The sequence below is a fragment of the Eumetopias jubatus genome, unplaced genomic scaffold (assembly GCF_037043125.1).
Source record: "Eumetopias jubatus isolate StellerSeaLion01/CBP00866 unplaced genomic scaffold, mEumJub1_p1.0 scaffold_8, whole genome shotgun sequence".
In the NCBI taxonomy this organism is placed as follows: domain Eukaryota; kingdom Metazoa; phylum Chordata; class Mammalia; order Carnivora; family Otariidae; genus Eumetopias; species Eumetopias jubatus.
In genome coordinates, this window is record NW_028274814.1 from 85,103,831 (window position 1) to 85,236,453 (window position 132,623).

General features: G+C 50.1%; 9 protein-coding genes, 1 long non-coding RNA gene and 1 pseudogene across 15 annotated transcripts in view; 2 read left to right on the forward strand and 9 right to left on the reverse strand.

Annotated features, from left to right (window-relative positions):
• SDR9C7 (short chain dehydrogenase/reductase family 9C member 7) overlaps positions 1-1,360 on the reverse strand; it is a 7,230-nt gene extending 5,870 nt beyond the window's left edge. Inside the window, exon 1 of the mRNA XM_028110862.2 lies at positions 890-1,360. Within this exon, the coding sequence (XP_027966663.1) occupies positions 890-1,190 (301 nt within the window). The 5' untranslated portion in view covers positions 1,191-1,360. The remainder of the gene's footprint in view (positions 1-889) is intronic.
• Positions 1,361-1,652: 292 nt separating this feature from the next.
• On the reverse strand, positions 1,653-3,099 carry LOC148163776 (transcription factor E2F6 pseudogene; annotated as a pseudogene).
• On the reverse strand, positions 1,653-13,204 carry RDH16 (retinol dehydrogenase 16). 4 transcript variants are annotated; one of them, XM_088025243.1, is made up of 9 exons: positions 13,121-13,204; positions 10,882-11,213; positions 8,784-9,042; positions 7,168-7,331; positions 6,366-6,602; positions 4,882-5,992; positions 4,634-4,738; positions 4,461-4,526; positions 1,653-3,317 (listed from the first exon to the last, which is right to left on the reverse strand). In XM_088025243.1, the coding sequence occupies exons 2-5, from the start codon at positions 11,192-11,194 to the stop codon at positions 6,385-6,387; spliced, it is 954 nt and encodes a 317-aa protein (XP_087881369.1). In that variant the 5' UTR covers positions 11,195-11,213; positions 13,121-13,204; the 3' UTR covers positions 1,653-3,317; positions 4,461-4,526; positions 4,634-4,738; positions 4,882-5,992; positions 6,366-6,384. The 4 variants fall into 4 exon arrangements, with proteins under 4 accessions (XP_087881369.1, XP_087881368.1, XP_027966662.1 ...); XM_088025242.1 differs by having other exon boundaries at positions 4,634-4,741; XM_028110861.2 differs by having other exon boundaries at positions 4,634-4,741; positions 4,882-6,010.
• Positions 13,205-20,462: 7,258 nt separating this feature from the next.
• ACKR5 (atypical chemokine receptor 5) lies at positions 20,463-21,664 on the forward strand. The gene is given in 2 exon segments (XM_028110750.2): positions 20,463-21,581; positions 21,584-21,664. Coding segments are annotated over 2 exon segments (1,200 nt in total).
• Positions 21,665-24,181: 2,517 nt separating this feature from the next.
• On the reverse strand, positions 24,182-31,879 carry ZBTB39 (zinc finger and BTB domain containing 39). The gene is made up of 2 exons (XM_028110982.2): positions 31,788-31,879; positions 24,182-30,292 (listed from the first exon to the last, which is right to left on the reverse strand). Exon 2 carries the CDS (start codon positions 30,246-30,248, stop codon positions 28,125-28,127), a length of 2,124 nt encoding a protein of 707 aa, XP_027966783.1. The 5' UTR covers positions 30,249-30,292; positions 31,788-31,879; the 3' UTR covers positions 24,182-28,124.
• Positions 31,880-37,811: 5,932 nt separating this feature from the next.
• On the reverse strand, positions 37,812-44,462 carry TAC3 (tachykinin precursor 3). The gene is made up of 6 exons (XM_088025623.1): positions 44,349-44,462; positions 41,275-41,383; positions 41,054-41,083; positions 40,506-40,559; positions 40,041-40,115; positions 37,812-37,885 (listed from the first exon to the last, which is right to left on the reverse strand). The coding sequence occupies exons 1-5, from the start codon at positions 44,460-44,462 to the stop codon at positions 40,042-40,044; spliced, it is 381 nt and encodes a 126-aa protein (XP_087881749.1). The 3' UTR covers positions 37,812-37,885; position 40,041.
• Positions 44,463-50,356: 5,894 nt separating this feature from the next.
• On the reverse strand, positions 50,357-68,258 carry MYO1A (myosin IA). The gene is made up of 27 exons (XM_028110872.2): positions 68,145-68,258; positions 67,899-68,014; positions 67,536-67,630; positions 67,240-67,344; positions 66,985-67,031; positions 66,771-66,834; positions 66,248-66,346; positions 64,145-64,248; positions 63,882-64,029; positions 63,295-63,413; positions 63,130-63,216; positions 61,671-61,736; positions 61,401-61,505; positions 58,973-59,035; positions 58,565-58,765; positions 58,170-58,396; positions 57,609-57,809; positions 57,277-57,370; positions 56,680-56,829; positions 56,500-56,568; positions 55,994-56,068; positions 52,914-53,048; positions 52,117-52,223; positions 51,592-51,724; positions 51,322-51,474; positions 51,017-51,144; positions 50,357-50,721 (listed from the first exon to the last, which is right to left on the reverse strand). The coding sequence occupies exons 1-27, from the start codon at positions 68,256-68,258 to the stop codon at positions 50,598-50,600; spliced, it is 3,129 nt and encodes a 1,042-aa protein (XP_027966673.1). The 3' UTR covers positions 50,357-50,597.
• A 5,756-nt stretch (positions 68,259-74,014) lies between these two features.
• Positions 74,015-94,312, reverse strand: NEMP1 (nuclear envelope integral membrane protein 1). Its single transcript, XM_028110953.2, has 9 exons — positions 94,160-94,312; positions 86,530-86,654; positions 85,084-85,303; positions 83,063-83,135; positions 81,923-82,016; positions 81,337-81,451; positions 80,425-80,650; positions 79,464-79,637; positions 74,015-78,548 (listed from the first exon to the last, which is right to left on the reverse strand). The coding sequence occupies exons 1-9, from the start codon at positions 94,281-94,283 to the stop codon at positions 78,371-78,373; spliced, it is 1,329 nt and encodes a 442-aa protein (XP_027966754.1). The 5' UTR covers positions 94,284-94,312; the 3' UTR covers positions 74,015-78,370.
• Positions 94,313-99,280: 4,968 nt separating this feature from the next.
• On the reverse strand, positions 99,281-100,565 carry LOC148163778 (uncharacterized). Its single transcript, XR_015768777.1, has 2 exons — positions 99,695-100,565; positions 99,281-99,606 (listed from the first exon to the last, which is right to left on the reverse strand). It is a non-coding gene; the product is annotated as an uncharacterized LOC148163778 (long non-coding RNA).
• A 1,269-nt stretch (positions 100,566-101,834) lies between these two features.
• Positions 101,835-107,883, forward strand: NAB2 (NGFI-A binding protein 2). Of its 2 annotated transcripts, XM_028110794.2 has the most exons (7): positions 101,837-102,144; positions 103,562-104,435; positions 104,872-105,005; positions 105,337-105,388; positions 105,482-105,614; positions 105,821-106,012; positions 107,010-107,883. In XM_028110794.2, exons 1-7 carry the CDS (start codon positions 102,062-102,064, stop codon positions 107,117-107,119), a joined length of 1,578 nt encoding a protein of 525 aa, XP_027966595.1. In that variant the 5' UTR covers positions 101,837-102,061; the 3' UTR covers positions 107,120-107,883. The 2 variants fall into 2 exon arrangements, with proteins under 2 accessions (XP_027966596.1, XP_027966595.1); XM_028110795.2 differs by lacking the exon at positions 105,821-106,012 and having other exon boundaries at positions 101,835-102,144.
• Positions 107,884-108,410: 527 nt separating this feature from the next.
• STAT6 (signal transducer and activator of transcription 6) lies at positions 108,411-121,546 on the reverse strand. Of its 2 annotated transcripts, none has more exons than XM_088025245.1 (22): positions 121,410-121,546; positions 118,378-118,514; positions 117,826-117,964; positions 117,415-117,498; positions 116,837-116,975; positions 116,658-116,710; positions 116,304-116,452; positions 115,589-115,720; positions 115,276-115,464; positions 114,857-114,944; positions 114,597-114,719; positions 113,886-113,978; positions 113,327-113,533; positions 112,032-112,126; positions 111,800-111,936; positions 111,327-111,473; positions 111,045-111,108; positions 110,830-110,940; positions 110,561-110,644; positions 109,501-109,566; positions 109,281-109,409; positions 108,411-109,190 (listed from the first exon to the last, which is right to left on the reverse strand). In XM_088025245.1, exons 2-22 carry the CDS (start codon positions 118,491-118,493, stop codon positions 109,001-109,003), a joined length of 2,535 nt encoding a protein of 844 aa, XP_087881371.1. In that variant the 5' UTR covers positions 118,494-118,514; positions 121,410-121,546; the 3' UTR covers positions 108,411-109,000. The 2 variants fall into 2 exon arrangements, with proteins under 2 accessions (XP_087881371.1, XP_027966594.1); XM_028110793.2 differs by having other exon boundaries at positions 118,378-118,517.
• Positions 121,547-132,623: the final 11,077 nt, after the last annotated feature.

A 132,623-nucleotide genomic window follows, 5' to 3' on the forward strand; every position in this document is an offset into this window, starting at 1 on the left:
CTCCCCCCCCAGCCCTGCCCTGGAAGTTTTATTCTAGCAAGGGAAAACAGACAATAAATAAGAAAAATAAGTAAAACATATTGTGTATTGGATAGTGGTAAATGCTAAGGAGAGAAATAGAGCAGGGCGTTACTGTTTGGCTCCTCCTGGGTCCCAGGGCTGTCCGGCCCCCACTTGTTGTGGGGCCCCTAGACTAGTGCCCTTAGGAGTCAGGACGTCCCTCAGCCTGCTGTCCCACAACAGAACCACCCCGTTCCTCCTGTTCCTGTGCCCATGCCCTGCGTGCAGGAAGCTTCCCGGGCAGCCCAGCCCAGTCAGCCCACAGTCTCTTTTCCCAAAAGGAGTGGTCACTCTGATGTCAGCACTTAACCTGAGGTCAACCCAGTATCTTCCATGATGTGAGGAAGAGAACACATCTCTCTCTCCCCTGCCTTCTAGCCTGACACAGTCAAGGAGAGCAAACATCCCCACTCAGGGAGTCCAACCTCCTGTTCCCTTTCCCCTCCCCCCAGCCCGATCCCAATAAGAAAAGTGCTTACATTTCTATAGGAGCTGATGGTTAGGACTACCCAAGTCCCAGAAAGGCAACTCCATCTTTAGAGATTTTGTACATACAGAACACATCTTCCTTCTCCCACATCCTATGGCAGTCTCCCCCCACCCCTCTGAGTTTCTGGCAGAGAAAACTTCCTTGGGGAATCACCCCTTCATGTGAATACACCAAACCACACAATGGCTTCCAATCCCACTGAGCCAGAGCCCCAGCCCCCTTCTCTCCATCACCTCTCCCACCGCATCTGAACAACAGTGTCCCTGATCACTGTCAGATGCCTGGGGGAGAAAGAGAGAAGGAGACACCGAGAAAGCCAAAGAATGCAATTTGCCCCACCTTGCTCGCCCACTTGGTCCCTCACCCACTGGGTCGCTGCCTGTATGCTCTCGGTCTTGGTGACATCCAACAGGGTGGTCTGCAGGCGGTAAGAGGTATCCTGCTGAAGCTTCTGGGCCCCCTCCTCAGTGAAGCAAGCAGCCAGCACCCGCATGCCCCGATCGACCAGTTGCCTGGCCAGCAGGTTCCCGAAGCCCGAGTCACAACCCGTGATGAAGACGTACTTGTCTGAGAGGTTGCGAACGAGATTGCAGTTCTTGAACCAGCGATACATAGAGGAGAGATCAGTGATAGCCGCCATAGAGCAGGGGGAAGGTGATGGCCAAGAAGATTGGGCTCAGGGAACAGTGGAAGAGGCTGGTCCTCTGAGCCCCACCTGGCAGTCTGCTGGAACCCACTGAGAAGTGCTCTCCTCTCTTCCACCGCTGGCAACAGATCCAGGGCTCCTGGGTGAGCCACTTTATAATTTCTATAGGTGGATACATCAACACACCAATTAGCCTAGATGCAAGAAATTCAAGTCCAACCTGAAGCTTTGTGACCTCAGACAGTCCTGGTGGCTGCCTCTCGCTCTCCCCCAGCCCTGATGGGTGAAGCTGCCAAGGATGGGAAAGACCTTGTTGGTGATGACGATGCTGAGAGGTGGCTCATCTTGCGTGGTCTGAGCAGTGCAGGTGAGAAAGGAGGACTCAGCCCAGAGAGCCTCCCTGGAAATCCCCACCTCTGGCCTGGGTATCGAAATCATTTGTCATGAGAGCAGACATGTCAATAAACTGAATTTTTATTTTCAAGGGAAAAAATTAAGACATTCATTAAAGTAAAACAAACAAAATTGGTTTTGTGCCCCCCCAAACCCCAAAAGAAATGTTTCAGGTTACTAGCTCTTTGGAATTCTCTGCCCTTAGGTAAATCTCCATTATGAGAGATGAAGAAAAACAAAGGGTCTCTCCGAGGGTAGATGTGCCTCCAAGGTCCTGAGGCCAGAGGCAGCAGGGCCCTCCTGCAGGGAGGCTGTTTCTGAAAATGGAGAGAGGAGAGGCTCCAGGCCTGGGTTCTTGGGAGGTGATACCAATGAAGAGCCCCACTGCACTCCAGGCAGGCCCAGCTCTCCTCACTCAGTGACCAGGCAAATGCACAAAGTTGAGGACATAAGACATATCAGCTCCCCTGGGGCAGGGCCCCCAGTGGGCATTTCCTTCCACCTCTACGACTAGGCACACACTAGGTAATCCGGTGAGCTGAGAAGCCTGGAGGGGGTATGTAACAGTGGAAGGAAGGGATTATGAGTCAACTGACACAGTGGCTAATTGGATGTACAGAGGTAGGGGAGACCAGGAGTCAAGGGGATTCTTTTTGGGGGGGGCACTATTTTTATTTTAAATGCAAACATGGATGTTGGTACATGGTCATGAGGCAGCATTTAACTTGAACAAACAGCATACAAACAAGCAAAAGGCAGTTATTTGTGTACGTCTGAGGTTACACGATTAAATCTTTACTTGCTTTTAAAACTTCTAAAGGTCTGATTTTGTATTTTGAATATATTAATTAAATCCCCAAGCTGACCCTACTATTTAAAATAACCTGCTTTGGAAGGAGAAATTTTTTTAAGAAAAAGACAGAGTTAACAAACAGGGTTGCTGGAGAGGAGGTGGGTGGGGGAATGGGGAAATTGGGGGATGGGCATTAAGGAGGCCCTTGATGTAATGAGCACTGGGTGTTGTATGCAACTGATGAATCACTAAATTCTACCTCTGAAACTAATGATACAGTATAAGTTAATTAAATTGATTTTAAATAAAACATTAAAAAAAAGGACAGAGTTAAAGAATATCTTTCATTTTCTTTGTCATCTGTTAACTCAAACAACTGCTGAGCACAATCCTTAATTAACTCATCCAAAGCATCTTCCATTGCTGATAAGTCAGAAAGTTCCTCCTGCAGCTTCTTCTGTTGGGGCACAGCTCCAGAATTGCTAAGATCAGATCCTATCCATCGAATATGGTTCTTAGACTTTTTTTCAACCAGATCGATTCCATCTAAGACATTGGTGATGTCATACACTCTTCATTTCCGCACTCCCAGTTTTGTGGCAACCTTAAGTCGAGAATACCCCCAGGAGCAGAGCTGACAAGATCCATAGATTTTCGAGTTAAATAAACCAAAGATACATCAAAACGAGGTCTCTTCACTTTTAGAGCTTTTCTCATGGACACATACACACCGCTGCTGACTCATGCTGCCCAGCCGGCGGTCCCTCGCCTTGCACCCGGCGAGCTCTCCCGGCTTCTCCCGCTCCGGCCGGGTGCTGCCCCCAGTGCGCTGGGACCCGGAGGCTGAGCACGAACTGGGCCCGTGGCCTGCTCGGTGGCGCCGCTGCCTAGGTCAGCCCGTGAACGAACACGCCACTGCCCCATGATCTTGGGAGCTACAACACAGATGGGAAGAGAGCAGGGTGACCCACGGCTCTCAGGACTCCAAGTCCGCCATCTTCCCGCATGCGCCAGTCAAGGGGATTCTAACGTATGGGGCTGATAACTGGTAGCACCACAAGTGGCAAGAGAAGTCAGGGGTGAGGACGCTTTGGGTATGGGGAAAGAAGGCAGGAGATAGAGAGTTATGATATGAACATCACTGAGATGAGGTCCAGCCAGATGATGAGGACAGGCCATGAGTTCCCTGGGCAGCTGCAGGAAGGGCCTGGGGCCAAATCTTGGCTCTGAGAAGGGATGACATATGGGAAAAGCAGAAGACCAGAGTCAGAGACTTGGAAAATTCTCAGAGTCAGGACGTGGAGGGGAGGAAATGGGGCAGGAAATGGGGCAAAGATGCCCCAGGAAATGGGGCAAAGAACTCAGAAAAGTTAGGAGGGAAGCTGGTAAAGCAAAAGAAATAAGGAGATGAGACAGAGGAGCCACACCTAGGACCCTCAGATGCAGGGACAGAAGGATGTTGGGGTCTATGGCGGCTCTGGGAATAAACCTCTAGAGACACCATTCCCCCAAGATGAGCCTGGTCACCAGCTCATCCTGAGGGACTGGGGGCCAGCCACCCACACCTTCCCTGTCCAAAGGGTCTGATAGAAATGAAGCCACAAATTTCCTAAGGTGAAGAGACAAGGATGCATCTCTATGCTCCACCATCTACCAAGGTTGGTAAGCTTCAGAATCAAAATAACGCAGGTGTTGCCACAGAAAAGACCAGAGAGCTTGGCCATTCTAGAACAAGGGTGGTGGGAGTGAGAGGTCAGATCATGGGCACACCCCTGGGGTGCAGATCCAAACCCTGTGTGAGAGAGAGGTGGGGAGTGGCGGAGGCAAACCTTACCTACGGCCCACCCAGCCCAAGGCACAACACCTACACTCAGTCTGGAAGGTATGTCCAAACTCTGCCTCCCGTGTAAGTGAACAGGGAAATTTTGTCTAGGGGAAGTCAGACAATGTCACTCAAGGGCTGAGCAGTCCCAGGAGTATCCCAGTCCTTGAGAAGACAGGTGACATCTAGGGGTTGTCTCTGGATTTAGAAAAGGATGATGTGGAACTACCCCAACACAGGACTGGGCCTGACTCACCATTTCATGGGCCTCTCTGCAGACTGATGGTCAAGGCAGTGTTCCCCTGGTTCAAACTCCCAACAGCTACAAAAAGCAGGTTATGCAGTTGGGAATGGGAACCACAGAGAAGGGCTCTTTTCCTAGGGCTAGAAATGCCCCACTCTCAGATGACAAGTCTCCCTGCTGAGTACCTGAGGCTGAAGTGTTGGGCTGGTGGTTGAACACCATTCACACCTCTGTTCATTAATATCTTCAGCAGAGAGGGGCCATCAGCTCCTCCAGGCCATTTCCAGCACCTACTACATGGGTGAGAATGAATGACACAGCAACATCTGACCTCGCTGTTTTCACCAAGAACATTGGTGTCATTCTACAGTATCAGATCCCCCTAAAGGCTCCATAGCCTCGGTTTGAAAGTGAGGGAAGAAAACTAAGATACCTGATGAGGCAGCTCAGTTCTGGTTTGTCCTCAGCCCAGGAATCTGCATCACTCTCTGCAAATGCTTCCTCTGTTCAGTCCATGCTCAGAACATCATCACAATAGTGGAGACAGAGAGAGTCACGGTCTCAGGAAGTGCCGGGTAATTAAGGGAATTCCTGCCTGGCACACAGTAGGTGCTCAACAAAGGTTAGCAGAGAACAAAAGACTGGGGTCCAGAAGTGACTCTTACTCTCCTCCACTGGAGGATGTGGGAAGGGGGATCTGGGCTGGGGAAGTTGGCGATGGCCACAGTTGGGGACATAAATCTAGAGGAGGGGAGAACAGAGGGCTGCAGAGAGGATGCTGCTGAGGGGGCAGGCCTGATGTCCCTGGGAAAGGACTAGGGTCTGCCAGTGCTTCAGCAACTTCTCCTTGTCTGTCCATCCTTGGGTTTCCTGTGACCCCACATTACTTGATAAATCCTGGAAAGGAAACATTAGCCCCCACTTCTGTGGAAGGAAGGGGGTGACCTTGAAATCCCGCCCAGGTTACCCCATTGCTCCCTTGATATCTGTGAAGGCACCTGACTCCTCCTCTCATGGACTCACACCCCACTGCTCCCCAAGGCCACGGTTCCAATCACCAGGCCTAAGTAAACTTTTCAACTTTTATTTTGAGGCAGAAATAATCAATGGACTTCAAGGTTTCAAGACAACTCAACAACTGGTTTCTCTTTCTTTTTCTTCTTTCTTTTTTTCTTTCTTCCTTTTTTTAGGTTTTATTTATTTGACAGAGAGAGAGAGAGCACACAAGTAGGGGGGAGGCACAGAGGGAGAGGGAGAATCAGACTCCCCGCTAAGCAGGGACCCCGATGAGGGGCTTGATCCCAGGACCCTGAAATCATGACCTGAGTTGAAGGGAAGATGCTTAACCGTCTTGAGCCACCGAGGCGCCCCAATAGCTGGTTTCTGTGTCCTCTGTGTCCAATTATAAACATGTCCTTTCAGCCAAGGTCTGTGATTTGGCTCCTCAGGCTAATGGGTCAGGCTGGTTGTCCCCATTCACATCTGTTCTGGCATTAGGTATCTTCAGTGGAGAGGGGCATTAACTCCCCCAGGCTATGTCCATCCTGTGGGAGGGGGACACCCTGAGAAGGGGACAGAGGTAGAGCAGGTGGGGGCTGAGACCTCCCTGCTGCTGACACTCTGCCAAGAGTATGGATTCCTCAAGGTGGCAGGAGGGTCAAAAAACTCAGAACCTTGAGAAGCCATTCAGGGAACAGGGCATGTGTGTGTGCTATTGGGTCCCTGTTCCTCAGCCATGAAACTTGGTTCTTTCCTCCTGATATCTCCAGAATCCTGAGTAATATCCCAGGAAAGCCTGAGGAGGAGGTGGGGAGGAAGGTGAGATGAGTGTCCTTGGTGACATGAGATCCCCCTCTCTCCATCTCTCTCCCCTGCCAAGGCTTCCCCACCCTCACATAGGATACAACTCCCTCCTACCTTGCACCCCAGGCTTGGGTTACAGAGCCTTAATGGGCCTCGGAGAACTCCAGTAGATCATGGTGTCCACCAGCAAGGTGGGCATGTAGCTCATGGGGATGTAGAGGAGCTTAGCATCCCAGCCTGGGGAGTATCGGGTGCGGGGGTGGCAGGCTGTTAGGGCATGTTCCATGCAGTTCGTCACCAAATACAGGTTGTCGCAACATGCTGACTTCAGCTTTTCAGATGATTTCTTGACTGTCCAAAAGGAATGACATAGTCTCACACTCCAATCTTCTTGCTTTGGTATCAACTGAAGAGAAGAGTTTCTAAAAGCACCCCACCTCTCCACTGCTCCCAGGTCATCTCCAGGGGGAATCCATGGATTTCACCGGAGTGTGTCCCACCTCTTACCACAGGAAGGCTCTCCACACTAAGCCCCCTCTGGCTCTATTCCTGGGAATATGTGCTCTGCAGAACCGAGGTCTCTACAAACACCAGACTTCTAAGCACCTGACAACCAGCGGTTCTCACACCAGCTTGCCAGGAATCCACACCTGTCTTCTTCCCCCTCTGGCTTCAGGGTCCTCCCCAAACAACGAGGGCATCGGAGGAAACAGCGGTCCCCAGGTCTGACAAGCCTGGATCTTCCCTGAGGTCACCAGGGACCACATGGGACCACGGGGATGGAACAAAATGTCCCCACTGTGTGGGGGACTCCGAGCCTGCAGGAGGGGCCTGGGTCTGTAGGGGGCGCTAGAGGTGGGCCCAGGGCAGCCACACAAAGGTTTGCTTCCTTCTCCCCAGCCCACAGCTCACTCACCAGACGCCAGGAACTTCTCCCCATAGAGCTCCTTCACCTCCGGGCTGAGCCGGTCCCATGCCTCCTGGGTGGCCCTAGAAATCTTCTCAGGGTTGGTGACATCAGTGTTGAAGTAACCAGGCTCGATCATAGCTACCTTCACTCCAAAGTAGGAGAGCTCCCTCCTGCAAGGCAGACAGGCAGAGGGGCAAGGACTTGGGAGGCCTCGGGGACAAACACGACAAACAAACAAACTTGATATAAACCTAACTCGGGATTGGGGTGGGATCAACTCAAAAGCTTGGGAAGTTTCCAAGAGCAGCGGCCAGGGGGAGAAAATAGTGATGCGGCATAGTCTGTGTATAATGTATGTGTGTGTTTCCCAGTATGGTCCGCGCGCTGCTGAGCCCACATCCTGCCTAGCCTGCTGCAGGACACCGCTCACGCGCTGTCTCTTCCTATTTCCCTTCACATCCAATCCATCTCCAGACTTTGCCCATTTTACCTCCTGCCTCATACCCAGAGCCAACTTCTGCCCTGCAGCTGGTGGGCTCCCCAGAGGCTGATTTGACAAAGTTCCCCTGAGTAAACCCCTTCCACGGGGTCCTGTTGCCAATAGCATGAAGGTTTGCAGCCTGTCCGGTCCCCCACCCCCCACCCCCTACCCCATCTCCACAGCTTGCCCATGCCCACCTGCCCAGCATGACCCCTGTCCAGCCGGGCCTTGTCTGGTAGCCTGGAGGACCGTGCAGCATAGGCCATTATTCACCTTGGGCTTGGACTTGGGCTTGGGCTTGGGCTTCAGTGGTTCCCTCACGCAGGAGACCTTCCCACTCAACTTTGCCAGGTTGCCAAGTTCATTTCTTCAATCCTCAGCTCAGGCCCTTCTCCAGGACCCTCCCCTCATTCCGCTGGCCACCCCCACCACCATGGCTAACTGGCTCGGTCACAACCTTCATGAGAGATGGTCACGACATTTGTGTCTCACTTGTCCCTTTCTCAGCTGTCAGACTTTTTTTTTTTTTAAAGATTTTATTTATTTATTTGAGAGAGAAAGAGAGCATGAGGAGTGGGGAAGGGCAGAAGGAGAGGGAGAAGCAGACTTCTCATTGAGCAGGGAGCCCAACCTGGGACTCAATCCCAGGACCCTGAGATCATGACCTGAGCTGAAGGCAGACACTTAACCTACTGAGCCACCCAGGCACCCCTCAGCTGTCATAATTTTTAGGTCAGACACCTACGTTGTATACTCACAGAAGTGCCGAGAAGTAACTATTGAATGGAGTCAAATGCTGGACCCCCACGTGAAGGGCCCCCTGAAGCTGAATATTATAGGAATTATGGACATGAGCTCTGTAGCCAAATGATCTCAGGTCCAACGCTGCCTCAGACACTTCCCTACTGTGGGCCCTCCCCCAGGGCAGCGATGGGTGAAACCAGTTCTATATGCCTGGGGCCTATTCCAACACCCAGAGCATAGGATGGTGCTTCCCAATGAATGTCTGGCACAAAGCAAGAGAGAAGCATCTCGAAGGAAGAGCCTCTGAGGCTGTGAGGAAACGAACCCCCTAGAAAAATCTCCCCCAGAAGCACAGACGCAGGAGGACTGAGGGAGGGCCTCTGTCCCAGTTCAATACCTGAGGGAGTCCGAGAAGGCCTCGACGCCATACTTGGAGATGCAGTAGCCCCCACCAAAAAGGGACAGCCGGCCCATGACACTGGAGACATTGACCACGCGGCCCCTCGCCTTCCTCACTAGGGACAGCAGGCTCAGCGTCACCTCCAACAACCCCAAGAGATTCACGTCAAGTATCTTCATGAAGTCACGCCTGGTCAGCCACTCATTGGGTGCCGTGGGCACAGAGATGCCAGCATTATTCACCAGGCCCCAGAGTCCTGGGCACAGGGTAAGGAGAGAGCAACATTGTCTGTGTGCCTGTGTGAGACACGGTTGTGGTCCAAGTCACCTTCCAACCCACTTTTTTACAGAACCAACAACAATGCCTACATGGTATAAAGGAAAAGAGCACAGGAAGGAACTAGGGACAAGGCGGCTACAGGGGGCCAGGGTCTGCACGCACACTGAGCTACTGGATGCTCACTGAGCTAGAACGAAACCTCCTTCTCATCTTGCTGCTCCTAGGTGCCTGGCGTGCAGGAGGCAATAAGCCCATTTTTGTGACGAGCATGCCCAGAGTTCCAGATAAGAGCATAGTGTTCACAACTCTCATAGGAAAGAGACGGCGAGAGGTAGACAGGAATGGTTAAGTGATGAAAATGAAGGGGAAACTGGAGAAGAAAAAAGAAAGAGAAAATTTTAAAATAACTGAAAGGGAGAAAAAACATGAAAACGGACTGCCCACACTCCATTGGGAAAGACAGACATGAAATTCCCACATCAGGGTAATCTAGAGAACAGGCCTGTGCTGGGCACCACAGGGCAGGCTTTGCAACAACCTGTGCCGACTCCCAGGGGGTATCTGCTCGGGAAGCCAAGTCCGGCCTTTGTGCTGGAGGACTCCTCCAAAGCTCACCCTGCAGTGAACGTCCGGGGCAGGCTTTGGGGAGGAGGCGACGAAGCCTCATGCCACACACTAGTGCAGACTGCCTCCTTAGCCCCAAGAAGTGTCACCCTCTCCTTCACCCTCCCAAAAGTTCACTCTAGCCCCCTCCTCCTAGGTCCCCAGCCCACTCAGCCTTCAGGAAAGCTCCCCCCAAGAGATGGGGAGAAAAGACACAACAAAGGATTTGAAATAGTCTTCAAGTCAGCAGGTTCTTGTCCTCAGTGACAAGGGGCTGGTGGGGGGGGGGGGGAAGGGGGAGGGACAGGGTTTGACCCTGGGAATACTGGAAAGGGAAGAAGGCCCCCTGTGATACTCATCCCTCCCCTGCTCAGAAACCTTCCTTGGCCTTAAAGAAATGCATGCTCTCTGATCCAATTATTGTATTTTACTTAACATTCCCGAGAACGGAAACAAAGCTTTATTACAGAAATCTTCACTGAGATGTTGTTTATGCCAGCAAAAGTGGAAAACAAACGTCAGGAGACAACGATATAGGATGGCTTCAGTGAATGGTGGTCTCTCAGCATACTTGGACATACAGACATTGAATATTATGTTTGGAAAAGATTTGATGATGAAAATGTTGATCAGAGGATACGTAATAATGTAGAGAGTGACTGACTCTGGAAACTGGGCTTTGGGAAATGTCCTTTTATCTTTATCCTCTCCTACGTTTTCTACGAGTGTGTTTTATACTTTTAATCACAAAAAAAGACATCAGTGATGTCCTCTTTCCCAAAAAGGGCAGGCAGCATAATGGAGGAGAAAGAACAGGACCCCCTCACCCGTATTTGACTAAAAGTCCCTCCAGCTCCTTGAGCCTCAGCGTCCTCGTGAGTCAAGTGGGGCTGATCTTAAAGCCCTACAGAGGGCTGGATGTGAAGGCCCCATCAAGAAACTGTGCACCTGCTGAGATCAGGAGCCTGGGTTGAATGCTGCCCCATCACAAGCCGCGAGGGCCCAACACCTCCTCCAGACTATTGGCCCTAAACTTGGGCTAGGCTCGTCTAACCCTGGGCTCAGACCCTGGCACTACAGGCCTTCTGCTCAGGAAACAACAGAGCTTGAGGCTTTGAAAATCAAAACATCTCGGGTATCTTTCCCTTGCACAGAGAGGTCTCCCTTGCACAGAGAGAAGAAACAGAGACACAAACAGGAATCTGGGCCGTACCTCTGTCCCCCACACGCTCCTTCACCCACTGAGTGGCCGCAGAGATGCTGTCTGTCTTGGTGACGTCCAGGATCACCGTCTCCAGCCTGTCTGACGTCTGGCCTCTCAGCTGCTGGGCCCCCTCCTCCGTCAGACACGCGGCCAGCACCCTCAAGCCTCGCAGGTCCAGCTGCCTGGCCAGTAGGTTCCCGAAGCCCGAGTCACAGCCCGTGATGAAGACGTACTTGTCCTGGAGGTGGCTCACCACCTGCCTCTCCCAGTACCAGCGCAGGAGGTAGTACAGGCCCACGAGGGCCACCACGGACAGCCACATGGTGAGGGGATCACACAAGCTGAAATGAAATGAGTGTGGCCAGTGTTTGGGCAGGACGACTTAAGAACACACAGGGTGTGAGCAGTTGGCCAGCCTCCAGGCTGTCTGACGTAGGGTCCTCAAGTTGTTCCTGGTTGCCATCTTTAGTGAGTCTTATTGATTCGGGGGCCAACTTGCAGGCTCTTTGGTACACTTATACCCTTTCTACTAGATGCCATTGGATTTCACAAAGAATCCTTTGACATGGAGACACTTTTCCCAGTCACCTCTCCTTCCACTCCTCCATTTCCCTCTGCCCACCTACTCCCTCTCTCTCTCTCTCTCACACACACACGCAGGCACACACACTGGAGTCCCCTATGTCCTAGATCTCATGGTTCAGAACTGTCTACTTCGTTCTTGGTCAAGTCTGGAACCCTGGTCTCCCTGACTTACTGGAGATTCTTACAAAGTTGATAGATATGCTGTGAATCAAGATGCACGTGGTTTCAAAACCCAACTCTGCTACCAACCAACTAGCCGTGTGACCTGGGGCTGCCAGCTTACACTCTGGGCCGGGGTCTCCTCCTCGGGCTCAGGGTACACATCACTCCTCAGAAATCTAAGTCACTGTTGGCCTCTCTAGGGGTTAGAAGAAGGCACAGATTCAAAGGTCCCCTCCCGCTGTAGTAGTTCTCTGAGGCAGACAGATGTTCAGGAGCCTGAAGGGGAATCTGACCTCGAAGAGGTGGGGACAAGGGAATGGGGGTAGGCACACGCAGGAGAGAGACCGCCCACTCCCAGTCGCTCCCAGTCACTAGGAGGGTTGGAAGCAAGCACTTTGGCAAAGCGGGTCTCGCTCCGTGGAGATGCGCTGTCCCCAGCCTGGGGGGCCTGCTTGCACTGCCCTCTGCCCTCCCACAGCCAGAATCCAGACCAGACACAGAGTCCAAAGGCAGAAAAGACCGGTTTGCACGGGGGCCAAGGGACGGGGCGTCCTAAACCCCACCGAAGCAGGCAGGGCTGTAAGTCCCCGCACCTGCAAAGGTGTTTGTTCGGTATGTGTCTGGGTGATGGTGGGGAGGAGGCAGGAGCTGCCCCCTCAGCACACAAAAGAAAGGGCTGGGGACCGGACAGAAGAGCTGTGCACAGAGGGGCTTCAGGGTGAGGCAGAGGACACCACTTCGGCAAAAGGAGAGTGGACAGAGCTGGGGCCGGGACAAGACCAGAAGCCAGTTGGACTGCTCTGGGCTTCTCCCTCCCTGTCCACATTTATACAGCTCTGGAAGGTAAGTTAGAATTAGGAGAGGCACTGAGAGGGGCAGAGAGGCTTCCCCGCAGGAACCAGAGGCTCACTTGCCCCCGGCTCTCCCCCAGCAGGTGAAAAAGACAGAAAGGGGCACCGAATAAGGCTTTAGTTGAAACTGTTCTGTGCAAGGAGCCGACGGTAGTCCTGAAAGTGTTTGTCTCTTAAGGTGGGAGGTGGTAGCAGCATGAGCAGGCCTGGTCCTGCTGAAATGAGCCTGTCCCTGCTTCCTGGGGTCACTGTAGGGACCCTCCTACACAGGCTTCCCAAAGGGTCGGGGAGGAAGAAAGCTAGGAGGAAGGAAGGAGCCCAGGAAACTCTCAGGGGTGCAAGGCAACGCACATCCTAACTGGACACCAAACCCCACTAAGGGATCAGACCGTGTTTCTTTACTTGCAAGGAACTGGAGGGTTTCTTCCTCAGTGACTACAAATTCCTTCACCATTAATTTTCAAGGGGCCACGCAGCAGACACATCTCCCAGCCCTCAATGCCTGCTGCTGCACTCTTGCAAATCCTCAAAGCAATGTGACCACTTGCCGGGGGTGCCAGGAGCTTCAGAGTCCGTTTCAGGTGGGAACAATCACAAGAAGTTCAGAGAGGGAGGTAAGAGAAAAGGAGGCTGAGGTGCCCCTCACTTACCTGGGAGCTGTGGGGGCCAGAATGAGAAACCCTGCAGCGGCCCCAGGGGGATGGAGACTCGCTACCGCGAATCTCTGCACTGAGATCCTGCACAGGACGTCTGGACAGTGAGACAGGCGACCTGCGGAGGGCGAGGCAGCTCTGCCAGGCTCCGGGACTGCATCTGTAAGCCAAGTGCGCGGCGGGGCGGAGGCGCGCGCCCCCTCGTGGTGCCCTCTTGGAGGCTCAGCGGGACTACCTCCCAGGAGGCCCCACCCCCACCCACTGCCTCTTCACCCACCATGGCTGTTCTGAAGAGGGGAGCCATAGGCGATGGGAAAGGGAGCTGGAGAGGGCAGGGAGTGAGTACTGATTGTGCAAGCTTGTTTCCAACCCTATAGGTATGCAGCCTCCACCACCCGGAGTAGGAGCCCAAAACTGTGGAGACACAACCCTGCCTTCAGTGTGAGGATCTGGCACATGGATTTCTGCTGAGTGTGTTGCACCTCCTACCACAGGAAGGCTCTCCACACTAAGCCCCCTCTGGCTCTATTCCTGGGAATATGTGCTCTGCAGAACCGAGGTCTCTACAAACACCAGACTTCTAAGCACCTGACAACCAGCGGTTCTCATGCCAGTTTGCCAGGAATCCACGCCTCTCTTCTTCCCCCTCTGGCTTCAGGGTCCTCCCCAAACAACGAGGGCATCGGAGGAAACAGCGGTTCCCAGGTCTGACAAGCCTGGATCTTCCCTGAGGTCACCAGGGACCACATGGGACCACGGGGATGGAACAAAATGTCCCCACTGTGTGGGGGACTCCGAGCCTGCAAGGAGGGGCCTGGGTCTGTAGGAGGCGCTAGAGGTGGGCCCAGGGCAGCCACACAAAGGTTTGCTTCCTTCTCCCCAGCCCACAGCTCACTCACCAGATGCCAGGAACTTCTCCCCATAGAGCTCCTTCACCTCCGGACTGAGCCGGTCCCATGCCTCCTGGGTGGCCCTAGAAATCTTCTCAGGGTTGGTGACATCAGTGTTGAAGTAACCAGGCTCGATCATAGCTACCTTCACTCCAAAGTAGGAGAGCTCCCTCCTGCAAGGCAGACAGGCCAGAGGGGCAAGGACTTGGGAGGCCTCGGGGACAAACATGACAAAGAAGTTTACTGAGACATTATCTATACTGAATGTGATGAATAAAATGTAGGAAACGATTTCACAGCATACCATGAGGTGTTGCTGAAGTGCTGAGAGCAGGACCCAACTCCAGCAATGTCCCCAGCCACCGATGCAAGCCTTCAGGCCAGGTCCCATGTCTCAGCTCCTCCTCCAGAAAGGGAGCCTCCCTAGGCACTCAGCATCAAGAAATCCAGAACTTCTGCTGAGAGAGAAGGCACCATAAAGAGGAATTCTGGGAGGGCAAATCCTCATCAGGGCACATTCTCCCCAAAGCTCCAGAGCTCCAAGGTCTTGAGGTGGGGGGGCAGCAGAGAGAGAGAAGAGGCTCTGCTGATAAGCTGGGTGAGGTGAAGAAAGCTAGTATGACTTCAAGTTCAGGAAAACATCCTGGAAATCTTCCCAGCTAGCAGAAGAGAGGTCTCCCTTGCACAGAGAGAAGCAATGAAGAGACACAAATGAATCTGGGTGGTGCCTCTGTCCCTCACAGGCTCCTTCACCCACTGGGCGGCCGCAGAGATGCTCTGTCTTGGTGACGTCCAGGATCACCGTCTCCAGCCTGGCTGACGTCTGGCCTCTCAGCCAGACTGCTGGGTGGTGCCTGTTTCCCTGGGGGCCTTCCAGTCTCCAGTCTTTCCAAGCCTCCTCATCTTTGCACTAAACTTGCACACCTCCACATACACTCTCTTGCAAAATCATAGGGAGGAAACGGTTGTCCTTCGCCTTGTGGAAGCAAAGATCATTCACCTTCCCTTTCTCAACCCCTCCCCAGGTCATCCCATGAACGGGACTTCGCCCTCACTCAAGAAATGTCCCAGAATTCCAAAGGCTGAGTCACCTCCACGGAAGCGTATGCCATACCCCACTTTTTTTTTATCCTAGCTGCATCCATGAGAGGTGCTTCACGGGCAGTCATTTTTAACATTTTGGACATCATGGACCCTTTTGAGAATCTAAGAAGACTCTAAGCCCCATAAAATGACTTACCACAACATACAGGATTTTAAATATACTTTTTAGGGGGTTCACAGACCACCTAAAGCCATTAGGTGCCAGGAATCCAGCTCAAGAATCCCTGTAATAAGGGTTTACTGAAATACTAGCTTTGGGACTCAGGCAAGTTGTTTAAAATCCCTGTGCCTCACAATATGATAGAAGCCTTGTCCACGGTAGTAGCCACCTCGTTCAGTCATTGTGGGGATTAAATGAGGCACCTGGCGATGTCAAACATCTCACAGTTATGCCTGGTAAATGAGAAGTATTCAATAAATGTTAACTGTTACTCTTACTACTTCTCTTTTGTGGTAGTTCATAGTGGCATTGGGGATGTTCTTGACCTTCTGTGTAAGAAGCACAACACCAGACAACTAAATAAAAGAGGAAGCTGATGTTGATCCAATTCAAAGAAGAATGGCTCATAGTGGTGGGACTAAGGAGAGGTATCTCAAGGTAATTCCACAAGAAGGGATCTCTTCTTCCTCACTCCCAAAAAGTGGGAAAGAGACATGCTTATGCCAAGCACTGTACATATCTCATCTCTTGCATCCCATACAATAACCCTTATCCTCACTTCACATATAAAGAAACTGAGACTCAGAAAGGTAAAGGGGGTGTGCAAAGTCACATGGCTACTAAGTGGGAGAACCAGGTGCAAAGCCAGGTCTGGTCCCCAGACTAGTGTTATTTCCACTGTGTCTCAGTGAAGAGTGAGGAAGCAGGAAAGACCTGAGCAGAATCAAGGACAGGGTCGCTGGACCACCTCCTTCTTTGAGGAGCCTTGGGGAGCTCCTTATCTGGTGCCGTTGGGCAGACGAGTCTGCCTCCCTGGCATGGAGAAGCTGTGGCAGGGCGGCAGAATGACTTCTGTGGCTGGGCTTGGCTTCTGCCCTCAGTGACCTCCTGGAAACTAGGCTGGCGATGGAAATACAATCGTTGTCAAAATCCACAGCCTGGACAGGTCCACAGTCCATCGGCCCTCCACACATGAAGTAGGGTCCTCGGTCACACAGGCCAGGCCAAATGGGGGGATTCCTGGGCCGGCCTGTGCAGCCCCTTCCTCCAGGGTCCAGGCACGAGCCCTTGGCCCCCACCTGACCCTGGGAAGCTGCCTGCTTTTATCTGTGTCTCCAATAACTCCTCCCTGGTACCTTCCTTCCTTTCTGATTGTTGATTACAATGTCTTGTCTACATTTTTTGGAAAAAAAAAGTTGGGGGGGAGTAGGAAGGAGAAAGAGCAAATTTCCAGGAATTGTTTTGCTGCTGCTGGTTTCTGTTACTTGGAGCAAAGCTCTTTGCCCCCCCCAACCCCCGCCCCGCTCAGGCTGGCAAGAAGCCTGGGTCCTGCCCCCTCTGTCTTTCCCTTCCCTCCAATCTCTCTCTTTCCAGCTGCACACCTCCTCCCTCCGAAGAAAAACAGCCACATGAAAACTGCAGAGCTGTCGCTTATTTCTTCCTGAGGGAGCAGCTTTCCCTCTGTGCCTCAGTCAGAAGGCACCACCAGCATTTCCTCCTGCTGCAAATACACATTCAGTGATGTGGGGGCAGGGGACCTGGGGGCAGGTGGAGGTGAGGCTGCAGGGGGTGATGTCTCCACATGAGGGGGAAAAGGTCTGGGGATGAAAGAGTCGGAGACCCAGGAGACGTGAACCACTAAAATGCAGTCTTGAGAGGAATGGAAATGGCAATGAGTCGGAATGTGTAGAGAGAACAGAGACCAGAACTAGGGTCTTCCTGGAGGGTTGGTCTAGTAGAGCCTCCATCTGCATGGGTCAAAGGTACAAGGGAGGAAGTGAGAATTCTCAGAAGGCTCCCTATTGAAAAACGATATCCATAGGATAGAAACTGAGATCCTAAAGAGAGAGAGAGAGTAGAAGAGTCTGGAAAAAAATCGAAGTAAACCACATTTTACATTGTCATAGCTCATCATGACAGATTTCTGATCTAGGGGAGGTCTGATGTGTGAGTAGAAGTGTGACATAATAAGAAAGATATCAGCCCCCAATTCTGAGCTCCTAAATCCCTTAGAAAATTTCCTAGGTAGCTTCAGGATGGGGACTGGTTCCCAGAAAGACCAAGCCTTTATTAGAAGCTTGGAACTTCCAACCTCACCTCCCATCCTCTGGGGATAGGTCAGAGACTAGAGATAAAATTAATAATAGATCATGCCTATGTGTTTCAGCAGCCATAAAAATTCCTAAACTATGAGGATCAGAGAGCTTCTGGGTTGGTGAATATATCTATGTGCCAGGAGGGCACTGTACCCCAACTCTGTGGGTACAAAACTCAGGACCCTTCCCAACCTCACATTATATACCTCTTTATCTGGCTGTTCATTTGTATCCTTTATAATAAACCAGTAAACAAAGTGACTGTTTTCCTGAGTTTTGTGAACCACTCCAGCAAATTATTGAAACTGAGGTGGTGGGATTGTGGGAACTTTGTAACCATGTTGGACAGAAGTGTGGGTACCTTGGGGACCATTACTTGTGACCAGTATCTAAAGTGAAAACAGTCCTGTGGGACTGAGCCCTTAAACCTGGGGAGTCTGACACTAATTTCAGGTTGGTGTCAGAAATGATAGATTTTAGGACACCCACTTGGTGTCCGGGGGGTTGGAAAATTGGTTGGTATCGTGGAAAAACCCCTCATGTTTGGTGTCAGAGGTGTGAGTAGAGAACCAGTTTTTCTATAGGAGGCTTAAGAAAACTGCAAAATTAAAAATATCCCCTCTCATGGAGAAGATTGGTGGTGATGTTTGCACAACAATGTGAGCATACTTATTTTACTCTTTATTTAAGTAATCTCTATGCCCAGCGTGGGGCTCGAATTCATCACACCCCAAGATCAAAGGTTGCATGTTCTACCAACTGAGCCAGGCAGACACCCCTTACTTAATGTTACTGAACTGTATAATTAAAAGTAGCTAAAATGGGGGGCACCTGGGGGGCTCAATTGGGTAAGCATCTGCCTTCAGCTCAGGTCATGATCCCAGGATCCTGGGATCAAGCCCCACGTCGGGCTCCCTGCTCAGCGGGGAGTCTGCTTCCCACTCGTGTTCTCTCTTTCTTTCAAATAAATAAATAAAATCTTTTTAAAAAATAGCTAAAATGGTAAATTTGATGTTACGTTTATTTCACCACAATAAAAAATCAATTAGCAAACTTAAAAAGAATTCCCCTCCTTGAATGGATAAACAAAATGTGGCATAGCCTGCAGTGGAATATTACTCAGCCATAAAAAGTAATGAAGTACAGATATGTGCTAGAGTGTGGATGACAAAGTGAAAAGGAAAACAGACACAAGGGTCACACGCTTATATTCAATATCCGTAACAGGTAAATCCACAGAGACAGAAAGCAGAATGGTTGTTGCCAGGGGCTGGGGGAAGACGGAAATAGGGAATACTTGATGGACATGGGGTTTTCTTTTGGGGTGATGAAAATGTGAGGATCTGCATCGAGGTGGTGGCTACACAACAACGTGAATGTGCTAAATGTCACTGAACTGGACACTTTAGACTGGTTGATACTGGTATGGGACCTTCACTTTGATTAAATAGGCATTCCTAGTCCCCTCTGGCCAGCACACCCTCGGCCCTACAGCCCACAGAACATGGGCCCGGCTCCAGGGGGCTACCATCCGCACTGGGTGGCCTGTGTGAGACAGGTGACCTCTCTGGGCTTAACAGGGGATAAGAAAGCCCATCCTTTTTCCCCACAGGGGAAACCACAGGATATCTCAGGGATCAAATGATTAACTGCGGCGAAAGTGCTCTGAGAAGCCGGAAGCTCTGCTGATACAGGACGACACAAATCCACGGGCTCTGAGTGTTAGCCTAGGGCTTGAAAGGAGAGAGAAGCTTGGTGTCTGCCTGTCTCTCTCTGGGCCACCCTTGGCCACACTTCATGAGAAGTATGAAGCAGGAGGGGAAGGATGCTGTGTTTCCCCTCCCCATCCAGGAAACTCCCTGAAGCTCAACACAGCCCCCTTTCCAGTCCCCACCCCCCCCCCACCGTCTTCCCTCTCTCTCTCCAGATTCTCCCTTCAGAGCCAAAATGCAGGGTGGGTGTGAGCCAGTGGGGAAGGGCAGCATGCCTGAAAGTCTGGCTGATTTTCAGATTGATTTTAGCCTGCCCACCCCCATCCAGTTCTGCTTTAGTAGGAATCAACAGACACGGGAGAGTGGGATTCCAAGCCCACGTAGAGCGGAAAACACATACGTGTGGAAAGCATTTACCACAGGCCTGGCCCTGTGCTAAGCACTTCACCTTGTGGGCTCACTTAATTCTCACAACACCCCTAACAGTAAATAGTATTGTCCCATTTTGCAGAGGAGAGAACTGAGGCGTAAAGAGGTAACTTCACACAGCTAGTGAGTCGAGTCGGGATCTTCACTCTTCCAGCCTGACTCCTCCCTGCCACTGGCACACTGGGTCATCTGCTGTGACTTCCCCTCTATCTGGATTGGGGGAAGGCAGGAAAAACCCTGACCCTCTCCCACAGAGCCGCAGCCAGTGATACTGCTTCCCGGATGAGAAGGACGGCCCTGAAACCCACAGCAAAGCCAGCCCCACGGCCACCATCCCTCCAGTCTCCTTGCGACTCCGCAACAGCCCAGACCCACCGGTCCTCCAAGGCTAGAAGCACTCCTGACACAAACGCAGGTGGGTGTCTCCCTTTCAGGAAAGAAAGGAATCAGGGCGAGAAGACAAACTGGCTTTCATGCATGATCCACAGATGTCCCTGGGGATAAATGAGAGAGGGCTGTGTGTGTGTGTGTGTGTGTGTGTGTCCCTCATCCATAGCCCAAAGGCGAGACAGAGTAAGGCTTCCCATGTGAAAGGGCCAAGGGGTGAAGTGCCAGAAGAGAAATGGAGGTTGGAGGCAGCCTGTGGCCGGAGCTACGGTGGGACCCCCACGGGCTGAGAAGGGGTCTGGTTGGGCACAGTTTGGTTCTCTCGCGCCACTGAGCCCTAACAAAATGTCTCTGCTCGCAGGTCAAGGCCGGCAAGTGAGCTGTGTACTAGTTCTCCACAGTTTGAGTGTTTAAACTCTCTCTCTTGCCTCTTCAGACCCAGAATCCTTTCCCAAAGCCTCCTGGTCCCTGGGGCCCGCTGACTTGAGACATGAGGCTGCTCTCAAGGTCTCCATTCTCTTCCAACCCTCTCTTCTCCCCACTAGGCGTTCGCTGGTCCTAATGTCAGTCAAGGACAACATGGGGCCTGCCCCCACACAAGGCTTCACCACGGCACCTGCCAGTGACTTCGGAGAGATCCACAACTGGAACGAACTGCTCTACTTCTTCAACCACACTTTGCCCGAGTGCCACATGGAGCTCAGAGAGGACACCAAGCAGGTGATCCTCTTTGTCCTCTACCTGGCCATCTTTGTGGTGGGGCTGGTGGAGAACCTCCTGGTGATCTGTGTCAACTGGCGCTGCTTGGGCCGTGCAGGGCTGCTAAACCTCTACATCCTCAACATGGCCATAGCAGACCTGGGCATCGTCCTGTCTCTGCCCGTGTGGATGCTGGAGGTCATGCTGGACTACACCTGGCTCTGGGGCAGCTTCTCCTGCCGCTTCACTCACTACTTCTACTTTGCCAACATGTACAGCAGCATCTTCTTCCTGGTGTGCCTCAGCATCGACCGCTACGTCACCCTCACCAACACGTCGCCCTCCTGGCAGCGCCACCAGCACCGAATGCGGCGGGCCGTGTGTGCGGGAGTCTGGGTCCTCTCGGCCATCATCCCGCTGCCCGAGGTGGTGCACATCCAGCTGGTGGAGAGCTCCGAGCCCATGTGCCTCTTCATGGCGCCCTTTGAAACCTATAGCACGTGGGCCCTGGCGGTGGCCCTGTCCACCACCGTCCTGGGCTTCCTGCTGCCCTTCCCGCTCATGGTGGTCTTCAACGTGCTGACGGCCTGCCGCCTTCGGCAGGCAGGATGGCCTGAGGGCCGACGCCACTGCCTTCTGGTGTGTGCCTATGTCATCATCTTCGCCGTCTGCTGGCTGCCCTACCACGTGACCCTGCTCCTGCTCACACTGCACGGGACCCACATCTCCCTTCACTGCTACCTGGTCCATCTGCTGTACTTCTTCTACGACGTCATTGACTGCTTCGCCATGCTCCACTGTGTTGTCAACCCTCTCCTTTACAACTTTCTCAGCCCGAGATTCCGGGACCAGCTGCTGAGTGCTGTGGTCCATTACCTTCCCAAGGCCCGGGCCAGGGCGGACAGACGTGCTTCCTCGTCTTCGTCCTCCACTCAGCATTCCATCGTCATCACCAAGGAGAGCAGCCAGCCTGCTGCAGCAGGCCCCCAGGACCACCAAGCCTGAACTTTCAGGCGCCAACTACCTCACCCATCTCCGCCCCTCAGTGTCTCCTAGGAGGCTGAGGTAGATCCCACTCTCCATCGGTGAAGTAGAAAGCTGCAGGTGTAGGTGAGAGATTTTGGGGGGAGTAGGGGGAAAGGGTTAAAACGCACACGGTCAATTTTGGGTATGTCTTAAAAAATTGAGATGGGGAGGAGGAAAGGGGCAGGGAGGAGCAGAGAACAGGTCTTTGGTGTTGTACTGTTTGTCTCGGTCCTCAGGACTAAAGAAGACACTCAGGAAAAATGGTGAAATAAATAACAGAGACAGCCATGACTCTGGCTCTTTCCAAAATCCGTACTTCCACTGGGATAGGCTAAAGAAATGCTCAGCAGAAACTTGACACACTCCTTTCAACAATCACTCTGGCCGGAAAGAGTGTGCTCCGCAGGGACCTCACACAACTTTCCTTTTGTGCCTGTGTGCTTGCTGACCCCCCCCCCCGGCCCCCCTGCACGCTGTGCAGGCTCTGAGGACAAGAGGTCAGAGGCCAAGGAACCAGGAGGCCTCAGCAGGACGTTTCCTAGCATCCTCGGTGATATGATAGATGGAGGGGGTGAAGCAGAGGTCTGCTGCCGCCCCCCCCATCCAGGAAGTGGCTCCATTTCCTTGCTGATACGCTCCCCTCATCCATCCCGCTTCCCTCCCCACGAGGCAGAGCAGCCATCCCAGAGTCACCGCTCCTCAGAGCCCACCCGCTCCCGCCTTCAGGTCTAGGACGTTTCCAGACTTCTAGGAAGAGATGCTATCAGACACCCAACCCCATCCATCCCTTTCTCTCTAGATCATGGGAAAATATCAAGGGACACCCACTCTGAGAGCAGACCTTGGGACAGGCAGCGGCAGACACTGCCAGAGGCCATCCCTCAGCCCTTGTCCCCCAACTTCCGATTCCGTCACAGGGCAGAACTCTGGTGTTCTAAGTCGGTCCTCGCCCTTAAACTTCATTCTCCCCGGCCAGGTCTTTTCCTTCATTTTCCTGTCCAGCAACTTTCTTCTATTCACGCTTGTCCTATAAATAGGAAAAGAAGCCTTCTTGTTAACAAGTAGGTCTTCTGGAAAAGACTCATTTATCAGTTTGGGAATCTAGGACCATGTCCATGAAGGAAAAGCCTAAGAACCGGTCCTGCCTCACTAGTTCCAAGTCCTTGGCATCCTAATCCTGCCTGGGCAGAATGAAGGGCTTGTGAACTCCATCCCTGAGAGCCTCTGTCCTGCTCGAGTGCTCAGTATTTCTGGAATGTTTAACTTGGAATAACCATTTACTGACCTGGAGCGCCATCCCCTCTGTTCTTAGAAATCTGAAACTTTATTCATCAGATGCATTAAACACGTGCTCCAACAGTGTATGTACCCGTTTGTTCGGAGCCCAGAGGGAAATGCCCTGACAATCCTGCTCACCGGACCCAAATCTGAAAGGGTCTGAAGTGACAGACAGCTGCTCTGTGGAACAGAGCTGAAGGCTTTTTCAACCAGGAGAGTCCAGGTTGTGACTTGGCGTTGCAGTAAGGGCTTAACCTAACAATACAGAAAGTGCATTAAAAAGACTTTCCTCCTTTGTGCCCACATAAAAACTAAGCCAAAATCTAATGCCCTTATCACTGCCTCTGCTGACTCAGGCTCCAGAAGTTTCCAAAAGGGAACCCAGTGTCACAGCTGTCACATCGTGGGTTACCTCAGAGACCAGCCCCCCAGGAGCTCACTCTTCTCATGGATTTCTCTGGCAACCAGTTATCACCCTGGGCAGCATGCACACCTCCTTGGGGCCCGGGGAGGACAGAGCCCCGGCTATGCTGACTGCAGCAAGGCTGCTCTGCTCAGCATTCACTGAGCACAATGGGCACCACGCCTGGCCTGTGTGCTGAGACCAGATGGACCATATCGCGCCCCAACCTCTGAGGTCTACCTCCTTCTCTGTGCAGGTACATTGGTTAGCAACCCCATGAGACCGTGCCAAACCTCTACCTCCTCCCTGAACCCGCCTCTCTCCTCTCTGACATACCACATCAGTGAATCAGATGGCGCTGGCAGGACAGATCCCCTCAGGGAGGTTTCCCCTGGAAAGGGTGGGTTATTGATTTAATTTGCCACTAAAAACAGGTCAGCAGGTTAACCCCGGGGAATTCCAACTACTGGAAAGGAAACTATGGGGGCGCCTGGGTGGCTCAGTTGGTTAAGCATCTGCCTTTGGCTCAGGTCATGATCCCAGGGTCCTGGGACAGAGCCCCGGGTCGGGCTTGGAGGGGAGCCTGCTTCTCCCTCTGCCTCTCCCTACCCCCGCTCATGCTTGCTCTCCCGCTCTCAAATAAATGAATAAAATCTTTAAAAAAATCTTAAAAATAAAATCTCCCTCTGCCTCTCCCCCAGCTTGTGCTCTCTCTCTCGCTTACTCTCTCTCTCTGAAATAAATAAATAAAACCCTAAAAAAAAAAAAGAAAGGAATCCTGGCATCTGCTGAGCAGAATGCTGCTACTACCAGGTGTTGGGCCCCGATCTTCTGAACTCAAGGGACAGCGTAACCCCAGTCAATAGGAAAAGAATTCCCGTTTCAAATTTCCTTTTTTTATTCTAAATAAAAACCACACTTTGTGCCGAACAATGGAATATAAAAGAATCAGATGTACAACGATTTTAGACATCTACTATTTGGGAAAAGAAGTTTACAAAATATACAAAACTTTACAGCAATAGATAGTAAACACTTAAATATTAGGAGGTCAGTACTTATTAATTTAATGGAAGGAAGTTAGACGTCAACAACTCTTCTTGGTTTCATAAGAGACTTTCGCTAGCGGAGGTGGGAGGGGAGGTTGGACTGGACAGGGAAGGGTGTTAAAGAAACATCGAACTCAAAACAGTTCCATTTTCATTCTGATGTTAAGTTTGACAGTGAGTGATCACAGTGAAATGAATGCTGTGTGCACTGTACTTCCCGACTCACTCAGAGCAGGACTGAGGCCAAAGGATGTGTGGGGACCTCCAGATGGGCAGACTTCTCCACACAGCCCACTCCCACGCCAACAAAATCAGTGTCCACCTAGAAAAGGATTTAAATTCACTTCCAAAGTTGAGTAGTCTCTGGAATAGGGCACAGCAAGAGGCCAGAAGACGAAGAAAATTCATCAGTAGCAAAACTTGACTGGGGAGAAGGTATTTAGGCCCAAAGATTTGTCCTGGAGACAAAGGGGTGCTGATGGATCAGAAGGGAAGACAGTCAAAAAGAACTTTTACCCATTTCCTGGTTCTTAGGGGTCACCGGGTCCCAACCCCCACCTCCGTTCTTTCCACCTAGCCATGAACTATAGAGACTCGCTGGGGTCTTAAAATGTAGGACCAAATACCACAATACAGCAGAGCTTCCCAGTGGGCACTGTGGCATCAGTGAGCCAGCAACGGGTCACAGGAGAAGCGGGAGATGGATCCCCTCCTGTGGCCATAAGCAGCCTCTGCTGTTTATTCCAATGCGCCATACAAGTATTACCTTTTTCCCTTAAGAAACAGGTTGGGAATAGCCTCATGCTTGGTTTAATGCTCTACAGTCGCCACCTTGAAATTCTTCATTTTTAAACAAAGGGGTCTGCAGATTATATAGCTGGTCCTGAGTATAGAACAAGAAAGAGGAGGAAGGGAGGAGAAAAGACATTCAGGGGTCAGACAGAACCTCAGAACAATACAGCAGACTGCTAAACTGGGCTCCAAGGCAGAGGGGGCAACAGAAGGCTGAAAAAAAATTTTTAAAAACTCAAAATAAAATGAATACCTTCAACCAGGTATCCCAGAGTGCCCTTTGCCACAACACAAGAGTTTCAAGTAAAACAGTTCGGAAACGGGGGGGGGGCGGGCTGGAGGCAGAGACAGCAAACATGACTCTAAACGGGGTGGGGGGTGGTCAGGGCAAATACGGGGACAAGCAGAGGAACAGGGTTTGGTCAATAAGCCTCATGAGCTACTGACCCTGCTACATGTCTGACTGCAACCAACCAAGCCACCCCGATCAACCACTTGGCCTCAGGAGGATCAGGGGGTGCAGTTTTTTGTTTAGTGTTTCAGGGGCAAAGGTTCAAGGATTTGCTTTTTGGTTTACTGGCAAAAAAGGGAAAACTTCACAGTTTCAGGTTAAGTATACAGACTACCCAGCATCCATGATGCCCTCCATTAAGGAAAAGGGTTTCTCCAGCACACCGATCCATGCTTGGCCACCTGTATGGGTTCTAGGAAGTACTGCCTCTCTCAAATCTGACCATTCAAAAATCAGTCCTCATCAACAGAATGGGAGGGATCACTCAGCCTTGAAAAGCTTAGCAGATACTTGACGGTGGTCTTTCACACATTTTCCTTCTTAAATTTCCAACGGTCAGTTGTGGGAAAGAAAGGGAGAAGCCAGTCAGGGATGAAAAGTCTCAGCACTGCTTTCCTGACAAGAATGACCTGAGGGAACATGTAGCAAGTTGAGTTTAGATGGCGAAAAATGGCCAGCTGTACAAATCCCTTCATGTAACAGCCAACCCACCAGAGAGCCAGGCACCCCAACTGGGAGGCTTTATCAATTTAGGGCTAGGGAGAGAGGCAGCAAGTCCAACAGGGACGGAGCTTTGGCTTGCCTGTATATCTTAATATAGCTTTCCAAGTTTAGGAAGGATGAGAATATGTGCAAAAAAAGGTCCTTCATTTAACTTGTTCCCCTCAACCCGGTCCCCAGTCTACTCAAGCGCAGGCAGGAAAGGTCTAGGAATTTAATAAGCCCCAACTTTCCAGAACTCACATCCATTACCTAAAGGCTCCCCTGGGCTTATTCCGCAAGAGACTCTCTGGAGAGAAAGAAAAGGACTTGTTTGTTTAAAGGCCTGACACCTTCCCTCATCCTAGCCCCCGTTTCTCAAATCTCTGGGCAGGACTGTCCCCTGGAACACGGCTACTTGCTGGGGAGAAACTCATTTTCCTGAAGTCACTTATCCAAAAGAGATGCTGGGTACTATGTATATAAAAGCAAAAATAAATAAATATCAATGTCCAAAAAGGCTCTGTGAGTTAATTAAAACCACTCGCTTGTGAAACAGCCCAGGGTGCTGCTGAGTCCCACCAGGGGCAGTGTCAGGGCCTAGGGCAGGGACTCCCAGAGCTCGCCTGAGCAGGGTGAGGTAGTATGAGTTTACTGAGGTGCTACCTTGTGAATATGCGAGATCCGAGGGCCCTCTCCCTCAAGCCTTCTTTGGGCAAGAACCCCCTCAAAAGCCACTAAGAACGGAGCCAACTGGCCCCAAGGACATGAGCTGCCCTCCAATTGCGCCCCCTGGTGGCGATGCAATGACAGATCAGGATAAATTCCAGCAGGTCAAAGGTGAGCTGCCAAAGCTCCTGGCCAGTTACCACAAAGTAAACAACAGGTTACCCGACTGGGACAGACAGACCGCACATCCCGCTACACACCACCAGTTACTCGGGTCCCTTCAATCCTGAAGGGCTCACAGTCCATCACTCCGCCACCCCATGGGGTCTTCTCATCTACACCACAGGTCAAACACACTTCTAGGTGGGAGACTGGATGTAAATTAAGGCAAGGCTGCTGCTGTCAGAGACATCCCCACCTCTCCACCAGGACACTCAAGGTCGACGGAGGCAGCCAGGTGACAGATGACTATATCACAGTGGCTCCCTGTCCTCTCTGCCCCACAGGGAAGGCCTACCTGGCCACCTGGGCTACAACTCCATAAAATCGTATTTCTTTGGAATCGAGGAGAAAAGAGAGGCCTCCCTTCCTGTCCATCCGGGCTGCCACTCCTGGCGGCACCATCAGTCGGACACCTCTTCCGACTGGCAAGGATCCATCCCAAAGCTTTCTGACCTACACAGAAAGCTCTGCCCCCAGTTTGGATCTAGCTGCCAAAAGATTCTACTGTCCCATCAGCAGATCAGAGCGTGGAAACAAGCAGGCGCCCCCATCCCATCCGCCTTTTCCCTGCTGAGGGCCGGGCCTGGCACCTGTGGTGAGCTGCCCTGCGGACTAGTCTTTTCTAAGCGACCACATTCCCCAAATCTCTCTCACAGCCGTGTGTCCCAGTTGGCAAGCTGGCAATAATACCCACAGTGAAAACCTCTCTCCACCTCCTCTATTCAGTGAGGCTGTTGGTTGGATTCTTAGCAGCATAAAAACCTATCCGTAAACTAAAACTTGAGAGGCTCGGAAAGGGGATCTAGTCAACACCACCTGCCTGACCAGATCCCAAGACCGGCCTCCGAAGGATCAAAACCGCAGCCCTTTGTGGGCAAGAACAGGGAAGGAGGTAAACATGATAGGGCCGTTGCTTATCGAAAACAGTAACAGCTTGTGTGCTCTTTCTTCTTTTCTCTTCTTTAACCACAAGACAGAACAGAATTCCTAGCAAGGCCAAATTGAAACTTCAGCTGGAGAGGGACCAAGAGCCATTAGAAAAGCAACGTCCTGGCTGCCGCCTGGGGGCTCCCCCTAGCTCTGCTGGGACCCAGTCAGCTGTCTGGGTTCTTTTCTGCCTCTTTGGAATGGATAATGTACATGAAGGTCTGCTCGATGGTGAAGTCGGGCGGGAGGCTGCCTTTGTGCACACCCACGTGCTTGCTCATGAGGTTGAGTGTGGAGCTGTAGTGACCACAGACCGTGCAGCGGTACATGAGGGCCCCCGAGTGTGTCTTCAGGTGGCACTTGATGGTTGAGCGGCCTCGGAAGAACTTGTGGCACACCTTACACTGGTACGGCTTCTCGCCCGTGTGGATCCGCCGGTGGTAGTTGAACTCGCTTGTGTGGGCAAACCTTTTGCCACAGACCTTGCAGCTGTACTTGCTGTTCCCGGGCTGGCCCTGCAGAGCCAGCTCGTCACTCAGGAACTCCTCTGTGGGCAGCTTCCGCTTCTGGAGAGCGGGGTGCTGGGGCCCCAAACCGGGCCGGGCGTCAAGGCCACTGTTGCATCTGTGCTGGCTGACGTGGTAGCGATAGGCGGCCTCCGACTTGAAGCTCTGGCTACACACGTGGCAGCGGAAGAGAGCATCCTCCAGGCTCTGGTGCACAGCCATGTGCTTCTCTAGGAGGTGCCAGTCCACAAAGCTGTTGGCACAGACGGAGCACGAGAAGACCGAAATGCCCAGGTGGGACAGAGTGTGCCACATGAGGCTGCAGAGGTTGAGGTGGCGCTGGTCGCACACGCTGCAGGCCTGGCCCTTCAGGTTCAGATGGTCAAGGATGTGCCCCCGGACTACGTGGAAATCTTTGGCCAGTGCCTTCCCACAGGCAGCGCATTTCAACTCTGTGGAGGCTGCCCCGGAAAACAAACCCAGCTTCCCCGACAGGGGATCGTTGGGGTGGACGATGATGTTGTTCTCAAATATCCCATCCCGTCGGTGGAGGGTCAGCTGCCACTGGGTAAAGAACTTAGTTTCACACATGTCGCAAGAGAAGAGGAAAATGCCAATGTGGGACAGAACATGGGTCACCCGGGAGTTTCGGTCCTGGAAGTGGGTCTCGCAGACCTTGCAGTTGCCCGTCAGCAGGTCCACGTGGTCCCGAGCATGCTGTCGGATCAGTTGAATGTTGGGCTCTAGAACTTTCTTGCACACCTGGCAGGGCATGGCCTTATTCTCTCGGTTGTCATTCTCTCCAAAAGTCAGCTCATCCTCGCTGTCATCACTCAACTCAATCACCTCCTCGGCTGTGCCAATCTCCTCAGTGGGGTCTTCAAACTGCAAGTCATCATCCCCCAGGTCATCCAGCTGGAGCTCATCCATCTGCCCAAAGCCCGGATCTTTGGAGTGGTCGCTATTGCTCAGACAGGAGTTGGTCCCAGTGGTAATGTCAATTGCATGGTCAGGGGGGAAGAAGCTGCTTTTACTGAAGTCTCCATTGCTCTGAACTTTGTACGGCTGGCAGGAGCTTGTGCTGGTTTGGATGCCCATGCTGACGGTGCCTAGGGCCGGCTGAGTCATGATACTAGGAACGGAGGTGAAAGGAGCAGGGGCATCATGGTCTTCCATCTTTGGCGGCAGGGAAGACAGGCTATGATTAGTGTCACCGGTGACATTTCTCTCTTCCTCTTTACAGCTTCCTCCAGCATCACTAGGTAACACATAGTTCCTCTCAGGACCAAAGTGCTCCCCGCCCCCCCGGAGGTCTCCGAGGGGATAGGCGGGCTCTGCTGAGCTACAGCTCTGGGTACCCGAGTGGTTCTCCCCGCTGCTGGCCAGGGGCTTGGCCACAGCAGTGGTCTCCAAGTCAGGAAAGGTGGAGTGACAGGCCCGAAGGAGATCCTCCATGCCCAGGCGCTCGGCTACCTCATAGATGACCCCAACATTGATCAGGTCTGTGAAGAGCTCCGAAGTATAGACAAAGCTCAGAATCTTCTCAAAGTTGGCGGGGGTGATGAAGTCCACCACGTAGGTCCTGGCAGCATCCAGCCCGGTATTCAGAAAGAGGTTCTGGAAGTAGCCGGCCGCGCACGCCAGCACGGCTTTGTGGGCCGGGAAGGAGCGGCTCCCCACCACGATGGTGACATCGCACATGGTCTCTGAGAGCCGGCACTTGTTGAGTTCCTTCAGCAGGTTGTTGGGGTGGTTGGTGCTTTGCAGTTTGATCCTCATGCCCATCTTAGCAGCTCCTATGAAGTTGCCTCTGTATCAGCACGGTTCATCTGTGGGCGGTAAAAGGAAGAGATGGATGGCCAAACACATCCCTGCAAGCGAGGAGCTATGCAGAAGAAAACACTGCCAGTCTGAGTGTTTCCAAGCCCTGGGTGGGGAGCAGGAGCCCATGGACAGGTTGAGCTGCTCCAAGCTGCTGGGGGCAAGGGCAAATGATGGGACAGTGACCTCTCTCCCTGCATATTCCCAAAGACAGAGTTGTCGCAACAAAACCCGAAAGTATTGAGAAAAACCTGATAGGGTCGTCTCTAAGACTCAGAGAGGTGGTAGGCCTGGTTGGACAGAAGTTAGTGCCTTAGAGCCAAGCCAGAGGCAATGTCTCGGACACAATCCTTCACTTCATCACCACACGGTGGGCCCAAATTAATCTCTTAACTTCTTCCCCCAAACAAGCTTTCCTATCTCATTGAGTACATTCACTTCTCTTGCAATGCCAAATGCTATATACGCACTTGAACACAATTAGCAAAGTTCCATTAGCTGCTGAGAGCAAGATAAGTTTGTTCTATCTTTTATTTTCTTATCAAGGCTCTGTCCTTCCAGTCCCTAAATAAACCTCTTGCTCATTCATGAGTTCTGATGTCTCCCTACCTAAGCTATCTGCCTACTCTCTTGTCTTACCATAACCCAGAGCCACCCAGATACTTCTCTGTCACCTTCTCTGTATGCATTGGATGAAGCTAAAACACTCAGGACCTAAAGAAATAAAGCAAACTAGAGTACACTGTAGCATTTACTATTACTTAAATATGTTTTTCTTTTTTAAGCTACCCTTTTTGGGATCTATGCATATGCTGACCAGAACTAAAAGATTTACTTGATGCCCTAAGAAGGCGTCTAATTATATAGGCAAGACTGCTAAAGGCTTGCGGGATCCCACTCCCCCCTTTTCGAGTCCTGCACGCCTAAGGAAGACAAGCGAGCAGCATTCGGCTTCAGTCTCGCCACTCGCCCGGCGCAACGCAGCCCCTTTCTCCACCTCACCACCTTCTACAAACTCCCAACTTTTTCTGGGGTCCAAGAAGCTTCTGCGCATTGTTGGGATACCAATGAAACATCTCCCGGGCCCTGGTGGCCACACACCAGGCTGGGACGCTGGGAAGCCTGAGTGGGGGGTGGGAGGGGGGCTGACTGGGAACTTCCGAGAAGGCACCCCAACAATCCCGTGGTGCCGCAGTCTCCCCTCTGGAGGGTCGAACCCAGGAAGAAGGGCGCTGGATCGGGCTGGGGTGCTCCATCTGGGGGCCACCGAGCACCTCGGTCCCTCCCAAAACGGCGGGGGACTCCCCCGGGGCGTCTCCGGGGGCGCCGGGCCGGACGGGAGCGAAGGGATGGGCGGCGGGACCGGCCGGGGTCGGCGCGCGGCCGGGAATGATGGGTCGGGCCGAAGGGAGCGGGCAGGAGGGAGCCAAGCAAGAGCGAGAGAAAGGCCGGGACCGGGGTCGGGCCTCGGTCAGGGGCGGCCCTCGGCCCGGCCGCGCTTACCCGGCTCCGCGGGGCCCGAGCACCATCGCCGCCGCCGCCTCACACAAAGGCCCCGGCCCGCCGTGCCCGGCCCGACAAGGAGGCGGCGCCGCCGGCCGCGGCCAGACTCTCCATCCGCCGCGCCGCTCGCTGCGCCGGCCCGGGCCGCCCCCACCGCCCGGCCCGCAGCGCCCCCCGCCGTCCCGGAGGAGGCAGCGCCCCCCGCCGCTTGGCCGCAGCGCCCCCAGCCGCCCGGGAGGAGGCAGCGCCCCCCAACGGCGGGGCCGGGGGCCGGGAGCCGGGTGGACCGGGCGGGAGCCCCCTCCCTCTCCGCTCCCAAGACTCTGCCCGCCCCCAGCCTCGGGGGCCGGCCACCGCGCCACTCGGGACCCCCGCCCAGGCCCCACCTCCCATTCCCACGAGGCCCGGGGACCGCCGGCCTGGCCGCGGCGCCAGCAGCTGCGGGGACGTTCCCAACCCCCACAGTCCCGGTTTTTCTGAAGTGCCCCGATCTACCAGGTCGGGGGCCATTCCCTCCTCACCCTGGGACCTGGATAAGTGAAAAGCCCTATCCCCATTCTAAGCTCGCATCCTGTCCTACGTCTGTCCTACGTCTGTCCTACGTCTCAGCGTCCCAGAATCTTCGCAAAACGGCCACTATTGTAGTTTTGCAGAAAAAAGTAAAAATGAAGTAAGATTATTTAACTTGTGAGCGCACTGGGCTGAGAGCTTCCTGAAGACCAGGACTCTGTGGTTCTTGATACTACTCGTGGCAGCGCTCACCGCACACTTCCTGGTCCTTGTGACAGGAGCTTAATAAAGCCTGCTTGTAAAAAAAATAAATAAATAAAGCCTGCTGGAGTGAATGAACAAATGAATAAACAAGTACTTGAGGTCTGGGCCCCTGGTACACACCCTCTGAAGCCCTTCCTCCCACCTTGGTGGCTAAAGGAAAGAATTCACCGGATCCCACTGCACCTTGAGAGCCCAAACCTGTTTCCTGCAGCCTGTCCTCCCTGAAGGGGAGCAGGATTTGCCACCCCAAATACGTCTCTTTGGCATAAGGATTATTTTAGGCTGCTTGGTTTTTGTTTTTGTTTTTTTTTTAAGATTTTATTTATTTATTTGAGAGAGAGAGCACAAGAACGGGGTGAGGGGCAGAGGGAGAAGCAGACTCCCTGCTGAGCAGGGAGCCCGACTGGGGGCTCCATTCCAGGCTCGATCCTGGGACTCTGGGATCATGACCTGAGCCGAAGGCAGATGCTTAACTCACTGAGCCACCCAGGCACCCCTAGCCTGCTTATTTTTAGAAAAACAGACATGGGGCACCTGCGTGGCTCAGTGGTTAAGCGTCTGCCTTCAGCTCAAGTCATGATCCCAGGGTCCTGGGATCGAGCCCCACATCGGGCTCCCTGCTCGGCGGGAAGCCTGCTTCTCCCTCTCGCACTCCCCCTGCTTGTGTTCCCTCTCTCACTGTCTCTCTCTGTCAAATAAATAAATAAAATCTTTAAAAAAAAAAAGAAAAAGAAAAACAGCAGACACAGGAGAAGCTCTGAAAACAGAATAGAAGTTACCTTTATAAAGGAAACCTCTATTTGTAAGGATGTCTCCCTCTCTGTACTAGGAAAAGAAGGATGACCTAAATCTCCAAAAACTCTCATCAATGGAGAAGGCAGGGACTTCAATATGCGTAACAACCATCCCCTTATTTACTGTGCTTGGCCTGAAAACCCCCCTTAACTGGCTCCCACCCCCAATATCTTCTTTTGTCTTTAGCTGGAGATGGTATTTAAGGCGGAGGCTGAGGCCATTTTAGAGAGTTACTCAGTTGTCCTGAGCTTCTCCCATGTATATAGGAAGTATACTTGTTACTAAACTTCTGTTTGTTTTTCTCCTGTTAATCTGTCTTTTACTATAGCGTGGTCACAGCCAAAGAACTTAGAAGGGTAGAGAGGGGGCACCTGGGTGGCTCAGTCAGTTAAGCGTGTGACTCTTGGTTTCGGTTTTGGCTCTGGTCATGATCTCAGAGTTCTGGGATCCAGCCCCACATAGGGCTCCACGCTCATGATCGGGGAGTCTGCTTGAGATTCTCTCTCTCCCTCTCCCTCTACTCCTCCCCCGACTCATGCTCTCTCTCTCTCTCTCTCAAACAAATAAATACATCTAAAAAAAAAAGAAAGAAGAAGTGTAGGGGCGCCTGGGTGGCTCAGTTGGTTCATGCTCAGTGGGAAGACTGCTTCTCCCTCTTCCTCTGCCTGCCGCTCCCCCTGCTTGTGCTCCTTCCCTCTCTCTCTCTCTCTCTCTCTCTGTCAAATTAATTAATTAATTTAAAAAAAGAAGGGTAGAGGGAAAATTATTTTCCCCCCTTGCATTGCCAACTGTTTCTAGAGCTCAATTGTGCTGCTTCTCCCCACGCTTCTCCCTTAGCACTGCAGTGAACCTCCAAATCCTCTCCTCAGATGCTCCCGCCCAAGGATTGTCATCAAACCACAACTACGTGCCCTGCCTGCCACCCCACCAGCACCACGGCCACCAAAGACATTAGAAGTCGTGGTCACTACACTCTCCCTCCTCAATCATAGGAACCCCTCAGGCTCTGGGACCTTTCTATTTCAGCCTCTCTCCCATCACATTCTGTCCACTCCCAGATGATAGAAGGCGGCCAGGCACGAACCCTCAAGGCAGACACACGGTATAGTCCAGTAACTCCTCGATGGATGGATGAATGGGAAGAAGACACGCAGGATATTGCCAACTGATCTAAGACAGTTTGCCTGTTCAGCAACCCTCAGTTAGCTTGATACATTTGGGAGATTGTGAGTCCCTGGTTCCACAACCCCACTAACTGGTGGGAGATTATAGCAAAAGCAAGCATTCCAATCATGTAGTATTTATTAGCCAGGAAATACAAAAACAGCCATATGACCTTTTTGTGGTTTGAGGGGCAGGTGATCTCACTTAGCTGTCTCATGAAAGGGTCATGATACATGTTCCAATGGCAGGCCCAAATCCTCCAGTTGGACAAAGTGACAAGGGTGTCCCGAAGTGGAACCTCACGTAACCGATAGACTCCAAACCTCCAGCATGACTCTGAGACGTCAGGCTGCAAGAGTCGTGGGCCTCTTCAAGCTTCCTAACCAACTGTCTTAATCATCTCTGGAGTGCTGACCCCACTACATGTATTTCATGTGCTAAGAAAACCCCCTAAAGGTGTAGATTAAAGTTTAAATTGTTTATACGTGTGATATGGTGATGTTGTGATTTACAATAAGAAATATATATTTGGTCTTCATCCCCATTTCTGGCAAAGAGCTGCTAAAACTATTGAAACGTCCTAAGTGATGAATATCATAAAAGTGTCCTTCGTTATGTTATTGGGCGGCTTTGGGGCAGCACGTAAGGATGAGGGCTGGAGGTTGAATCAATTGCCAACGGCCAGTGATGTAATCAATCACAACTATGTCATGAAGCCTCCATAAAAAGCCAAAAGGACGGGGTTCCGAGAGTTTTCTGGGTTGATGAACACATGCGGGGTCAGGGAGAGGAGAGTGGTGCACTCAGAGAGAACGTGGACGCTCCACGCCCCTTTGCCTGTGCCTTGCCCTATGCATCCCTTCCATCTGCCTGTTCTGGAGTTGTGTCCTTTTATAATAAACTGGCAATCTAGTAAGTAAACAGGTTTCCTGAGTTCTGTGAGCCACTCTAGCGAATTCATCAAACCTAAGGGGGGAGTCATGGGAACCTCCAGTCTGTAGCCAATCAGAAGTACGGGGAACAACCCGGACTTGAAGTGGCATCTGAAGTGTGAGGGGCAGTCTTGCAAGACTGAGCCCTTACCCTGTGGAGTCTGATCTAATCTCTGGGGAGATAGGGTAACAGCATTGCTTGTTGACGTAGCCAAACCACCCTTCCACACACATTACAATTCGTCTAGAACCTCTAAGACTGAAGTCTTTTTTATTGTTATTATTAACATATAATGTATTATTTGTTTCAGGGGTACAGGCTGTGAAGACTGAATTTTTTTTAAAGTAAATCACCATGCAGGGCTCCTGGGTGGCTCAGTTGTCTGACTTTGGCTCAGGTCCTGGTCTCAAGGCCCTGGGATCAAGGCCCTGCCTTCACATCCTGCTCCTTGCTCAGCGGGAGGTCTGCTTCTCCCTCTCCCTCTTCCTCTTGTGTGCACATGCACACGTGTGCTCTCTCTCTCTCAAATAAATAAAATATTTTAAATAAATAAAGTAAAACGCCATGCAATCCCAGTAACACACACACACACACACACACACACACACACACAAAGCTAAATGGAGAAGGGCCAGAAATTCCGTCAAGGTCTTGTTGGCCAGGTCTCCTTAGGCACCAACCTCTTTACAACACGAAGAGGAGAGCCAGGATTCCTTGACACATTCTTCAAGTACAAAAACAGGAATGCGGCTTAAAATTTGACTTCATTTTTCCTGGAAGCCCCAGGACTGCAATTTTTGTCGGTCCCACCAGAGAGCAACCTTTCTGCATTTATGCTCCTACTTGGCAAAGCACTTGAGTCATCTCAGCCCACACGCCCATCTCCCAAGTCTGAGCAGAACCAACTCTTGAAGCTTTCATGACCCAAATAAATTCCCCAGACTCTGCAAAAGTTACCCCACTTTAAAACCCTCTAGATAGATAATTTTGAAAAGCCAATGTGATGACTCACTGAAGAAAGGCTTGAGTCTCGGGTAAGAACATTCTTTGACCTCTAGCAATAACCCTGACCCAAGGGACACTGAGTTGAGCTTTCTCTCCTCCCCCATCCCCACTGTACAGCTGTGGGTCCAAAGTTGCCCCATGCACGTTCTGGGAAGAGAGAACTTTCACTGGGGTGAAGGACCTGTGGGAAGCCACCTCTGGCTCCATGGTGCTGTCTCTACACTGTATTGGGAGAGTGGAATGTTGACATTGAATCAGGGCAGTTCAGGGGCATGGCCAGGCTCTGCACCCGGCTAAACAAAGGAATCCGAAGATTTCCCAGGCTGTTCCCTTAGGATACAGAACACCCCTTGGGATCCCTGGGCTATGATAGTTGGCACATCAGATAAATAAAAGACACTCACACATCTCATTTCAGTGTCTTACATATTCTGTGGACTGCTAGACCTAGTATGAGCGACATTGTAGAGGAATTTGAAACAAATGTTTTCCCTTTAATGTAACTAAGATGGCCAGTTAACACTGAAGATATTTGCTCCCTTCTTGGTCTGTGCAGTAACTTCCCCATCCATGCCCCATCCTAGCAAGACCAAGTCGTGTTTGCTTGTCCACAGCCCTGCTACACCGTAAACAGTGTATATGGGTCACCATCTCGTTCCATGTCCTGTTAGAGGACCCCTACGTGACATTTGCAGACAGAGAAATGGTACAGCTCTATAGATTCGTCCTCATCTGTGGCTGGGTCCTTGCACAGCCCTGCCTCCCACCCCCCACCCTTCTCTAAATAGAGTCAGATTCAGGGATTGATGTCTCCTAGGCTCATCCACGAAATACAGACAAGCCATTCAGAATAGGTTTTTCCTTTATCTGAAGCTAGTCTGTGAAAGTCTTTGAGTATTAGAAGCCATCTCCCAGATTCATTCATTTATTTTTAAATTACTAAATAAATCTTCCAATACTAATTATATGACTAAGGCACTGTTGGGAAAATCAATATGTGTACAAAATAAAGATGCTTCCATTGATATATGATACATGTATGTGCGCATATCATGTATGTGTGTATGATGTAGCTGGAAGAGTTAAGGAAGAGAATCCCCCAACCCCGCGAGCAATTAAACCAATACAACACTCTAGGTCGTGTGTGAAAATCCTTTATTGTTGAGGAGTAGAAAGAGACGTCTTATTTTTAACAGAGGACACTCCAGAAACCCCAGGGGAATCTATAGTCAATGCCCAAGGGGACTGAGGATGCTCACTCTGCAGCTTCTACATCACGGTGGGGTAGAGGGATGGGGAAGGAGTCAAAGTGCAACAGTGATACAAGGATGGGGGAGAGAAAGGAGAATAGGAGCACATGCAGCTGGGGGTTGGGAGGGGGTGACAGGTGTCTTCACAATGCAGCCCAGGGATCCAGAAGCAGAGTGCTAAGGACCAAAAAAAAAAAAAAATGAAATCATATCTTCTGTCTCATAAAACTCCCACCAACCACCGGCTGGGGAAGCAGGGGTATGTGTGTTTGGGGGGGTATGTAAGGGAGGAAGAAAGAGAATAGAAGTCTTAGCCCTCAGCTTTCTGTGTAGCCTTTGAACTAGAGGACTGGACCCTTCTACCTGCAGGAGAGTGCCCCTTCCCGGTTGCATGTTTACCATGCTACTTAAAGACACTCATAGGCAAGGTCTGTGGTCCATGTAGGAGGATGTAGTGACAGGGTTCCTATCATCCTCGCATCCCCATGAGTCAGGCACGCACACAACCCCATTCAATGTGCCCTGATGCTAATGCTCCCCCAGGCTCACCCATGCCCTCCTCCTCTTTCCAGAAACCTCCCAGAGGAAGCACAGGCCCAGGGATCACTTCCTTTGTTAGCAGATTCACATGAATGAAATAAGATGACCCAATGATCTGTGTTGATCCATCTCGTGTAATCTCCTTTAAATGCCAGCCCCCAGGGACTTTATGTGCTGTTCTCCCTGGCACCTAACAGGTTGAGAATGCTCCATCAGTGGTGAGATTATGAAGGCTGCAATTATGCGACTGGCCCCTCTGAAAGAGCCTGGCTTCACCAGCGAGCATTAAAAGTAGATTTCCACAATGCACTTGTTTCCACCATTTGTATAAAATACTATGGCAAAATTGCACTGTAATTATCTTTATGGCCGATGCATAACGCTGGGGGAGAGTATGTCATCCAGATAAAGCTGCCCGTATAATTATCTGGCGGTCGGCAGGACTGAAATAACCATCTAATGAGAGCAAAATGATACGGTAAGTACCATGTAATCAGCGAGTTATGGTTATTACGGCTCTTTGTGCCCTCTCACCCAACACTGAATGGGGGGCTAGACCTAGTGTCCGGGCCCAGGGAGCCATGCACAGGTGGCTTCATCGAGAGCCATCGAGAACTCTTGCTCCTTTGGTCTCCCCTGAGACCAATGACTGTGGGTAACGGGGACACAGGGAGAGGGGCAGGAGTCTCTCCCTGGTAACATAGGCTTCCCAACCTCTCTCTTTATCTCCCCCCACACTGTCTTTCTTCAGAAGCTAATGCAAAGAAAACCATCCATTGGGCTGCTATTGCTATGTGGGGGAAGATGGGGTTGAGATGGAAGTTTCCATGTTTTGACTAGACGCTTCCCTGGGGACTCTCATACTCGCATACCAAGCGAGAGATCTGTCAGCCCACTCAAGCCCGGGGTCCAGCCCAGACAGCTCTAAAGCAGACGGACCAGAGCCAGCCAGGGGGAACACCACAATAATCATAACACAGCCAACACACAGCACTATACTATGTGCCAGGCACTGTTCCAAACACTACCTAAGCTCCATCCTCAAAACCACAACCGTGCAAAATAATATTATCACCCCCATTTTTCAGATGAGAAACTGAGGCACAGAAGGGTTATGTAACTTGGCCAAGGGGACACAGCCAGTGAGCTGCAGATCCAGGATTCAAACTTGGGCTATGCTCTTAGCCATTATGCTACACAGAGCAACTAAGATAATGGTTTCTAGTTACTCCCCATTAAATTTCAGAGTCCCTTGCGTTTCTTCCTAAATCACCCTTGTGAAGAATTACACACTAGACCCAGTCACCTGAGATTCTGAATGATGAGTGGTTTTTGCCTACCTAGGATGCAGAACACTTCACCTGAGTTGGACGTGGTGCCTGCAATTATCAGATGATGGTCCCTCCATCTTGTATACAGATAATGAGAGAACAGAACCCGAATGACAGAAGTTGACCATCAGAGAAGCCACAGGGGAAACCCCTCATTCCCCATGTCCCACCACCCATGCCTGCTCAAGAGTCAGCCGGGGTCCATGATACTGGGGAAAGAGATGGAAAGTGGGGTATGTGTGCGTGCATGTGTGTGCATGTGTGCACGTGTTCTTACAGACAAGTATGCACCTCTGAGTGATGGTGTGTTTGATCAACAGTGTGCTGGGCACTGACAGTGCATTTTAGGGCAAATTTATGAATATTAATGCCTGTAGCATCAGAGGAAATGCCTCTTTGGCAGCCCCCCCACACACACACACACCGAGTCCCCTCTCCTCTTCCTAACCAACAATCCTTACCTCATTCCACACTGGGGGGATACTTGAGGGTGCCAAAGCTGGGGACATTCTCTTGGTTTACATCAATAGAAGTGTCTGGGGTAAAGTAAACAGTGTAGTTAGGAGGGATTTTTCTGAATGTGACCTTCACCCTGACCCAACAGCAAAGCGCTAGCCATTAAGGGCAGTGTTGGAAGACAGAGTTGGGAAGAAAAGGCACACTGTGTTTGGGAGACGGGGAGGAAGGACAGCCCCCCCGACTCCTTCCCAGCTACAGCAGGACTATCTTATAAAGGTCTCCCCATTGTGTTCCCCGGGAGAGCTGGACTGTGGATCCAACCTGACTGGGTAGAAGGGCCGAAAAACCCTCACTATAGCTAAGAGAAGTCCTGCCTTTCCCTCTGGTGACAAATATGAGGCCCTTGACTTCTGCCATATCTTTGCTAGTACCCTAAACCCTCCCACTGTACCTCCACACACTCCTACCTGGCTGGATGTTCCTCTTGCCCATAAGTCCCACAAAGAAGTCATGCATGTCACCTGTAGAAAAAAGGCCAACATTGCCAACAGTGATCATGGGGGTGGTGGGGGGATGGGGATGCATTCCCCTAGACATGTGTCAAGACTTCTGAATTTGGGTTTCTGGTCTTTGGTTCTTTATCATGCCACAGCTTGACTCCCCAGTTAGCAGGCTGTCCCCTAAGCCTACACTCTCTGCCCACCTCTCCCTCCTCCACATTTCAAGAATTCTCTGCTCCCACAGATGCCTGGCTTAGAATCTTCACAGCCCCCAAGAGATTCTCTTGGTTCCCAGTGACCAGCTGATGGAGGGAGAGTCCATCGTGCTCCTCACACCTGTTTCCTCCTGGTTCCCAGTGACCCCTCACGCCCAGGAAAGTCTGGTTGAGCAGTTATAGCTGGCATATTGTTTGGGCCAGCTGAGATGAGGCCAGCCAGAATAGTCACTGAAACCCATGCCCATGGAACTGTAGCATGTGGTCAGCAGAGACAGGGAGGGAGAAGACGCTACTCACGTTTCTGGAGAAGTGGCGATTCCTTAGGATCTGTGAAAACAAGAACAGTGTGTCAGTGGGGAATGGAATCTGGAAAGTGACAGTCAGAAGAGGTTCAGAGCACAACCCTCAATTATTCACCAAGCCATCTCCAGTCTCCGTCCCACCCGAAGGCTCCTCCCAAGCCTATTTAATCATCAGAATCCTGCCCCCCACCCCCTCTCCCCAGGGCTGCTTCCTACCCACGCTAGCCTTGCTCAGCATTTTGAGCAATCCATCCAGAGAGACTGAGCGGCCATCATAGAGTTTCCGGAGCAAGGACGAGGGCAACTCGTAGAGGTCCGAGTCCTTCTAAGGGACAGAAACAAAGAGGGCTGAGGCAGGAGGCTCAAACCTAATCCACTGGCCCCTCCGCACAAAGGACAGCCTCTTCTCGAGCCCATCACAGCTGAACCTGACATCCTGTATCTTTTGGAATTTCTTCTGGTCTATACTGGAAGAGAAGTGGGTTCTCAAAGTGTGGTCCATGGATCAGGAGCATCACTGCTGGAGACTTGTTAGAAATACAATATCTCACTCTCAGTCCTACCCCAGACCTACTGAGACATCCTGCATTGTAACCAGGCCCCCAGCTGATTGGTATGCATGGCAAGATTTGAGAAGCCCTGGAAAAGGGAGGACCTTGGGCATCCCTGGAGGCAGACGAACTGTCCTGGTTGGCCTGGGACTGAGTGCTTTCCTGGGATGTGGGGTTTTCAGGGCTTAAGCTGGTGGTCCTGGGAACACTGGGACAGTTGGTCACTATATCTCCCAGGCTCAAAGGGGACTGTCTCTCGGGGCTCTCTCCCAACTACTGCCACCTCTCAGTGAGAAGGGCCCTTGGTTCTGTTCTCCTTGGCACGTCAGGGACCAGTTCGCCCCAGGATATGATTGCCCCACTAGGTGAGTGAGCCATGAATTCCAAGAAAGGCCCATCACTCAGAGCAGGTGTCCTCTGTACTCCCTGATGGAGTCACAGACAGGCCTCGGTCCTTGGGATGGGTGTAGGTAGGCAGCCAGTGCTCAGTGGCAATCCTGAAATCCCCCTACCCTGTGCCATGTTTGTGGTGAATGTTTGTCTCCCTATGGTTCCCACAACCTCTCTTTTCTTCTCCATAGGTTTCTGCCTCTGGTTGTCTCTCCCTCTCTCCTTTCTATACTGAATTTGGAATTTTTGGAAGACGGCGTGTTCAGAATGACTCCTCTTCTCCCCTACAAATGAACCCCATTCTGGACCTGATCCCAGGCAGGGGCCCTTCATTGCCTTGGTGATTTTTCTTTTAGCAACTTGGGCACAGCAGATGGTTGGTGGGCACACACCACACAGCCAGTTAATTGCAGGTGCAGAGAGACAATGACAATGATCATGTTTGGGGAGTCTCACCTTGAGTCTCAGCGGCCCCTCTCTCTCTCGACGAGCCCAGATGTCCTTGGGCTGCTGAGCACACACAGAGCACATTCACATGGGATGCACCCCTACACATAACAACCCGGTTGCCTAGGGACACATATATCCTACCCTCGCCTCACCCCAATTTCCCTCTTCCTCACAGACCATCGGGGAGAAGGGGTGGGATGGCAATCTCTCCCTTTCATTGACCAAGAGGTAAACGTCTTGAAGCAAGCTTGTCTTAGACAAATTTTTCCAGGGTGCCTGGGTGGCTCAGTTGGTTGGGCGACTGCCTTCGGCTCGGGTCGTGATCCTGGAGTCCCGGGATCGAGTCCCGCATCGGGCTCCCTGCTCGGCAGGGAGTCTGCTTCTCTCTCTGACCCTCTTGGATCTCGTGTGCGCGCTCTCTCTCTCTCTCTCTCAAATAAATAAATAAAACCCTTTAAAAAAAAAAAAAAGAAAAAGTTTTCCAGGTATTCTGACTATCTCCAATTGGAACTTTTGGCTCCAAACATAGTGTCCAGCCCATATTCGGCACTCCTTGTGTATTTTTTGTATTTTTTAAAAGATTTTATTTTTAAGTAATCTCTACACCCAATGTGGGGCTCGAACTCACAACCCCGAGATTAAGAGTTGCATGCTCTACCGACAGAGTCAGCTGGGCGCCCTGATTTTTTCTATTTTTTTAAGATTTTATTTATTTATTTGACAGAGAGAGAGGGAACACAAGCAGGGGGAGTGGGAGAGGGAGAAGCAGGCTTCCCACTGAGCAGGGAGCCTGACACAGGGCTCGATCACAAGACCCTGGGGATCATGACCTGAGCCGAAGGTTAGGAGCTTAACCGACTGAGCCCCCCAGGTGTACCTATTTTTTCTATTTTTGAAGAGATTCTGGTCTTTTGGATCTGGTATAACGGCCACCACCTGCAAGGCTGCTAGCCTATCGTGCCTTGGGACACGTATGGATGAAGACTGATTTCTCTCTTTGCCCTGCGCATGGCTTCCTAGGCAGCCACTTTTCCCAAATTGTTCAAATATTCTACCCGCCTCTTGTAATGAGATGCTAAACAGATCTGAGCTGGAGAGGGAGTTAGACTTCACACAATGAATTTGTAATAAGTTCCATCAATAATCATCTTAAAAGCATGTGTACTAATGTAATTGCTGTCATTTCAAAACCCTGAAAAGACTTCCTCCCTGCTCTCCCCCTGTACCCCATCACTGACAGCTCCCGTTCTTTTTCATAGAGAAAGTTTGGAAATCTGAGCTCAGTCTGTGTTGTGGGGATTTTGCCCCCTATCCTGAGTAAGCAGAGGCTAAAGTGGGGGCAAGAGAAAGGAAAGAAAGGATTGGGGTCTTAGGAGAACCTAATGTTACTGGGGGTGGATGAGCAGGGGATAATGGAATTTATTTGAATTTTGAAAACAAAATAATATACATAACTGATAGGTAAAATAGCATACAAATGACCATTTGGGAGAGAACTTCCGACTGCATGTCATCCTATCCAGGGGTTGGAGAGGATCTGCCCCCCTGCAAAAGGACAGAAACTGAGCAGGACCACCCTAGCTTACCCCTCCAGGATCCAACCCCCCAAGGCACCGGTCAATCAACCAACCGCACAACATACTAGTAGGGCACTTTTTAGGTACAGGGTTATCAAAGACACTCAGAGGGACCGAGACACTTATGCACATACCTAGAGACAGTGAGAACATGAGACCACCAGAGAGGCAGGGAAACCCACCCTCTGATGGATCACCCAGCTAACTCCCAGTGTGCCCATCCCACCTTCCGCTCAACTGCTGTGGAACAGGCAGAGTGTCGGCTCTTGTGATGTAGCCCAGTGCCCCACCAGGGCGGGCTCAGCTAGACGGGGTGCCTTACCTTGTTGTGGCCCCCACCAGGCACCACCTGCTCCTGTGAGTCCTCACAGACAGCCCCAAAACTGTAAGCCAGGCTGATGGCCAGAATGGCTGCAAACAGCAGGGCCCTCCGCATGGTGCCTAGGAGGGCAGAGAGACAGGACAGAAACCAGGGGAGAAGGATACAACACGCGTGCAGATGCAGGAGACATTCTGTGACCCGCAGCCTGTCTTGACCCTGCTTCCCCAGCCCCCAACTCTCCCATCTAAGCGCTGGTCCGGGGAGAGTATCTCTGGGCAGGATGGCCAGCCCTTGGGCTCAGCATCCCTGCTCCCCCATCACACATCTCCCCACACTGAGCACCTAGCAATGAGCAATGTTGCAATAGTGCCAGACTAGTCCCCACAAGAGGATGATAGATTCGTAGGAAATGCACAGGTCTGCCTTCTTAGCTTAAGGAGGGATCCTGGATTCTAGTTTCCAGCACTAGATAACCCAAGACTTAGGCACAACTTTCTAATATTGGAAGAATCAGTCTGAACCCACGGGCTCCAAACATTACTGGTTCTCAACCCCTATGAGCGCTTTCTGCTTCCCTTTCCCGTACCCTGCTCCGAGATCAAAAGCTGCCACCTCTATTCCCTCCGGTCCCTTATTCCCTCCTAACTCTCGCCTTTGTCCTTTGGTGCCAGCTACAGTCCATCCAACATTCTCCCACTTGTGCCTACCTGTGGAGCAGCCTTGAGCCTAGGGCAGATGGTCTAACAGGATCAGGGAGCTGGCTGGGAGCACTGCCCACTCCCCCACCACAAACACACGCTGGTGGTGCTGCTGCTGCTGCCTCCGCGGAGAGAGAGACAGGGAGTGGAGGGGATCTGAGGATGTGGCAGGAACTCCTGGCCAGCTCCCAGATAAAGGCTCTGGGAGGGTCTGGGGGGCTGGGGGAGGGGCTGTGAATCACCAATCCCAGGGTGGCTGGAGGGGAGGGGGGGGAGGCTGGTGGAGAAAAAGGAGGATATAGGCTGCAGGCGCGCGCATCGCGCACACACACACACACACACACACACACACGCACACACACACACACACCACAAACCTGCAGTGTGTTATCCAGCAGCCCACTTCTCAACAGCCCCTGAGCTGGACACACTAAGGAATGATGTGTATGTTTTGTACCAAAATGTCCATGTTGGACCTAACTCAGTAGGTGTGGTCCCTGAGTCTCCTTCTCCTCATTGTTCACCCACCAGCTCCTTGCCCTTTAAACCTCAGACTCAACTGCCAGGCCAGAAGCATCTCAGGCAGGTGTTTCTCTGGCCCTCCCACACCCCCGGGAACAACCAGTCTCAGGCCCCTGAGCAGTGGGAGGTGAGTCTGGCATCCCTTGCCATCCTCGTTTCTCCCTCTGTCCTCCTAGCTGCAGCTGACCCATCACCTTGGTCCTCAGACCCACTGAGGGTCAGCACTTCTCCCCTGCTATTAATGCAGAAACTTCCAGGGTCTGCCTCCCTCCACCCCCTCACCAGTGCTATTGCCTCTCCCCGCCACCCCACCCGCCACTCCCTCTCGACCCCTGAATCAGCCTGATTTAGTTGCATTCTTCCAGAGTTCTAACTTGTATCCCTCCTGCTAGAATCTCGGGAAGGAGCAACAGAACACGGTGGCCGAGCTGTCACCCCCCCATCCCAGTCCTCTCCCTGGCCCGGCCCAGCCAGCACTGATCTCTTAATTGCTTCTTTTTTCTCACAGTTACATGTTTTCCCCTCTCTAATCGGCTTCCCTGCAGCCAGGCATCTTCTCCCCAGCCTCTCCTTCATTCCCCACTCTATTGAAGGAGCTCATGCTGCTCACATCATATCCAAGGTGGAGCCCCAGGGGAGGGGCAGAGTCAGAGTTGGGATGGAAGGAGAACCAGAGACAGAAGATGCTGCTCAAGGGAATGGGGTGGGGGTGGGGGGGGTTGGGGGGCGGCGGAGTGAAAGCAGCTTCAGAGCCATTTGTCACTCTTAGCATTTCCTATTTTTCAGGGGAGGAAACTGAGGCTCAAAAAGTTCAGTCCTGGGATACCCAACTGGCTCAGTCGGGAGAACATGTGACTCTTGATCTCGGGGCCATGAGTTTGAGCTCCACATTGGGCGTAGAGATTACTTAAAAATAAAAAAATCTTAAAAAAAAAAAAAGTCAATCCTGTGCTCCACGACATACAGCTACTGAAGAAGAGCCACAAATTCGGGGTTGGTTGTTTTTTTTTTTTTTCCACTCCAAACCTCCCCTTCGTTTTACTGCACTGGTATGAACTTTGACCAGTGAGGGAGCAGTTAACTCTCCCAGAGGGAGTGGTGGTCCCGCTCTCTGAGAGCCCCGGAGGTTTGGGACCTTGCACCCTTCTCCATCTGGGCTGTGAGGAGAACCACAGCCGTTGTGTATTTACTACAAAGACTCCCGCTCACCAACGCCTTCCCCAGTCACCCTACTTAAAATGACCACCGTTTCACACTCCATACCCCCCTTCTGTTTCTTCTCTTCATCAGTTATTACATCCCATACACTAAATGTTTCACTTATAGCCTGTCTACCCCACCCCCCACCAGAATGTCTGCATTACAGTGGCAAGGACTTTTGTCTGTTTTGTTTACTATTGGATCCCTAGCTCTGTAGTATTTGGCATATAACAGGTCCTCAATAAAAATTTATTTATACAACAAAAAAAAAGAAGCCTGAGGCTTCCTTCTTGCATTGCAGCCCACAGTGTGGCTCCTCCATAGAGCATCTCAAGTGCTGCTAGGGTCCTGAAATGCTTGTCTCCCACTCCATGCTCCCAACACCCCACCCACCCTGGGACTTGCGCTGTACTGAGAGAAGTCACTCTGCCTGCACATGGACCCACTTTCACCCTTGAGTGAGGGCAGCAGCTGGGTCTCAAGGCCCCTTTATCACGTGAAAGGCTAGTGGGGCCTCATTTAAAGCTTCCCATTATCCAGGTAATTACAGCGCTGTATGGACCAACCATGAGCCAGGACCCAGGGTTAGGAGCCTTTGGTGGGATGAGGGGTAGAAGCTGGAGCCTATTTACTTGGAAATGGCATGGCAGGTTCATGCGTTTGAGAAGCTCAGGCACTGATCCTAATTGGATGCAGCCATCTCCTACCTCTTCTCTTCCCCCTACCAGTCTGGAGAAGGAAGTCCAGGCTAGGCAGGTTGGAGGGAACTGGGGGGGGGGGGGGGAGGAGCAGGAGGAGGAGTGTTAGACCGAGGGCTCAGGACTAAAGCCTCCTGGGTCCAATCTCTGAGGCAGCCTCTCTCCACACCTCCCACCCCTCCATCCCTGCCTCCGTGCCCTGGCACCAGGGAAGCAGGGCTTCAGCAAAGGTCCACCATGAATAATGTCCTTTGATGATGCAGCATCTCACAGAGGATGGCAGGAGCCAAGGATGGGGGGAGCAAGGGCATGGCAGGGAGAACTGATCACTCCTTGATCTCTGGGACTAGCAGAGACTTGAAAGACCTAATGCTAAACTAAGCCAGAGAGGTGAGGAAGGTGGGAGGCTTTGAAGGGTTGGGGCAGGCAGGGATTCATCTTGCCCACATGCCGTGTGCAAATGGCATGTAAAGTGCGTGTTGCAGCTCCAGAGTGCCTAGGTGGTTTTCCCTTTGACACTTTCCGTTTGAGCCACATCCTGGACAGCCATCACTGGCCCAGAGGAGCGGGGTCCCTAGCAGGTCCTCCCTCTGGAGCTCCCTCTCTTTGTTGCTGGGGTGGGCTGGGGATGAGGCCAGGAAAATGTGTGTTGAGAGGAGACGGTGTTTGTCGGCCGTTCCCGGGGCCGACGAGCGTGTGTTGTGCGTGCAAGATGACCCACATATGTCTGCCACATGCACAGCTAGGGTGCAACATGGCGACTTTGCCAACCTTCTGGAGAGGTGCTGCGGGGTTGGGGGGGAGGGGCCGGGCCGTAAAGGACCTGGGGCGGAGACACCAGGAAAGGATGGGAGGGTGGCCGCTTCTGCGTCCTGTACAGTCCTGCAGCCAGGCGACAGCTGGGAGCCGGCCCCCAGCAAAGAGCTAGAGGAGCCCCCAGCAGCCTGCAGAGCAGATGGGCTGGGCCAGGAAGGCCACACTAGAGCTGCTGTGAGCTGAGGTGCTAGAATGGCTCCTCATGGGGGCTAGCGGCCTCCAGGCCGGCTTGTGCCCCTCAGAGAAACCACCCAGACTTCCAGAGTGCTGAGCTGGCTGCGCAGGGAGGCAGCCGAACCGCAGCTTCTCCCGTCCCGATGGAGCCAATTCAAGCCCTATAGCACAGGTGGGGCAACGGAGCCCCCGGAGGCTTCCGGGGGTGAAAACGCACAATCCTCGGCCCCAGAAGAGAAGAGAGGCAGAGTAGGAAACACGGGAGGGAGGGATGGGAGAGTAAAGGAGAGGAACCCTCACGCTTCCTCAGAGCAGCATCAGTCCACATGACTGCTGGAGGGAGGACAGGAGGGGGACAGGGCCTCCAGCCCTCCCCCCGCTCCCCTCCCCAGTCCAGAGAGCTGACAGTGCCTTCAGCCCTGGGGAAGGAAGGCAGGATGGGGAACAGCAGCTGCATATTCTCCTGAAATTGCTTCTGAAAATGACCAGACACTTCACTGGGAAAGTGACGACAATTTGGGCCCTGGGAGCAGGAGATGAGGCGGAGAGCGGGGGCGGTCAGGCTCTGGTAACCACCCACCCTGGCCAGACAGGATCTCCTCGGCCTGATTCTGAGAAGTCAAGGATGGGGGGAGCTGTGGGGGGCGGCGGAAGGCTGACGGGGAGCCTGAGCTCCCCTCACTCAGGACACAGCCCCCCCACCTGCCTGGGAAGCACTCCCTGGGCCTTCTCCCCGCCCGGAGCAGGGTGTGCAGCAACGCAGGCTGGTGCTGGGAGAGCGACATCAAGCTGCAGACAAGAAGAGAAGCAATCGGGTCTCCCGGCGGCATGATTACCTGGGGCCATGAGCTGCCTGCGGATGATAGAAGCTCTGGAAGCTCGAGGTGGAGGGAAACCCCAGCCTCCAGGCCCAGAGAGCTCAGTGGTGGAGACAGGGAAGAGGCAAGGAAGGTAGGGGTGGCGAAAGGAGGGAGAGACCTGCAGAGACAGGAACAGAGGCAGCCATTTGTACGCTCTCACAGAGCACAAATCTACCTTTCACTGCAAACACGGGAGCTGCTTGTTCCCTAAAGTACAGACAGGGGTGGGAGAGGCTGAGACAAGCAGAGTCTATAAGGAAACAGATATTAAGGGAGAGGGGAGATATTCAGAGCGTTATACAAAATATTACATATTGATATTAGAGCCCACAGGAAAGGGGACAACGAGATGGTGTGAAACAGTTGAAAATCAAGAAAAAAATAATGGCGATGACACAAGGGTGGGATGACATAGGGGTGGGAGAGTCTGGATCTGGGAGCCTCCCCCCCCGCCCCCGCCACACACCCTCCGCAAGTGCCACCAGCTGCTGGCCCCAGCTGCGGGGCAGTGATTAGCAAGATAACTGTTGGCAGAAGCCTCGCATCTCTGGTGTACAGAAAGGAAGGGGATGCTGGGGGGCAGATGTGGCAGAGCCCAGTGATGAGCTCGGGGATGGAGGGGGCACTGGAACTCTTGGGTGCAGGGGACCCTGCATTCCCCAGCTCACCTCAGCTCACATGAGCCCGCCAGCCTTGGGCCTCTTTTCAGGCTAAATCTCCAAAGGATCCTAGTTTCTGACAAGACAGGGATCCTCACTTTTTCCCTCCAGGGACACACTTAATGAATCAGCCCGTTGGCCACCTGGGACCTGAGCCCCATCGCTGGCTGCCCTACCCCCACCCCAGTCTCTCCAAACCCCGCCAGAGCTCAGCCGGTCAAGGAGCCCGCAGACAATTTCCCTTCTTTTCCATTCTTATTATCTGCATTTGCTAGCTCCAAGGAGCCTGAGGAGGGGAAAGGGGGCGAGGGCAGTCAAAGTACAAGTCCTGTGAGGGTGGGGGAACAGGGACTCACCCACACTGAGCGAATGTTTGGGAAGTCACTTGTTTTATTAGTGGGCAAAGAGGCTGAGGGTTGGGAGGAAGCTAAGTTCTAAGGGAGAAGGGACTGGAAGAGTTTGGGAGAAGAAAGGTCCTCTTCAAGGGTTCTTCAGTCTCTGAGCCCCATCCCCAGGATCAGAGGGGTTGGACAGGAGATCCTCCCACAAACGCCAGTGGGAGGGGTGGGCACTGGTCCTGGAGAAGAAGCTGTTGTCTCTGCGTTCAGACCCCACCTCCTCACTATACAGTCACTTCCAGGCCACGGCTTCCTTTCTTCTTGAAGCTTAGCTTGCCATTTCTACCACCCTCAGGGCCCTGGATGACCTTGACAGCCACACTGCTCTCCTTGAACCTCACTGAGAAACTGGAGGGGGAACAGACAGAGGGGCAAAACTAGTACCCCCATCCCCTCACCCCTACTCCCATATTTTCATGATGGCTTCCCCTCCCCTTCTTGAAGGAAGCGCATCTCTCCTCCCCTCGCGTCAGAAGACTCAGGGCCCCAGAGAACTTGGGTGGGGAGACTAAGAAGCACCTCCGAGCCTTGCCCTGACAGAGCGTGCTTCACTTTCTGACTACACGAATTTTCCCGGTCACAATGACCAACAGCTTGATCATCTGCCCCCAAGCTGGCCCTCACCCCCAGCTCATGGCCTTACTTCTCAGTCACGGTGACTGGAAGCTGCTTCTGTGTGGCATCCAGCACAGCCCGGTACATTTTGGTTAGCAGTTCAATCACATGTTCGCTGACCAGCAGGAAGTCCCCCTTGGAGCCCACTGATGATATCTTAGGAAGGGGGAAAAAGAGTGAGGATGGAATTCATTTTTCCTCCACAGGAGCAGCCTGAGAGGCATTGAAGGCCCAGAGTGAGAGGTCTGGGCCCCATCACCTCCAGCACCCCCAACCCCGTGATGCCCACCACCTTCTCCAGTCCGAGGGCCTGCACCCAGGGAGCTCTTATACCTCACTCATATGTAAGCTAAAAAGCCCATCCTTGAAGCTGGTGACTGACATCCCGGAAACACTGTCCAGCCCAATGACAGTTTTGGCCTGGGACTTCTTGGTGTCTATGAGAATCACATGCCCCTTGGTCAAGAGAAGAATTCGGGAGGAAGTCTAGGGAGAGAAGAGGAAAGTGTGAGGAAAGGCGAGGATGAACCCCCACCCTTCCAGCTACCAGACCCACGGCTCTGGCACAGGCTCTGGGAAGGAGTTCAGGATGCGGGCCTTCACCTTGCCGTTGCCACGATTGACCTTCTTCACAGTCTCTGCCATTAGAACAGGCCCTTCCGCCCCGCCCTTCAGCTTCTGCAGCTTGGGGTTCCCTTGCAGCCCAATGTAGTCAGCGCGGAATGGGATGGGGACACTGAGGACACACAGGAGGTACGTGGTGGAGACCAGGTTCTTACTGCTGACCCCCAAGGCCCTGGGCCTCCCCACAGTGAGTTCCCCTCTTAGCCCTCCCGTGCCCCTTTCCCCACCCTCCACCATATCCTCTGAGTGGTTCTCAGAGCACGGTCCACGACCGACAGCAGCGTCCCCTGGGGACTTGTTAGAAAGGCAAATTCTTGGGCCCAGAGCCCCAGACCTGCCGAATCAGAAACTCTGAGAAAGGGGTGCAGCAATCCAGGTGTTACCAAGCCTGCCAGGTGGTCCTGATGCACACTCAAGTTTGGGAACCACCGTCCTATCCCACCTGGGGGAATCCTCTCTTTGCTCCTGATGAAACTGACTGCGCGAGGTCTGAAGGGCCCTCACCTCTGGGGGTAGGAAGCCTTCTTGCCCTTGAACAGTTCGCTGGCACAGAGCTTCTCCCTCAGGATCTCTACCTGCTTCGGGGACAGCTGATCCCGGAATTTCTTGCACTGTGAGGGGGAGGCGGAGGGGCTAAGCTCCCGGAGGCAGGGGGCAGGACTGGGGAGGGGGTGGGGAGAACACTGAGAGGTGGAGAAGAGGAGAGACAGCAGATAGAACAGGCTCTAGGCACTTCAGACAGGCCAGGGGCTGCAGGAGCCCTGGGGCCTGAGGGACTTCGGGGAGAGGGATGGAAACAATCAAATGCCAGCCCTAGGAGGGAGGGCTGTATGCCCAGCACACAGCGCAAGGCCTAGTCTAGACAGGTGCTCAATAAGCATTTCCTGAACGGAAGAACACTGCTGAGTGAAATAAGCCAGACATAAAAGGACAAATGTATGATTCTACTTATAGGAGGCCTCTAGCACAAATTCAGAGAAAGTAGAGGATGCATTCCAGGGCCTGGAGGAGTGCGGAACGGGGAGTTACTGCTTCATGTGCCCAGAGTGTCAGTTTGGGATGATGAAACAAAGTATGCAGAGGGACGGTGGTGATGCTCTCACAACAGTGTGAATGTGCTTAATGCCGCCTCACTGTCTACTTTAAAATGGTTAAAATGGCCAATTTTGTTATGTATGCTTTTCCACAATAAAAAAAAAAAAAAATGAAAAACAAAAGTGGAAGAGAGAGGCAGAAGAGGAACATCAGAGGGAGGAGGAGAAAAAGAGAAAGGAGAGGCGCGGCCCCCGGGCCCGCCTCACCTTCCAGTGGTAGAAGAGCTGCCGCAGCTCCTGGTTAGCTGTGTGGAAGCACCTGTAAGGCGCAGCTGGCCACGTTTTGTCCAGGATGTTGGTAGATGGCAAACTGTTCTTCAGCCCCAGCAGGAACTTCTGTGTCTAGATGGGGAAGGGGTGGGATTGGGAGTGGACCGATGAGAAGAAAGTCCTCCCAAGAGGCAAACTCTCCTCCAGATCCTGCCACTAAAAGGGAGGGAGGCCACCCAGAGTGAGAAGCAGCAGGTGGAGCGAGGAGATGGAAGGGAGTCCCCTCCCAGATCTCTTTTGGTGTCAAGTGTAGGCTGGAGGCTGGCCAGTAAGAGTATGAATGGGAGACTGAAGGGAGGGAAGGGTTAGTTCCAAGCAGAGACCTGCTGCCCAGGGTAGTGAGGTGAGAGGAACCAAGGTGAAAACTGGCCTCGAAAGTTCGCTCCTGTAGCTCCCTATTGTCTGGGTTCACAATTGCTTACCGCTGGCTGCCTCTGCAGGGGCCGTCTCCCCTCCTCTCTGATCAGTCAAGCCCAACACCTCCACCTGGCATTCAAAGTCTGCCACATAGAGCCCAACCTCATGCCACAGGATCCCCTGCACTATCCTGGCACACCTCTCAGACAGGACTCCTCCACGTCAGGCCCTCTGCCCAGCCCATGCGTCATCACTCTGTGCCTTAGCCCACCCTGCTCTCAACTCAGCTCCGCCCACTCAGATTCTACCCATCCTTTGAGATGCACCTCCATACCTAAGACTAACAGTAAGTAGATACACTCATCCAACTGCAACGCATGCTCAAATCCTCCTAATGTCCTTTATAAACTTCTAAAAATGTCCTTTTTAGCTTTGCTTTTATTTTTCCTGTTCTAGGATCCAATCAAGTTTCACCCATGGCATCTGTTTAGTGTCTCCCAATCTAGAACAAGGATTCTCAAGTCTTTATATCCCAGGGAGCACCCAGCACCCTGTTTGTGGGGTAGAATTATTGAAGATATAGAAAATGCCTTGATTTTGGGGTACCCAGATGGCTCAGTCGGTTAAGCAGCCAACTCTTGATTTTGGCTCAGGGTCTTGAGATCGAGGCCCACCTTGGGCTCCCCACCCAGCCTAGAGTCTGCTTCAGGATTCTCTCTCTCCTTCTGTCTCTTCCCCACCCCCCTCCGCCTCACTCACTCATGCTCTCTTTTTCTAAAATAAATGAATCTTTAAAAAAAAATGGCTTGATTTTGAGCACTTCTAAGTTTTGGGACTTGTTATGAAAACTTTTTACTAAGACATTAGGTTAGAAAAATTAAAATAGAAAAAGGCAGTGTACTCAGTATATTGCCGTAACTCTCCAGGAACCACCCCAGCTCTTTGATTCTTCCACTACAAAGATCTAGCAGGCTTGTTCTAATCACCTTAGACCCTGGTTTAAGTCCCCACTCCTTGGTCTGGTCTAGTTTGATTTAATTCAATAAATACGCCTAAGCATTTCCCACAATCCCCCATGTTCTAATTGATGTGGAACCTCTGAGGGTTTTCTTTTTTTAATTGTTTGTTTTTTCTAGATCTAGAAAGTCTTGCCTTTCCCCTTCCAGCCCTCCTGCCCCAGGTAGGCCTCCATGGGGGGAGAGGGGACAGTGTGGGGAGACAGTCTTAGGTGGGCGTTAAACTCTGGAGTCAAACAGTTTGTATTCCAGCTCTCTTGCACTTACCACCTGTGGGACCCCTAGCAAGTTATTCAGCCTCTCTGGGCCTACAAAATGCGGGAAAGAAAAGGGTCTACCTGACAGGACTTTGGACGGCATTAGAGTTAATGCATGTAAAGGGCTTAGTGCATAATAAGTGTTCAAAAAATAGGTATTAGCATTAGTTACAGACAAGGCAATAGCAAAATACGGACTCGTCAGAAACACTGGAGGAATCCATGCTGAGTGGCCCCCGTACGCTTGCTTCTGCGGGGGCTGTGATTCACTGAAATATTGGTCTAAACGCAGCAGCTCCTGGAGTGACAGTCAGCAGATGCCTGAGACTATGCAGGTGAAAGAAAAGGTAGAGGAGGGGCCAGTCAGGAGATAAGAGTCAAATCAGATTACTGGCCTCAGGGATGTGGTGAGAAAGCACGTACTCTAGGAGAGCGGCCCTTCTGGAGCCGGTGTGAGGAGACACAGGCCATGGAAGAGGCCTGGGAAGATGGAGCTCCCCTGGGGCGGGAGGAGGCGGGCACAGCGAAGGCTTAGGGAGGCAATAAGGAGGCCCAGGGATCCCACCTCTCCAACCACAGAGGGGAGCTCCAGTGAGTGTGTCTCAGGAGCATAATTTGTAAGAGTCCCAACAACTGTCAAAAATGGAATCAAAAATGGAATGAGTGGAGGTCAGTTCTCCTTTACCCCAGGCCTCTGTCCAAGATGTCCTGTTCTCCCTCCCTTTCTCTGGCCTTTCACAAGGCATCGCTGGTAGTGCTAATCTCTCCCGGTCTGCTTTCCCTCACCCTTCCTCAGAAGCACTATCGCTATTGGATGGACATCTCTGGAAATCACCCTCCTCTGTTTTCCTCTCGCTGGAAGCTGCCCATAGTTTGAATGTCCTGGCTTTTTCCTGCCACCTGGACCCAAGTCCTCCAGAATTAAGATCTTTCCTGAGATTTAGTTTTGGACTCACTTGCTGTGGTTTCAGAAGAGAGATAGGATTCCTCCACCTTCACCCGAACCCTAAAACGGATCTTGGAAGGTTGAGTTAGTTAGCACTGTTGCTAACCATCCGGCCCATGTCTTCCTGAGCCTAATTCACCACAGACCAGTCAGCGGGTGTGCTGGGAGCCCTTCCGGCCACCATGTTGCCTGCAGTGTCCGCTCAGGCCAGAACGCCCTCCCATTCTGCCCCTGGGCCCTGGGACGCTGGAGCCTGCTCCCTGCAGGTTGCTGCCCCACCCCCTTTTATCCCTGGACTTCATTGTCAAGTACCAGCAGATTGAAGAAGCCCTTGGGGGGAAAGCCTTGGGTCACCTCTTCTCAAACCCTTCATCTTCCTTTTCCAACCCTGTCCCTCCCTCCTCAACCCCCCACCTTCCACCCTCGACCCCCACCACTTACTATGCTCTTGTAGATGAAATTTGCCAAGGTGAGGGCAGCCCCTGACCGGAAGTACTTTCGATAATCCTTGCGGGCCTGGCAGGGACAGACGAGAAAGCAGCCAAAGTAAAGATAGACAGTTAGACCTAAAAGATGACAGATCGAGAAGAGGTTCTACTATTTCTCACCCACACAAAGAACACAGTAAGATAAAGAGCTGACACTGTGCTAGAGGGAGCGAGTAAAGGCAGGCAAGTTGGCAGAGAGGAGGGCCCTCCAAGCAGCAAGCAGAGCTCTGTTGCCAGGTCAGAAACACACCCAGACACATGCACACGTCTCCCTAGCATGCGTCCACACTCCCGGACACACACCAGCAGACCCAGAAACACACGCAGACACGCCATCACGCTGCCGGAGGTCCCGCTTTCTGCTACTCTTTCCTCCCCGCTGCCGGCACACTCCGGGAGAAACCACATGGCGGAAGGACCCGGGGGTGGGGAGGAAGCCCCACTGCCCTCCCCCATTACCTTCCACCCTCGCACAAAAGCCTGGATCAGCAATGCTGACGCCTTTATCTTCCCATAACGTTTCTTTTGCTGCAGAAAACAATAGGCCTGTTAGGAAAAAACCCCATTTCCTGAACCACCTCTCCTGCTGCCCGGTCTCCTATTAGAGCGAGGAGGTGGGACTTGGGGGGTAACTGGTACCGCGTTGCCCCGAAACCAGGCAGAGATGACAATCTGGCTCTTGCGCATCAGCTGGTAGTGGGTGCGGCAGCGCCAGCCCCGGTAGGTCTTCTGTATGAGTGTGGCCAGCTGCTGCAGTCTCAGGCGCCGCTGCTCTTCCAGGTGGAACAGCTGTGGAGAGCAGAAGGAGGGGCTGAACGGCTGGCTTGGGGGAACCTGGGTGCCAGGCCTTCCCAGCCAGTGTCATACTCATTCCTTTGTCTTCTCAGCGCCTGCACTCACTCCACGGGCACCTACTGAACTCTAACTCTGTCACGGGCCTGTGCTAGGTTTGGACACTCAGACACGAGTGGCACATGCCCCGGACCCTCAGGAGTCCCGCTCCAGCTAGAGGCACTCAGCATGGGCCGTGCAGGCCCCTAACTGCCAGGGCTCAGGGCAGGGTGGGAGCCCAAGGATTCAGATCCTGGGGATAAAGTCCCTACCGAGAGCAGACTGCCTCACCCACCACCCACCCCCAGTTACAGATGCTCCTCTCTGCCCCAGCCTCTCACTTGTGGGCTCTCCAACCCGTCTACCTCCCACCAGCGCCAAACACAAGTGCCCCCTCCGTCTCACAGTACTGGGGCTTCTGATGAAGATCTTCGTCTTCCCGAAGACCAGCTCCTCTGAGGACAAGCTCAGCTCCTCCACGACCTTCTTGACCCCTTCCCTACAGGAACAGATGGAGAAAGCTGCCCAGGGGTATCCCAGGGAAGGGTCTTCTTTCAACTTTCCTCAACTCCTTCTACGCAGAGAGAAGGGTTCAGGGCTTGCAGACTTCAGAGCCTTTGAAAAGTGAGCTTTCATTTCCCCAAGTATCCACTCACAGAGCTTTGGGGATTTACACGACATTGCTCTCTCCCTGGCCCAGATGGTCCCTGCTCCCCTGTCTCCCCCAGGAGTCTTACCGGTCTCCCCCATTCCAGCGAGGCCATGTGCTCCGGCTCAGTAATCGGTACCTTTCCAGGAAGGGCCCGTACCTCTGGCGGTAGGCATAGCCCGCCCGTCGCACCCGCACATTCTCTAGCAGTCCCAGGTACCGAGTCTGGACGGCCACCAGCTCTGACGAGAACTGACCTTGCTGCTGATGCTCATTGGGCTTTATACACCTTGGGGTGGAGGGGTGCAAGGCACAGGCCTCAGGAGCTTCACCTTTGCAAGTATGACCCATCCTGGTCTCCATAACCCTATTCTGCACATGGCCCCCTGGGTAGAAACATTTCAGAGGAAGTGAACATGCTGGCCTTCCCAGCTTCACTCACTGTAGCATGGTCCCTCTATCAAAGTCTGATGCTCTCCCTGCTACAGGACTCTCAGCAACTCATCTGGCTTTGTTTTTGATGAGGAAAGGGCCTCTGATACCCCTCTTCCAGAGACACCCCCCCCCCGCAAAAGACAAGGTCTATAGTGCACAGACACTGCATGCGCCATCACGTATGCTGCATTTCCCTATGTGCCCGGCATGTCACCTGATGTAGTTGGGGTTTTTGGAATACAGGTTCTTCATGAGTATGGCCACAGAACTCTTGAACTGAGCCCCAGCAGTCGGGGGGCGTTTGAGAGATGCCTGCTTGGGATCTCCCTCAGGGAACAAGGACCGAAGGAGGGGGTGCCGGGCCTTCCACATGGCCTGGGACAAGTCCCAGAAGAGTAGGTCATTGTTCTTATCAATGAAGCTGTTCACGTTGTAAGTCACCTGTAGAGAAACAGCTATTGGTCTGGAGGGCCCATGACCTTGTCCCAACACTTTGTGCTCCCAGTGTCAGCGTGAAGTATTCCCAGATCTCATCTCCCCCCAGTTTCTCCCCCACTGCCTTCCACCCATGCCCAGCCTTGTCTCTACCCTTCAGCCCTGCCATGTCACCTTGCCCGCATAGTGGCAGATACGGAAGCTGCTGAGGCCCATGGTGTGGTCATACTGGTGCTGGGCATTCTGGGTGACTTTGCTCTCATAGTGATTGTGCTTGGAGAAGAGCTGGTTCAGCTTCGCTAGGAAGGTGGTGTCACTGACCACCCCAGGCCGTAGGCACTCCTCGTCCAGCATGGCCAGGATGCCTTGCTGATTCTGGTCAGGGAAACAGGATCAGCCCAACCTAGGCCAAGTCCTCCAATATGTCCACATTCTCACTGCTGCCCCTCTGCCGCTCACCCTTTGTCCTCTTTACCACCCTTACCAAGTGGGGCAGAGGGAGGAGGGCAGGAGAGACAGGACAAAGATATGCAGGCAGTCTGGAAGAGGAAGAAGGTCTCGAGATGAGAGAGGGTAACTCACATGCTCAATGAGGTTGCAGATAATGCCATTATCAAAGTAGTCCACTTTTGTCCATGGTATGCCCTGGCAAGAAGAGATGTGACAGGTCACAGGAGCAGGTCCAAGACCTCATGGGGCTCAGGTTCCCTTTCACCCATCCCACAAAGGACTCAGAAAGCCCTGTAGTTAAGAGGGGGGCTTGCTGTAGTTTCTGTTTAGGTCCCATTCCCTCCAAGGTTGATGGAGAATTTGTGGCGTGGGGGGGCTAGACACATGGGAGGACCCAAAGCAGCTGTGAGGAAGAGGGAGATGCTGCAGAGAGCCCTGTAGGTGCTGCGGGGTGGAGACAGAAGTGTGATATGTTGAGTAAAGGCTGCAAAAGGATTACCCCGCTGTGGGAGTAGGGAAGGATCCCTGAGGATGTGGAAGAGCAAATGGCCACACTGCTCTCACAACGACCTATAAAACCAAAGCACATGAGCCCACCTCATCAAATAGACCTACCTTGATACATCTTCAAAGACCTACATCAGTGCTTCTCAAACTTGCATCACGGTCATCTAGAGGGCTTGGGAAAACAGACTGCTGGGCCCCACCCTCAGGCTTTCTGATGTAGCATGAACTGGACAGAGCCCCCAGGAATCTGCCTTTCTAACACCTTCCTGGGGGATGCTGATGTTACTAGTTTGAGAACCACTAATCTACCTGATACTTTGGGATTGTATGGTTTTTGTTTTTGTTTTTTTAAAGCAAGAATGGGGGCACCTGGGTGGCTCAGTCAGTTAAGCTTCTGACTCTTGGTTTCAGCTCAGGTCCTGATCTCCGGGTCACTGGTTCTGTGCTCAGCATGGAGTCTGCTCAAGATTCTCTCTCCCTCTGCCCTCCCTCCCCCGCACACACATGCATGTGCGCGCTCTCTCTCTCAAATAAATAAATCTTTTTTTAAAAGATTTTATTTATTTATTTGAGAGAGAGAGAAAGCGAGAGCATGAGTAGGGCAGAGGGAGAAGGAGAAGCAGACTCCCTGCGAAGCAGGCAGCCCAACGTGGGGCTCAATCCTAGGACCCTGGGATCATGACCTGAGCCAAAGGCAAACACTCAACTGACTGAGCCCCCCAGGGCACTCCAATAAATAAATCTTTTTTTAAAAAGGCAAGAATGGTAGGGATGAAGACCCAAAGATAATTGTTGCCCACTTTAGGGATAGCTGCAGGCGGATAGCTCCTGGTCCCACCCAGGGGCCAGCCCTCCCAGGCTCAGGCCATTCCCGAGTGTGGGGATGTGGCTAGGGAGCACAAGCCTCTCTCTCTCTTTAGGGATCTTTAGGGAACGCAGAGTGGAATTAAGTAGAGTTGTCCTCCTACTTCATCCCCGATATACCCTCCCTAACTAGTTAGATGAAGTATGATATCCTTACAATTCTATGTAGCTATAAAGATGCTTCTTTATATACCGATATGGAAAGATATCTTATTAACTGATGAAAGCAAAATGTAGAGCAGAGTGTATGCACTGCCACTTGAATAAATTCTGTGGGAAAACGTACTTATAGATTTGCTTGATTACACATAAAAGACCTCTGAAAAGGGCCCCTTCAGTTGCCTCTAGATGGGAGGAGTACTAGGAGGCTGGGAGGGAACGCTTCTTTATATGCTTTTTTAAGCTTTTTGAATTTTGAAGCATGGGAATGTGTTCTCTATTTGATCATTAAATTTTTAAAATAAAAATATACAAAACAACTAAAAAACAAAAACCTTTCCCACACATTGTGACCACATTGCCTGAAATTCTGCCACAGCGGATTCCTGAGGGCTCACAGGCAGCATCCCTGGGAGGGTTTTGATGAGTGAGACTGTCAGCCATTCACACTTTGGGGTGGATTAGCTCAATCAGATAGCTTTTCTAACACCTAGCCATAGAAAACAAGGGTTCTCGCCAAACAGGGGAAGGAGTGTGGAAATGTTGAGCCATGGGGCACTTCTGGGGAGGAAGTCTGGGATGAGGGTGCCACAAAAGGGGACCGTGACATCGGCCAGGGCCCGAGGAGACAAAGAATTCTGAGACGTTAGAGAAGAGCACCAAAAGGGATGTGTGGTAGGGTGACGAGGCTAGGAGAAATGTCCCTTCTAAATCTGGCTCACAGTGCGCTGCAGGATTCACACAGCTGTCCCCCCACCCTCGTGAGGTCTCCCCGCCACACACACACCCTTCCATCGGTCTGCCCCTTCCTTGCATGGCCTGGGGTGGGAGCAGGGGGCTTGGGGGCTGAGAAAAAAGACCAGGGCTTCTTGGGAAGGCTGGACTGTTCACCTGGGCAAGGGAAACTTTTTGTGCTTTGTGTTTGCATCTGGGGACAAGTAAGAGGAAATTGTGATGGAGCAAAAGGACAGATCGGGCATGTGCCCAGAAGCAATTTCCAAGAGGGTAGGCAGGGGAAGTCTGAGCGCACCTCTCTCTCATATTCTTCTTGCTCCTCTTTCAGCGTCATCTCGATGAACACCTGCTGCAGCTTCTCGTTGCAATAGTTGATCACAAACTGCTCAAAGCTATTGTCCTGAGGGAGGGGACCCGGGGCAGAGAAGGGGCAGCTCAGCCCAAGACTCTTCCTGCCTCTCAGCCCTACACCTTCCCTCTCCCAACCCGCCCCCGCCATCGCCTTTGAGCCCACATGCCCCAACCCTAGGGAAGCAGGTGCTGCAGGTGGGTGAAGTTCTCTTACCTCTAGAATTTCAAAGCCATAGATATCCAGGACCCCCATTACCTTCTTCTTCTCCCCAGTGCCCACCTGAAGAGGAGGAAAAGATAAATCTGAGGACAGGCCTCCTCTGCACACCAGGCTAGGCCCTTCTTGGGTGGAGGTGACCGGAGTAGAGGGCAAACAGAACTCGGGTGAGCTTGACCATGCTGGGAAAGAACTGTTGTGATTTTATTCTCCTTCCTCCTCTACACGCTAGAGGACAAGCAGAGGGAGGGAGGGAGAAGGGAGATGCGAACAGATTCCAGGCTGGTGCTCCGAGGGAACAAGGTAGGAAGACATTAAGATCCTCTCAGGAAAATAATCATCTCTTAGATTTATAGAGCATTTTACAAAAAATTCTACGCTCTTCCTTCATTAAGCCTCACAATAACCCTAGAAGGTGTGATTATTCCCATTTTACAGATGAACAAATCAAATTTCAAAAGGGCTAAGCATTTATCCAAACCTAGATTCAAATCCTATTTTCCCCTGCTGCCTTTCAGTAATAGCTTCTGAATTGATGGCATTTTCATGTACAAAAATTTTGAACAATAGCTCCATTTTGATCTAATTCACATTCCATAAAATTTACCCTTTAAAGGTATACAATTCAGTGGGTTTTCTCCAGTATATTCAAAAGGCATATGACTATCACCACTACCTAATTCCAGAGCATTTTCATCATCCCCAAAAGAAATCTTGTACCCATACCCATTAGCAGACACTCCCCCCTTCCCCTCCCCTGACCCCAAGCCCCTGCTAACCATTAATCTACTTCCCATCTCCATGGATTTTCCTATTCCGGACATTTCATATAAATGGAATCATACAAAATGTGGACTTTTGTGTCTGGCTTTTTCCACTTGAATGTTTTCAAGATTTGTCCAAGCTGAGCATGAATCAGTACTTCGTTCCTTCTTATGGCCAAATAATACCCCATTGTATGAATATACCACATTTTGTTTATCCTTTCGTCAACCAAAGGACATGTTGAGTTGTTTCCACTTTTTGGCTAGTATGAATAATGTCTCTCTGAACTTTTGGGTACAGGTTTTTATGTGGACATCTGTTTTCAAATCTCTTGGATATATATCTGGGAGTGGAATTTCTGGTTATATGGTAACCATGTACGTAATTTTATCCAATCCTCACTAAGCCCTGTGAAGCAGGTAGGCATGAATGTCCAGTTTTCCAAATCAGGAAACTGAGGCTCAGAATCTCTGTGAAATGAAAAGGCCACGCAGCTGATAAGTAGGGATCCAGAGAGTCAAACTCAAAAACCAGAGATGTTTCCACAACAACACACTATTGGAAGGAACTGAACCCTACCCTTCATCCTTCTTCCTCTGCTCATCTCAGAACCCAAAGTATGGGGATGGTGACCAGGGCAAGAAAGGTGATGCAGACAGGAAAGAGCTGGGGGAGGAGAGCCATCTCTCACCTTGATACTCTCATTGATTCGATTCACTATCCAGTTGAAAAGGCGGCTGTAGATGTTCTTGGCCAGAGCATCGCGAGCATACTGAGCCTGCAGGGCAGGGCCAGCTGGTTAGGAGGGCAGCCACAGAAGAGTCCCCAAATCAGCCTCCTCCCATAGGGCCCTTACCTGAATGACATTCAGTGCAGTGACCACATTTTCTTTGGCTGTTTTCATGGTCCTTGAGCACAAAGCTTTCTCTAGTTCCTCTGAATTCAAACCTATCATTTCCCCAATCTCCTGAATACCTGGAGTGAGGAGGAAACACAACATGGCCTGAAAGAGGGCTTTCCTCCCGGGGAGGGAGGGCTAAGAAGTGACACTGCTAGGAGACAGGTGTCCCTGGGTCTTGCTGGGGATGTCCTTACAGCCCATCCAGGACATGGCCCAGGAGGAATCTCTGGGGAGGAGGAGAGAGGGAGCTCTGGACACTTTGAATGCATTATCTACTTTAATAGGAGAATCTCCTGAAATTCTTTGTAAAGACTGCACTGAGATTCAGAGAGGTCCCAGAATCTAGGTCTATCAAACTTCATAACCTCATTCCAAAATGTCTCACTGGGAATTCTCCATGAGTGTGTTTGGGGAAGAACTCGGGAATGGGCTGAGTGGGACTGAATCAGAGTGGAGTCAGTTACGCAGGAGATGGTGGAAGAACAGAAATTGTAGTAGGAGATTGGGGAGCAGCTTGGGGGTACCAGCAGGGCGGTGCAGACCTCTCCCATCCCGGATGCCACTTGCTGATGTCCCATTGGCCTGGAACTCGTCTGCCAGCTCCACGTTCCCCAGCTTCAGCACGAGGGCCGTCACCTCGAGCACCTGTTGAATCTCCTCCTCCGAGAAACCAATCACAGTCATTGCACTCTTGAGGAGAGAGCAGAAATCAGAAGCTGAACAGTCGTGCTAGTTCAACACCTCCCTTCTCAAAGCCAAAGCCTGGGCTCAGAGGATGACCTAAGGGCCCACCCCGGGCACCCACCTGTACAGCCTTGAAGTTGGAGGCATCGTCCATGCCGTCAACTCTGGACACTTTCTGGTTTAGGAAGGCATAGCCACTTGTGTCCCGCTCAAGCTTCAGGGCCTCTGGGAGGGCCAGTGTGAGGGAAGAGGGTTAGTACGCAGGCTCTCAGGAGTCCTCTGGCCTTGACTCTCAGAGCCCCTGCCTCAGCTTGGTTTACTCATTAATTCAAAGGAGCCATTTTTGTTTTAGGCTCTTCCCTTGCCTCCTTTATTTGGGGATCATGAATTCCCATGATGATAGACTAAATTTTTAAGCAGTATTTAGGGTTTGGGTGTTCTTAATTGTTGGGTTTCTTTCCAACTCTTATGAAAGAAAAATCTCATTCCACTCCTCATCCCACACTCAGGGTTCTAAACAATGAAAACAAACAAGCAAACTCTCTGTCCTGCTCAGTTCTCAGTGGCTCTGAGAGGACAAAGGTGAGGAAAGAAGGACGAACACATATCTCCCACCCACCCCGAGCCTCGACACCTCACCCTTGGCTGGGGTTGGCCCCTTCATTCTTTGTTCACTAAGTACCAACAAAGTGGAAGGTGCTATGTTCCCCAACCCTGACCCCTCTTCTGGAAGCTTTTCTCTAACATTGTGGGGCTGAGCCAAAAGGCTCTCTTGGGGTCCCCCCATGGTGAATCTCTATCCCAGCCATAACACATGGGCTAGGTTTTGTTCTTTTCTGTCTCTCCCACAAATGAACAACTCGTGTGTTGGGACTGTGTTTTTCATCTTCATATCCTGTGTGCCTGGTTGGCATATACAAACTTTTTTCTTTTTAACAAATGAATCAAGAGAATGGTTGAAGCTGTTCACCTGAGATGGGAAGGAGTAGGTTAAGCATGGAGCTTGAGGGATATCAAGATCTGTTATTCACATGATCTGAGAATCAGGGAATGGCCCTCAAACTAGAGTGTAATGGCAGCTTCCCCTGAGACACAAATTTTGAAAGAGGAACCTGCTAAAGAGGGGTGTCTGGACAAAGAATGAGTCAGAAAGGCCCTGGGATGATGACACCACGGAGGCCCTGCTCAGACTTAACTTAAATCAATGGGTGACAGAATCAACCAGAACAACATACTAGTGTCTATGATTCAGACAAACTGAGAACAACCGAGACTATTGAGCCAGGAAGGAATAATGAGAGTTTCAGGGGCTCTTGAACCATGGAGATCCCCAGGAGGGGAAAGGGGAGGGGCACAAGTCCAGCAGAGAACAACCAGAAACCAAAAGGACAGGCCCTTGGGGGCCAGATACCCACAGTGCTCACAGCTAGAGGCAGGATTGGGAGGCAAACTCTGGCAAGGCCTGAAGTCACACCAGACTCCACAGTGATGCCGACCCAGAGCCAACTCAGGCCCGCTCCAGGGCTCCCCGGGACAAGGCATAGTACTCCATGACTTCTGCTCCTACAGCCACTGGCACAGGCCTGTTGGCACTAATCACACTGTATTCTGCAGTGTTTCTGTTCACATATCTGCCATCCCTAGAAGACCAAAGTTCTCCAGGACAGGGTCCATGTCATCTTATTCAACTCTGCATCACTAGAGACCAGCACAATGTTCGATCATAGTAGGTGTTCAAGAGATGTTTGATGAATGAATAAATGGAACCTCCATAAAACCATCTAAGAAGAGTGAATCAAGGACAGGGCCTGGGTGAGGCAGATGTAGACCCAGAACAACTTCAACTACAGCTCATCAAACATTCTTGAACACTTAGAATATCCTGTTGGATTTTCTGCTGAGCTATTGATAAAGTCCCTTAAATTGAAGATAGGAAAGAATGATAGATGGAAATAAGTGTTCCACTTTTGAAGCTAGCCTGGGGAAGGAGGAACCCAAGCAGGACAGAGGAATAAGAGCAGATCAAGAGGCCAGAAGATTTATTCCTAGCAATACAATCCCAGAAAAAGAAGAGAACACAGAGTTGGGGAATTGTTCCCAACAATGAGCTGATGAGATTCAGAGTGAGAAATGCAGAAAGAAGAAGCCTGAGGGCTACAGGGGCCCAGAGGAGACTGAATGGAGGTTGGGGATCTTCTGCCATGTGTCTGGGACAGGCACATACTCAGCAGGTGGGCATCTGCACCGGCCAGCAACTGATAGAAAATATGGAAGTTCCTTTCTCCTCCGAGCTGCTTCACCACTCGGGATTTCTCCAGCAGATCTGGCAGGGGATTAGAAAATAACATCCTGAGGGGCAGGGAGACACCAAGGCTTCCCTCTAAGTCTGCTCTCATCACTGGTGTTCCCAGGGCTTGGGCAGTCTCCTGGTAGCCTACTATTCCTTCCTACTGTAGTAAATCAGCAGAAAGGGACACTGTGGGGCAGGAAGGAGCGAGAGGTGGTGAGCAGAATGGGGAGACACTTTTGGGGCGCCTGGGTGTCTCAGTCAGGTTAAGCGGCTGCCTTTGACTCAGGTCATGATCCCAGGGTCCTGGGATCAAGACCCTGCGTCGGGCTCCCTGCTCAGCAGAGAATCTACTTCTCCCTCTCCCTCTGCCCCTCCCCCCTGCTTGTGCACATGCACTCTCTCTCTCTCTCTCTCAAATAAATCTTAAAAAAAAAAAAAAGAATGGGGAGACACATACAGTTTGTGATGACGCCACCGAGGGGGGACCCCTTGAAGTCGAACTCAATGTCCATGTATTTTCCCTTCAGAGACCAGAGGGGGGTGGGGAGAGAGAGAGAGAGAGAGACTCTTCCTCCTCTTCTCACCACCCTGCCCAGCAGGGGTCTGTGCCCCATTCCTCCTTCTCAAGCCCCCACACCCTCTCCTCCCAGGCCAGGGAGATGGTCACTCACAAATCGAGAGGAGTTGTTGTTGCGGATGGTCTTGGCATTGCCAAAAGCTGCAGAGATGGGGAGAGGGGAGGTGAGGAGACTGAGGGGAGAAGAGGGGCTCTGGAGAAGGGGAAGGAGGAAGGTCTTCCAGCCATCATACCAATCTCAGATTTTTCAGGCTGAACGAAAACAGGGTAAGAGGGTGTAGGGCTGAGCATCTCTGGGGCCAGTCGGGTGGGGTGGGGGGGCAGAGGAGGCAGAAACTGGAATCCTCACCCTCCAGCACGGGGTTTGACTGAAGCAGCTGCTCCTTCACAGAGTTCACCTGCTCCCCTTTCCCACACACAGCCGCCACATAAGACATCACCAGCTTACTAGCCTCTGTGTAAGAGAAACCTTCACATGGATCCCTCCGCCCTTAACTCCCCTTAAGCCCAGCACCTCTCACCCCTCAGATGCAGAAAAACCAGGGAGGAATTTCTGGGGTGGGGGCAGGACCAGGCCTGGCTTGGAGAGAGACAAGGGGGTGGCTCCAGCAGTGACCCCACGGCGCCCCCAGCCAGGTGCCTCACCCGTCTTGCCGGCTCCGCTCTCGCCCGTTATGAGGATGCACTGGTCTCGGTCTCGGTCCCTCAGTGACTGGTATGCCATGTTTGCCAAAGCATAGCTTGGAAGGGAGGAAGCAGGTGATGACTAAGGTTGGGCTAATCCAAGACATCATCTTTCACTCCATCTCCGGCCCGCAGAGTCATCCGCCCTCCTTGGACTAGACTGAGGCAAGTGATAGGTCTAGAAAGGGGCTTCCTGGGGCCGGGCGGGGTCGGGGGGGGTGGAAGCTGGAGAGCCTCCTTTAGGAGAAAGGATAGAGGAAATTAGGGTGTCTGGCTGTCAGGAAGTGGGGGCCCTGTCAGCCTTCCCTCGGTCCCTTTACTTACATATGGGACTTCAGCTCATAGAAGGTATAGTCCCGGTATTTGGCAATGAACTCTGGGCCATAGATGGGCAGCTGTTGGTAGGGATTCACGGAGATCAACACATTCCCAATGTAGGTCTGGAGGCAAAAAAGGTAAAGAGAATGAGCAGGGGTGGGGGTGGGGGATGCTGGGAGGGGGAGGAAAGAGTGGGAGCACAGGACCTCTCTGGCCACACACCCGCGGCCAGGGGCACCCATATGCACTCACATAAATCTCCTTCTTTTCATAGCGCAGCTGGAGGGTCTTGAGAAGAGACTCCTCCTCCAGGGGTTCCAGGAGCACCAGGTCCTCCACCCCCACAGCGCCTTCCAGGAGAGTCATGTCCAGAGGAGCTACCGGTCCTGGGAATAAGGGGTCAGTCGGCTGGCTGAACTCTGCTCAGCTTTAGGGGTCAGTAACTGTGTGAGGGGAAGAGGGCAGAAGGACCTAAGAGAGCCTTCCCCTCCAACTCCTGGCCCTAGAGACGGTCCTCAACCCAGGGAGGCCTCTGGACTAGCCAAAGCTAACTGCGGGAAGCTGTGGGAACTCTCCCCGAGTGGGGAGGATCCCCTGCTCCTGGGGTTAGGGCTGGTGGGGGTGGGGCAGGGGTGGGACAGGACCACCTGCCTTTGACCAGGGTAAGGAAGGCACCCAGCAGGCAGCGACCGGGGGGCAGGGGTTGGGGGGTTGGGGAGCACAGTTGTGTTTGCAGGAGAGCAGCCTGGGGAGGAAAGGGTAAGCTCTGGAGGCTCACTCCCTCCCGCACCGAGGCCCTAGCCAGGGTCCAGACTCACTGACCCTCTGCCCCCAGTTCTTCTCAGCTCCTACCTCTCGCAACCTCTAGTTAAGTCACCCGGCCCACCAACACCCAGCATGAACGTTCTTCCGAAGGTCCCTCTCATTGCCACAGTGAGATTCATCTTCTAAAGGGGGGCTGGATGAGGTGATTGATGAGTTAGAGGACAGAGGCAGGAGCTCCACCATAAAAGATTAGAATACCCCAAATAAAAGTGAGGTTGCTTTCTCCCACATCAAGTAGCTGTCACGATCTCTGGAGGTGCCTACACATCTGTCCCTATTTTTCCATCTCCAGCTTTTACACCCATTGCTGTAACCTTCCGGCATGGACTTTGCCCCAGAGGGACACACCCAGCTTTTTAGTAGCTGGTGGGAGTGGGCAAGGAGGAGCAGAATTATTGTGGGGCTCAGCCCCATGCAGTGGGCACATGGCAGGTACAGCCTCAGGAGGAAGCCCAGCCCTCCTCAGTCTTTCCTGTGGGACCGAGTAGGTGGGGCGGCCTGGTACGGAACAGAATCATTAGTACAATGGTCAGGGCTACTCCATAACAGGAATAAAAAAGCCACATCCTCCTAGTCTCCAGGAATGCTCAACCTGGGTGGGGGAGGGGAGGCAAGCAAAGATGGAAGTTTGGGCCAGAGGGGAACACAGGCTGACTTCAGCCTTCACTCTGCTTTCCCCAAGTTTCAGAAAATGAGACAGCTCGTCACTTCCTGGAAGGACACAACTGAGAGAACAGTAAGAATAGTGACACTAGCAATCTCTAACAGTCAGGTACCACGGGCCAGGCAAGGCTCCAAACACTATATACACGAAATCATTTGATGCTTACAAACAATATCCTCATGAAGTAGGTACTATTATTATCTCACATTTTCCAGATTAAAAAAAGTAAAGTTTTTAAGTGACTTGGCAGGCAGGGGTGAGCAGCAGAAGCAGGGCTGGAGAAAGGCATATTCTTTGGATTTGGATTTGAGGGGAGTGGGAATGTGACGGGCCAGGGGGTGGGGGAGGGAAAAAGGAAGCAGTCCCCAGATAGGGCACCCCTGGATGTGCAGAGCAGTGATAGGTCAAGGCAAGACTCACCCAACACTGGAACTAGGGTGTAACTTCAGTGTCCCTTGGAGAATGGTGAATGAAATCCCAATTGGACAGGAAGGGGGCATAGGAGTCCCAAGGCCCGAAGGGTGGAGAGGTGCCTTCGTTAACGGGAGCTGTCCATGGTGTCTGAGGAGCCAGGAAAGAGGTTGCCCTCCTCTTGCCAGTGTCCACTCTTCTGACCTTCTGCTGCCTCCTCTAGCCAAGGCTCCCTGTGCCAGTCAAGCCAGGAGAGGCCAGAGATGGCTGCTCAGCACAAAGTCCGAGGCTGTTCCTGCTGAGGGTGTGGCTCGATTAACCCTTCCCAGGCTGGATGCCCCAGAGGGAGATGCTCAGTCACAGGAGAAAGCCCCCTCTAGGTAGGAAAGGGTATCTGGCTGGGCTTAGCTGAGGGGCTCAGGTAGAGAGTTCTTGCTCCACTGCCCCCCAAATTTGGAAATAAGAGCAGGAATGGAATTAATAGCCAAGGAAAAGCTTTTCTAAAAAGTTAGGAATTTTTGCCAAAGAGGAAGGCAGGCTGGGGCGTCTTCCCTAGCAAAGAAACAGTACTTCCCTCAAACCTACCTTACTGGCAGTCAGAGGGTATTAATGACATTACTTGGGGAGCTAAGCAGACAAAATCCCCAAATTCCCTCCGCACTATGGGTCAGCCCCCACAAGCAGACCTGAAGGCTCTAGTTATAATACCACCTGGCATTTGTATGGATGCCAGTTTCATGGACTCCCACCTGTCTCATCTCACTGAATCACACCATCCTGTGAGCTAAGCAGTGCAGCTACTCAATCCACTGAAAAGGAAAATTAGAGGCAAATACTGAGATTCCACAGACAATACATGGCAGAACCAGGAACAGAATGTAGCTTCCTGACCCTAAGTCTCCCATAGGTTTCAGCCCAAGTCTTGGTATTTCTGGTTTTCATCCTTCTGGGCGAGGAACCTGAATGAGACCCTGAGATGCTACTTCCTGGGCACCAACCCAGCGGAAATAACCACCTCCAATAGATAAGAGGCTTATGCAATCCTATTTTCCAGGATACCCCCTCATCCACCCAGGAAAATTCCTGAACAACAGGCTCCCTCTGCCTACCATCCTCTCTCGCAGGCACGCACAAAGAGCACACTTAGCTGAAGACAGACTCCATCCTCCAACTCCCAGCCATAGCTGCTCGGTTCAAGGTCCAAACTCTACTGCTCTCACAGAAGCACTCTGCATATGCCTGGCCCATCAGCAATTCCATTATCAACCTGCCCCTACATGATTTATTGATCTACTATATATATATCCGAAGGGAGAAAAAAGGGCAAGGGAAAGAGAAAGCAAGCAAGCCGAGGGGAAGTGCCAGCAGCACACAATCCCAGGTATACATGGAAGCAGCATCCAGATCAGAGGCAGAAAGGACCACAGATCCTGTCTTTTGTGTGGAGGAAACAGACCTAGGGTGAGAAGCCACCTTCCCATGGTGTGATCCTGGGAACCCGGGTCTCCTGTTCTCCAGGCCAGGAATCTGCAGCTGCCCACAGCGTGGGGTTTATCTTTGTGCCCACCCACTCACTCGTTTTCTGAGGCCTCCTATGTACTCACACAAGAGAAGGGATTCTAAAATGAGATGGTATCCTCAGACCGAGACACAACGGCATCAACATCACAACTGGGGTGACCCACCATCCTAGTTTGTCTGGGACCTAGGGCGAGTCCTCTGAATGTGGGAACTTGAATGCTAAAATTAGGAAGGTTCTGGACACACTGGGATGAATGGGTCACTCTAAATTAATGAGGTACAAATACACATCCAAGTCCGTGGCGATTTCAAGATCTGTCAAAGCATTCCGGGGATGAGAGGAGGCCTGGGGGACTGGGATCTGATCCCAGGCAAAACTCAAGTAACTGGAGCTGACTGGTCTTCCTCCATCATGATTCTGAAATCCCCTTCCTCTTCTCCCCATTAACATTTCTAGTCTGTATAAGGGGCACAAGGGAACTTTGGGGGCAATGGAAAAGCTCTAGATCATGACTGCAGGAGTGGTTACAAAACTATCAATTAACTCTTTTTGTCAAAACTCAGCAAAACTTAAAACAAATTTTATTGTATATAAATGATACTTCAATAGAGCTGGCAAAAAGAAAAGTAAAAAAGAAGAAAGAAGAAACAATTCTAGATCCTTTAGTGCTGATTACTGACAGGGTTGGGAAGGCAGTAATTTTATGAAACTAATTCATATGCAGAAGTCCTCCCAAGGATATTCATTTTTTTAAACTGACAGAGAGAGACACAGCGAGAGAGGGAGCACAAGCAGGGGGAGTGGGAGAGGGAGAAGCAGGCTTCCCGCCAACCAGGGAGCCTGATGTGGGTCTCGATCCCAGGACCCTGGGATCATGACCTGAGCCGAAGGCAGATAGATGCTTAACACTTAATGACAGGTGCCCCAAGTATATTCATTTTTAAAAGATGCTACACAATAAAAACACAGAAGTTTTCAGATATGGTGAAGATGTTTGGTGGTAGAGGATCTTTTTGACTCTCACAAATTATTTGGTGTCAACTAGTAACATTGATCAAATACTTACTGTTTGCCAGGCAACAAGCTAAGTGTTTTACATCCTTGCTATTCAAAGTGAGGTCCATACCCCATATCTGAGTCACCTGGGAGTTTATTAGAAACGCAGAATCTTGGGGCATCTGGGTGGCTCAGTCATTAGGCGTCTGCCTTCGGCTCAGGTCATGATCCCAGGGTCCTGGGATCGAGCCCCACATCGGGCTCCCTGCTCCGCGGGAAGCCTGCTTCTCCCTTTCCCACTCCCCCTGCTTGTGTTCCCTCTCTCGCTGTGTCTCTCTCTGCAAATAAATAAATCCTAAAAAAAAAGAATGCAGAATCTTGGGCCTAAACCCAGACTTATTGTATCAGAAGTCTGAATTTTTTTTTTAAAGGTTTTATTTATTTGAGAGACAGAGAGATCACAAGCAGGAGGAGAGGCAGAGGAAGAGGGAGAAGCAGACTCCCTGCTGAGCAGTGAGCCCGATATGGGGCTGGATCCCAGGACCTGGAGATTGTGACCTGAGCTGAAGGCAGACGCTTAACCATCTGAGCCACCCAGGTGCCCCTAGAAGTCTGCATTTTAACAAGCTTCCCAGATGATTCCTACGCATGTTCAAGTTTGAGAAGAACTTCTTCACACTTAATCTTTTTTTGTCCTTACTAAAACCCTATGATGTTTCATACCTAGCAATGCTTTTTTATTAATTCAATGATTAATAATCACCTCCATCTCTTTATTTACCTAGTATAGTTACAGAAGGGAGAGGAGAAAAGATGCCATTAGTGTGCATTCATCTACATAAATTTACATATGATCTCCTCCTGATTCTTCCTATTTCACAGACTGTATGAAAAATGGACAATAGATTTCCATGTAGTCTAAATAACTGAGAAGAGAGGACACAGGCAGAGAATTAATGCAAATGCTGTAACGGATCCCCAGAGCAAAGGAAATAGCTAAAACATAAAAGAAAATGGAAGGTACCAGACTCCTCCTGCAGAAACCGGACCTACACATAATTGAAGTTTTTATTCCATGGCCCCTAATACTCACTACAGCCCCGCCCCCTCTCTCCGAACACAAAGCTCTTGGCAGACATCCCACAGCTGGATCCACAGGTCTTCCCCTCACCCCAGTGGAGAAACAAAAGATATTTTTTAGAAAGGAAGAAGTAGGGGCGACTGGGGTTGCTTAGTCAGTTGAGTGTCCGACTCTTGGTTTCGGCTCAAGTCATGATCTCAGGATTGTGAGATCGAGCCCCGAGTGGGGCTGTGCACTCAGCGGAGAATCTGCTGGAGATTCTCCCTCTCCCTATGCTCCTCCCCACTGCTCATGCTTTCTCTCTCTCTCTCTAATAAAAATAAATAAATAAAAAAGAAGAACTAAAGCACAATCGGAGTAGCTCCCTGGACTAGGAACAGCCTATACGTTTTTTCCCTGTGAGACAGCAGGGTCGTACAACCTGTGACTCCTGCAAGAATACCCCTTCAAGATCCAGCATTTCATCCAGTCCAAGGATGGAAGTAGACCAAGGCAGACCCAGGGTGGGGAGTGGTGGTTAAGAAAAAAAGGAAAATAGATGGCATGCAACACCATCTCATCAGAAAGATGAAACTTAGAAGCTAATTGCCTCAAGAGATCCAAATAAGAAAAGTACACGTTCATTAAGAGAGACCACTATATAGTCTATAAACCTTTATTAAAATTGGGATTACTTACAAACTTGTACAATAAAAATGAAAAAATATATAATAAGACATTGTTATTTTTTTACAGAAAAGAGCGAAAATGAGACCCATGGCAAAGAGCGATCCCTGATTGTTTTGTTCCTTTCAAACATTTGTGAACATTTATTTTAAATATAAATGACAAATCTTTTAAAACAACACTAAGGCATTACCCACAGGCTAAAACTTACCCAGGAATTCCTTAGCCCTGCTATTTCACCATCAATTCCACAAATATGGGAAACTGAGGCAATGGCAGGCTGTACAGTTTTAATACTCACATTATGAGCTATCTAGTATACTAACGTGATGCGAATGCCACCCATACTGTAGTAAAGTTCAGAGAAGATGATTCACCATTTTCAAGTTACTGTCAAGAGTGTGAAGAGGAAGATGACACACACTGGCAGGGGATGGGGAGCCCAAAGTCCCAAATCTGGGGGAGGCTGTGTGTGTGCCATTCCCACTCCCCACTAAAGCTGTGTATTGATGTGGACATGAATCTGCTTTGTTTATTCCTAGCAGGCACTGGCTCCCATCACATAAGGCACCAAACACCCTTTTCAAGGTAGTAACCATCTAGAATCCAACTCAGCAGCAACTAGGTCCATAAGCTAAGTTACCAAGAGATACCACTGGATCACCATAACTGCATAGGTTTCCCTAAACATAATAATCAATTTCTGCTACATCAAAACATAAACAAGGTACATTTGCCTTGTGCAAATGGCTATTTTATATGTTTATTACTTGGCTTCAGTGTCTATGTAACATGAAGGCATAATAAATCTGTCAAACGGTCCTCTCCTTGGTTGAGATAAAGTTCTTGGCATTTCAATATAGATTATTATCTCATATGTCAGACCTGAGTCCAAAGGAATACTAGAAGGACATTTAATTTCCTTTCCTCCTACTTCAACTTTCACTATTCAATTCAGAGAAAAGTTATGAGTAAACAGCTAAGAACCATTTTTATGCAGGCATCCATCTGAGCCCATCTTTTTTTCTGGAACAAAAAGATTGAGGGCAATTGCATAATCCATTTCCAAGCTTTTTATGGATATCAGGGACAGGGAGGACTATCTGGCCTATTTGGGTCCTTTCATTCATCTCTAACGTATATGCCAGGTGGGAATTGGGTTGAAGGGAACACAGTAACACAATCAGTGAAGAGGGCTAGGCCTTGAATGGGATGTATCAGCACAAAATAGAACACTGGGACCCAAAGACTATGATTAGCAACCCCTCCCCTTTGTAACAGACATAAAAGGCTTGAATCTGGGAGGAGAAAATAAACTAGTTTTGGTGGGATGAAGTGGCTGATAGACTTTCCTATTAGAAGACATCCAAGTTGCTAAACTGTCCTTATTTTTGGTGATCGGTTCCATTGGTCTCGTGAAAGCAATCTGAGTGGGAAAGTGGAGGGGAAATGTTTTAGGCCAGCTGGCTCTCATATTCCCATTAATGGCAGTCATGCTCTACATAACTTAGACCAGTTAGAGGTTAGAGGTGATAGATTTCCAATGCTGAAGAGACCCTGCACCCTAGGGCCAATTTATAGTTTGATATTTGGGAGCAAGACGCTGACATGGCAGCAGACGTGGCTCCGATGTCCAGCTCACTCCATGGTTATCCCCTCAATCCTTTCTGATGAGATCAGTGAGAGAGATGAGACTATGCTGAATCGCGAGAGCCGTAACTGCCAGAGAAAATTAAGTGGGGGCTTCAAGTAGTGACTGAGCCAGCAGACTAAGTGGCCAAGAGGGAGACAAGAGCAGCTGCCAAAGGCGGCTTATGGAGTCAAGCGATTAGTGGGCACATAGAGGCTCTGAAGCATCTGGGGCAGGGCCACACAGGCAGGCAGAGCAAGGACACACAGCACACCAAAGGCACCCTCGTCCTTCCCAGTCTCAGAGACGCTGTCACGCTGCAGGACCCATGGTCACCTCCACTGCCTACAGCTCAGGTCTCCAACTACAGACATGGAGTAATAAACAGAGTTTGATCTTACTCGCCCCAAGTTCAAACACAGTAAAAAAAAAAAAAAAGTGGTCTGGAGGTGGAAACGAGATTTCACAAGGAGTTTAACAAAACAAAAAAAGAGGAGACTCTCTCCCTGCTTCACAGTGCTTTCTCACCGAGATAAAGATAAGAGGCAGGGCAGGGAAAGTCACCTGGAGGCAAGCCACCACCTCCCAAATGAGCTTCCTGGGGGAAGGCACCAAAGTCTCCGGGTAATCCTGAGACCACTCATACAGATGAATTATTTTTTCAAATTAACTGCTCCTCAAATATGCTAGATCTTGATTTCTATAAATAAAGCAAAAAAATAATATATTCCAGAGGTCCTAACAGTTCTCTGCAGAGGGATAAAATGTGACTATGTACATAATTTACAAAGGCATAAAGGTTTCCCAATATAAAGCTCCTTTGCCCTGCAACTTTAACCCACAGCATCTGACCAAATACTGCTTTTTCATTTTCTACTGTATGTGTATTTGCTGCCAACTGAGGTAGTTGTCACTTTTAGACAGTTTAAAGTGGTGGAAAACACTGGTGGTAATAATCAACTGGCCACCTGGAGGGGAGTCTCAGAGCTGACATTATGGAAGTTGGCAATGAGCCCAGGGCCTTTCAAGATTATCTGCTAAGTGGCTGCTCTGAAGGAGTCATTACGGTTTTTTAAAAAAAATCATCTGCCGTCTCCATGATCACGGTACACCAGTGAGCCTGACGCTGTGCTCCGGCCATCAGTGCCTATATTCCTGGCTAGAGTCATTATAGCCTCTTCCAAGGTACGGGGGTGAAGATCACCAAGACAGAACGAAGCAAATGACAGAGACTTGGGAATTTGCTCCCTCATAAATGACACTGCTGGTTTATAAGGGTACTTTTCAATGGCAAAAGAATCTGGAACTAATGCCACTGTAATAAAAGACAGCATGAATCTCTGGTCAGAAATGGAACTGCAAATAAGTGTACTAAATGCACGGAAAACTGTGATCCTGAGAGGTGAATGAACACCCCGAGGCATGAAGATGACCTGGAGGTCTATTTCGTGGCAATGCGGGCTGTGGCCACTACATAGCTACAGTTTTATGTTGTATCAAGGAAAGGTCCCAGATAGTCTCAGGGCTTACAAAGTAGCCAGATTGGGGCAGGGGAGGGGGGGAGTACAGGTGGTAAGGAGAGGCTGAAAAGAACAGGTAGAATGGGTAGACAAAGGAAGAGAAAGAAAAAGGAGAGAGGTTCTTGATTCCACAGCAACTCAAAGATATGTGTCCCACTGACAGGAAAAATGGAGGATATGTAAAAAGCATTCAAATTCTCTAAAAAATGATCACTTCTCCCAACTTGCAGGAATAATGCTACAAACAAAGGGGAAGAGAACATAAGAAATGAAACAAACTCTAAATTGTACATACTTCACAGCTGAGGAAATAGACACTTCCTAAAAGGGCAAAAGGGGGCGAGGAGGAATGGGAAGGGAAGAATGCAAATGTCTCCTTAAGATAGAATTAAAAGTTGGATATAATAAAAAGCCTGACAGACCTTCATTACAGAAGGGTTCACAGGCATGTTCCTAAAAGCAAGCAAGACTTAGACAAACGTGTGAGAACTAATTCAAAGCCCAACACAATAATTCTGGGGCTTTAATGGATAATCCATATGAATAAACACGTAGGGACCTATGGGCTTGTCAATCTGGAGCACTTGCTGGTTCTGGAACATGAATTTGTTATATTTAAAAAAATATATTTGTTTAAAAAACAAGACAAATAAAAATCTATTTTCCTCTTAAAACAGCTAAAACAAGGATTATTCTAAAGTCACTGAAAGAAAAGCAGAAGTGAAGGAGGCTCAGATTTGTGTATTTCTCTCTGGAAGATGCAGCCTAGGGTCCGAAAGAGTTACTGCACATGTAACAGTTCTCACTTTTGATGCCAGCTATGGTGGCAGAAATACCACCACCGAGTCAATCTTTAAGAGGAGCTAGAACACTGTGCTAGCTGTGGCTATCCGGTTTTTTGTTTTTGAAACATAGGTGGGCCAACAACCCATGGGGAAGCATTGAAAGCATTCACGACTTCACCCATTCTCCCTCAAGGATCCCACAGAGACCATCAAGACCATTTCCAGAGGGAGGCCTACTCAGGCCTCTAATTTCAGTGGGAGAATTTCTGCACTATCTCACCCTGTTTCAAGGAGTTGAGAAGCAATGGTGCACACATGCAACATGGACCATTGAGGTACCAAGCCAGTCCATATAAAAATGACTGACCACCACCTAAGTCAGGAGGTGATTTGTTGTGTGATAGCAGGATACCGAGAATCTGAGTCCTCCTCTTCAGTGGATGTTTCCTCATAGATTTCATCCTCGGTAATGATGCTCCCTAATCCATATTCCTGCTCATGGACAGAAACCTCATTTGGTGTGAGGTGAGAAGAACCTTCCACAAAGTCAGCAAATCTGGAAAAGAGAAAATGATACTCATTAAGAACCTGCCTTCTGTCCTTTCTGGTTTCCTTTCAAAATAAGAACAAAGTGAAACCCTCGATACACTCACAGCTCAAATTTTACAGAGTCGGCCTTACTCCGGCAGGGAAGCAGACTAAAAGCAAGAAATAAAGAAAAGAGGAAAGCTGGGGTCAAAGGCCAACATCCCCTGAAATCCTATCCTGCTTAATAAGCACTAGCCTATCCTTTTAGTGAGGAAAGTACTAAGGTTCCTTTAGTCATCTGTAATCCTGATAAGAGAAGATTATGGAGCATTACACATTTATTCATGTTTATAGCCCTATAAATTTTATGCCATCAGGATTCCAAATTGAAGCTTCACATACTCATTGGTACAGTTGCTCCCAAATAAAAAGGGAACACCGCCCCCAACCCCACAAAAAAAAAAAAACCACTCAGAGAGCAATGTAAAACTATCACAGGGGAAACAGTATGGTACTGGAGTCTTCTCTCAATGCTACAATCAAATCTAGAGTAGATGGTTCCTTGAGGATATGCTTAACATGTATCTTTTGTATGATATATGTATCTTTTTCTCAACTACTCCTACATGAACAGGAAAACAAAGCCATGAATACAAAATGTTTTTTTTTTTAAAGATTTATTTATTTATTTGAGAGAGCGAGAATACATGAGAGGGGGGAGGGTCAGAGGGAGAAGCAGGCTCCTCGCTGAGCAGGGAGCCCGACGCGGGACTCAATCCCGGGACTCCAGGATCATGACCTGAGCCAAAGGCAGTCGCTTAACCAACTGAGCCACCCAGGCGCCCCCATGAATACAAAATGTTTATCTAGAAGTATGATCTCTGTTAAAACTCAAGGTCGCAATACCCTGATAGATGCCTGGCATAGCTGGCCAAGAGTTTACCTCTTTGGAGACTGGATTCGAGAAACAGTCTTCCAAGCAGAGCAGTCTGGACTGTTACAATATTCTCGAAGCTCCTCTAAAGCCTTTCGGGTCTCCACTTCTCCTTGTATCCGATATTCTTCTTCTGTCAGGAGACGAGGGGGGACAGTCTTTTCTGTTGCCTTACACATCTTTCTGTGCTCACCAAAATAACATCATGAATCATTAATCAGTAATTTCTATCCAGCCTGCCCTCTAGCTTCCTTCAGTGAGCCAAGTATACAGCAGAGAGCCTCGACATTAAGAGTCATCATCCCCACCTTTCTTTTATAGACATCTTTACTTATAATATACTCCTGACGTGTTAGACTAGGAATGACAATCAATAGTATTCACTAATGCGAATAAATTCACTTATTTTCCAATAAATGACAGACAAGATATTTGGAAAGTGGAAAAATGACAAGAAAATGATGGTATAAGATTGTGGTCCATTAACTTGAGATTCCCCAAACTGAAGGCATCACCTTGACTATGTATAATAGAACCACCACTGACAACCTCAGAATCTATGACTGTTCCATGTTCCTATACAAGATGATAACACGCTGTGAGCTACATCTTAAGACTAGAACTCCCAGAACAATCTGAGAGCCAATATGAAATAATCTGGAACCAGGTGACCCAGAGGCATGTGGTATAAAAGTGGTATACTTTGCACCACCTAGTGGTAACAGGAACACATGACACTTTACTGGATGCTTTTATTTTATATGAAATGACTAGAATAAAATTATAAAAATGCCTTTAGAGAGTCTAAAAAGAAAGACCTGGAAGGAACAAAAGCAGAAGCTATATAATACGATCAATTTCCATGAACAAAGAGGCTCCCGGGTCAACACCTCTGGACCCTTTTGCCGCAACAGATTATAGCATCCCAAATGGTGTGTTTCAATACAAAGTTATATTGCGTTTCGGTCACCTGTAGGTGATGTACAGCCACTGAATAGGGTACTCCAGGTTCTTAGTACACAGGGCAATGATGATAATGGCAAGGGCAATATGTGGTATCTGGATACCAGAATACATGAAAAATAGGCCCATCAGCTGCAAGGTCCAGGTCAGCAGGTTGATACTTCGTTCATTCTCCAAAGGCCCGTACTTGTAACAGACTGCAAAACTCATGAATCCAACTGTGAGGACATAGCCTAAGAGAAGAGTTATCAGAAAACATTCTTTTTCATCTATAACTGGTAAAAATAATTTGTGCGGGGAGCAGCAGTGCATTCACTATATGGCACCCAATGAACTAGGAAAATGGGTAAGATCTTTACCCAGTTATTCACAATTTTTTCATTAATCAAATATATTTATCTCTTTAAGTTTCTATCCTTTGTTGTTTCCAAATTTATCTGTTTTAAATGGAGGATTAAAGCTACATGTTGAACAATGCTAGAATATTCTGTTTAAAAAAGCCTAATATATGAAAATCCAGATTAATCACCTCTCAAAAGGTAGATTAAGGATTAGCAACTGTATAACCAAAGGATCTTCACTTTATAGAAAAATTCACTGCAGACTCCTTTGCTTAAGGTCTTCAAGTGTATTTAAAATATGATTATATTAATAAAGTCAATTTATAACTTTTCAGAAAGATGCCTATTGTGTAAAGAAAAGTGTACTTATAAACACCAACCAATTAAAGTCTTCTCCCTGGCAGCACCATTTTCATTTAATGTGACAACTGTACAGGGTTAGAAATAAAGTAAGAACTATGACTCTTACAGATTAATAAAATGGCATGGACTGTAAGCAGGCAACATCTTTTCAGCATCAAATGAACTAAAACAACCTATAAACATATAAAAAGGAAAGCAAAACCGACAACACTTACTTAAAAGATACTGCCAGTAACACCTCCAGATCTCTTGTAAATTTTTTAAAACTAGCTGAATGAGGTACAGAGAAAAGGACCAGCCTCCCACCAGGATGACGTAAATGGGACTTTTCTAAGACAGAGTAGAAGTGAAAACAAAAAGTTACAACAGGCTTTCCATACATAAAAGCAGCAAAATGGAACTATGATTTTAAAAAAATTCAACCTACTATAAAAATGCACAAAAACCACATCCCTTAAGAAGACATCCTATATATTTAAAATGGTATAGTGTGCAAAGACCACTGGGAAAATGAGGTGCTAAATAACTTAAAAGCCTGACTATGTAATCAGCAAGCAGGAAGGAGACTTTAATTTCCCCACTGTGCATAGGATTTTAAATAAAGAGGAGGAGTTTGTATGTAATCAGGCTCCAAGTTTCATCATGGAAAGTACCTTTCTGAATCAAGGAAAAAGTCAATGAAAAAGGACATTGACTTATCAGCCACCAATGCAAATTTTCAGTGCTGTAAGATTATCCAAGAAAACAGTCCCTCAACTATCCAAGCTCCTCCTGACTGCAGATGAGGATTCTGCTACTTACCTTGGGCATAAACTTGGACAGTATGAAAATGACGATTAGTAGAGAGGCCGCAATTCCCACACTCATCCCAGTGGAATAGTAGAAGATTTGGCTTCTGCAGAGAGAAACGTTACTTCATGACTATGTGTGTAGTCTTCATACATGGCATTGTTCGAACAACTATCGCAGCCGAAAGACAGAAAAGGGTATCAGATTAGAGCAGGTATATATGTCTAAGTCTTGAGGTCTGAACACTGATGGGACTGGTACAATGTAATTGCTGCTGGCTTATGAGGACTGGTATCAGTGAGGCCCCTCAAATATATGCCGGCAATAAACCTCTGCTTAGTTTCACAATCCCAACCCAGTTTTTAAGGAGAATCTTTCCTCTGAGGAATTGCCCAGCTTTGCTGGGGAAAAGGAAGGTGCAAGGACACTGCCTGAGTGGACACTGGAAACTGGAACTAAACTGATTACCCAGAAAGATAAACCAGATGCAGGGCCCAGAATAGGGAGCTCCTGCTCCACACTCTTCCTGCCAGGCATTCCTCCCTCATTGTGAGTTTCTCTGGGGATCCCCAAAATAAGGAACAGCTTCTACCAATTTCACTCCAGCCCAACTTCAAATTCCAATGGGTAGCTTTCATTCATTATTCCACAAATATTCTTTTTACTTGTGTACAGAGTTAAGGTTGATTCTAGCTTGTTCAATGTTTGTTTAGTTATCTATGTTTTCTTCTTATTTGTACATGTCAGTTTCACCTAGCTTAGCTAGGAGGTTCCTAAAAACAGGAAATGAATAAGTGGTTGGTGTTTGTTCTTTTACCCCTGAATGGCATGAAATTCACCAACACATGGCCCTGTAAAAATGAGGACTTAACATGTTATTTCGAATGGTGGAAAGGGTGGTGATGTACTGGCTAAATCCCATCACATGATGGCTCAACTTAATAGGAGAATTTCATTCTTGCCAATCTTGTTCAATTTAAGAAAAAAGCAAAAATTGTAACATGTATTAAAGTATTTAAAATTTTTTTCCAAGCAGGCAATGGCCTAGCCATAAAGCTCGTGGAAAAGGGAAGGGCAGCACTTTCTCTATGATAAAAGCCAACCAGGGTAGGTCTAAGCCTTGTCATTCTGCACTCCAGCCTTGGAACCTACCTGCTCAGCAAATCTCCACAAAAAAATAGCATAAGCCCAAGGAGGAAAATGAAGAAGAGTTTGGGGTCAAATCCTGAAACAAATAAAGACTTCTGTTTGATAGGGAAAACAAACAGTATAAAGCATTATAGAATAAAAGACAATGCTGGCATTACTGGTCAGCTAATAAAATACAACTGACCCTTGAACAAGATGGGTTTGAATTTGCACGGGCCACTTATACACAGACGTTTTCTGACAAATACATCAGAGTACTGTAAATGTATTTTCCTTTCCTATGGTTTTTTTAGCAACATTCTCTTTTCTCTAGCTTACTTCATAGTAAGAATACAGCACATAATAATGTATAACATACAAAATATGTTAATCGACTGTGTATGTTATCAGTAAGTCTTCCGGACAACAGCAGGCTATTAATAATGAAATTTTGGGGAGTCAAAGTTATATGCAGATTGGGGCGCCTGGGTGGCTCAGTCATTAAGTGTCTGCCTTTGGCTCGGGTCATGATCCCAGGGTCCTGGGACCGAGCCCCGCATCGGGCTCCCTGCTCTGCAGGAAGCCTGCTTCTCCCTCTCCTGCTCCCTCTGCTTGTGTTCCCTCTCTCGTTGTGTCTCTGTCAAATAAATAAATAAAATCTTTAAAAAAAAAAAAAACTTATACGCAGATCTTCCACTGAGGGGAGGGGTAAGTCTGCCAGCACCTCAACCCCCGTACTATTCAAGGGTTAACTATAAACGCAAACAACCTACCTAAACAGCATTGTAATTTCCGCACAAAGCCTGGGAACCCTTCCAAACAGAAAATATAATTAGGTCTCTGTCTAACCTGTACTTTTCTGGAGATCTTATTTTTATTTTGGTTACTATGCTAAGGCTAAAAGAAACTAGGCTTTGCTTTGGATGAGAGCCAAGCATAATGCCATCAGCACTTCATGCAATCGCCCACAAGGGGTCTCTACCACTCCGGCTTTCCCGCAAAAGTCACTCACAGGTTCCGATTCAGCAGATTTGCCTAGAACTTTGGGTCTGGGCCCTCTGTTGTTCTCTAACTGGCTGCTTTTCTTGCCCAACACCACCACCTACTTCCTTCTGCTACACAAGCACTGTGTTGGAAAAGCCTACACTCAAACACATCTCACCCAGGACCAGGGGGCCCAAGTAGAGGCCCCTCAGTGGCATACCAGACACTCCCACAGCATTCACATTCAAGAGCTCTGAGTTTAGGGGAGGTCCACAAACAGAATAGGAGCAAGAAGAATTAGTACATGTACAAGGAGCACCAAAAAAAAAAAAAAGTCAAATTCTATACAACCAAAAAGACTTGAGGAACCATAAGACAGTTAGAAGGGCACAACCTATTTTGTAGCAAAACCCAGGAATGTCTCTGCTATTCACAACATCCCAGAACCCTAGGCAGGAACCAAGGAGAGACCAAAGGTCAGAGAGTTCAACAGGATATCGATCCCAGTCCTCTGTGAAACTTTGTCAAACATATTCGGAAAAGGGAAGACTCCCAGTGTCCCTGAATAAGCCTTAAACTGCAGTGATTTTCATAGTTACTTCTGGTTCCACAAATCTTCTTTACTTGTGAAGTATTAAGATTCAGTTCCACTTTTCTTCAGTTTGTATTATTTAACCACTCAGGTCTTCAAATGTAGGTCTATATATTCAGGACATCTAACTTTGTCTAGAAATGCCCAGAGGGCAGGAATACACGTGTCTTACCCTAAAGAACACTAGGCGTATCAGCTCAGGGCCTGGAAGTATGAGGACACAGTCTTCACAGATCGATGTAAGGAGGTACTCCGAATGACCTAAGGTGAAGTCTCCACTCTAGGCCTAAAGGGTTGCATGTGGGAGAGAGACTCTCTTAACTGTTTGGAGCAGTGGTGTACTCTGGCTATAATCAGAACCAGAAGGGAGTTTTCTTGGGCTAACTTCTCTGTACCACTAATTACACTCTCAAAAGCTCAGTCCCTCTTCACAAGAGAATCCACCAGAAAAACAGAGGTTAAGACTTACTCCGGGTCACAATGATATCGTACTGGGTGTCTTCCTCTATAATCTCAACTTTGAGGCAGGTTTTTGTGCTGTATAGACCCACGTTAACATAGGTGTCATTCAATTTCTCTTTTAAAAAGGAGGAAAAAAAGTTCCAGATACTAAACTGCTCTAACTCCTTCAGTTTCTCTTCATTCTCCACCTGGGTGACTCGTACCAGTTTGGAACTATTTACTCGGATCTGTAACACAAGTAAAATCAGGATGAGAAAGAAGTAGGAATTTTAAATTTTCATAAATACGGTTTTAAAAAACCGGGAGACTAGCTAAATAAGCAATAGTGCCAGTTTTCCACAAGGCTTATAAGAAATATAGAGATGCAACGGCTCAAACATAATTGGGCAAATAACACTGTACATAGTACACAGAGGCAGCTGTTAAAATGTCTTGTTGTTAACATGATCTGAATCTGCTATTAAGCCAGAACAACACAGGGGGGAGAAAACACTTCCAAGGTGAAAGAGTTATCACTGTAGCTATTTATGACAGATCATACAAAATAAGGCTCTAGAATATTAAGAAAATTGCCAGGCAGAAATAGCCCCAGAAAACTGAAAATGTTTCCCATAATGACAGGCTGAGAAGTTCAACCCTTTGTCACAATCACTGATTACGGGTAAATGTTGGTTATAATGTGTCTCAGATGGAACATGATCTTTATATCAGACAATAAAAAAAAGAAAATTAAAACCCACAAGCCCACCCTTACGTTTTTGATGTGAACAACAAATGCTCTTATCAGTAACTATGTCTACAGCAGGCGCAGCATTTCCAAAAGGACTCATTTTGTTCATTATTACAGCCAGACATCCTCACTTGCCATGTGGCTTAATAGTGTTGTGAAATAAATGAAACCAAAGTCATTTTATCAAGGGAAAACTTCAGGCACAGGGTTTATGAAACATTTCGTGTAGAATCAAAACAGAATAGGAACAGCCAGGCAAAAGAGTTTACATCCTGACAGGAACGCAACAGTTTCCAGGCCAAAGAAGGCATAAGGCCTTTGGCGGGGGGGGGGGGGGGGGGGGGGGGGGGGTTGCGCGTACACGCATGCCTGTGTGTGTGTGTGCGCGCGCGCACGTGCATGCATATATGTGTGTGTGTCCGTGCGTATGTAGAAGGAGAGAGGACAAGAAGGAAGCTTCTTTGGGAAAAAGAGGAAGGAAGGTTACCTCAGGGTCAAGTATTATAAGCTACTTAAGGGAACAGAGACAGAGAGGAAAACTAAGTATAAATGCTTACTGATGAAAACACAATTCAGGATAATCTGAACCCTAACAAGGTTGTTAACAGTTCTTTTTTTTCCCAATTATGTGTGAAGGGGGAAAACGTGTCAAAGTACTCACTAATCACAGACAGACAAGATATTCACAGAAGCTGCCCCAGCCAGGGGCCTCCAAATTATTACCTGTATCCGTGTCCACACATCATGCCACTTTGGGATAAGCATATTTTTATAACAGAACTGTTGCCTGTGATTCGACTTATAAACTTCGGATGCCTGAAGCATGACCACGTTTGCATCAACTCCAGCTTTATGCAAAGAAAGGAAATAAGAATTGAGTATTACAGAACAAGTTAATAACTACCAATTCATTTCATAAAAAATAATTAAACTGACCACTTTTTTGTTTTCTTTTTTTAACTGAAGTATAGTTGACACACAAGGTTACATTAGTATCAGGTGTACAACACAGTGATTCCACAAGTCTATCCCTTATGCTGTGCTCAGCAGTGTAGCCAACACCGGTTACCATGCGGTGCTATTACAATACTGACCACTGACCACTTTCTTAACGTTGGGTTAACATGTCAGTGACTGAGAAAGAAACTGAAATGAGAGAAGAAATAAGGCAGTCTTATTTCTGTCAAATTTAATTATTTAGATATTATAGGCACTAACCCAGAATAAGTAATAATAAAAGTTACTATTAAGTGTTTATTAAGACAGTATGCTGTTTTTTCATTTTAACTCTCCCAACAATGCTATGAGGCAGGCACTCTCATAATCCCTGTTTCACAAATTTAAAACAAACCTGATGTTTAAGAAGGATTAAACAATTTACTCAAAGTCACACAGCTCGTGAATAATTTAACTGAGATTCACACCCAGGTCCTGCTTCCCTTATAAAGGCATAGCTCAAGTAACCCCATCTATTTATTTCCTCTATCCTTTTCCTCAGTAGGATGAACAGACTTGGCACTGTTTCTGTATATACAGGACTTTAAGAAGATACTAACAGATCACAAAGTTGCTTTTTTGCAGCTGTTTTGTTTCAAGTTTTAAGAGCAGTCAACTAATATATGCCCTCCCTTTGATTTTGCCAAGACAGAAGATTCTCCATTCAGAAGTCTGTATTCAATCTCAGCCAACTCAAGGCTTAAAAGTGACCACTCTCTTGTACCTTCCCACCCAAGTTTGCACAAGCTACCTTTTTTACCACAAAACAGTTAAATAACTTTTTCTTTGAGTTCTATATTGTACTTACCAACTTATTAAGTGTACTCTAAGTGGAAATTTGGTTATCACTCTAGTCTAGGTACAAAGATAGGTAGATTTAAACTAAATAAACTAAAAATAAACTAAATAACAGTAAGTAAACTAAATACAACAAAACCCAAAACACAAAAACCTCAACCAAACCTTAAAAAACCAAAGTTACACACATGATAAAGGCAAGGATACTTGCCATTCCAAAATGGCTTTGGTGAAGCTAAGACTAATTTTGAAGTTAATTTCTGCCTTAAACCTAAACATAAGAGCAAAAGCTACAAAACTCTTAGAAGAAAACACAAGTGTGAATCTTCATGACCATGGATTAGGCAATGGTTTCTTAGATATGACACAAAAGCATAAGCAACCAAAGAAAAAACAGATGAATCAGAGTTCATAAGAATTTAAAACTTGTGTTTCAAAGGACCTTATCAAGAAAGTAAACAGACAATGCACAAAATGGGAAAAAATATTTGTAAATCATGTATCTGATAAGGGGCTACTATCCAGAATATATAAAGAACTACAACTCAACCATAAAAAGAGAAATAACCCAATTGTAAAAATAGGCAAAGGATCTTAACAGACATTTCTCCAAAGAAGATACACAAGTAGCCAAGAGACACATGAAAAGATGCTCAACATCATTAGTCATCAGGGAAATACAAATCAAAACCACAATGAAATACCACTTTACATTCATTAGGAAAGCTAAAATCAAAAAGAGGATAATAACAAGAAGTGGCCAGGATATGAGAAACTAGAACCCTCATACAGTGCTGCTGGGGATGTAAATTGGCACAGCCTCTTCGGCAGTTTCTCAAAAAGTTAAACATAGAGTTACCATATGACCCAGCAATTCCACTCCTATGTACATACCCAAGAAAACGAAACACAAGCTCACCCAAAAACTTGTACATGAATGTTCACAACAGCAATATCCACAATAACTAAAAAGTGGAAACAACCCAAATGTCCACCAACTGATGAATCAATGGATAAAACAAAATGTGATATATCCATCTATACAGTGGAATATTGTTCAACTATAAAAAGAAGTACTAATACATACTACAATGCAGATGAACCTTGAAAATATTATTCTGAATGAAAGAAGCCAGACCAAAAAGACCACATATCGAATGATTCCACTTATATGAAATGTCCAGAATAGGCAAATCCAGAGACAGAAAGTAGATTTTAGTGGTTTGCAGGGGCTGGAAGGAGAAGTGAATGGGGAGTGACTGCTAAGATGCATGAGGCTTCATTCTGGAGTGATAAAAATACTCTGAAATTAGTCAATGGTGATGGATGCACAACCTTGTGAATATACTAAAAACACTAAAAACCACTGAAAGGGTGAAATTTTATTATACATTAATTATATCTCAATTCTCAAGAAAATTCAGTCTTAGGGAGCCTGGGTGGCTCAGTTGGTTAAGCATCTGCCTTCAGCTCAGGTCATGATCCCGGGGTTCTGGGATGGGGCCCAGTGTGGGCTCCCTGCTCAGCGGGGAGTCTGCTTGTCCCTCTCCCTCTGCCCCTCCCCCCACTCATGCTCTCTCTGGCGCTCTCTCTCAAATAAATAAATAAAATCTTTAAAAAAAAGAGCAAAAAGAAAAGGAAAGGAAAGGAAATCCAGTCTTCATATTGTAGGGGAAGAAAAAGTTTTCTTTGATCCTCTTAGGGTCCCTGGCTAGGTCTGAAAATTTAAACTGACAAAGATAGATTAACAACACAAAAGCATACATTTATTCAACAAAGTTTTACGTGACACGAAAGCCTTCATAAGGAAATGCAGACCCAAAGAAATAGTTAGACCTATGTCCTTTATGCTACCTTTCATGAAGAGTAGACACTTGCGGAGGAATATGATAGGGTAAAGAGTATATAGTAATGGTAGTAAGCTGAGGGAAACTGAGAAAGGCCTGTTTGCTTGGATTCCTCTCACTGTCCCGTTACCTGCATTTCCTCAGGTATGGGGAGGGAGGACACCTCTCACAGGATTTTATGGTCTGTTTCAGAGAAAAAGCGTGAGGTGGGGAGATGAGAGAGACCTTCCTGTTTCTGCTGTTTTCTTAAACTCCCTCAGCTTACAATATTCAATATGCCAAGATGCTGTATTTTGAGGAGCATGCCCTGAACCCCATCTATCAGCTTCTCACTAGGGTTTAGCCCAGTAGTAATTAGGATTTCCTCCTGACCTTTCATAAAATGAAACCTTTTTAAAAGGTCTCACTAGCAAGCCCACAAATGTACTGATAGAATATCCACTCATAAATATGTTTCAAGGGTTTATTTTCTTGGAGCACCTGGCTGGCTCAGTGGGAAGAGCATTTGAATCTTGATCTCAGGGTTGTGAGTTCAAGTCCCATGTTGGGTATAGAGATTATTTAAATAAATAGAACTTCTTAAAAAAAAAAGTTTATTTACTTCTGGAGAGTATAAGAGAATAAGGTTATGGGCATGCTAAAACTACTATATTGACAAATTCATTGAGGTATGCAAAAACATTGGGAAGTATTAAAAAAAAAAGATGTTGTACAAGAATCTATCACTTCCTTAAAAGAATATCCAATCTGTGTACAAACCCAAAGTAAAAACATACACCTGTCCAATAAAAAACAAAAACAAGAGTCACACTTGGTAACCCCTTCTCTCCCACAGCACCAAGTAATAGAAAACTACACCTTTTTAACCCACTATTATTTTCAAGAAGATGGTAAGATACAAATAATGTCAATAGCACAGGGCATTTGAAAAACTTAATGCCAAGAAAGGCATCGGTGTTTTGAAACTAAATTTAAAATTTTCTGATGCCATTTTCTTAAAGAAATAAAACAACTCTATAATAAGCAACATCTTTTAAAATCTAGTTCTTCGTTTTCCCAAGTTATATAACATTCTAGGGAAAGAATTTTAAGTAAGTAAGTAAGAAATTAAATAAATAAATAAATAAATAAATAAATAAATAAATAAATGTCCTTAATAGCAACCTCCTATGGAAATCAGCACTTTGGCCAGCCACATCTTTGGAAAGTAAGTCACTGAGAGGTAAAATACACCAGTCAAAAGGGATAATCTGTGAAACAATCAACACTCCAGCTCTAGCTTAAACTGTTAGCAACATAGACCTAAACCAAACAACCTTAAACATATACAAGTTGTCAAAATGCCCCCTTAAAATTCTGTGCTTCCTGTAGCATAAGGATATACACCACCTTTCTTCCTCTCCCACCAAAAGTAAGTTAGCCAGCATGTTAAAAAGCAGAATGGATTAAACGTTCAAGAAAACGCCTTCTGAGCCCAAAGATTTTTGTAAAATGCCTTCATGGAATGTAGTGAATCATAACTTGCTTATCACATTTACCCATAAAGCAGTTATTCAAAGGTTAATAGCTTCATACTTGTTTACAGTCATTACAAACTAATCAACAGCACTGGTAACATCTACCGGTAGAATCAATGAAAATGACTCATAATATGTGAGGACAGGACCAGACCCTAAAAAGTCATGAAAAACAACCTTAAATAGCCTCTGTTCATTTCTTTTTTTTTTTAAGATTTTATTTATTTGAGAGCGAGAATGAGAGAGAGACAGAGCATGAGAGGGGGGAGGGTCAGAGGGAGAAGCAGACTCCCCGCTGAGCAGGGAGCCTGATGTGGGACTCAATCCCGGGACTCCAGGATCATGACCTGAGCCGAAGGCAGTCACTTAACCAACTGAGCCACCCAGGCGCCCTGTTCATTTCTTTCAAGAGGTAACTCAGCTCATACTTAAAAGCCTTCTTAAAAAATAGCATCTTAGGGGGGTGCCTGGGTGGCTCAGTCGTTAAGCGTCTGCCTTCGGTTCGGGTCATGATCCCAGGGTCCTGGGATCGAGCCCCACATGAGCCTGCTTCTCCCTCTCCCCTGCCTGCTGCTCCCCCTGCTTCTGCTCTCTCTCTCAAATAAATAAAATCTTTAAAAAAAAATAGCATCTTAAACAGTGCACATAGCAAAGGATCATTCAGTGGGATGCTGGGACAACTGACTGGTTATTTGGAAAATAAAACCTATCTAGATCCTCACCTTACACCAAGTGCTAACAGTAATTATAGATTAAAAAGTAAAATAATTAAAGAGTAACATAAAAATGATATAAATTCAATTTTTGAGGGCTCTCTAAGCATAAAGCAATGGAAATAACTCTAGAGAATAAAACTAAGTGACTACATAAAAATATAAATCTATTTAAAAAGGTTAAAAGGAAGGTGCCTGGGTGGCTCAGCCAGTTGAACGACTGACTCGTGGTTTTGGCTCAGGGCGTGATTGTGATCTTGTGGTGGTGGGATCAAGCCCTGCTTGGGGCTCACACTCAGTGTGGAGTCTGCTTTGGATTCTTTCTCCCTCCCCTTCTGCCCCTCCCCCCTCGTGCTCTCTCTCTCCCCCCTAAATAAAATCTTTAAAAAATAATAAAAATTAAAAAAAATAAAAAGGTAAAAAGGAACTGCACTTATTGTGAGCATTGTGTAATATATTAGTCAATTACTATGTTCTATTCCTGAAAATAATAACATTGTATGTCAACTATACTTCAATAAAAAGAAATAAGGTAAGGGTGCCTGGGTGGCTCAGTCAGTAAAGCGTCTGCCTTCGAGAAAGAGAAAAAAAGTGTCTGCCTTGGGCTCAGGTCATGATCCCAGAGTTCTGGATCAAGCCCGAGTCAGCTCAGCAGCGTCAAATCAGCTCAGTCAGCTGGGTGTCACTGGGGCTCCCTGCTCATTGGAGAGTCTGCAGCTCCCTTTCCCTCTGCCCCTCCCCACACACGTGCTCTCTCTGGCTCTCTCTCTCAAATAAATATTTTTTAAAAAAGGTAAAAAAGGGTAAACAAATTAAAGAAAATTTTTCAATAAATAGATTACAAAAAATATATATCCTTAATGTAGTAAAAAGTTCATACAAATTGATTTTTCCGACTGAGCCACCCAGGCGCCCCCAAATTGATTTTTAAAGTACATAAAAATTCCAGGGGCATCTGGGTGGCTCAGTTGGTTAAGCATCTATGTTCAGCTCAGGTCATGATCCTGGGGTCCTGGGATCCAGCCCCACTGGGCTCCCTGCTCAGTGGGGAGTCTGCTTCTCCCTCTTCCTCTGCCTGCCGCTTTGCCTACTTGTGCTCCTTCTCTCTCTGTCAAATAAATAAATAAAATCTTTTTAAAAAGAGAGAGAAAAAAACTACCTACCTTTTGAAGTACTGCATTTTATCTTTAGGAACTCTGGCTTTTAGAAAGTTCTTCTCTACTACATGATTGTCTCTTTGTAGCTGCCACCCACAAGATCTACCAGGTCACACAGAATATCATCCCAAGTTTACCCTTCTCCAAGCTAAGAAACCCCTGTTCCTCTCATAAAAGAAACTTCAAGTGTCTGCTGATTGGGCACTGACCAGGTAGAGACATTTTTGCATATATTTTCTCTTTCATCCCCACAATCGACTACCCCATTTTAGAGGTTAACCAACCATCTGGCCCAAGTTCATTCAGATCATAAGTAGCCCTTCAATATTACTCTGAAAAAGTGCCTTCTTGATATCTACTACCTCCCCCCACACACAAAAAAAAAATATTGCAGGAGGACGCTACACTTTGGAACTAGCTCTATGGCTCCTGAGACAACCTTAAAGCTGCAGCTAAGGATAATCTTAAGTGACAGCATGAGATAGGCAGCAAAGGATGGGGGAGGTGAGAGCATACTGTGTTTCCAAGATATGATTATCCTTAACTCCATGTTTCAAACTGTCTCCAGTGGAACTTGGAAACCTCACTTATTTTTCTCTTGTGCGTTTGATAAGAGGGTAGGAGGTTTTTTAGAAACATTCTAGGTTTTATGAGTTAGAGCGTTAAAGGGAAACAGTTTCGTTTCAGTCCAAAGCCAATTATCCAGCAATAGGTAGACAGCAGTTTGCTTGAGAAATGAATAAATTTCCGAAAGAAACCTATCTGATACTGAACGGTGTTTTTTGGTGGTGGTGGTGGTTTGTTTGTTTGTTTGTTTTGGAAACGAGTTTTAATGGCGCCAGGATCTTACAAGGACAGAAAACATTAGATAGAAATCACTCCATTTCAGTGAATTAAAATGATCCGTTCAGCCACACCTGTACCCTGAGTCTGGACAGAGCATACGCTCAGAAGGCGTTGATAATTTGCTCAATGAATGTGATGCCCCCATTCCCGTTGCAACTCTGCCTGCCAGCAATGGTACTCGGGTCCCCTCACTTTTAAGCAGGAAAACCGGGGAGGCCCACGCAGCGCGACGCAGCCCCCAGGACCGCATCTCACCCAGTCCAGGCCTCCCTTCCAGTCTCTGCCAAAAGACTCCAGGCTCCTCCCCACTCTAGTAGTTCCCCGAGGCCGCCCCAGGGCCTTAACCCCTCAGTGCCGACGACGAAGCTGCTTTTTCCGCACCACGTCCGCACCCCACCGCAGTAAAACGGTCCGCACCCTGGAGACACTCCCCACTTTTCTAAATATAACCCCCTCCGCACCCGCTGCCCCGGCGGTACCTGAGCCGCAGGCCAAGCAGCCGGAGAGGATCAGGAGCAGCCGCACTACCCCGCCGCCCCCACGCCCTCCAGCCCCCCAGCCCCAGGGCCCGACACCAACTGCCGGTGAGACCGCCACTTTCATTCCTCCCGCCGTGGTCGCCTCACGCCGCCTCCTCTTCACGTGCCTCTCCCCAGCAACTAACCGGCACAGGCAGGGCCAGCAGCCTATCCACTGCAAGACCTGCCCCCTACCAACCAATCGGATGGGTGGAGCTTCGAGTACTCAGTCCTTTACGAACTCTATAATCCCGCCTCTTAGCAACTGCTGCGAGGAGGCGGGAAAAGCAGCTTCCAGCCTATGAGAAAACGAACCCTCCACCTTAGCAATGGCGACAGGAAGATCCCACCCCTTAACAACATGCTTCCGTCTCCAGTTTATTTACAACTGGTGAGATTGATGGTAAGCTTAGCCAATAGAAAATCAGAATGGGTGAGGCCTCCTTGACCAAATTTGATTATTTCCATCGAAATTGTCTGAAGTTTCTTCTGTTCTCTTTCCTTTTTACCACGATCTTCTTGTTATGGGAGACTTACCCTTGAGACCTCTTTATAAGGAGTCCCTGACGGGAAAATTTTTCTTAAGACGTGTCCTCCAAAGTCCTATATGATTTAAAACAAATCACACACAAAAAATTGTGTATTTTATGGGAATAAACGTTAGCATTTAAAAATGTAGGCCTAGGGTGGTGCCTGGCTGGTTCCGCACCTCTTGATTTCGGGGTCGTAATTTCGAGCCCCACATTAGGTGTAGTGATTACTAAAAAAATAATAAATTTTTAAAAATAAAATAAAAATGTAGGCATAGGGTTTTGGGGGGTAATTTTTTATTTTATTTTATTTCATTTCTTTTTTTAAATTTTATTTTATTTTTTAATCTCTACAGTCGAGGTGGGGCTTGAACTCGACCCTGAGATCAAGAGTCACATGGTCTTTAGACTGATCCAGCCAGGTACCCACGGGGATGGGAGGGTTGGAAGTGAAATGAATGTGAGGATTAGGAGAAAGTTTTTTATTCCTTATAGCATCTTGTGAGACAAATATCTCCATTTAAGAAGCCGAGGCTAAGACAAAGAATCTGCCCAAGATTGCATAGTTAATTGGGCTGGGCTGCAGTTTCAACCCAACTCTTACCCAAAAGCCCGAGTTCTTTCTATGCATCAGGCTGCTTCCCATTAAATGATTTCACACAGTGAGGACCTAGAAGAGTGCCTGGCACATAAACAGGTGTCCAGTTAATGTTAGTAGAAATTGAAGCATCTTATTTTTTTAGAGGATCTGATAGTGGTGGGTAGGAGCACTAGAGATCGTGGAGCCCAGTGAATTGAGAGGAAATTCAGGAAAGGTTACTGCTGAGGAAGTTTCAAGCTTTCAAAACAAGGTATTTTTAAAGAGTCAAAATGGGTCTGAGCTATGTGCAGGAGAAGAAATTTCATCCTCAAAAAGAAACGTCTAGGCTACCCCTGCTGCAGTATCATCCTGTGTCTCACACACATTTCCTTGGCTGACCTGGAGAGGTCAATATCAACAGTAATAAATCACATTGATACTATGTATGCTTGATGTCATGCAATGAAAGTAGCATTTTATGTCTGTTGTTTTCCTCCCCCAAACCCATAAAACTAACCTAATCATGAGAAAAAAAATTAAATAAATTCCAATAGAGGGCCAAACTACAAAATACCTGACTACTACTCCTCAAAATTATCAAGGTCGTCAAAAACAAGGAAAGACCAAGAACCTAGAACAGCCAAGAAGAGCCTAAGGTGACACAAGAACTAAATGTAATATGGTATCATGAATGGGATCCTGGAATAGAAAAAATATATATATTAGGTAAAAACTCAGAAAACCTGAAAAAACTGTTGACTTTTCATTAATAATAACATGTGGATACCAGTCCATTAATGGTGGCAAATGCACCATACTGATGTAAGGCAACAATGGTAGAAACTGGATATAGGGTATAGGAGAACTCTCCATGCTATCTTCTCAATTTTTCTGTAAATCCAAAGGTTTTTAAAAAATAAACTTGTATACACACACATGCACACACACACATACACACACCCCTTCATTTTCTACCAGGCCCCAAATTGTCACCATTCAGAGCTCACTCTTTGGTTTTGAATAAAGGCCAGAGAACAGAGGAACTAATTTCAGATTTGGGAACTAATTCCAGATCACCGACTACTGACTTTTGACATGTGCAAAGGAGATATATAGTAATGAGACTGTATTGTCTACAAACGCATTCCACCTTACCATCCAAAAAAGTTCTGTCCCTTCAAGGTAGTCACACAAGAAGTTTTTAGCCTTATTTTAATCATGAGGACACTGCTCAAAACACTTTAAGAATCATCTTCAGGGGCTGCCAGTCTGGCTCAGTCAGTAGAGGATGCGACTGTTGATCTTGGGGCAGTAAATTTGAGTCCCACATTGGATGTAGAGATTACTTAAAAATAAAATCTTTTTTTAAAGATTTTATTTATTTATTTGACAGAGAGCGACACAGCGCGAGAGAGAATACAAGCAGGGGGAGTGGGAGAGGGAGAAGCAGGCTTCCCGCCAGCAGGGAGCCCGATGTGGGGCTCGATGCCAGGACCCTGGGTTCATGACCTGAGCTGAAGGCAGATGCTTAACGACTGAGGCACCCAGTCGCCCCATTAAAAATAAAATCTTAAAGAGCACCAAGGTGGCTCCAATGGGTCCCAGGGTCCTGGGATCAAGCCCCACATCGGGCTCCCAGCTCCTCGGGGGGTCTGTATCTCCCTCTCTCCCTGCCTCTCCCCCTGCTTGTGCTCCCTCTGTCCCTCTCTCTCTCAAATGAATAAAATAAAATCTTTAAAAATAAATAGGTAAATAAATAATCTTTAAAAAAAGAATCATCTTCAGAGTCTATAGCACACAATGCAATGAATATTCATTATCTGCAGGTGGATCTGATGTATGCAAATAGCCAAAAACTCAGGCCAAGACAGTTGAGTAAATGGGGTGGGAAATCTGGATAGTAAATGTGTTTTAGAATATTTTTGGATTTTAGAAAAGTAATATGGTGCATATACAACATATAAAGCAACAATCCCAATGGGGCCTAGGACAGCACCCTGTAATCAAACAAATTAATTTTTCTGCATTGAGACATAAATATTCACACTGGGATAAACAAAAATGGGACAGATGAAACTATAAATAACTTCATACAAGTTTAGGAGGTCTGCCACAAATAGTTCAGGTCGGATTAGGTTGTGATGTCAAATGAATTAATAAAAAGTTTTGGTTTTCATACTTTTTTTTTTTTTTTTTTTGGTTTAGGAAAAGGATTGCACACAATAAATATTTGATGAAGATACTCCATTCCACCTATTTGGTCACCCAAGCTAGAAGCCCAGCTATTTTGGCTACTTGAATACACCCTCCCACCTCTCACTTGGACCACTTTAGTTTCCTTCAAGCTGGCTTCCCTGTTGTTTTTGCAACCATAAAACCCTTCAACCACACTACTCCTAAATGCAGATCTGCCTGTGTCACTCCCATATTTCAAAGTCTTTGATTCCCTAGTATCTCCAGTGATGAAGCCCAGGGTCCTTAGTATGATCTAAAACACAGATGTAAAGAAACTAACTACAACTGTGCTGTTCAAAGTTTGTTACCAATCTGCAATGAAAGCATGTCAGAAATTAAGTGTAAACATTTAGAAACTTTTCTCCCAGTTCGAAAGAGAATTTTTAAATTTATTGAATCTAGTAAAAATATGGATTTATTTTACTTTTCTAATAATTCACGTTTAGTGTATTTTATAAAAGTAGGGGACAATATATTGGAATTTTTTTAAAAAAAATTTATTTATTTACTTGAGAGAGAGGGAACACAAGCAGGGGGAGCAGCAAGCAGATGGAGAAGCAGGCTCCCTGCTGAGCAGGGAGCCCAATTCAGGATTCAATCCCACGACCCCGGGAACAGGACCTGAGCGGAATGCAGACGCTTAACCGGCTGAGCCACCCAGGCGCCCCCTATTGTTGCATTATCTCCCTACCTCCTTAAAGGCAGAGGTTGGATTATTTGTTTTGGCTGGGTGAAGCATCTCTTGGACTAAACTGAAGGACAACACTCCTTGGACCACAATTGTAACATGTTACAAAGAGAAAAAAAGTGAGGATCATTATTTTATATTCATGTTTTTCTGTTACCTGCAAGGATTTCAGTCTTCTACATTTCCCATCTGGGTATGAATTAATTTATCAGAACACTGGACGTTTTATTTTTATTTAAGTAAACTCTACGCCCACTGTGGTGCTGGAGCTCACCGCCCCAAGATCGAGAGTCACATGCTCTACTGACTGAGCCAGCCCAGCCGTGTGTGCCCCACAACAGTGGACATTCTCAAAGACCAAGGAGCCAGACTTGTGACACTCACTGGAAACTTTAAGAAAGGAGACCTCTCCACTTAACAGTTTTGCCCGGGTTTGGCCCCTTTTGAAGTAAAATGTGTCAATCACCCTTTTCAAGATTGCTCAAACCTGGAAATATCATCAATGCATTCATTTCAGAGGGCCCACCAGATAGCTGACCTACCCTGGAGAAATCCTGGGCTGAGGGAGAAACAAGCAACTATAACTGAAAGGTGTACAAAGAGCCATGAGACCTCTGAGGGATGGAGGGAATTAATTCTGCCTGGGGAGGGGGTGCAGGAAGGTGACATTTGCGCCAGACCTTGCTGAGTGAACTGGATTTGGCCTGGTAAAAAACGTAGGGGAGAGGAATGTGAGCAGTGCAATCTGCTAGATGAAAATCTACACGTGCCCAAGAATGACAATCCTTCTGGTTAGCAATTTCCTCACTCCTCTTCCACCCACTTCTTCACACTCTTTTCCCCTGTTCTTGGAAAATTGGGACTGGGGATACTGTTTCCCTTCCTGGAAGAGACCGGGTTAGACAATAAATTAATCCTTGATTAAATGGGATCCGTTTCTCTGCTCTGCGTAATCTGAGAACACTCAGATGGGGGAGGAGGAAGCAGGTGAGTCAGGTAGGGAAGTGGTCCTGATCCACACTGAGGAGAATGAGGCTCACGGAGAAAAAGAGAAGAAATAAGATTTTTGTATTTGTGCTACACCTTTTTTTTTATCATCCCCCCCCACCTGCCTTTTGTCTTTGTTTTTCTATAGCTTCTCATAGTCTCCGTCTCTTTGTCTCTCTCCAATTGCAGAAGGCTGGAAATTCCTAGTTCTCAACGGAAGGGAGTAGGAGGGGAGTTGGGGGTGGTAGGAGTAGGAGGGAAGCGAAGAACAGACATCTCAGCAGCTCCGGCTGCGGGGGCGCTCTGGGCCTCTTGCGGGGCTTCACAAGTCAATGATTTCTTAAATGTATATATTTTTAAATCCACACATAGGGGCTCACATACAAACCTAGAGAGAGACAGACAGATACACAAGTCGATGTAAAGAAACATATAAATACATTATCTCAGGATACAGAAGCACAAACTAGCAATACCGTCTTAAATTTGCTTGGCACTTCTCAGAGTTTTCATATACATCTTCTCATTTGAACCTCACGACAACCCTGAAAAACAAAGCTACAAACACTCGGGAGTTTCACTCTCCCACACAGGTTCGCACCCAGGGAGACCGACCCCCTGCTGACTCCCCTAGGGAACTGGGCTAGCCCAAGCCTTGGGACTGGTCTCCCTTCGTCCTCCTCTGGCCTAATACCCGCCCCAGAACCGAAGAGTGGAGGACCCAGAATCAGCTCCTCCCTCGTCCGCTTTCCCGGGCTGGGACCCAAGTTGGTTACCCCTCGCTGGCTTCACTCGCTACTCCGCCCTCTTTCCCGGGCCTGCCTCTCCCTCCGGACCCGGGGGCTCAGCGCCGCCCCAAAGGGGCCCGGGTGGGAGGGAGGGGGGCGCCTGGAACAGAGGCTGCGTGGGCGGAGGATGTGCGTCACGGGGCGCGTGGGCAGGGGGAGGGAGGAGGCACGTGGAAACCCGGGGCCAGCGGCTGGCAGCCCAGACTCCAAAATAACCAGGGGAGAGTGGGGGAGGGGATGCCCACACACTTCAGAGGGGGTCGGGAGAGTCCCCGGAGGAAGCCCGTCTAGCCGCTCCCTCCAGTTGCAGGACTGGGGATTGAAAGGTGGGGGAGGGGAGTCTGCTCTTTCCTATTACCCCCTCACTGCGTTTGGGGCTTAAGGAGAACGAGAAGAGAATCGTAGGTACCGAAATCCCACCCAGGGATGCACTCCCCCTCTCCTTGCCTCCACCGGAGACGGAAAGGTCCCCTTGCTGAGCCGGAATGTAGAACCAGCCCCGGCCCACGCCGCCCACGCCCTGCCAGGCCCCGAGCCACTCAGAAGTGCGGAATGGCGGGGTGGGGCTGAGGTTTCGGACCAGGGAGAACCTGACCCCCGGCCGGTCCGCTCGGTTCCCCCTCCGCCCCGCCTCCATTTTGCCGGGGCCTGGAACCTCAGGACCGGGCCCTCAGAGCCCCGGCCGGCCCCCGCCCCCACCCCGACCTCCCAGCCGTGGGCGGGAGTGTAATGGGAACCAGATGGGGCTAGGAGAAACAAACCGGGGTGGGGGGGGTTCAGAGGGGACCAGGCTCCTTGAAGGAGCTCCTCCCTTCAACTCCTCCGCAGGGAGCCACGTCGGACGCTCCGGCCTCCCGCCCATCTTCCATTAGACTCTCTCGAGCGCAGTCCCCTAAACACGTCCGCAGAAAGGATGTTCTCCCTAACCCAGCTTTGTCACAGAATTCCCCAGGAGCAGGTCCCCATTCTCAGCAAACAGGGTGCGACGAGTGGAGGAAGGAGGGTTACCTCGCCCATCCCTGCCTGACAACCCGATGCGACTGATCGACGCGTTAGCTTCTAGCATAACCCGCCCATTCCTGTACCCCAAACTTCGACAGGAACTCGAGGCAGGGATGGAGGCCTGGGTTTCCGAGAATGGCCCTTCAAATGACTCCATTTGCTGCAGAGTAAGGGTGCTGGGATAGCCAAGGAATTCCTGCAGAACCCCGCGCTCACAGACCTGCCCTAAGCGCACACTCAAGGGGAGTCGGAGGCACGCCCGAAAGGAGCCGCGCACCCCGAGGCTCCGCCAACTTTTCCCGGCTCATTCCTAGCAGTCACACGTACAGCACCGCGAGGCCGGAGTGTGGGCAACGGGCGTCCGCGTAGTTGTTGAGGCGCGTGTGCACGTTCGTGCGCTTGTCCGTGTTTTTGTGTACCCGTGCGTGGTTGTGAAACTCCGCTCTCCGCTCGGAGGGGTAGGAGCCGGGGGGTGGGGGGGGGAGTAGGAATGTCGCCGGCTGGGCGCTCACGTGGGTACGTGGGCACGGAGAGGGCCGGCTGTGCATCCGGCGTGGGCGGCACGGAGCGACCTCGCCCCGCCCGCCGGGTCCCCAGGCCCGCCCTCCGCAGCCCGGCCTCGGTCACCTCAGTCCCGAGCTCGGCGCCGCCGCTCCGAGTCCCCGCCCCCGCCTCCCGCTCCACGCCCCCTCCCCCCAGTCTCCGCCTCTCTCCGACGCTCTGCCGCGGCGCCTCCACCGCCGGCCCCGAGGCCCGGGCGCCCGCCCCCCGCCCCCGGCCCCCGCCCCCGGCTCTGCCCACGCCCTCCGCCCGCCCGGCAGCCAGCGCAGCGCGGGGCCTCGCTCCCCGTGCGTCCTGCGGGGGCGGCGGCGCGGAGAGGCGGCGAGCGCAGCCGGGGAGGGGGGGGCAGAGGCACAGACAGAGGCGCGGAGGCTCGGAGAGAGGAGACGTGGAGGGAGGGACGGAGCCCGGCCAGCGGCGGACACGGCAGCGCGCGCCAGGCGCCGAGCGCTGGGCACCGAGAGGGGCAGCCCCTGTGGCCTCCGGCCGTCCATGCACAGAGCGCCCTCCCCCACAGCCGAGCAGCCGCCGGGCGGAGGGGACTGCGCCCGCCGGACCCCGCAGCCCAGACCCAAGTTAGTGGGCAGAGGGAAGCGGCGGGGAGTGGAGATGGGTGGAGCTGGACTCAGGCAAGGGGTCCGGAGGGCGGAGGTCGAGAAGAGAACGAGGGGAAGCGGGACGGGGGTGGGGGGTGGAGACTGACTGAAAAGGGGGTGCGTCTTTGAATTAGGGGGCCCTGGGAGCAGGTAGGGAGCGGTTGAAGCTGGATATGAAAGAGTAGTACCTAATTCTCCATCCCCCGTTTACTCTGCCGGCGTGATCTGGCATGTGAACCCCTTGCAAAGAATGTGGGGGCCCCCAAACGCCAGGGGAAGCCCTGGAGCTCTGACTGGTAACAGGGCTGGGGGAGGGCTGCTGTGCTGGTTCAGTCTCCCGTTGGTACGGAGTACGCGAGCCCCAGGGTCCGGGAGAAGCCGGCGCCTCGGAACCCAGGGAGAGCATCAGCAGGGCTGTGGAGAAGCAGGGCATGCCTTAGGCGTCCCTTCTCTTTTCTGTGGCTTTATTTACGGCACGCGGAGGGGAGTTTCGGGGTGCAGCCTCTCCCTCAAGAGGCCTTGAGCCGCTCCTCCGCTCCACTTGGAGGTGTGGGTGGAAAATGAGGGAGAGGAGGTAGGTGGGTTTCGCCCACTGCCGCTGCCACTGTGGGAGTGTGTGGGGGCGGAACAGGCCCCAGAGCAGAACAATTGAGGCACTCCTCCCTCCTTGCGCCTGAGCTGAAGGGATCCGCCTACCTACCCAGCAGGTGGGGAAGGTCACTGCCCCGAGAGGGGCCAACTAAGGGGCACTGGGCAGTCGGGAGGAGAGGGGAGGTCCTCGGGAACAGCTCAGAGGAGCTGAGCAGAGCAGGGGTCCACCTGGCTTGACGAGTGGGAAAGGGCCACACCCCTCCCTTGCAGCCGCCTGGGTAGGACAGCACCAGGGAGTGAAACTGGCCGGCAGTGGTCCCAGGCGTCCACTGTGGGGAGGACAGGGGGTCGGTCTTACGTGCACCTCAGTGTAGAAAGTCACCTTGAGTAACGCTGAGACTGCTGGGTGTTGAGGGCGGAGGGTGAAGACCGTTCTGGGGGAGAAGGAGGCCCAGCCATTCCACGGGTGTGCTGGCTGGCCTCAGTGCTCAAGGTCTCCTTGCCCCAAGCTAGAAAAGTAAAAGCTGAGAATGGTGGTGAAGAGCTTTTGACTTCAGCAGAGAGACCGGGCTGCCTTTTAGTACTTGTGGCCCGTCTGGGATGGCACTGGTGTGTTTATGTCTCCAGGTGATGCCTAGTTCTCCTAGTTTGTGCTCTGGCTGGGGTATTGGGCAGAGAGCGCCTTCAGAGGAGGAGAAGAGAAGCCAACAGAAAAGAGATGAGAATTGCGAGTGTGGGTTGGTACTCAGCAGGGGGACCCGGACTGACTGCCTCCCTTTCTCTGTCCCGCACTCCTCTTTTCCAGGCCCAGTGCCCGAGCCATGGCACTGCCTCGGACACTGGGGGAGCTGCAGCTCTACCGGGTCCTGCAGCGCGCCAATCTCCTTTCCTACTACGAGACCTTCATCCAGCAGGGAGGGGACGACGTGCAGCAACTGTGTGAGGCTGGTGAGGAGGAGTTCCTGGAGATCATGGCTCTTGTGGGCATGGCCACCAAGCCCCTCCATGTCCGACGCCTGCAGAAGGCACTGAGAGAATGGGCCACCAATCCAGGGCTCTTCAGCCAGCCAGTGCCTGCCGTGCCTGTCTCCAGTATCCCACTCTTCAAGATCTCCGAGACTGCGGGCGCTCGGAAAGGAAGCATGAGCAATGGGCACAGCAGCCCAGGGGAAAAGGCAGGCAGTGCCCGCAGTTTTAGCCCCAAAAGCCCCCTTGAACTTGGAGAGAAGTTGTCACCACTGCCTGGGGGACCTGGGGCAGGAGACCCCCGGATCTGGCCAGGACGGAGCACTCCAGAGTCCGACGTTGGGGCGGGAGGAGAAGAGGAGGCAGGCTCACCCCCCTTCTCCCCACCTGCAGGGGGAGGAGTCCCTGAGGGAACTGGGGCTGGGGGGCTGGCAGCAGCTGGGGCTGGGGGTGGTCCGGATCGACTGGAACCAGAGATGGTACGCATGGTGGTGGAGAGTGTGGAGAGGATCTTCCGGAGCTTCCCCAGGGGGGATGCTGGGGAGGTGACATCCCTGCTGAAGCTGAACAAGAAGCTGGCTCGGAGCGTAGGGCACATTTTTGAGATGGACGATAACGACAGCCAGAAAGAGGAGGAGATCCGCAAATACAGCATCATTTATGGCCGCTTTGACTCCAAGCGGCGGGAGGGCAAGCAGCTCAGCCTGCATGAGGTGAGGACCTCGTTCTCCTAGTATTACACTTAGCTCTGAGGCCTTAACCGACTCACCTTGGAGAATCTTCACACTCCCGAGGTCTGTTTCATTGCCCCTTGGTCAGGACCCCACGCCCCAGTTGCCCCCACACAGCCCAACCCCAGCCTCTGCGGTGCTCCCCTCCTCAGCTGAGGGGGAAGCAGAGGTACAGGCCAGAGCCCAGCGTCCCGCTCTGTGCCGCTCAGGACCGCTCAGGTGGTGGGGGCTCCAGGCGTTCCTAGGAAGCCGTGGATGCTGATCTCTGTCTTCCTCCTTCAGAAAGCCGCGTAGTATCAAATCCTAAGCAAGCATCTGATGGATGGGCTTTATTTGTCTGATGATGAAGGGTGTGAGGAGGTCTGGGCAAGGCAATGGGAACTGAGGATTGTAACCGCTCCAGTGGCCCTCTCCACAGCTGACCATCAATGAAGCTGCTGCCCAGTTCTGCATGAGGGACAACACGCTCTTACTGCGGAGGGTGGAGCTCTTCTCCCTGTCACGCCAAGTGGCCCGAGAGAGCACCTACCTGTCCTCGTTGAAGGGTTCCAGGTGAGACTCCTTTCTCCAGGTCCTTCCTAGATTAGAATCCTGCCAAGGAGCTGGGTCATGGGCATAATCTCCCGTTCAGGTGCATCTAGGCTTACTTCCTACCCACGTGCATGTCCTGCTTTTCGCCAGGCCCACTTGTCTGGGTCTGGTCCCTCCTATCCATCTCAGGTTCTGTCTGCTCACCCACAACAACAGTACCAGAGTTAGAGACTCCTGTTCAGCCAGCTTCTTTCTGGTCTTGAAATAACGCATGCTCCTCCCCAGATTCTGTGCTCTGCCCATTGTGTGTCCGTCCCCAGTTTCACCTTCCTTATTGGTCTCGTCTTCACAGGCTTCACCCCGAGGAACTGGGAGGCCCTCCACTGAAGAAGTTAAAACAGGAGGTAGGTTTCTAGGGTGGATGCAGGGGATTAGTGCAGCCTCCCTCAACCCCCTCCCTTGCTAGGTCCTCATTTCCCCATTTGGGGCATCCACAGGTTGGAGAGCAAAGTCATTCTGAACTCCAGCAGCCTCCCCCAGGCCCTGAGTCCTATGCACCCCCATACCGCCCCAGCCTGGAGGAAGACAGCGCCAGCCTGTCTGGGGAGAGTCTTGATGGACACTTGCAGGGTGAGTGTGCATCAGAATACTTTTCTTCTCTCTGTGGGGGTGGAGTAGGTGGGAGGAAGGAGCCAGGAGGCAACTGCCTGGAACAGGGTTGGGAGGCCTGGCTGGATGGGGGCAAAGGGGCCTGGACCTTATGGGTCTGCTTTGTGGTTGAGGGTGGGGGTTCCGTTGACTGTAGTCCCTGACCTGATCCGTGCCCATGCCCACAGCTGTGGGGTCATGCCCAAGGCTGACGCCGCCCCCTGCTGACCTGCCTCTGGCATTGCCAGCCCATGGGCTGTGGAGCCGCCACATCCTGCAGCAGACACTGATGGACGAGGGGCTGCGGCTAGCCCGCCTCGTCTCCCACGACCGCGTGGGCCGCCTCAGCCCCTGTGTGCCTGCGAAGCCGCCTCTCGCAGGTGAGGCAGCAGCAGTGCCATCCCCAAGCACCCCTACCACCCAGGCTCCACCCAGCAATCCTGGTGTCCTGGGGCTGGGTGGGAGGAAGAGGGATGTAGTCACCAGAGAGGGCAGGCAGTAGGACGATGGGGCTCCAGCCATCCAGGCCTTGGGTTGAGGAAAGGAGGGTCCTGCAGGTTTATTCCCACTGGGGAGGGTCTGATCCTATGGAGATCTGTGAAGGGGGCACTGGGGTGAACGAGGGGACAGAGAATGGGGGACCAGGGGAACGGAAAGGAGGGTCACCAAGAAGGCCAGCAGGGATAGAGCTGCCACCAAGGCAGAAGGGTAGAGTAGGCTAGGAGTCAGGGTGGGGTTGCCTAGCTTGGAAGTAGAGGAGCCCAAAGGGGGATGCTTTGTGTGTGGATGGGGGAAGGGCGTAGTCCGCCAGAGGGCCAGAGCGGCTGGGCTGAGAGTGATGCAGCAGACAAAGCCACCAACCCTGGCTTGGTATTTTTAAACTGTGCGTGGGTGGGAAGTGGGGGTGGGGACTGGAAGGGGGGCTCTTCTTGGGGGAGGAGCTGGGAGGCTGGCTTCCTGTGTTCCCCCTGATTTGGCTTCTAAGAAACTGGAGGGGCATGGTAGGGTAGGTGGGGCCTGGGAGAGGGCCAGGGATGAGTGGGGGCGGCAGAGCCTGGGAAGGGGGGAGGGGGAGAGGTCAGAGCCAAGCCACCCCCACAGCTCCTGACAGAACCAGAAATTCCAGCAGAACGGAGGCGGGAGAGACAGAGAAGGAGAGAGACACATACAGAGAGAGCGCTACACACAGCCAGAAAGGGGGGGGGGCGCACACACTTGGGTATGGAACCCCCCCCACACCTGTAAACGTGTAACGGGCAGGAGGCAGTAATTGAAATCCAGCTCATCTGTGCAGTCTCCTCTATCTCTGCCTCCTGTCCAGGCACCTCTCTGCATCGTCCACCCCATGGTCTCCTAATCTACGCCTTCTTCCCACAGAGTTCGAGGAGGGGCTACTGGACCGATGCCCTGCCCCGGGACCCCATCCTGCTCTGGTGGAAGGTCGCAGGAGCAGTGTCAAAGTGGAGGCTGAGGCCAGCCGGCAGTGAGGGGTGCACTGGTGTCCTCAGACCCAGGACTTGGACTTCTGGCTCACATAGACTCCGACATTCTCCATCCCTGGCATCTAGTCACAACCCTGGATCCTCCCGCTGCCCTTCTCCTGCCTCCCCACCTGCTCCATGGGCATAGAACTATGGGGCTTCAAGCAATAACGAGCAGGGGCCTGGCAAGAGGACACAAGGAGGGTGCGTGGTGCCCCTTCACCCTTGCCTAGAGCAAGGGGGCAAGGACTCTGTCTCCAGGGTATTTGGGGTTCTCCCCTCCCTTACACAACACACTCTCATTCTCTGTAGCTTGAACCAGTGGTATGAGCAGTTGGATTCAGTTTGGCCATGGGGGAAAAGGGGACTTCGTGGTAAGGTCCAACAGCTAAAAATGGCAACGTTTACCCCCAGAACTGGGGGCCTGGGAACACTGGACCTGCTCCTCCCCTCTGCTCCCCCATTTTTGTGCTTCTAGTTTGTTTCTTTAATTTAACAAGTGCTGCAGTTTGCCCACCTATCCCAATCTTTCCCCCCAAGTCCTCAGCAACTTTTTCCCTCCTGCCCTCCCTGGGGGTGGGGGGGAGGGTGGATGTAGGGTCCCCTCGACTGGCCCCCTTAGGAGGCCTGGGTTGGACTCAGGGTCTCCCTCAGCTGGGGGCTGGACCGCAGCACCTGTCTGAGCAGTTAGAGCGTCTTTCTTTTCAGATCGTGTACAGTAGATTATTTATTTTGTTATTTTGGAATAAAATTTATTTTATGGCTTAGGATCGATGACCCCCAGGAGGGAGAAAGGGTGGCATGGGGCTGGGGGAGTGGAGGGAAGCTGGCAGTGGATGGGGAAAGAGAAAAGCAGCAGCAGGTCGGGCACCCTAATTCACTCAGAGGACCACACACCTGGGCCTGGGTCCCAGACTCACCCCCAGCCTCTGGGCAGGATTGGCAGGGTTGAACCCCCAAAGCTAGAGCCACATACAGATGTCACAGCCACATAGACCCACTGGGGCCACGGTCATACAAAAGCTGAGTACTTTAGCATGCATCGGAGAAGTTGGCACATTCGCTGGTGTCTTCGGTGCAGTGTTTTCACACTTCCAAACTTCGGTTGTCACATAGGCAAGATCAGACCGATACATGTTTTGGGAGGGCCATAACAACAAATGTGTGTGACATCTGTGTATTCACAGTCTTGGGTATGCACGTTTTTGCACAGCTGCACATGAAACACAGACCTTGTACTTCTGCAATCTCCTACACATAACCAAAAGCCGCCATCTGACTGACAGGAATTTGGGGCTGTTTGAAATTTGTTTTTTAATCTGGGCATAACCCATATCAGTAACCCAGGTGTACAGATTCCCTACATTGCACGCAGGGCCTCCTGAACTGCTGCTCCATCCCCCCCAGGGCTGGGACCCGAGCCCAGCCCTCAGTCCCCAGCCTCTCGTACAAATGTGTGCATGTGTCTGCGTGTTTCTACATGTGTGTCCTGGGCTCTGCCTCGAGGTGGGCGGTTAAGTCCTCAATGCCCTAATCTGTGCTCTTGCCCAGCGCCTTTCCTGCTCAGGCCCATCTTCCAGAGAGAGGTGTGTGTGTGTGTGTGCGCGCACTGCGTGTGCAGGTATGTTGGGGCGTGTCTCACTTTGGAACCTGAATTTCCCTTCCAGCATTGGAAGGGGGAGGACAGGGGTGTGTGGTAGGAGGAAAGGAGTGGATAGGCTCCACCCACTGTGCATTTTCCTGGCAGTCTTTTCCTCCTGACCAGGGAGTAGGTGGGGATAGGAGGACACTCTCCCCATCTGCTGCTTGGCAGGAGCATGGGCAAGTGTCCAGAGCAGGTCCGTGGGGGTAGAAGAGCGGTCTTTCTGGGCTCCCGTTCCAGCTGGATCACCAACTAGGGTTGGCCCTTAGGTCCAGGTGGGACATTGAGATCCCAGACTGCCCATAGTGAGAGGGCTGCAAGAGAGGCTGGGTGCCCAAGGACCCTCCCCCTGATTCCCCTTGCCCCTCCAGGAGAAGCTTGGTGAGGTCCTGTTCAGTAGGAGGCAACAAGGGTGGGAACATGTCTTCACTGACCCTGCAAGGAGGAAGGGGGTAAGCAGTAGGGTAGGTATGGCACCCGCTCCTCCAGCCCCCACCCACCCAACACCCCCAGGCTGCCACTCACCAGGTGCCCTGAGGGAACCCTCCCACCGACTGGCTCATGCAGCTGTCTTCTGCCATGGTCACATCTGAGCAGAGCAGGGGCTCAGGAGTGGATACGGCATGCTCCTGAGATGGGCATGGGAGCAGGCCCCTGCCAAGACCAGAAAAGTCAGTAAGATTGGGGTGGGATAAGGCTGGGAAGGAATGGGGAGCATGGGATCAGGAGGGGTGCTGTCACTCACTGAGGGTGAGGTTGGTCAAAGGGCAGGTTGATCTGGTTCAGGTTGGGGGGTATCTGCAGGTGAGATCTGGAAACAGGAAGGAGGGTATGGTCAGAGAACAGAGGGCTAAATAAGGGCACAGTGTTGCAAAGTCAAGGTCATTGAATGAGGAAACAATTTCCAGCTCCTTTTCTTGACTGCATTGTCTTAGGTAAGCCGTGGGCTCAGTTTTTTCATCTATAAAATGTGTATGTGTTGGGGATTGGGCTGGGGGAGGAGAGAAGGGCTGAACTAGCTAATCTATTTATTTGAGAGGGGGAGGAGCAGAGGGAAGGGGGAGGGAAGCAGAATCCCCGCTAAGTGCTAAGCAGAAGGATGACAATACAACTGCGGGAGTTGGGGGCGGTCTTGATGCCAGGACCCCTGAGATCATGACCTGGTCTGAAGCCAAGTGTCGGATGCTTAACCTACTGAGCCACTCAGGCACCCCCGAATTCGCTAATTTCTAATGTTTCTCCAGACTCTGGTGGTTCTAAGCCCCCCAGTCTCCACCCTACCTCAATTCCCAGGAGGGGAGATGTTGTGACTTGTCTAAGAGTTAATAAGCACCTGCAGTTATTATATGAGTGTTACTTGGGGAAGAAAAATGTCTAGGCCACTTCAAGGCCAAAACAGATGAATAAATAAAAATCCAGACAACAGATAAATGACAGTGGATTTCAAGGGCAGGCGAGGTAATATTAATTCTTAACATAGCTCTTGCTATGAGCTTTACAGGTATTACTAACTCAATTAACCTTCACAATAATCCCGAGGAAGTTATTATTAGCGTTATTATCAATATTCCCCATTCTACAGATGACGCACCAGAATGAAGCAACTTGCCCACAGTCAGTAAGTGGCAGAGCTGGAATTTGAACCTCGCTACGTCTGGAACTTAACCACTAACGTCTCAGTGGAGTGGACAGAAGAGACAAAGAGTGCTAGCCTTTTGCTGCCCCTTTCTTACAGTGGAGCCTCTCCGAACAAACGCAAATGCCCATCCCCCTTGCAATTGGGTATCCTTGTCCCTTCCACTTACTCTGGGAAAGCTGTCAACGCATCTTCCCGGGAGAGGGCTTGGTACGGGGGGATGGAGTGAGAGTGCGGTGGGTACACCTGGGACCTGGGGAAAGAAAGCAGACCCCCTGAGGCCAGCCCTTCTCCTGGACACCCCCACCTCCTGCCTCAAGATAGGGAACCCCTCTCATGGAAAGGGAAATTCCCTATTTCGCCCCAGCTCTCCCAGCTGCCCGTGCTAAACACCTGTCTGCACAGACCACTCCCATTCCTGTCTCTCAAGCTCCTTACACCATGTCTGGGCTGAGCTGCATATTCATGGAGGAATCAGCGGCCATTCCAAGATCGTAAGTGGACACCATGGTAGGCATTTGGGGCTCCAGGGTAGGAAGTGGCTGGTCCCTGGAGGAGGGAAGGAAGTCCGTGTGATTGACCAAGGGCTGATGCCACCACTTCTTCCAGCAAGTAGTACCAGGGCTGCCCACCATCCACAGCGCTACACTCACCTTTCCACAGTCATCTTGATGGTAGCTGGGACGTAACCCCTGCCATCCTTACCCATCTGTTCAGCTGTTGTGGGGGAGGAAAGGAGAGCCATGGAGTGCCCCAGGATTGGGGAGGAAGGGATGTGCAAAAGGTGAGCATAGCTGATGGGCAAGTAGGAGAAACGGGGCTTCAAAAATGGAGAGAGAAGTCAGGGATGACATACGGTGTGTAGGGAGAGGGGCAACTGGGAGTATGGAAGAGATGGGCAAAGGAAGGGTTCAGAACTGCGATCTCCAGCTCACGTTTGTAGTGGCTCCGGAAAGCTTCATCCTTGGGTTTCTTGGGGTAGAGGTTTTTGAGCTGAGCAAGGTCCCGGATTCGGTCTCCCAGTGAACGAATGGATAGGTCTTTGGCAGAGAATGGCTGGATGTTCTCTATCTGTGGGGAGCCTACAATAGGAATGAGACCCTGAGTCCCCTCTGTCCAGACATTCTCCCCCCCATCCAGCCCCACCACAGGACCCACTCTCAATCTACCAAGGCGAGGGGGAGAGGAGCGAGGGTGGGAGTCCTGGAGGAGGGAGACCCACCAGTCTCCGTTCCTACAGAGCTCACAATGAGAAGGTAGACTGCAGAAGGGAGGAGAGAAGTTGGACCTAAGGAAGAACTTCCTGAAGATCAGCCTTGGCATCAAGGAAGGCCAAGATATTTCCTTCCCAGAAGAAACCCCAGAGGGCATAGGCACAGAAACAGAGGACTGGCGGGGGTGACCTCACCATCCTGGCCCCGGATGACATGGGCAATGGTGATGCCCCCAATCTCTGAGTCGCTGAAGCGAAGGAGGAATGTTCCATCAGGCTCGTTGAGAAGAAGGCTAGTGACGTACTGTTTGCTGATGAAGCCAATGATCAGCCTGGCCAGGATGAAGGAGAGGATGGGGGTAGGGGCGTTGGCTGTGGAGAAGGAGCTAGAGGTACAACTGCTCAGGCCACTGGGGCAGGGACTCACCGATCTGACCAGTAGCTCCGGAGACAGCGCTTGGTGAGGTCCAGGACACCATCAAACCACTGCCAAAAGGTGAAGCTACGACCCAGCAGGATCTCCTGGGGAATAAGGAGGAGCTAGTGTGAACACAGGAGGGCCAGAGCTAGGGCCTGTAGGACAGGCACTGGGCTGTGAGGGCCCACACAACAGAACCACAGGGCTGAAGGACCAAACTGGATCTGAGATCTCATCAGTGACAATGGCAGTCATTTACCAGGTGCCAGGCAGTATTCCAAGCCTTTTCCATAAATTAACTTATCTGATCTTTACAAGCCTATAAGCATCCCATCTTACAGATGAAGAAATGAAAGCCCAGAAAGGTCAAGTAACTTGCCCAGGTCTACACAGCTGGTCAGAAGCAGAGCTGGGATGCAGCCCAGGAAGTCCAGGCCAGAATCCCTCATAACAACTGTGCTCCACCCATCCTTGATTAGACCTGGTGGAGTGGAGTCCAGAGAAGGTAGCTTGCCAGGTGTGAGTGTCCTACTGCCTTTGCTAATACATCCTTTGGTCATGTAGACTTTCCTTTCTTTTTGGCCAAGAGAGCAGTACGTGACTGCTTTTACCCAGCTGGTCATCCACCAAGTCACCCAGATCTTCTCCCCCGTTCTTGTAACAGATCCAGTTCTGAGCCACCTCACTTTGGGGGCAGTAAAATATGGTAGCTGAGAGCAAGAAATAATGGAGTTCTATCCCAGCCTCACCTGCTGTGAGGCGTTGGACAAACTACTTAACCCCTCTGAGCACGACGTTCCTCGCCTGTAAAATGGGGATAATAATAGTAGCTTCCTCAAAGGGGTGTTGAGAGGGGTAAGTAGATAACATACATAAAGTGCTAAACATAGTGCCTGGCATATAGTAAGATGTCAGCGCATGGTAGCTGGTACTACTGTGTGTGTCCCTGTGGGATTTCATCCTGGTTTTTGCAATAGGAACTATTTCCCCAATGGGTCAAAGTCATTTTGAATCAGAGGTGTGTTTACACACAATCTGGATGAGTCATGCAAATTGTTGGTAAAGAGGGAGAACAGAGGGCCTCCAGTCCAAAACCTGAGGAATGCCAGAGAATGCACCCTCTGGACTTACCCACCCGGCTGAAGGGTTTTCCTGCCTGGGCTGTGACAGAGGCCTCCCTGATCGCCATGATGGGGCATTGTGAAGACCCCAGCAGTGAGTCTCTGCACAGAGGTTGGGAGGGCCCTGAGTGCCTCAAGGATGAAGAGCTTAGGGGTGGGAGGTCCAAAAAGCAGGGGAATGACCTTGTTGAACTGTGACCAGGACACGGAACGGTGCTGGAAGGTCTCCATGCTGAGGCTGTTGTCATTGAAGATCTTCTGGGCTAGGAAGAGGAAGTGCTCTGGGAGTAGCCCCTGATTGGTCCCCACTTCAGCCATGAACTTGAGGTTGAGAGTTTCACACATCTTCTCCCAGGGCACCCGCTCAGCTACCACAAAGGGCACACGGTCCTGGGGTGAAGCGGGAAGGACAGGGCACTTCAGGCTATCATCCTCATTCTTCCTCAGGAGGGGCCTTCATCCTTCCCCCACCTCCCCAAAGCTCTCCTTCCCAGGCATTATCCCCCTGAGCTCGCTCACAAAGATGGTGCTTTTCCAAAAATAGTTTAGGGTGCTACAACATGGTAGCTTTTCAGACTGGCATGAAAAGGGGTCAGCACCAGGTTAGAGAGTATGATGAAAGAAGGAGTTGTGGCCGCTCCCATTTGAACGTGTCTGCCCCCGGCTTCTCCCCATGTTACAGCCCACCTTGCCCCTGTTCCTCCCCTCCCTCCCTCCACTGCCACTCCAGGTCTTTCCTCACCATCTCAGAGAAGGCATTATCCCACAAGATGGTGGCCTTGGCATTGTTGTCCTGGTTGCCGTGGACAATGACCACCAGCGGCAGAGACAGGGCCTGGCGGGGGTGAGAAGAAGGGAATCTTCTTACTGGAGCAAGGGGCTTCCTCGAGGGGCTGGCTCTGAGAATGCAGGGAAGCTACTGGATTCACACAACATAGTTAAAAGCTCCCGGTGTATTACTGAATGCTTTCTGAAGCTCGATGAAGGCCTGACTGTAGAGAAGTGGTTATGAGTCAGTGCTTTAGAGTCAGACCTCTGGGTTTCAAATGCCAGCTCCAATACTTCGTAGCTATGTGACCTGGGCAAATTCCTCAACCTCTCTGTGTCTCAGTGGACTCATCTGTAAAATGAGACTAATAATAGTACTTACCTCATAATGTTATTGTGAAATTTCTGTGTGTGTGTGTGTGTGTGTGTGTGTGTGTGTGTGTGTGTGACTGAAAACAGTGCCCTGGTCTACACGAAATGTATAATAAATGCTAGTGGCCACCACACCACCATTCCCCGGCGTGTGCCCTCTTCTTCCTCTCACCCTCGCCCTGACCCCAGTGCCCATGAATCCCAGACGCACGGGCTATGGAGCTCTCATGAGGAGCGAGGATCCGGGGCCCCAGCATGTGTGACGTGGAGGGGAGTCGGGGCCCTAGCGTGGGCAGCCCGAGGCTCAGTTCACCTGGAGCTGGATGGGGAGTTTGTTGGGGCCAAGCGTGAAGCTGGTGGAGAAGAGGACTGCACACTTCTCCTCGGTGACAGACTCGGTGCCCTTCCGCTCACAGCGCTTGATTTTCTTCAGAAGCTGCAGGGGGTGGGGAGGGAGAGCAGGGGTGAGGATAGAGATGGGTCTCTTGGCTTCCCGAAACCCTCTCCAAGGACAGTCCCTCAGTCTGAGGACCCCCTGCCCCACTCTTCACTGTGGCTCCCTGAAGCCCTCACCAGGTTCTTGAACAGGGCAGAACAGCAGTTGCCAGGAATGCTGTTCTCCAGGGCCACGGTGTTGTTGATGATTTCACCAGTGCTTTCTCTGCCAGGGGAGGTCGGAGACTGAGTGGGTGCATCCCAGCAGGGCCAGGGGTGGGGAGGAGCTTGAGTCCAGGGGTGAATGGCATGGACGACTGGCCCTAAATCTCATTTCCCTGTTTGGATTCTCAAGGAGGGTCCCTATCTTGGCCAAGTCATGATTCCCCATCCCGTTCCAGCCCCGATGGGTCCCTTCCTTTCCTCTGCCGTGACTATTCAGGGTCCGAACACCCTGAGGCCCACCCCCCCGCCATCACTCTGCTCTTTGTGGTGCCAGACGCCCAGGCTCCCCTGGCCTCCACCAAACCAACAGGCCTTCGCCAGCCCCAGCTTACGCTCCAGCCCCGGGCCCCTGGGGCATGCTCAGCTCCCTTGCTTGCTTCTCTGTCACCATGTCAGCCCTGACCAGTGGAGGCTTGGCTGGGGCCCCCAGGAACCGTAGGCCCAGTAAGAATCGAACCCCAGCCTGGAACTTGGTCTGAGTCTTCAGAACCTGGGGGGGCTGCTTCTCCACCAGGAAAGAGCTGGGAGGAGTGAAGACACAGGGGAGTTAGTGGCTGGGTCCCTCCTGGTACCCATCCCACAACCCTAACCCTCTTTCCTCATCGGGGTCCGCTCTAGGCCAGGCTGAGGGTTTATGGGGCATACCTGGTGACAAGGGTTCGCAGGACGTCATCCAGCCGGCTAATCAGCACTGCCCGGGCCTTGGGCTCAAGCTCCCCGCCAGCTGCCCCCACCTCCTGCTGCAGCTGGGAATAAATGTCCACCAGGTTCTCACACCTGGGGCCAGGACAGTGGTCAGGGGACACAGAATTCAGGCTGCCTGTTCCTGCTCAAACCCCCTACCCCTAAACCCAGAAAGAAAGCAGGGTAGCAGTGTGGAGGGGCGGGATGCACAGTGGGTGTGGCTGCAAGGCACCTGGGCTGAAGGGGCAGGGGGACCTGCCTTAACTCTGGGTGTGAGGTTCCTTCTCTATGCCTGGACCCCTGTGGAAACCCAGCTGCCTCTTCCCCAGGACTCTGGTACCCAGGTCAGTTGCCAGCACCTATGGTACTTTGGTGCAAATTGAAAGGTGCCTCCGCCAACAAACCAAATAGGAAAAGGCTTCCTCTGGGCAAGGGGCTTGAAGAGAAAAGCGTGGGCCAGATGAGCTCCCGCTCGAAGCCCCCTCAGCCGGGCGTACTTGTACAGGACGCGACCTGACAACAGTGTGCACAGTCCTGCCGGAATCAGCTTCTCTGAGCTTTGGCCCATGCCAAGGCCTGCTTGCCTGGTTTTTCTCTCACACCTGTGGGTCCTCCAGCAGGGACAGCCAGCACCCAACCCCAGTCCGCCCTCCTATCCCATCAGTCTTGCCCCAACCTCTCCTGTAGGGGTGCCAGGCTCTCCTCAAAGGGCGCGCCATTCCCTGCCAACTGCTGCTGCCGTTTCCAAATCTGGATCCTCTTCAGCACCAGGGCCTGGGCAGCCTCCAGCTCCCCAACAGTCTCCTGCAGCAACGTGGCCAGGGCCTGCGGGCAGGGGGGGCCTGAGCCAGGGCCAGCCTGTCTCCTCCCCCAGCCCTGAGGGCACGCCTCTCTTTCTCACCTCTCAGGCCTTCCCCCTACCCCACCGCAATGTGTTCCTCTGAGGCCTGATCCCCATCCCGCCACAGAACTGAGATCCCTCCAGGACTGTACTTTGAGTTCAAACTCCACCTCCCAATCCATCACTTACCTCACTTGGCCCAGGTCCGTTGGCAGGAGCATCTATCAAGTTGTGCAGAGACACTGAGGGTGAGGGCAGAAATGAGGGGTACAGATAAATTTGAGGTTCGGTCAAGGGTGAAGTCCAAGAGGGCATTCCTCCCACCCATTCCCCAGAACCCTCTTAGAGTGCCAGACCCAAGCTCCCACCTTGGCCAGCCTCAGACCCCGTCTGCAGGGCCTCTCGGAGAAGGCGAGTTTCTCCCACCCGATGCTGCAGCCTTTGCAGGGCTGTGTTAAACTTCAGTTCCTCCTGCTTCCAGTGGAAGGGCATTGGCAGGTGCCGGAACTGCACAGGAGGGACAGACACCAAGAGGTGAGATACCCTGTCCATCCTTCTACACTAGGCCTGCATTCCCTAAAGGAGTGCCTGCTGCCAGGCTCTGCCAAAAGGAAGCAAGCTACTTCCCTTGTCCGTCCAGCTCCCTTTCCGCTTTGAAGGTTCTCCCTGACCTTTTGGAATTTCCCACGGATAAGACCTCTTTCTTGGCAGAATCAGCTTCTTACCCCTTGCTCTCTCCTCCCCAGGCCTCACTACCCTCAGTCCCTCATTTTGAAGCTTCTCTGAGCTTGGCTTGGGGGGCACTCTGACCCCAGGAACCGCCTTTGGTCATCCTGGGCCTAAAACATTGAGCCTCTCCTGAAGTTCAAATTCCTTCTAGTTTTTCATGGCTTAGGCTAAAGTCCAGGGAGTTGAGTTGGGGTGGGAGGTGGAGTATTAACAATACCTGTTCCAAAACAGCTTTTTTCTCCCCTTGAAGTATTTGTCTAAAAGTGGCCACCAGCTTCAGGGGGTCCCTTTGATATATACTCTAGAGAAATGAAGAGTGGCAGACTGGGTTAGCCTGGCTCTCACCTATGTTGTTCTCCCCCTCCAATCCACGCCACCCCCCTCCATTCATAAGCACACGGAAAGGCAGCACAACTGCAGACTCCAGAAGTTTTCATGCATTTGCATGCTTTTAAGAGCTAATTTGCATGCTAGCTAACAGTTAACTGCAGAACACCAATTTGCTCCAGCATCCAAACAATTTCTTCCGGTGTTCAAGGCTCATCCCAGCTCCACTCCAGCCCCACTCCAGCCTAGTCCCCACCCCCCCACCCCCCCACCCCCCCCCACCTCCCGTCCTTGTCCCCACCTCCAGGGTGCTGATGTGTTGCAAGATGGTGCTCCCCTCCCCCTGCTTTCCCGCTGAAGCCTGAAGGCGCTGGACAGTGGCAGAAAGGAGCGCACTAGCCATGTTGCAGCAGAAGGTGTCTGAGCCGACCAGGAACTCCCTGTGGGAAGATCAGGATGAGGTGGCCTCGGGTCAGGGTTTCTTCAGCTCTACTGACCTTCCACCCCTCAGCAAACAGCTCAGCAGCGCCTTCCCAGTCCTAATCTCCATCCAGGCCCTGTACAGCCTCATCCATGTGCCCTTTGTTCCCCAATTTTCCAGCTGCTGTGGGACGGTCCCTTGTCCCAGTCCTGACCTCCTTCCTCTCTGGCTGGGGCTCCTCAGGCGGTGGGGCACTCCATGTGTCAATGTGCATAATCTGGTTGGTGTGGCACAGACTCCCCGCTAAGTCCGGGCTACCACACAGGGAATAACGCATCCCGAGTCCCAAAACGGGACAGAGAAAATCTAATGAGAGGGAAGGTGGGTGGGGGAGGACCCAGAGGAGACCAGTGTGCGGTAGCTAGGACTCACCAGGGCTGGTTCTCTAGCCAGTCACTCAGGAGATGCCGCAGGTGTTGGGGAAAGTCGACATAGAGCCGCTGCAGTTTTTCCAGAGGCATCTTGGAGACCAGACCCCACAGAGACATGATCTGGGGTGTGGAGGGTGCCTTCTGGAAAGGAACAAGGCCACTCTGAGAGGCACCAAAGAAAGCTGGCTTATGTTCTGGGGGCAGCCTGCAACCTCCTCTAGACCCCAGATCCCAGAGACCATCCCCACCACCACTCACAGCCAGACCACCTCAAACCGGGGACATCTTTGGTCAGTGCCTGAAACAAGGTAATCCCTTCAGTTGCAGTCAAAGGGGTGATGGCGTAGAAGCACTGAGATGCAGCCAGAGGGCTGGGAGGACAGGGGAGGTGGGCAGAGTACAGAAAGCTCTCTGAGAGAAGGCAGAGGACTCAGATTGCAGCTGGGAGCTGGCTCTGGTTCCGTGGGCAAGGAACCTCCCCACTGTGAGCTCTTGATCTTCTTGTCTCATAAAATATGAGGCTTGGATACGTGCAGAAGTTTCCAAAAATTTCTAAGGTAGTGGGCAATTTTAGTTTTTAATCTGTGGAATCCCAATTATATCAAAGGCATAAAATTGGAGTTTCTCTATTGAAAGCAAGTGTGGTAGGCCTGGAATCCTACGGTTTCTACTTCCCTCTCCCTATCTCCTGACCCCAAAGGTGTCACTAGAGACACCCCTCAAAATCCCAGGGCTCCATGAGAAAATTTGAAAAGGACCAGGCTGGATGATGAAGAAGAGAATGGGAGAGCAGTAACAGTTACCATTTATTGAGCACTTACTATGTATGAGGCATTACACGAAGCTCATTATTTCATTAGAGCTTTGCAATGATTTTTAAAATATGAAACTATGGGGCGCCTGGGTGGCTCAGTTGGTTAAGCAACTGCCTTCGGCTCAGGTCATGATCCTGGAGTCCCTGGATGGAGTCCCTGGATGGAGACCCGCATCGGGCTTCCTGCTCGGCAGGGAGTCTGCTTCTCCCTCTGACCCTCCCCCCTCTCATGTGCTCTCTCTCTCTCATTCTCTCTCTCTCAGATAAATAAAATCTTTAAAAACTATATGAAACTATGCCCTTTCATAGATGAAGAAACTAAAGGAGGTTCTCTAAACTGCCAAGGCCACTAAGCCAGTGACTTTGGAAAATAGGATTTGATTCCAAGGGTAAGCAACACCATGCTGTGAGGGCCCCTTCCACATCCAGATCCCATCATCCTAAGAGGAGGGGCTGCAAGAGGAGAGTTGAAGAAGCAAGGTGGAGATGGAGGAAAGGGAAAAGCAGAGAGAACTTGGGAAAAAGGTGGGAAAGATTGGAGAAAAAGTAGGGTTAGTAAGCCTGGAGTGAAGAGCCTAGAAGCTGGGAAGAGGAAGCTAGAGGCTGGGCTAGAGGCCAAGGGCAGAGGAGAAAATAGGGAGAGAGGAAAGGAGGAGATGGGAGAAGTAGGAGAGAGGGTTGCATCCCTATTTCTGGGTGGGCTGCAGGGTGGAGAGGGTCAACCAGTGTTTTCCCCGGGGTCTCTCAGCCCCCGTTTCCCATAATGCCCCTCTCCTAGAGATGAGAGATGATGGTGAAACTCCCTGAGTCTCCCCCAACCCAGTAACCCAAGCCCTCCTGTTGGGCTTTTAGCCACTCCCCTCTGCCCAGACTCCCAAAGGGATAGAGAACAGAGCGGGCCCCTTCTCTGGAGACTCTTGCTCCCAAACCCTCTTGCTCCCCCAACCCATCGGCTTCTATCCCCTCTAGCTCTTTTCTCGGAAAGGCAGAATCCTCCCTCCTGCTCAGGGTCTTCCAATAGGCCTTTCTCTACCACCGCTCTCACCCTGGAGTGGGGCACCTATTGGTCTGTGTTTCAAATTCAAGGGAGGACTCCATTCCTCTCTTCTCTCTTCCTCTCCTGTTTCTCATGGTGCTCAGACCTTTGACCCTCTATCCCTACCCAAGCGGAGACAGGTAATCCTTAAGCAGAAGGCAGCAACCCCCTCCTTCCCTCTGTAAACTCTTGTTGAGTGACCAGCTTCCCAGCAAGGCCCTGCCTCCAAATCTCCTCCCCTACTCCATCCCCACACCTCAGGAGGCCACCCTACAACCGAGCAGAGTAGACGGACGGGCCTGCCCCCGACAGCGGCACCTTAAGCTTTAAGCCCCCATCCCCCACCCCCGCCTCGAGAAGACCTGCAGGGAGGAGGGGCCACGGCGCGAGGGGGCGGGGCCAGCGTTCCCCAACACTTCCCAACTGGGAAGGCAAGCCCGGACGTCCACCGTCCTCCTCAGCCTGCTTCGTGGCCTAAACACGATCACCTCTGTCCCTCCATTCGCGAGCCCTCTGACCGCAGGACCACAGGATCAAAAGTCAAAAGAGCGTCTCTGAGTTGCCCAATATGTGTATGTGGCGGTGGGGGCGGGGAGGTGGAGCCCGTTCAGCACGAGGAGGGTTAACTCTGCGCCGCCACCGGGAAATCTCGGCGTCTACAGCAGCCAAGCGTGGAGCACTTTTGAGGGGGAAATTCCCCCTTCTCTCGGGCACCATGAGGTCTACATCTGGGGCTCGCTCACCCCCCCAGCCACACCCTTAAACAACAGCCTTTATGGGGGGACAGGATAGGGGCTTGTCAAGGACCCACCTCCTTCTGGCATCAACCTTCTAGGGAGGGGCAGCCACCTCCCCTCCCCCAGGGCAGAGGGGCACCTCCTTGCCCTCCTTTCCGTGCCTTTGCTTGCTCCTGGAGGTGCGGGGGCGGGGGTGTGGAAAAAGTGACCCACGCGGGGAGGTGGGAGTGCGGGGCCTTACCCGGACCAGAGTCCTCTGAGAACTCAAAAAGTGCCCAAACCCGGGACCCCCAGCTCCCGACACCAACTGAAACAATTTCCCCGGGGGACCATACACCCGCCCAAGGGAGGGTCTCGAGAGGACCCCCCCCCCCGCTAATCCACCCCCACACACACACTCAAAGTCAGAGCCCCCCCCCGCCCCCTCCTCGGAGGCATCCCCTCACCTTGGCAACCCCTCAGCTGTCTTCTCCCTCGCTCAGCGGCCACTGCCAGGCCCCATGGGTCTGTAGCTCTGTCCAGCGAGTTCAGGGCTGGCCCTACTGGCACCCCCCCTCCCCCTCCACCACCACCACCACCAAAAAGAACACACACACACACACACACACACACACACACACACACACACACACACACAACCTCTCCGGTCCTTCCTCCTCAGTGCAAGCACTGGCTGCCCCAGCCCGCTGTTTCCGGCTTCTCCGTCTAACCAGGTCCCTCCCTGGAGCTCTGACGACACAGAGAAGAGAAAGTGGGCTGGAAGAGGAAGAGGAAGAAAGTGGGGTGAGCGTGTGTGCCTCCTGTGCCGAGTGGGGAGCATGGGGTAGAGGGAGCCAGGACTGGGGCTCCCCACCCTGGGGCCAGACTGGGGGGGAAGCCTGACCCCCACTTACTCTGTCCCCTCAAAAGCGATCAACTTTTCTCCAGAAAGTCACCTAATACCAAGCAGAGACCTGCGGCTCCAAACTGCCTCTCCCATACTCAGACTTTTGTAGGGGCCTGCGCTTTGGGCTCGGGGGGAACTGGGCACCCCAAGGCCTCTGGAAAAGCAAATCCCTCTGGGCTCTGCGCTCCCTCCAGTGGAGGACCCTGAAAAGCAGCCAGGGAGCTCCTTGCTCTCTGCAACTCCTAGGTCCACCTCCCTTCTTGGCAGGGCGCGCCTTAGAAGTCTCGTGACCACTGATGGGAGGGAGTGGGGGAGGGGACCCCAGAGCTCAGAATTCTGGAAGACTCCAGGAGTCTCTTGCACTGAAAACCGTTTTGGCCCCCTCCGTCCAGGGTACTACTCTTTAGACACTTGTGGAAGCCAACACAACCTGGAGTTGCTGCGGGCCGTTTCCCAAGGGACAAGTTTGACTAGGAATCTGCTGTGCAGCCTTGGCAAAGTTCCTGTTTCTGTGGTAAACACTGAGACACACCCAAAAACAAATACATACACGTACAACTTCCCTGGCCATAAGACCACACACACGCACACGCACACGCACAGGCATGTGCGGGCAGGCTCACAGTCGTGTCAGCCCTCAGAGCCACAGCCGGTCACAATGAGACACAAACTCACAAACACAAGGCTTGCTCAGCTTCTGAGTCATCGTTGTAACTAGTGGATGGTTTTTGCAGCTTTTGCTGATGGAGGAGCTGAAGGAGGCCAAGGGGCCTAGAGAGGCCTCTACATCCCCAAATCTAAGGTGTATAAAAACGGTGGTCTCTAGGGGGTGGTGGGAGATGGGAGGAGGTTTCTACTCCCCTCTTCTCTCTCCAAACAGGGCTGGGCTGAGGGGCCAAAGCTAGGCCTATGCTGCCCCCTGGTGCTTGAACTGATTCCTAGACCCCAGCTCCTCCCCCGCCGTCCCCATGTAGATGGGCATGTGTGTGCAAGGGTGCACGTGTGCGTGGGGGCCCCAGGCAGGCAGCAGAGGGTATCAGCTAAGAAGTGGGACTCTGGAGACAGGCCACTTGGGTTCCAGTCCTGCCAACGCTGCTAAGTGCACAATTCTAAGCAAGTTACTCTTTGTATTTCAGTTTTGTCGTCTGTAAAATGGAGCAAATAAGTCTTAACTCATAAGGTTGTGGGAGTGAGATACAATAAAACTATGTACAGGCTTAGAACAATGCCTGGCACACAGTAAATGTTAAGCATTCTTTTACGGGCCAGAATAAGCCAGGCATGAGGAAGGCAGAAGGACTTCCATCCTACATAGGGGACCCGGGTTTGGGGGTAATAACAGTGCCGCAAAAACGAGATATCAGAGGTGCGTGTGTTTATGTGCTCATTGTGTCTGGAAGGAAGGGAACTGGAGAGACGGTCAAGCAGGGGTGTGGATGGCAGGGAGGGAATCTGTCCAGGGTTTGTATGACCAACAATGCTAGGATTGCAGTGTATGCAAACAGGTGCTCAAGACACATGTTCCCAGGGGCCCACCTTGCCTGCAGACATCCACAGACGGTGGTTGAATTCATAAGGGTCTCGGAAGGTCCAAGTTTCCCTGAATTTTGGCAAAAGAAGGGGAGGACTGAATGTAGTCTCTAACTTTGGCTCCTTTTGCAGGGTAAAAAGGTGAGCAGCAAGGACTGGTTGGAAAACAATATTTATTGCCATCCTCTCTAACTGATTGCACCAATGGGGACACTGTGGTGTCGTGGAAAGAACCTAGAATTAATTAATTAGTTAGTTAATTAATTAATTAAGGACCCAGAATGTAGAGGCAAATGTGACTTGGGTCTGATTCCAAGTGGTTGTGTGTCAAATGGAGACATCAGTTTAGCAAAACTTAAGGAGGCACTCATCTTCAGGTTGTACAATCGTAGGGTCAGCTAGACCTGCAGTAATGACACCCCCACTTGTGTGACCCTGGGAGTGAGGGCCTTGCTTGCCTCACCCTCCTCCGGGCCCTGCCATCCCACCAAAGGGTCATAAAGATTACATGAGAGAACGCATAGGAAAAAAGAAATCTGTGGTCTGTAAAGGGCAGTTTGTAAGCCAACAGTGAGTCACAGAATCAGTTTGAAGGGTGTATTAGTTTGCTAGGGCTGCCATCACAAAGCACCACAAGTTGGGTTGCCTTAAACAATAGAAATGTATTGTCTCACTTTCTCTGAGAGAAAGTCCCAGATTAAGGTGTTGGTGGGGTTGGTCCCTTCAGAGAGCTGTGAAGGAAAATCTGTTCTAGGTATCATTCCTTGGCCTGTAGATGGCTGTCTTCAGGTTCACATGGTGTTCTCCCTATATTTGAGCCTGTCTCCAAATTTCCCCTTTTCATAAGGACACCAGTCATATTGGCTTAGGGCCCACCCTTAGTGACCTCATTTTAACTTGATTACCTCTGTAAAGTCCCTATCCCCAAATAAGGTTACATTCTAATGTACTGGGTGAACCTCAAGTGAATATGAATTTTGAGGGACATGTGAATTCGGCATATGAAAATATGAATTAAAAAAATTTAGGGGTGCCTGGGTAGCTCAGTCGGTTAAACATCTGACTTTTGGTTTTGGCTCAGGTCATGATCTCAGAGTCCTGAGATCACACCCCGCGTCAGACTCTGCACTCTGTGCGAAGTCTGCTTGTCTCTCTCCCTCCGCTCCTCCCTTTGCTCTCTCTTTCTTTTGAAAAAATAAATAATCTTTTAAAAAATTGTTTTAAAGTCGTTAATTAAAGTAAGCTCTGTGCCCAATGTGGGGCTTGAACTCATGACCCTGAGATCAAGAATCACATGCTCTACTGACTGAGCCAGCCAGTCACCCTGAAAATATGAATTTTTGAGAGACACAGTTCAATCCATCAGAGTGAGCCTTGACCATCACTTTTTAAAAACAAAGTAGAATAGAAAATATCAGAATGTATCACACAAAGAAAGTATAAGTATTGTTTAATGAAACTTTTGTTTCACTTTTATATAAGTATCTGAGTTCTAGGTCTTGATATAAAAGATACTTTTTATTGAGGGCTGTGATCACAAAACAAAGTACATTTGGATGTTGATAATCATCATGTATCACTTTGCATTGCTTTTTAATTATTTTATGGGTGTTTCCTTCTTCGACAAAAACAGAAGCTCCCAGAGGGCGGGGATTCACATCACACTGTACAACTCTGCTATGCAGCTAGAAAAGACAACATGCACTCCTGCTAGTGAATTCAAGGACTACCATTGACTGAGCCTTTGCTAGGTACCTGGTGCTGGGCTAAATATTTTACAGTCACTCTCTTATATAAGGACTACCCTTAGTTATGGATTGATGGAGGAGCTCAGTACACTTCACAGGCAAGGTGAGTGGGTATCATGTTCTGGAGCACTGGATAGTACCCTGGGATTTATGGAGGATTGAGGGATAGAGGGAAAGGTCACAGAAGAAGTATGGGAAACTGCTGTGGGCCCCTAGCCAGCTCGGTCTCCCAGGCCTTTGCCATTCTCGCTCAAATTTTCACCCACCTTGATACCAACTGAACACTTAGATTAGATGAAACAGAGCCCATAAATTGGAAACTCCCCCAGTTTCCTTCTCTCAGCCAACACATATATTCATCAGCACCTGCCCCTTTCCTGTATGCTCAGGGGAAAGGGAGCCTCTGTTCCTGCCCTGGCCTGAGGTCTGTTTCTCCATCTGAGGGACCCCTCCCTCTGCTTCCTCAGGCACTGTTCCATTCATTGTTCCCTCAATCCTCCAAATCTCCAACCTCTCATTCTCTAATTATTACAGCTCTTTATTCTCAGCATATAAACATGTTCAAAGCTGCCCATTTTAAAAAAGTAAAATCAAACTGATAACAAACATATAAAACCAATCCTCCCAGAATATATGTTGTCAACAAAAATCGGTTAGGTGTCTGTTCTCAGTTTCTTACCGCTAACAGAGGGAGTCAGATTAGTCAGGAAGCAGTGATATTATGAGATAATCAGGGCTGTAGTCCAGTGAATCATAGGGTGACATGTGGGCACATAAGAGAGGCATCTAAACTAGGTAGGAGATAGGGGAGATCAGGGAGGGCTTCCTATAAGAGATGATGCCTAAACTAAATCTTGAAGGAAAAATAGGAGTTATTCTGGCAAAGAACAAAGGGAGAGTTAAACCAGGAAGAGGATCTAGCATGTGCAAAAGTATGGATACTGTAGGAGCACGGTACCTTCTGGAAGTGGGTAGTAGTTGTCAAGGGGAAGCATTAGAAAATTTAGACAAGTGAGTAATATGACACGGTTTAGCAGAGATCACTCTCACTGCAGTGTCGAGGATGGATTTAAAGTGTTAAGTCTGAAGCCAGGAGAATGTTCCGAAGGTTAATAATAATGGAGGAAGCGACCATTTCATGGAGGAGCAGAAGTGAAACATTGTGGAATCAAGGCTGGTTAGGAAGAGAAGTAAAGACACAAGGAACTGGTGGGCAAGGAAAGAATAGAGTAAAGGAACTGGAAGTCTCAACAGACCTAAAGACTAGCCTTCCCGAGAGCAAAGGAGAAAAGAGCTGGAGGGCTGGAATGTTGTAGTTGGAGACAAGGGGATTAGATTTCAGTCCTGCTTTCCTGGGAGGATGTGGTGTAGGTCATGGCTCTGGGAGTGAGTGGCTATGACAACATGACAGTGAGTCATTGGAGTTGAGGAGGGCAAGGGACCAAAAGGCCAGAGTGCTGGCTGGACTACCTGCCTGAGGAGTTGAAGCCATCTGGGTTTGCAAAAGACCTGGGGTGGACAGGAATACAGTGGATGATATGCCAAAGTCTTCAGGGAGTGTCGGCAAGTGACCAGGACATCAGTGGATGACAGCAAAAATAACAAGAATTCACATTTAGTGAGGGTTTATGTATCACTTCAATTCCTACCTGAAAATCTAAACACTGCATTTTATCCGACAACAATATTATGAGATAGAACTATGTGCCCAAGATGACAACCACGAACCACATGTGGCTGTTTAATTTTTTTAAATGATTTATTTATTTATTTTAGAGAGGGTAGGGGCAGAGGGAGGAGACAGAAACTCAAGTGGACTCTGCCCTGAGTGCTGAGCACAGAGCACGACGCAGGACTCAATCTCATGACCTTGAGATCACAACCTGAGCAGAAACCAAGAGTCAATCGCATAACCGACTGAGCCACCCAGGGGCCCTGGGCTGTTTAATTTTAATTTAAAATTTTAATTCCTGGGCGCCTGGGTGGCTCAGTTGGTTAAGCGACTGCCTTCGGCTCAGGTCATGATCCTGGAGTCCCGGGCTCGAGTCCCGCATCGGGCTCCCCGCTCAGTGGGGAGTCTGCTTCTCCCTCTGACCCTCTTCCCTCTCGTGCTTTCTCTCTCTCATTCTCTCTCTCTCAAATAAATAAAATCTTAAAAAAATAAAATAAAAAATAAAATTTTAATTCCTCAAATGACTAGCCACATTTCAAACACTCAGTAGCCACATATGGCTAATGGTTACTATATTAACACAGACATGAGTCATTACCATCATCACAGAAAGTTCTACTGGATAGTGCTGATAGCCCTCATTTTACAGAGGAGGAAACTGCAATGTGGAGGGGTTAAGTAACCTGCCCAAAGCCGAAGACCTGGCAAGTGAGAGAGCTGGAATTTGAACCCAGTTAGTCTGGTGTGATCACTGTTGCCCTTAAGCACTATGCTACACATCTTCTCAATGGAAAATGAAATAACTGGCCCTTAAAAGGTAGAGGAATTCACAGGACTATCAAGGCAAGAACTTGATGGTGCCTACTCAGCAGCAAGCCTTTCTTCCTGGCTGGCAAAGTCTGGATTTTGTACAGGTGTTCCCCTCCCACGCATTCAGGGGATGAATCTTATTGGTCTAGCCAATTTCAGTATTTCCATTCCCCTAGCCAATGGGACCTTAGGGGGTTCTTGGGAAAGAGTCTGTTCTTCTTCAGTGCTAAGTCCACATGTGAGGACTGGAACAGTGGTGACCATTGATGGCACTTAGGATAGAGTAGAAGTGTGAAGAGGTAGAAAACTCTTGAATCGACCAGCCCTGGACCTATTCTAGAAGTCCTCCATGTTCAATTTACTTTAATTGGGTTTTGTGTTACTTGCTGCTAGATGTATCCCTAACTGAGACCTGGGTGGAACCATACTGACTCTTGGAAATGGACAGCCCCAACATCTGACTGCCCACGCTCCCACACTGTGGGAGGATAAGTGATAGCTCATTAAAGGCAGAGGGTCCTCAGGGAAGAGCCAGGTTTCAGACAAGCAAAGTGGGGCAAGGACAGTCTGAGCCAAGGGTGGCTTAGGGCTTTCTGCAAGGAGGGGGGCAGGGAGCAGTGCAAGGGTGGTCAGGAAGAGGAAGCACTGGGCTAAGTGGAGAAAGGTGGATGCCCAATGAGGCCTGCCAAGGATGAAAGGATATGAGCAATGGCGGGGTGAGCTGATCTCGGGGTTCCAAATGGAGCCCTGGGGCTGTCAGAGGCTTACTGTGGCCAACAGATCTTCACCTCACAGAAGGACAAGTGGCAACCTTGGTGGGTGGGCGAGCATCTCTGGACGGAGTCAACTGTGGTCAGGATTGAGCCTCTGCAAGGAAATTCCAGCCCTCTAACTGGCCCTCTAATTACTGTCTTGCCTCTCTTTTTCTCTCTACCCCTGTGTAGACAAGCTTCTTGGGAAAGTTAGTCACATTCACTGTCTTCCCTTCCTCACCTCCTCAGGACACTGCCAGCGGGTGGCGTCCCCCATGAGTCCAACGAAACCGCTCTGTCCGGTGTCACACCTGCCCACCTACGTGCCAAGGACAATGGCTCGCCTCTGTCTTTCTCTTACTGGACCGCTCAGCAGTATTCAACACTGTCAGCCATTCTTTTTTTTTTTTTTAAGATTTTTATTTATTTATTTGAGAGAGAAAATGAGATAGAGAGAGCATGAGAGGGGGTAGGGTCAGCGGGAGAAGCAGACTCCCTGTTCAGCAGGGAGCCCGATGCGGAACTCGATCCCGGGACTCCAGGACCATGACCTGAGCCGAAGGCAGTCGCTTAACTGACTGAGCCACCCAGGCGCCCCACTGTCAGCCATTCTTGAGTAAGCTCTCCCCTCACTGGTTGTCCTGCTCCCTCTCTCCAATCTTCCTCCCACCCCTCTGGGTGTTCCTTCTTGGTATCCTGTCTCCACAGGCTACGCTTCTCATGTCATCTCATCCACACCCAAGGCTGAAGCATCCCAGCAGCAGAGCAATGTAATATGGTGGTTAAAACCATGGCCTCTGGGGCCAGGGCACCCGGGTTCAAATCCCTGGCGTACCACTCCATCCCTGTATGACATCCAAACCCTAATCAAGATATAGATCATTATCCTCACCCCACCCTCCAGGGGGAGCCACTGTTCTGATTTTTTTTTTTTTTTTTCTTGTCTTTTTTTTCCCCCAAGGTGGATTAGTTTGTTCTGGAATTCATACAAATGGAGTAAAACAGGATGTGCTTTTTATGCTTGGCTTCTTTTACTCACCGATGAATATTTAGAGACTCATCCGGGTTGTTGTGTGTATCCATAGTTTGTCCATTTTTACTACTAAGTAGTATCCCATTGTAGAGATATACCACGGTTTTTTGTTTTTGTTTTTTTTAATGATAGACACCTGGGCTGTAGCCAGTTTTTAGGTATTATGTAGAAGACTCCTATGAACATTCTTTTTTAAATCTCGGTTTTTGGGGCGCCTCGGTGGCTCAGTCGGTTAAGTGTCTGCCCTGGGCTCAGGTCATGATCCCAGAGTCCTAAAATCGAGCCCCACATGGATATGGATATTAATGCTCAGCAGGGAACCTGCTTCTCCCTCTCCCTCTGCGTCCCTGCTTCTGCGTGCTCACTCTCTCCCTACCTCTCTCTCTCTCTCTGTCAGATAAATAAATAAAATAAAATCTTTAAAAAAAATAAAATAAGGGGCGCCTGGGTGGCTCAGTCATTGGGCGTTCTGCCTTCGGCTCAGGTCATGATCCCAGGGTCTTGGGATCAAGCCCCACATCAGGCTCCCTGCTCAGCGGAAAGCCTGTTTCTCCCTCTCACACTCCCCCTGCTTGTGTTCCCTCTCTCTCTGTGTTTCTCTCTGACAAATAAATAAATAAATCTTAAAAAAATAATAATAAATAAAATAAATCTGTTTTCTTTTCTCTTGAATAAATAACTAGGAGTATAATTGTTGGGTCATAGGTATATGCTTAGTTTTATAAGAAAGGCTACATATCATTCCAAACTGATAGTACATTTTACATTCCCAAGACTGTGTGTGAGTTCCAGTTATTCTACTTCTCACTAGCATTTGGTATTGTGAGTTTTTAAAAGTTTAACCATTCTGGTGAGTGTGGCAAATTATGCCATTATGGTTTTAATTTGCATTTTCTTGATGACTAAAGATATTGAACACTTTTCATGGGCTTATTGGCCATTCATACATGTTCTTTTGTGAAGTATCTGTTCAAATCTCTTGTCCATTTAAAAGAATTGGGTTGTCTTTTTATTACTGTGTTGTAGAAATTTTTTTTACATATCCTGGATACCAGTCCTTTGTCAGATCAAATTTTCCTTACCTATTTGGCTTGCTTATTTATTTTCTTAATGGCATCTTTTGATAAACAAAAGTTTTAAATCTTAATGTTTCTTTTATGGTTATTGCTTTAACTTAAGACAGTTTTTTTTTTTTTACCTCCAAGTCATGAAGATATTCTATGTTTTCACCTACAAGTTTATAATTCTAGCTGTTACACCTTAATCCTTTGATCTGTTTTGAATTAATTTTTGCATATAGTATGAGGTAGGGGTCAAGGTTCACCTATTTCTTCCTTATGGATATTCAGTAGGTCCTGCGCCATTTGTTGAAAGACATTCTTTTCTCCAGTGGATTGCTTTGACACCTTTGTCAAAATCAAATGACCTCTAAGTGTGAGTCTATTTCTGTTCCCTCTTATTCTGTCCCATGGATTTGTTTGTCAACCCTTAATGCCAGTACCACACTGTCTTGATTACTGAAGCTTACGAGTCTTTTTTTTTTTTAAGATTTATTTATTTGACAGAGAAAGACACAGAGAGAGAAGGAACACAAGTAGGGGGAGTGGGAGAGGGAGAAGCAGGCTTCCCGTGGAGCAGGGAGTCTGATGCGGGGCTTGATGCGGGGCTCGATGTGGGGCTCCATCCCAGGACCCTGGGATCATGACCTGAGCTGAAGGCAGACGCTTAACGACTGAGCCACCCAGGCGCCGCCCTTCAAAGTCTTGAAGTCAAGTAATGTAAGTCTTCTAACATTGGGATTTCAGAAGCTCTTCAGGTGATTCTATTGTGCAGCCAAAATTTGAGAACTTTGAGAACGTTCTAATGTGAGTGGAAGTCTCTAGTAGTAGCTTTCTCTGTCACTATCCTCCAGGCTGACATGATAAAACAATTAATATACTTGATCTTGTCTCCTTAGTCTGGAATCCTCTTCCTCTTCAACTGTATGGCTGATGCATTAGGACTTCATCAATTTCTCACCTGGCTCCCCACTACTTCTGGAAAAAAGAACTCTAACTACTTAGTGTGGCCCAAATTACCCTTCGTCATTAGGTTCCCTGGTATTTCACCCATTACCCTCCCCAATAAGATTATTGAACTTCAGCCCTATCATATTTGCCATTTTTGGTTTTACACTTCCTCATGCCTCTATGCCTTTGCCTATCCGCCAGCCTAAAACACACTTTCTTCCCGTCATTCAATGCTCATCATCTTCTTCCTCTCTGTCAACATGTAGTTTGGCATCATATGCCCAGCTTTGCTTTGATCCCTTTATCTGGAATAGTTATCCTGCTCTGGTTCCCTCTGTGTTTGCCTTTATCATAGGCATTAGGCACTGGGTTGTGATTGTCAATCATCAGGTTGAGCAATCCCACTAAAGCATGTGCTTCTTGAAGGCTGAGACTGTGTTTCTATCTCTCGTCCCTAGTACACACCTAGCAACGTGTCCAGCACGTATGAGGTACCTAATAAATGTTGATTAAATGAATGAAAACTGGGCTCCAATCTGCACTGTGATTTGGAGCAGATTCCTTAATCTCCCTGAGCCTCTATTGCCATATCAGCAAACTGGAAATAAAACCTATGCCACAAGGTGGTTATGACATAGAAGTGAGCTAATCCATGTAAAATCCATTGCATGGGCTTGGCACATGGTAAGCGCTCAATAAATCTTGGTTCTTGGGCTCAGTCGGTTAGGCGTCCCACTCTTGATTTCAGCTCGGATCATCATCTCAGGGTCATCTCAGGGTCATCTCAGGGTCATCTCAGGATCTAGCCCAGGATCCCGTGCTTCCCTCCCTCTCCCTCTGACCCTCCCCCCCGCTCATGCGCTCTCGCTCTTTCTCTCTCTTTCACTATAAAATAAATAAGTCTTTAAAAAAGACTTAGGGTCCACCAGACCCTTCCAAGACACCCTTCTTAGTCACACTTCTTCAACTGACCACTAGGTGGTGTCAGTCTCTGGCCTGACATTCAGTCCCAGAGCTGCCGCCTTAATGCCCCATCCCAGTGCCTGTTATACTCAGACTGGTAAGGGAGATGTTTAATAATTCGCTGGGAGATCCAAAAAAGAGACATCCTTTTTCTACATCCAACATTCTAGGTATCCCAAATATGGATTGCAGAGCATTCCTCCTGGTTTCCCACTATTTGCGTTATAATTCCAATCCAAGGATTTAAAGATGGAAGA

Excerpts from the sequence above, each read along its gene's own strand:
- RDH16 (XM_028110859.2), bottom strand. The coding sequence starts at position 11,194 with ATGTGGCTGTCCGTGGTGGCCCTCGTGGGCCTGTACTACCTCCTGCGC. Across the intron at positions 9,043-10,881 it reads GGAGCGTGTGGGGGACAGAG|GACTCTGGGGCCTGGTGAAT; the intron begins GTACGGCCCAGA and ends CCCTGTGCCCAG. Across the intron at positions 7,332-8,783 it reads GCCTTCTCGGACTCCCTCAG|GAGGGAGCTCTCCTACTTTG; the intron begins GTATTGAACTGG and ends TCTGCCTTGCAG.
- NAB2 (XM_028110794.2), top strand. The coding sequence starts at position 102,062 with ATGCACAGAGCGCCCTCCCCCACAGCCGAGCAGCCGCCGGGCGGAGGG. Across the intron at positions 105,389-105,481 it reads TGAAGAAGTTAAAACAGGAG|GTTGGAGAGCAAAGTCATTC; the intron begins GTAGGTTTCTAG and ends GGGCATCCACAG. Across the intron at positions 106,013-107,009 it reads TGCGAAGCCGCCTCTCGCAG|AGTTCGAGGAGGGGCTACTG; the intron begins GTGAGGCAGCAG and ends TTCTTCCCACAG.
- NEMP1 (XM_028110953.2), bottom strand. The coding sequence starts at position 94,283 with ATGAAAGTGGCGGTCTCACCGGCAGTTGGTGTCGGGCCCTGGGGCTGG. Across the intron at positions 85,304-86,529 it reads ATGTGTGGACACGGATACAG|ATCCGAGTAAATAGTTCCAA; the intron begins GTAATAATTTGG and ends CTTGTGTTACAG. Across the intron at positions 83,136-85,083 it reads CGATATCATTGTGACCCGGA|GATTTGACCCCAAACTCTTC; the intron begins GTAAGTCTTAAC and ends TATTTGTTTCAG.
- STAT6 (XM_088025245.1), bottom strand. The coding sequence starts at position 118,493 with ATGTCTCTGTGGGGTCTGGTCTCCAAGATGCCTCTGGAAAAACTGCAG. Across the intron at positions 117,499-117,825 it reads AACACATCAGCACCCTGGAG|AGTATATATCAAAGGGACCC; the intron begins GTGGGGACAAGG and ends TCATTTCTCTAG. Across the intron at positions 109,191-109,280 it reads GGGTTCCCTCAGGGCACCTG|GGTCAGTGAAGACATGTTCC; the intron begins GTGAGTGGCAGC and ends TCCTCCTTGCAG.
- TAC3 (XM_088025623.1), bottom strand. The coding sequence starts at position 44,462 with ATGCGGAGGGCCCTGCTGTTTGCAGCCATTCTGGCCATCAGCCTGGCT. Across the intron at positions 41,384-44,348 it reads CTGGTGGGGGCCACAACAAG|AAGGACTCGGACCTCTACGA; the intron begins GTAAGGCACCCC and ends TCTGTCCCTTAG. Across the intron at positions 40,560-41,053 it reads ATCGCCACTTCTCCAGAAAC|GTGACATGCATGACTTCTTT; the intron begins GTGAGTAGCGTC and ends TTTTTTCTACAG.
- MYO1A (XM_028110872.2), bottom strand. The coding sequence starts at position 68,258 with ATGACTCTCCTGGAAGGCGCTGTGGGGGTGGAGGACCTGGTGCTCCTG. Across the intron at positions 61,737-63,129 it reads GAATCAATGAGAGTATCAAG|GTGGGCACTGGGGAGAAGAA; the intron begins GTGAGAGATGGC and ends CCTCCTCTTCAG. Across the intron at positions 50,722-51,016 it reads CCAGTCACCGTGACTGAGAA|TTTCTCAGTGAGGTTCAAGG; the intron begins GTAAGGCCATGA and ends TTCCCCCTCCAG.
- ZBTB39 (XM_028110982.2), bottom strand. The coding sequence starts at position 30,248 with ATGGGCATGAGGATCAAACTGCAAAGCACCAACCACCCCAACAACCTG.